This window comes from Paramormyrops kingsleyae, chromosome 4, assembly GCF_048594095.1.
Source record: "Paramormyrops kingsleyae isolate MSU_618 chromosome 4, PKINGS_0.4, whole genome shotgun sequence".
Classification (NCBI taxonomy): Eukaryota; Metazoa; Chordata; class Actinopteri; order Osteoglossiformes; family Mormyridae; genus Paramormyrops; species Paramormyrops kingsleyae.
In genome coordinates this window covers 16,502,208-16,619,758 of record NC_132800.1, presented here as the reverse complement: position 1 = coordinate 16,619,758, position 117,551 = coordinate 16,502,208, and the positions used below count along the sequence as shown (strand labels likewise).

The following is a 117,551-nucleotide window of genomic DNA, read 5'->3' as shown; positions in this document are numbered from 1 at the left end:
GATATCAGGCTGTTGCGCTCAGTCACCAGAGAGCGCGGATTAAGTGTGTTACTCAGTTACGCTTCGGGCAGCACTGAACCAGGACATTAATAGGATAGAATAGGAAGCCTTTATTGTCAGTGTACAGGTAGCAAATACAATATACAGACAGAAATATATAAAATGTACATATAGAGGGGAGGGGCAAAGCTCCCCCCAACTCATCAGGATTACATTTCAGTACATTTAATTTTATTCAGAATCAGAATTCACTTTATTGGCACAACTGCATGTACTATTAATTTTTTTTGGCAGTTTTTGTGCATTCACAGACAATATAGAACATAAGTCAGAGAAAAACAGTCATTTTACATGAGTCTGGCAAGCTGAACAAACATTCATTTATTTCTGACTGACATAAATCTCACTTCAGACAGAGTAAAAAGATTTATACTGGTTAAAAAGCAGAGATTTTACCTTTTTGCCATGGAGAAGCAGCGACATGTGACATATCATTACATTTTATTTTATTCATAATCAGAATTCACTTTATTGGTACAGCTGCATGTACTATGATTTTGTTTTGGCAGTTTTTGTGCATTCACAGTCAACATGGAACAGAAGTCAGAGAAAAACAGTCATATTCTGCATGGGTTTGGCAAGCTGAACAAACATTCAATTTTGTCTAACATACGTCACACTTCAGACAGAGTAAAAAGGGTTATACTGGTTAAAAAGCAGAGATTTTACCTTTTTGCCATGGAGAAGCAGCGACATGTGACACTCTGATAAGGTAAAAATGATTCCTCCAGCACACAGTGAGCTATCCCAGCATGCACAGGGACACGGAGGAGTTATAATAAACCCCAAACCCTGGGCAGAGGGGTTCAGTGAATGAGGAGGTGAAGCTGTACAGGAGGGTCAGTCCATCAGAGGAGACTCTGTAGAAGGACAGAGTACCAGCCGCCCAGTCCAGATACACTCCTACTCTGCGGGAGCCTGAGGGCTTTATGGGTATGTCAGTCTGTTTATTATTGTGCCAGACAGAGTATCTGTAAGGAGAGCAGCTCAGACTCCATGATTTGTCATTGGCTCCAAGCAGACAGTCAGCACTGTCTCCTTTCCTCCTGATTCCTTTATAAGTCACTGCTATCCGGGCTCTATCTCCACTCCACTCAGCCTCCCAGTAACAGCGACCAGTCAGACTCTCTCTGCACAGAACTTGGGGCCGGCAGTCAAATCTCTCTGGATGATCAGGATATGGCTCCTCTTCCCCCCTTGTCACCTTCCTGTTCCCCTCTGACAGAGACAGGTATCTGTGTGCTGTGTTGGGGTCCAGCGTCAACTGGCAAGAGTCTGTAGGCAAGAAGAAGAGCGATTAATCCCATCACGAAGCCCAGCATCTCCATCATTATCACTGTCACACCTCACACACTCACTAACACATAACTCGCTCCAATACACACATTTTATTCCCAATATTATGAATATACTCATGTAGCCGCCCGAGTCTGCGGCGCTCCGGCTGCCCCCTGCGCTGTGAGATTCGCTGGGGAATGAACTGCACTTTAGCCTGCGCTCTATTATTCTGTACAATACACAAAATATAAAAACGAAGCAGTAATTCAAGTATGTGAAATACCTCAGGAAATGTCGGACGCCCGCGCGACGCCGGCGGGAAGACGCGCCAAAATGATGCGCGTGTTAAACTAATAGGCTAAATTCCAGGTAGATAAAATTACAAACAGCATTTATCAAACATGTTAAACATAAAATTATACGACACAGATTACCACTAAAAGTGAGTTTGTCCTTACGTCACAATATGAACTTCTTTCAAACCACTTTGGACACACACCTCTCTCCAGCAGCGAGCCGACGCGATGCTCACAACGCGGACGCGGACGCATCTAGGCTGGTTCTCCGCAAAGCGCAACAGTCGCGTATCTGCACCGCGCATGCGTACACGGAAACGTTCATAGTTCTCCGGTCAAGCTGTGTACTTTGCTCTTGTCATATTTAAGTATTATTATTAGTAAATTATTATTCTAATATTCCCTGCACACGTACCACAGCAGTGAGGTCTGTGTATATTTCCCTACTTTTTACAAATTCTTTTTTTCCCCCCTCCACCACCCCCCCTCTGCGGAGGACTGCTTTATTTCTATTTAAATATTGATTTATTTATCTATCTATTTATTTATTTGTTTTTATTTACTTCCTCATACTTCCTCAAGAGAAGGAGAGGGAGCGAGAGGGGGGCAAAAAATGAGAAGAAGGGGGATAGAGAGAGAGAGGGAGAGAGAGAGAAAAACAAAAAAAAGAAAAAACTGGATCTGCTTCAATGTCTGCTGAAGAGAGAAAACAACAACCAACATCTGTACAAATCCCATCGAAAATCAAACGTTAAATGTTATTGAACAGCACACACACCCAGCATTACAACACATGCCCAGAAGCAACAGCCGATCAAGGCAGCACGCGTCCATGTGCACCTGTCCGCACACCTGTCCGCACACCTGTGTGTGTCAGTGCGCTGGTGATCATAAGGTTTCTCCATGTAAATGTCTAGTAGTGTGTGTGAGGAGCCACAGCCCCGCCCCCCCAGGACATGAAGCTGACATGGAGGAGACCCGGGCCCCAGACACCCAGAAAAGGGCAGAGGATAGTTCTGGCGGGGGGTCATCCGGCAGCCACATCGCAGGAGCCCCAGGGGGCCGTGGCGGCGAGCCCACAGGCTCCGCCGACAGCCGGCCACACCAGGGCAGACCGGAGCCCGGGTCCAGAGATCCAAGAGCCCCCCACCCCCCAGCCAGGGCCCGACAGAGCCAGGAGGGCCAGGCCCCGCCAGGCAACCGCCGAGAGTGAGCCAGCACACACCAGAGCATCCAATCCCGGACATCGAGAACCACCAACGCATCGGCAGCCAGATGCCCCATCCACCGGCAGGGAGTGTGGCGGGGGGGAATAGAGCCTGAGATGTTATTCCAGGTGGAGTCTAAGACCCAACCTGACACATGCGTATAGACAAACAGGCGCACACATACACAAGCATGCTTGTGTACGTTTTACAAATTCAAAGCGCCATTTCACAGGGCTGCCAACTTTGATCAACTGGCTGGCGTGAGATTTATATGCATTTATATGTATGTAGCAGTTTTATCACCTTGTAAATTGCCTGTAGGGTTTGCAAACTACCGTGCTTCGTCTGTGCAGCTACATGAGGTTAACGCAACGCATGCGCAAGGTGCAGAACCACCAGAGATTGGGGTGGCAGTATGGTCACGTTTTGTCACGGGACATTGTCTTTACATACGGTACAGATAGTATTAAAGTTGCATCTGATTTTTTAAGAATGAGTGGCCAGAAGAACTGTATATTTTCAGAGGTAAGAAAGAAAATATTCCAAACATTATTGTGTCCTTCTGTGTACAGCGGCTTCAAAATTTAATGCCAGTATAAGTTTATAAGAAAGCAGTGTCATGTATACAAAGTACAATGGAATTTTAACTTGAAATTCGTACTTGCCTACTTTCATAACTAGCGTTATTTTTCAATACAGTTCCATCCATTCATCCATCCATTTTGTGCCACTTATCTAATCTAATACATATAACATATAATCTATAATGTAGTATATATTATATATAATCTCTCAGGGTATATATAATATATAATCTCTGGGTCTGCCATGGGGCCTCCTCCCAGTTGGACATGCCCTGAAACACCTGAAATCCGGATCCAGTTGCAGAGAGTGGTGTTCAAGCTTAACCCCCTCAGTTCCACAATCAGCCTTTGAGGGACATATTGAAGTCCATGAATAACATTCTAACATATGTGATTCTCTTATCCAAATGTGTCAGGGAAAGGTGACGGGCAGAGGCTATGGTGTCCCCAGTAGACCTGTTGGACCAGTATGCAGATCGGAGAGGGTCTAGAGAGGTAGGAAGATTGGTCTTTATGTCTGCCATGACTAGCCATTCGAAGCGCTTCATGATGATTGACATGAGTGCTATGGAGCAGTAGTCATTCAGGCCTGTCACTGATGGCTTCTTCAGCACTGGGACGATGGTGGTTGATGTGAAGCATACTGGGACAGACGACTGGCTTAAAGAGGTGTTGAAAATGTCTGTGAGGACACCAGCCAGGTGGTCAGTGCATTCTCTCAGCACACGGCCAGCTATGTTGTCAGGTCCTGCAGCCTTGTGTGGGTTGACTCTGGATAGAGTACTCCTCACATCAGCTGTGGACAGACAGAGTAACTTGTCGTCGGCTCCTTATTCTGTACATCAGAGTCTGCAAAAAAGTTGTTTAGCTCTTCTGGAAGGGAGACATCACTACCACTGATGTGTGGGTTGGGCTTGTAGATCGTGATTGGCTGAATGCCCTGCCATTTGCGGCGTGTGTAAAGTGTTCATTGATCCTCTGTGCATGTGCCTGATTGGCTATCCTCATAGCTCGGGACAGGTTGCCTCTGGGCGTCCTGAGGGCAGCCTTGTCTTTAGATCTGAAAGCTGCATTTCTGATTCTTAGCTGTGTGAGCACTTCCCTCATCATCCAGGGCTTTTGGTCGGCTCTCGTGGTCATCGATCACTGAGTTTATATACTCCTCCAGGTTAATGGCATCACCATTTATAGCAGCCTCCTTAAAAATGTCCCAGTCAGTAGATTCAAAGCAGTCTTGGAGAGCTGAGACGGCACCAGCTGGCCACACTCTTACTGACTGGTTTGTTGAGCTTCAGCAGGGATTTATACACAGGAACCATGAACACAGTGACACGGTCTGAGTAGCCGAGGTGAGGGGGGGAAGGACCTTGTAGGTCACAAACGTTGTACAGACATTGTCCAGACAGATTCTCTCTCTAGCTGGGAAGTTCACATGTTGGAAGAATTTGGGGGAAACTGGCTTCAGATTTGCCTGATTGAAGTCTAAAGCAATAATAAAAAAGACTCTGGATTAGCTTAATGACCTAGTCATAGGAATGGAACTCGGCCGTTAAGTGAGGAGTGTCTGTACAGAGAATGCTGCAGCAGTATCACAAAATTAGCAGATCACTGTGTAGGCAATGATTGTACAATCCCCCCCCCCCCCCCCCCCCCAGTTTTATTGAACGTTGTATGTCAAAACTATGGGAGGTATTTTCTACAAAAAATTAAATGAAAATGATAAAAAGAAAATACAATCTCCAATTTGCCATTTAGTTTTCAAAGTCTGTGCACAAAAAACCTGCAAAAATGAAAATTAAAGTGAAATAGCACCATTTGCATTTTAATTTTCCACTCATGTATGAGCTTCCGACCGGTCGTGCAGAGTTGTCGGAAAACCAGATGTTTGAAAAGAAGATTTCTGTGTGAAATCTCACATGCAGTCAGACAGCCACAAATCAGGTGTAAGAGGTAGACACAGTCAACTGTGGCTAGTTACTTTTCTGTAACCAACAACGTAATGTCTTCAGCAACTACCGCGACCACCACAAACAGCACAACTGCAGCTGTAGTGAACACTACCGTCGGAACATCGAGCACTCTTCGAGCGTCATTTGGATCGAGTGCGACACTGCAGGGGGAGGTTCTCTGGTGTCTGAACACTGCCGTGCAGCACCACTCATACGCATCCAATGAAGGTGTTTCTCAGTTGTTCTAGGCAATGTTTTTGGATTCAGAAATAGCCAAATCTTTCACCTGTGGAAAGGACAAAACTAGCTACATTTTAAAGTTTGGACTTGCCCCTCACTTCAAAAACGAACTGATTTCTGCAGCTAACAATGCAGGACCATTTGTACTGATGTTTGATGAAAGTTTCAACCGGTCAACAAAAAATAAACGACTAGATGTCCATGTTCGATTTTGGGAGGCTGGTGGTGTCCAGTCACGTTATCTTGGATCACAGTTCATGGAACATTCAAAGGCTGAAGATCTGCAGCACCATTTCAAAGTAAGTGTAGTCAGAGTTTTTGTTCATGGAATGTTATTTGGATGATTTAAAGATACAAGATGTGTTCATTTAATTGAAGCTTATTGCTTTTAGATGGAGTTTTAAAATATTTCTGAAATTATAAGCAAATTTGCAATCAAACATGGTGTAATCGTTTCAGTTTTTCTTTCTCATGTCAAATTGTTTAAATACAATATTTCTGTTCTTGGGATTGTGTGCGCCTACTAGACATGAAGAATCTCCTTTCCATCAATATGGATGGGGTAAATGTGAACTGGAAGTTTCTTAATAATTTCCAGCAAGAACATGCTGAACTACATGGAGGTCGGCAGTTAATTAATGTTGAAAGCTGTGGATTGCACACGCTTCACAATTCACTCAAGACTGGCTTCTCTACATGGAATATCAAGAAACTGTTGAGAGCAATGCACTTTGTTTTTCACAATGTCCCTGCAAGAAGAGAAGATTATACAAAACTTACAGGCTCATCTCTTTTCCACTCCCATTCTGTGGACACAGATGGGTGGAAAATCTGCCTGATGCAGAGAGAGCCATTGAGGTATGGCCAAAGCTTAAAGAGTATGTGGAGGCAGTCCATGGAAAAGAGCTACCAAACCCTGGAACCTCCTCTTTTGATACTATTTAAGCAGCGAACGAAGATCCCCTGATTTCAGCCAATCTCCAGAACTCTTTGTCCATTCTTGAAGAAATACCAGACTGATGAGCCAGATATCTGCTTAATTTAAAAATGTTTTTAAAGTTTTTGTCTTCTATGATTTTTAAGTGGGTATTCTGCATTTTGTTTTTTTTTTCATTTTATAGAGTCTGGTGAGACGTTTCATCAAAAGGGAGCTGCTCCAAGATATCACTCCTTTTCAAATGACCAAACTTGACCCTGATGACCAGAGGAACTGGGTCAATGCTGACATTGGCTTGGGTGCTGAGTCTGCCCTTAAGGTAATTCATTGTTACTGTTTTATATGTATACTTAAAAAAATGTAAAATACACTGCATTCATTCCCTATGTATTAATTACTCGATGTGTGCTATCCCTCCTTGGTAGGCTCTTCAAAGCAAGAGTAGTAACAGAGTAGGTGACCTCACTGCCCTCGAATTTAGAAATGACTGCTTAAGGTGACTCTCCAGAATTGTTAAGAAAGTGCAAGAAAAGATCCCTTTGAAATACCCCACTGTCAGGCAGATTGCATGCGGCTGCTCCACTGTGTGATAACAACCCACATCTACTGAATAAACTCAACACTTTTTTCGGTAGATTTGAAAGAAATGACATCACTCCTGCAATAAAAGCCAATCCTCACCCGGATGAAAAAGCACTGAGCCTCAATGTGGCTGATGTCCGGAGAACCCTGAGGAAGGTGAACACACGGAAGGCAGCAGGCCCCGACAACATTCCAGGACGAGTACTCAGGGAGTGTGCTGACCAGCTGGCACATGTCCTTACGGACATCTTCAATACCTCACTGGTGCAGGCTGTCGTTCCATCATGCTTCAAGTCTGCTACTATCATTCCAGTGCCCAAAAAATCCACCATCACATGTCTTAACGACTATCGCCCTGTTGCACTTACTCCCATAATGATGAAGTGCTTCGAGAGGCTGGTGAAAGACTACATCATCTCTACACTGCCACCTATATTTGATCCATTTCAGTTTGCTTACCGGCCAAACCGCTCCAGAGAAGATGCCATTTCCTCTGCTCTTCACCTGAGCCTAGGACATTTGGAGGACAAGGACACTCATGTACGAATGCTGTTTGTTGATTTTAGTTCAGCGTTCAACACGATCATCCCCCAGCAGCTGGTGAGCAAACTGGGCCCCCTGGGTATCAGCACACCCATGTGCAACTGGCTGCTGGACTTCCTCACTGCCAGACCACAGTCAGTGAGACTGGGTAACAACATCTCCAGCTCCATCTCTCTCTCCATCGGTTCCCCTCAGGGCTGTGTCCTCAGTCCTTTGCTGTTCACGTTGCTGACTCACGACTGCTGTGCTGCATCTGCCTCGAATCACATCATAAAATACGCAGATGACACAACAGTGGTGGGTCTCATTAGGAACGACAACGACCAGCCCTATAGAGAGGAGGTGAAGCGACTGGTGGGATGGTGCAGGCATAACAACCTGATCCTGAACGTTGAAAAGACCAAGGAGATGATCATCGACTTCAGGAGAAAACAGCCCAGTCATTCACCACTCGTCATTGACAACAATGTTGTGGAGGTGGTCAGCAGCATAAAATTTCTGGGTGTGCAGATGACTGGAAACCTGGACTGGTCACCAAATACAACTTCACAGGTAAAACGGGCTCAGCAGAGGTTGCATTTCCTGCGCAGGATGAAGAGAGCACACCTTTCCTCTCCCATACTCACCACTTTCTACCGAGGCACCATAGAGAGCGTGCTAACCAGCTGTATCTCCATCTGGTTTGGCAGCTCAAAAGCCTCAGACAGAAAATTGCTGCAGAGAGTGGTGAGGACTGCAGAGAGGATCATCGGGACTTCTCTTCCATCCATCCAGGACATTGCACTTAAACGCTGTCTGAGGAGAGCCCGTGACATCATCGGGGATTCCACCCACCCGCACCACAGTCTGTTCTCCCTGCTGCCTTCTGGGAAGAGGTTTTGCAGTATTAAGACCAGAACAGCCAGATTATGCAACAGTTTCATTCCTCAAGCCATCAGACTCCTGAACTCATAACAGCCCCTCCCCTACACCCCCTCCCCCACACTCCGTGTCTCTCCATCCATGCACATGTCACTTTTCAAGAACTTGCACTGTGTCTTGCTCTGTCTACTGTCTTTATACTCAATATCTCTCTGTAAATAGTGCCGCAAAAAAGGTATTTAAACCTCTCCTATTTATATGTTTATATATACATCTTTTTATATATATTTATTACACACTCTGCCAGGCTGATGTTGAGCAAAATAATGCAACACAATTTCGTTCTGTTGTGCACTAACCCGTGTATCTCTGAATGACAATAAAGTAACTATTCTATTCTATTCTATTCTATGTTTGGAGCCTCCTTCATGAGCAGAGACCCAGAATGGTGCAAGGGAAAGATGAAGTCTCTAGTTCAAAGATTTCTGGAGGACAAGCAATTGACAGGAGGGATTTCTGCTGGTAGGAATCAAAATAAAGGTTATGCACAGCTTTTTATGCATGAACTACATACAAGCACAGGTAAAACTACCTGCTCAGCATTTCTGCCTGACGCCCCTCCGATGGTGCCGCTTGGCCGGCTGCAGGGTCGTCAGCTGGGAGCCTCCCTTCACAGATGTTTCGCTCCTTTAATCCCGGAACATCTCAGGGTGGTGGAGCAGCGAAAGGGACGTTTCCCTAACACTCCCTGCAGCCTTCCCTAAGATCCCTCTCTCCACCACGCCTTGTCCTTCCTTCAGACCCAGAGCCAGAAGCTCCCTTACTCTGCCTCATGAGCTAGATCTTGCATTGCTCTCCTCTTCCTGTGGCCTGTGAGACCAAAGGTTTTCAGGAGCCGCTGCATGGATGTTCCAACAAAGCCCCTGCACCCGACTTCCACCGGGAATGTAAGAGCCCTCCAGCCGGCTTGAGAGCATGCAGCAGCCAAGTCTGCACACCTCGCTCTCTTCCTCTCATAGGCAGCCTCCATCTCCTCCTCCCATAGGACGGTCAGCTCCACCAGAATGACTACTTTGGCGGGTGCTGACCAGAGCACTATGTCAGGGCGAAGGGGTGAACTGGTGATCTGCACCGGAAATTTCAGCTGGCGACCTAAATCCTCTCTACCCCCGGGGACAAGAGGGTGACCCCTGCATTGGTGCTGCACTGTGCTACTCCCCCTTGCCTAACGAACTGGATACATCCCTGGGATGATGGGATGCTGGCACAGTTTACCTCCCGCCTCCGTGTCTCCAGCAGCTCAGCCAGCTTGCACAGGACTTTGTCGTGCCGCCATCTATATCTGCCCTGTGCCAGTGCTGCCTTGCAGCTGCAAAGGATGTGCTTGAGGCCTGGGTTTGGGGAGCTGCAGAGGTAGCAGGGTTCTTCTGAGCCATGCCAGGTGTAAAGGTTACGGGGGCTGAGCTCCTCATATCCGCCCAGGTAATGGTCCTGCTGGTCACAGCTTCCCAGGTGGATCATTTGCCGTGCTGTTGTTGGCTCACTGCTGTAACTTTGTAGTGCTCCTCATCCATTTTGGTCACTTCGGAGATGATGAGATCTTTCCTCTCCTTCTTGTTGGCTTTAGACCATCTTAGTGCTGGTGTTTCCCATCCTAATCCAGCTCTGCCAGGCTGCGTAAAGCCCACAATCTCCTGGTGTTTCAGCCTCTCTGTGGCTATATCCACCGCTTGTGCTACATTCCACTTTCTGCATTTCGGATAGACGGGTCTGGGTGAATCTCTTAGCTCAAATAGGAGTCTCACCTTCTCCTTCTTGTAGCCCAGGCTGATTGACTGAAGTGGGACTGTAGCATATTTTTGCCAAAGAGCTGCGGGGAAGGCTGAGCCATTTCCTGATGTAATTGTTGGCCTTTGCTTCCAGTTTCAGGACTGTTGTCATGGTGATCTCGCACAGCTTCAGTGGCCACATTATGCGTTTGTTCAAGGTGAACTGGTTGCACAAAACCTTGAATTTTCCAGGCAGGGAGCACTGATTGATCTTCTGAAGGCCGTCCATGAGTTGAGTTGTAACGGCTGAGGCCATATGCTTGTCGGAAAGATCAGCCGTATATAGCCTTCCGAGGTTTGCACTGCTTCTTCCACTACCAGGGGAATCCTTTCACCATCCACGGTGAAACACATGATGTCATTCCTAACCCCTTTCTGGATTGAGAGGCTGCAGGACTTTGTGGGCTTGATTTTCATGCGGACCCATGCTAGCAATTCCTCCAGCCTTTTTAGGAGTCTTGCTGTGCACGCTGCTGTTTGGAGGAGCGTGGTGACATCATCCATGTAACTCCATATGGGCAGGAGTTGTTGGCCTGTTTGGGGCTTTGCCCCTCCAGCCATTTGTCTCCCACCTATCAGGATAATCTCGAAAGCAGATGTAAAGAGGATGGAAGAGATGGAACATCCCATTGCTATTCCCTTCTCCAGCTGGTGCCAGGCAGTTGTGATGTCCCGGGTTGTGTAGCAAACATATAGGCTATTGAAGTAGTTTGCGATCAGCTTCTGGATGCTTGATGGTACATGGAAAAACTCCAGGGCGAAGGTGATGAGCTGGTGGGGAACTGAGCTGAAGGCGTTTGCGAGGTCTAACCAGACGACATGCAGGTCCGACTTGCTGTGCCTGGCTCTCTGGGTTTGTTCCCAAATCATCGTAGCGTGTTCCACGCAGCCAGGGAACCCTGGGACGCCTGTCTTCTGGCAACCAGTATGGATGTAATTGTTGACTAGGAGGAAGTTGGTTAGGCATATAGCCAGGATTGAGAAGATGATTTTCCCCTCCAAGTTTAGCAGGGCAATGACTCTGAACTGGCTGAGGTTTTTGGACTCCATTTCCTTTGGGATGAAGGTGGTAACTGGGATGCTGGGAGTACACACACTAAGCTGCAGTGCGGCGGGAGTAGGGGCCAAAAGTCGTACTAGGCGGAATTGGTGCACAGAAAAAAAAAATTGATGTTGCGGATAGGAAACGGGAGCCCAATGAACACAGTGTGGACTTACAAATCTCTTTGTTCGTATGTCTGAAAGTCTGTAAGTTGAAAATTCATAAGTAGAGGAACGTCTGTAATTCCAGCATAACGGAATACATATGAACCTTTGCTCTTACTTTCACCTACATTCATTTTTGAAACCGGTGGAAATACAAGCAGGTTCTCAAAAGGCAGCAAGTGAAAACCAGCCCAGCACTGGCTCCATGTTGGTGGAAATGAGGCATCAGTACAGTGTTCCCAGGTCCAGCCCAAGGTCTGCTTAAAATCTGCCCAGTAGAAGCTGAAACTTGCCCAATATGTGAAATCCCAGTATACTGTATCTCAAAGAAATAAACCATTTTGTTGCATCCTTATCATATTCAAATAGTGACTCCTGTCTTCTGCAATCCCCCCCCTTGTGAAACTGAACAGGTAAGAAGTGTGCGCACATACATTAACATGTAGGTCCTCTCTCTGTATAAACACACTGGGTTAGAGGGCGAGTGCCACCTTCTGTATTTATGTTCGGGTGAGTAAGCCTAGTGTAGTCTGGGTTTTTCTGTTCTATCTTTGGTTTTAGTTATAATCTTAACAGGGTAGGTAAGAGGTCTTATGTTTTGTTAATTTCTTTCCTTTGACGCATCCATGTTCTTTTCCCTGGGTCAGGCCCATCCTCCCGTGTTCCCAGCACCCAAATCCCTGTATTGGTTCAGTCAGAAAGACTGAAAGCTATTGCTCACCATGAATCCATGACACTAAAATCTACGAATCAAGCCAGAAATCTTGGTGTAGTTCTGGACTCAGACCAAAATATCAACAGGCACATAAAGACAATTACAAAATCAGCCTCAACCCCCTTAAAAACATAGCAAGAATTAAAGGATTTCTCTCTAAACCAGATACAGAAAAGCTTGTTAATGTGTTTATTTTCAGAAGGCTAGACTATTGTAATGGTGTCTTCACAGGTCTTGGTAATAAATCAGTCAGACAGCTGCAGCTCATCCAGAATGCTGCCACCAGAGTCCTCACTAACACCAAGGAAGTAGAGCATATTACACAGGTCCTTAAATCACTGCAATGGCTTCCTGAGCATCACAGAATTGATTTTAAAATATTATTACTTGTCTACAAGGCACTAAATGGCACTAATTTCCTTGAACGTTGTGAAGCATCCAGACCCCTGAGGGCATCTGAGAAAGGTTTACTCAGTGTCCCAGAATGAAGACCAAGCAGGGTGAAGCAGCTTTTAGTCTCTATGCTCCCTGTCTGTGGAACAAGCTTCCTGAAGACCAGAGGTCTGCAAGCACTGTCAGCTGATTATAATCAGGGCTTAAAACGTTACTGTTTGCTGCAGCATTTTAATACATTATATCAGCAGGAGTTTAGTCATACGCCGCCTCTACAATGTCACTTCTTTTTAGTTAATTATTTTTTTTTTTGGCTTTTAGGCTTTTTAAAATTGTCTTTTAAATTGACAATGAACGTGTTTGTAAGTCCCACACTAAAGTTCCGAAGTACCAAAAAAGTACCCCAGCTGCAATGATACTTTGGGTACTGGAACTTTTGGTACTGGTACTCAAACGGAAGTCAATGGAAAAGGGAAAGTACCAAATGTACCGTACCTGGTGCAGTGGAAAAGCACCCTGAATGAACTTGCCTTGCTTTGCAATTGGATTCAAAGGCTACTGACATAAACAGCTCATGTAAATGTGAAAGACCAGGAGGCAGCGGGAGAGAGAAAGAGAAGCTCCACTAGCAGAAGAAAACGAAACACAATAAAACACACTCCACCTCATACAGGGAGAGAGAAGCATGTGTGTGAACAGACTCACATTGTAAGAATTCTGCTCTGGTCCTGGGCACTAATGGCGGTAGGACGGTGTCTTTGGTAACTAGGAGGAGACAGAGAGAAACGGAGATGTAAGTAAAAGTAATTTACTTGTGGGAGATGGACTTCACTCACTGTGGAGACACCAGCAGTAGATTATTATCATTATGAGGGACAATAACAGGCATTTTAAGAAGCTGCAAATCATTGTAAGTTACTTATAATACAGATTTTTGGATTCTGTAATGTAGAAGAAACATGATTCATGTGATCTGGATTTTGCAGCCTGTAAAATTTAGAGCTCATTAGTTTTCATAAAGATTTAGTCTTATTGGAAACAGAAACTGACTTCGTCACACCAACATGAGACTGACTGTCCTACATACTCTCTCTGCATGGTGTATATTAACAAAATCAGACAGAAAAATGTTTTTATTTATCAACCTGTATGATGGATCTCTGCCATTTTCTTTTCGCAAACATTCTCCAGTTGATCCTTCAGTTCAGAAACCTCCTTCTTCACATTCTGAAAAGAGTAGCTTGGACTGACGGAGATTCTGGGTCCAAATTCAGCTTCAGGGGTGACAGGAAGACCCTGGCACCTCTATGGACACACAGTCTGATTAAACACCTTCATCCAAGCAAATATGTATGGCAATCTAATTAACAGGATCATTAACATCTGACAAATGACAGACTAGCTGAAATACAAATGAGAACATGCATCCATTTGAATACTCTGGTTTTCTTATTGTCAAAGTAGCTGTTCTGTTACCTGGAGGAAATGGATGTGATCCTCTGTGTGTGAAATCTGCTCCAGCTCAGAGTATCTCCTCTTCAGTTCATCAATCTCCTGCTTCAGTCTCTCCATGTGTCCTTCAGTCTGACTCACTGCAGCCTTCTCCTGATCTCTGATCAGCTGTGTCACCTCAGAGCATCTTCTCTCAATGGAGCGGATCATCTTAGTGAAGATCCTCTCGCTGTCCTCCACTGCTGACTGTGCTGAGCTCTGTTGGTGACACAGGGAGCAGAGGACGGTAAATTACAATTGGCCCCTTTTGAGACTCCAGAGAGCCTCATTGTACAATAGTGATGTGAGCCGACAGGAGGTATAAAAACAGCACAGGGCTGGGGTTTGGAGCCTCAGGTACTGAAACCCAGCCAGCACTGATTGGAAATGATCACTCATTAAGCTCATACACTGTCAGCTGCAGGGATTTGGCAGAGACTGGTGGCTGTATGGGGCAGGTTGGTTGTCACCATTGAGTCTTAGTTTAATATGTGGCTTTTTGGGTTATGTTTGCATAACACTGGGTTGTGAAAAGCTGCATTTTCTCAAATGGGCCTTACATGGTGTTTTTCTAAATAATCAAGCTATAACTGCTGTAAGGCAAGGTTGGTTAAATCATGTTATCTAGCAAATTTGTCCCATTAAATCTCTGACACAGAATAACCCACAGCAGCATTAATTTGATTAATCCCCACAATTCTATAAATCTGCAATGTGTTGAATCTGAGAGAAGATTCAATATGATCACAAGCCAGCTGTTATCTTCTCTTCAGGTTCATACTCACTGTGATTGAGGCCACAGCCTCTCTCAGCTCCTGCAGCTCCTTCTCTCTCATCTGAGTTCTCTGCTGAAATTCCCTCTGTGTTTCACCCATTTGTTTCTACAGATAGGAAACAAGATGACAAAACAAGATTGTTTCATTACCTGGGATCATATTCATTAATCATCCTGTCCAGGGTGGACCCCAGCCTTGGGCCCTATGCTGCCTGGGAAAGGATCCAGGCGCTCTCTGTGACCCTGACCTGGATCACTGGTTAGGAGATGGATGGATGGATATTCTTAAATGTCTTATTGACTGTAGGTAGGATAAACTGACCATAGACCCTTTGGTCCTGTTTCCACCTGGAATTAACATGCATCCTGGGTGATCCAATCACAATTGGACAGCGCTAATTACAGGTGTGAAGGCACCCAGGACACATTGAAGATGCATTGAGATCCGATCACTCAAACCACATTGGGAGGTGGTCTGGGCCGCATATGGCCACATTCTTATAGCAATGTGAAGGCGAATGTGTCCTGGGCTGCATTGCAGGACCGGCTACTCAACTGACGTCCTATTTGATTTATGTCAGATCGCATGTCAGTTGATAATGGGCCACTGTGTAGTAAACTGCACTGTGAACAACAATAATGCATCTTTTCTCCTGCGACACTAAAAACTCTGAATCTGCTGGAAATTCGGACCGTCGAATTAGAGCAACTTCGAAATGTTGTCTTTGTTTTTCTAACCTCGTATTTTTGCATGTGAATTCAGACCATCGAATTTCCGATGCATATTTCCAATGCATAAATATTCAATGTTAGAATTTCAGTGGCATATAAAATTCAAATTCGGATGACACAGATTTACTTCCATAAGTTTCAGTACAAATTCAATCAGAACTTTTTAAATGTGCATTTTCTGTTAATTTTTCTTTCATTTTACCAAACCAGACTTGCTCTGAGTATTTTCATAGCAATTATACTCACATGTGTTAAGACAAAAGTCATTTTTATTTAAAATAAATTTTATCATTTATATAAGAGCATTTCTGGCCTGACCTGTATCTCTGTCCTTCCTGCAGCAGCTGAGACTGTATCATGGCCTCTGTGTTCATCCATCGTACAGAGATAACAGATACACTGCTGGTCGGTACGGCAGTAGACCTCCAGGAGTTTGTCATGCTGGGAACAGACCTTGTCCTGCAGACGTCCAGTGGCATCAGCCAGCTTGTGCTTCTTAAAAGCTGGAGACTCATAGTGAGGCTGGAGGTGAGTTTCACAGTAAGAGGCCAGACACACCAGGCAGGACTTGACAGCTTTGTGTTTTCTCCCAGTACAGAAATCACACTCCACATCTCCAGGTCCAGCATAATGGTCAGCAGGAGTAGCTGCTTGTAGTCCAGTCTTCTTCAGTTTCTCCACCACTTCAGCCAGTATGGTGTTTCTGCCCAGAACAGGTCTGGGTGTGAAGGTCTGTCTGCACTGGGGGCAGCTGTAAACTCCAGCATGATCCTCCTGATCCCAGCAGCTCTTAATGCAGCTCATACAGTAACTGTGTCCACAGGGAATAGCCACTGGATCCTTCAGTAGATCCAGACAAATTGGGCAACTGAACTGGTTCGGATCCAGTGCGGAACTGGCTTCTGCCATTTTACCACGAACGCTGGTAGGATTCAGTTTCGTTTTCTCTGACAGTCGTCTGTGTGTGAGAGTGGGAGGAACTTCCTGCTTCTCAGGCTGCAGTAAGTGTGGTTTTGGACTGAGGCCAGACTGAGAAGAGCAGACTGGACAAACACTGGAGTTGGAGTTTAAAACTAAAATAGTACATCATGCAAACTATACACACAACAGACATTTATTTAGCTTTTATGAGAATATCTGACATTATTTTTCCATAAACAAGCTATATCCTACTCTTTGATTTTGTACCGTAGATAGAAATTAGGTAGAAAGGCATAAGAGAGCAGATCTACTGAGAATGAATTTCTGTGTCTGTTTGGGATCATGTAGTTTCAGGTGAAACATGCAAGTTTGTGCAATTATAGACAGACTGTGTCAGGATTAGACAGAACAAGCTTAGATAAGTACTGTCAATCCACAGATTTGTTTTTTTTTTTTACATTATTCTACATATAATATTTATGAAAGTAAAGGATGCGGTACGTATAGGTCATATTTTTTTTCCATTTTATTTCTGTGTGTGTGCTGGGAGTGTATTTGTGTTAGGAAGGAGAGTCAGGTGACCAGGTTCAGAGTGAATAAAATTTTTCCATAATCTAAAGTTATCCTATACAGTAGATTTTCATTGAATACTATTAAGTTAAAGTCTCAAACTTAAGTTAATGGACCCACTTCAGCCATCCTCAGGAACAGAAATATAGAAAATATCAAAAAAGTATCCAACAAATTCCAATAACCGCTTATCCAGTACAGGAGAAGTATTTTCTGCGATGAGTGAGCAAGCTGTTTGAGGGCATGACAGAATTTTTTATGGGAAAAGTTGTGTTTTGTCTTAATACTGTTTATGAATTGTTGGTGGTGAGAAAAAGAGTTTGAAGTGCTTAGTTTTCATTTTATTAACACTTATATTTCACTTCCTGACACTCGACCCGTTTAAAGATGGATATCATGGTCATTTTTTTTTTAGTTATTACAAATAAACTGTGGCACAAAAATTGCGCAACTTTCTACATATATCATTTGAAAGGTTTTTCAGAGTTTAAGAAGTTTGATAGATTTGTTTCTTTTATTGAACGTCATTTTTCTCTGTTATTAAAAACTTGGACCTATGCGTCCAAACCACTAGAGGACGAATTCTGAAGAGATGCAGATGTAACGGCTGCCAGGGCTGGCTCTCCTGGGCCAGATGCTGTAGATGTGGTGTCAGAGGCGGCCAACTGCTGGGAGCCTTGGGGGAGCTGATTGCTAACTGCAAGGAGGAACTGCAGTGAGGAGACTGACGGCTCACTGGGGAGAGCCTGCTAGGAGCCTGGAGCAGGAACAGGGTGGTACTTTCTGAGTCACACGCCGGGGCTGTAGCCATGACATGGACAGGCTCAGAGTCAGGTTCAGGCCATGCCTTAAGTCTGCAGTTCTGGTGACGGAAGCTGACAGAGAGCTTCAGGGAAGTAAACAAAGAGAGGTCACATTTTGCTTCAACACGGTTTTATTGGAAGTCTGTACACAACACAGACGCATGTCAGCGTGCTGCCTTCCTTAGTGTGCTACTGACCATGTACAGATCCCATTTAAATAGACACTTCCCTGCGAAACAACCAATCGTAACACAACAGGTGTGATGAACATCACCATGGCATTACCGGGTCACGCCCCAAAAACATGGTGTAACAGTAGATGATGTTAAAGGCATAACAAAGCAATGGTAATAGGTAAAACAAATAAAATATCATAAAAAACAGGTTAAAGAGAAGCCGTCATTTATGCCATTTGGTACCAATGTATTTAAAGCAAATATATACCAGGCTTCCCTTCTAAGAAGGTGCTTTTCTCGATCGCCCCTCTAGGGGCCTGGTTCACTGTCTCCAGACCCATAAACCGTAGGGAGTTACAGTCATGAGCTGCTGTATTAAAATGTCGGGCCACTGGAGATGATTCATTCCTATTGCCAAAAGAACATTTGTGCTGACATATCCTGGTTATTATGTGACGTTTAGTCTTTCTGACATAAAATAATCCACACAGGCATGACAGTAAATATACAACAAATGTGGATAAACAGTTTGTTCCTATGGGGGTGTATCCTTCTGTAACAAATAGTTCAAGTGATTGTTATCAATGAACTTATCATGTCGTACTTTCTTTAATTTTGATTTTATCCCCTCACTAAATTTAAAGTGGGATCCAAAGGTAGGTGCTTATATGGACAAATGTCCAAGCCTTTGTATTTCATCAAGGTAAGAATAACTATAGAGCCCCCCCCCCCCCCCCCCCCCCCTTATCGGCAGGCTTAATGACAATGTCGTTGGTCGAAATTAACTCACGCAATGCTTTATTTTCCAAAGACGAAAGATTACATCTTACTTTATGATGTGTACTATTAAAACAGACAGTAGGCTCTTGTTCAACCAGCTGACAAAGTGTTCCCACAGAGTGATTTGGATCAGGAGAGAGAAATATACTTTTATGTCTAAAAGGAACTTTTTGAGCAATAGAAGAGCTTGAGATATACCAGCGGAGTCCATAGTTACCTTTGAATAAAAAGATTTAAGTCTAATAGACATAAAAAAAATTAAACAACTCAACCATTATGTTGAATGGATCATTACATTTAGCTGGAATGAAGGAGAGTTCTAAACGTTTCCAATAAAACCATGTTGAAGCAAAGTCCGACCTCTACTGTGGTCCAGCACTCTGACAACTATAGAACGAGGAGTGAAGCCCGTTCTTCTGTGTTGGAGAGCTTTGGGGAGCCAGCGGTCACATCCGCAGCGAGCAGAGGGACCTCAGTAAGTCCTGGAAAAGCGTCCTATTCTCAGACTTCAAGTGACAATGAGGAGGCAGGTCGCCCCACGGCGAGCGAGGTGGAGTCGGCGGGCTCCTTTTCTCCAGAGCACTGCTCCTCTGCGGGGTTCAGCCACTCGCTTCATTCCAGAGGCCCTGAGGATCTCTGCTATAGCTGTCACATCCTCCACTTGGGAGTCGGGGGAGAAGGCGGCTGTGGCCTCTATCAGAGATGGGCCGTTCTCTCTGGGGAAAGATGTACTGCGGCCTGAAGGAGCAGCATTAGGTATGTTTGAAACAAGCAGCAGTGATGGGCTGTAGGGACCTGGGGAATCCACTGGGGCTTGTTGAGGTCCCTCATTCTATCATGTGTGCCTGGACGAATGACTCTGGGAGCTGGTGCTGTCAGACAATAAACTGGGATTTACTGGGATCAGGATGGCAGGCTAGGGAACGGGCAACATGTAGGGCACCACATCAATGATGAAACTGGGGAACACAGGACCAGGAAGCACTTAAATACAGGAATAACGAGGGAACAGACAGCAGGCAGCTGGGAGTGGATAACATGGGGGCTGGAAGAAGAGGTGAGACCAAGGAGCAGCAGGCATGGCTTGTTAGAGCCACGTCAGGGAGGAGGCAGGACGTGACGTTTGGGGCTAGGTTGGGGTTAGCGTAAAGTATGGATGGTCCTGGGACTTTTCTCCAGAACCCCAGAGCTTGATGGAAGTACTGGGAGCTTCTTAAACCCTTACCTGCGGAAAGAGGCTCGCAACCTGTGGTGACTTTTACTGGATCTTCATTAAATCCTTACATGCGGAAGGAGACACCTTATCCAAGCCTGGAAGTACCCTGAGCCCTGGGAGCCTTAACCTCACCCCTGGCCCTAGAGCCAAACTTAACCCTAACCCATAAGCACAGGTTCGCAGCATGAGCGGTTTTCACCTTATAACATGTATGGTTTTCTGCTCTTAATCTGAAAATCAGTTCATCATTTGCCCAGAAGGTGGCAGCACATGAACACTGCAAAACTGCAAGCTTGGCATATTGCTGCAGCAACAACTATGTGCTATACATATATTTAGAAAAACTACATTATTACATAAATCAATAAAAAAACTCCAAAAAGAACAGAATGATATCTACAAAATATACCTTTAATAGTATAATTTAATAATTAAAGTTATAATTTATTATTTTTTTTTTAACAATTTTTTATTATTATTATTACTTTGACATCTTTGAAGACACAAGAAACAGTATTTAAGACATAGTACACTTCAAAAACACTATGGACTACGATGTACTACATATTATGTCAAAGATAAAATCCACACAAAGAAGTACTACAGTCCTAAAGTCGGTAACAAGAAGAGGGAGTTAAGACCAAAGCGGGGAACTGTAAGTATATAGAGCCCTCCCCTTATCGGCAGGCTTAATGACAATGTCGTTAGTCGAAATTAACTCACGCAATGCTTTATTTTCCAAAGACGAAAGATTACATCTTACTTTATGATGTGTACTATTAAAACAGACAGTAGGCTCTTGTTCAACCAGCTGACAAAGTGTTTCCACAGAGTGATTTGGATCAGGAGAGAGAAATATACTTTTAGGTCTAAAAGGAACTTTTTGAGCAATAGAAGAGCTTGAGATATACCAGCGGAGTCCATAGTCACCTTTGAATAAAAAGATTTAAGTGTAATAGACTTAAAAAAAATTAAACAACTCAACCATTATGTTGAATGGATCATTACATTTAGCTGGAATGAAGGAGAGTTCTAAACGTTTCCAATAAAACCATGTTGAAGCAAAGTCCGACCTCTACTGTGGTCCAGCACTCTGACAACTATAGAACGAGGAGTGAAGCCCGTTCTTCTGTGTTGGAGAGCTTTGGGGAGCCAGCGGTCACATCCGCAGCGAGCAGGGGGACCTCAGTAAGTCCTGGAAAAACGTCCTATTCTCAGACTTCAAGTGACAATGAGGAGGCAGGTCGCCCCACGGCGAGCGAGGTGGAGTCGGCGGGCTCCTTTTCTCCAGAGCACTCCACCTCTGCTTGTCTGCATATGTCATCTTCTTTCTGCGCTGTCTTTATCTCCTCCAGCCTTTTGTCTGTGGCCGGGAGACCGGTCACAACACAGTCTATAAAAACCTCCACTTCTTTCTCTAGCTGAAGATCTCCTGCAGAGGGTGGACCTCCTAGCGGGGCTCTGGACAGGGCATCGGCGGTGACCAGGTTCTTCCCCGGAACATGGATGATTTTGAATGAAAAGCACAGCAGTCGCAGGCAAAACCTCAAGATCTGCGGTGGAAGATCATCCAAGCCTCTTGTGCTCAGTAGAGGAACCAGGGGCTTATGGTCTGTCATTAATGTGAACTGTAGACCCATTAGCTATGAAGAGAGTCTGTCACACGCCCATGTGACTGCCAGCGCCTCTCAGTGTCCGTTAGTCCTCTTGAGATGTATGTCACCAGGTGCCACGAACCATCAGTCTGTTCCTGTGTAAGTACAGTACAGCTCGTATGGCGAAGCATCAGCAGCAACTCTTGTGTCTGCTGTGTTGGAATACTGAGCAAGTACTTCTGGAGAACTTAATATCTCCTTTAGTCTCTGAACAGCTGTCTCCTGGGGTTCTGCCCATATCCATTCATTTCCCTCTTTCTGCAGATCTTTCAGTGGTGTGGTTATCGTGGCCAGCTGGGGCATAAACTTTGCAAGATAGTTGGCCCATGAGACGTCACACGTCCTCCACACACTTAGGCCGTGGCAGCTGCTGGATCGCCTTTGCTTTATTTGGGTCTGGCTCGATGCCGTTTCCCTAAACTGTGTGACCCACGAACATAATTTCTGTCTTTGAAAACTCACATTTCTCATTCAGAGTGAGACCCTCCTCTTGAAACTTCTGCAGCACCCGGTGCAGCCTCCTGTCGTGCTCCTGTCTGTCTCTACCGTACATGAGAACATCGTCACCCTGACAGATTACTCCATCCAAATCCTCCAGCATCTGCGACATTCTCTTCTGAAAATATCTCACTGCATTATTTTGCACTATTTTTGTTATATATATATATATATATATATACATACATATATTTTAAATTTGTCAGTATAATATTCTATATGTTTATATCTTATATGTCTATATACACTCACCTAAAGGATTATTAGGAACACCTGTTCAATTTCTCATTAATGAAATTATCTAATCAACCAATCACATGGCAGTTGCTTCAATGCATTTAGGGGTGTGGTCCTGGTCAAGACAATCTCCTGAACTCAAAACTGAATGTCAGAATGGGAAAGAAAGATGATTTAAGCAATTTTGAGAGTGGCATGGTTGGTGGTGCCAGATGGGCTGGTCTGAGTATTTCACAATCTGCTCAGTTACTGGGATTTTCACGCACAACCATTTCTAGGGTTTACAAAGAATGGTGTGCAAAGGGAAAAACATCCAGTATGCAGCAGTCCTGTGGGCGAAAATGCCTTGTTGATGCTAGAGGTCAGAGGAGAATGGGCCGACTGATTCAAGCTGATAGAAGAGCAACTTTGACTGAAATAACCACTCGTTACAACCGAGGTATGCAGCAAAGCATTTGTGAAGCCACAACACGCACAACCTTGAGGCGGATGGGCTACAACAGCAGAAGACCCCACCGGGTACCACTCATCTCTACTACAAATAGGAAAAAGAGGCTACAATTTGCACGAACTCACCAAAATTGGACAGTTGAAGACTGGAAAAATGTTGTCTGGTTTGATGAGTCTCGATTTCTGTTGAGACATTCAAATGGTAGAGTCAGAATTTGGCCTAAACAGAATGAGAACATGGATCCATCATGCCTTGTTACCACTGTGCAGGCTGGTGGTGGTGGTGTAATGGTGTGGGGGATGTTTTCTTGGCACACTTTAGGCCCCTTAGTGCCAATTGGGCATCATTTAAATGCCACGGCCTACCTGAGCATTGTTTCTGACCATGTCCATCCCTTTATGACCACCATGTACCCATCCTCTGATGCCTACTTCCAGCAGGATAATGCACCATGTCACAAAGCTCGAATCATTGAACATGACAATGAGTTCACTGTACTAAAATGGCCCCCACAGTCACCAGATCTCAACCCAATAGAGCATCTTTGGGATGTGATGGAACGGGAGCTTTGTGCCTTGGATGTGCATCCCACAAATCTCCATCAACTGCAAGATGCTATCCAATCAATATGGGCCAACATTTCTAAAGAATGCTTTCAGCACCTTGTTGAATCAATGCCACGTAGAATTAAGGCAGTTCTGAAGGCGAAAGGGGGTCAAACACCGTATCAGTATGGTGTTCCTAATAATCCTTTAGGTGGGTGTATATATATTGTGAGTATATGTAAAGTTGGGAGAACATGAGTCTAAGAATTTCATTGCTGGTAATGATGCTACATTGTTATCTGTATATGACAATAAAACTTGAAACTTGATCATTCTTTTTATCTGCAGCAGTCAACGGTAGCACAGCTAAAACATCATCCGCAGTGTCTACCATAGCATACAGAAGTGAATTCACCTGATATTCCTTGGACTTGTCATCTAGAGCTGTTGCCATACGAAACCTCTCGAATCGTCTGATCCACTTGAGCCGTTCTGCAGGACATGAGAAGTTAAACACCTCTGGGGGTGTTATTTGTACAGTCGTCGCCATCTCAGTTATTATTCTTCACGCTCAGGATGCAAACTTCTGGATGCGTCGTCTCTGCACTTCTCCCTCAGCTGACGTGTCACTCGGGAACGTGTACTAGTGACACTCACTCACAGGGAGCTAGTGCATGGTCGTCCATCCATCCATCCATCCATCCATCTTCTGAAACTGCTCAATCCCAACTGGGGTCACGGAGCCTATCCCGGGAACAATGGCTGCAGGCAGGAATCAACCGGGCCCCCTGTTGGCCACAAACAGTCACTGTCCTATTTTATTAACATGATCTATATTTAGAAGATGCTGTAGCTTCTGAAGTGAGGCCCCAGAAACAACAAAGCAGCTCCTTGGTCAGCTTCCCCTCCATCCAAACTCAAACAGTCATATCACATCTCCTGATGCTAATTTCATATTTCATCTGGGCACAGGCTCCGCTGTCTTTGGAAGAAACCATGATGTGGAGGAGAGGTAAGGAGCAGCACTGATACAGTGTGGTGCCACATCCACCACATGACAATCCACCTCAGGGATGTGAACCTGAGCACAGCCATGTGGCAGGTGATACCTCAGCACCACACCAGTCCAAATGGACCAGTGGCTAGAGTGCCAGTCCTGCCACCAACCCCCAAGTTTCTCCCTGTAAGTTGCAGGACCTCCTTATAGGGCTGGATGTAGATTAACATCATACCCAGGATGAAGCAATTGCAGGTTAAGGGCCCAATGGAGTAGAATCACTCTGGGCATTCACAGGATTTGAACCAGCAACCTTCCAGTTACTGGCACAGATCCCTAGCCTCAGAGTCACCACTCCACCCACACGATGTAGAGAGGTGAAAAAATGGCAGCGGCCCTTTCTGAGGTGAAACTAGACCTGTCAGAGCAAGTAGACTATATAGGTCAGGCATTAAACTTTGATGAAAGTTTACAGTGTTACTGTAATTGATCTGAGGATGCAGGCGACATCACACAACTGGGCTGTGCTTCGATAGAAAAATGAGCCGTGTCTCAGTTGGAAGGAGACCAGCTGAAGTTGGTTCTGGCGGAGTTTCTGTATTTCTTGGAGGTGCAGACATTTAAAAACGACTGAAAAAGACTTGACAATTCTTCTCTCGAGTAAAAATCCATGGATTAAAAACTGTACACGCCACGCTAGATGTAGGCGATGTTTGCCAGTCAGCACCATGGGGAGGACCTGTTCATTTATCTCCATCGCTTCTGATAATTGGCCGGCGTCTCCTGGCGGTGAATGAGGCAGCCAATACCGCGGCGCTCGTGGGAGATGGGCGGGGTCCTCTTACCCTACTTTATTATTGATGCAGACTTTGAATACAACTTTTGTAGGTGCTGGAGGCAAGAAGAGAAGTTTTCAACAAATCAGAATGTTTCATCCAAGGAGACGGTTGATGACGTACATTTCAGTCAATGCTTGATGCACAAAACAGCAATTTACTTGGAATACAATCGCAAAGGTATCTTTAAATACTCGAATAAATAATGTCCATGTGTTCAGTCAGCTCAATGCCTAACTTTACCTTGTGTCTATGTGAGATGCAATTGATGATAACCACAGTTACCTAAATGCCCCTTGGCTAAGATTTTGACCCTTGAGTACAATAGACAGTCCTACAGATCCTCGAGCATCACCTCTGTTTCTGCTATCATGGACAGCCACGTTGTGGAGCACTGCTACAATGCCGCAGAGATGTTCAAAGCCGTTTGGAATATCGTTTCAGGGCTGCGTGGAGCTGACACAGTGGCCCAATTACAGGACCCAGCAAACTCCTAGATCTGGAGAAAATGACGCAACTTGTACAGTGTGACATTCCTGGCTGTAGAAAAGCCAAAGGCCGACTGCTTTCTTGAGGAATTTCAAGCATCTCAAGTGTCCTAAAGACGAACAGGGCCAGACATTAAATAAATGTTTCAGTTAAGCAGTTTTAATACCTTACTGCTGAGATATTGTACCAGACCTGCAGTGGGAGAGAATCACAGCTCTCTATGGCTGGTTTTGTCTTTCTCTACCTGCTTGTTTTGCATTAAGGTCACCCAAAGGAGTTCAAGGTCTGCAGTTTCACATTAGTTCCGTTATCGACCAGCAGTCAGCTGATGATTGAAAACGACCAGTATAGAAATACTCGTATAAAAACCTGATTTTATATATTATAAAAGGATAAACTGACACAGAGGTGAGACACATGGGAAGCAGCTGTCATGCACCCGTTTACAGTTAAAGTGAACTACTGTATTCTGAGACGGGATATAGGGTCACAATGCATGTAGACCTTTATATATATAGTCTATATATAGACTGAAAGAAGGGATTTTGATCTCCAACATCACTTTTCTGCAGCAGCTTTTAAAATGTCCCTGTTCATGCAAGGTGTGCAGGTTTCCTTCTGGAATCCTTAATAGTTAGAATAACATATCTTAATTATTAGCATTTTTGATCTCATTTCACACTCACATGTTTATTTGCTAAATAAATGACCAATCCCTGACCAGGATAAGCAGCCAGAAAATGGATGGATTATTGACTTTTCTATGATGTAATTTATTGTTTAAGACAAAGTAGTGTTTCCTTTATTCTATTATGTGCAGGCGTATAAATAAATCTCTGTCGTCCAATAGCAGTTCCGTCTTATCGAGTTACACGCGCTGGCGAAAGTCCACATGTGACCCTTGTGGTTCAGCCGGCAGCCATCTTTCAAGGAGATAATGATGAGGACATGGAGGAGAAGTATACGGTTTAATATTACCAACATCATGAAGTGAAAACAATAAAAAACATCATAGCCGCAACAGCTACGGAGATACGATCTTTACTGAAAATGCATTTCCAATTGTTACGAGCAATTAACTAATTGGAGAATATATATATATATATATATAGACCACAATTAAATGACATTCATTACAATGAAGTCACAGTGAACGTTACACAGATATTACATTCCTACTTCACAGAATATGAGGGAATCTTTAAAAAGTATGTAATTCATGTCTCAGAGTCCTTGCTTCCCCCAAATGGCGTGCTTAGCTCTCTGAGCTGATGTCCTCCTGGGGAGCACTCCAGATCTGTGCTCACATCCCGTCCCACTCCGAGGGATGTTGCGTTTCATTCCCGGTGGCGTGAGGCAGTCGCGGATTCCTGCTGGCTGTCCTCACGCGTCTGTTGGAAAACAGATGATTTTGGACTCCTCTCTGCGGTGCGTTGGTCCAGGCCGTGACGATGGGTACAGGTGGGGGCGCGCCTGTTGTTTCCAGGCCCCCCTAGTTCACACAAGATGTTTCAAAAAACAGTAGCTCGCAAGTATAGTCAGAAGATCATAGTTAATTAGCAAATATGCTGCTTCAGCATCTCCTAAATATGGAATGTGTTTATTTAATATTTAGTGCAGAGACTGTTTGTAGCCAACAGGGGGCAGATGTGTGGTTTGAGTGCTGGTAAAAGCCACATTTGGGCTCACTGGGAACCCTTAGGCTTGGTGTGTGTCTTCCAGCTTTACAGATAAACTGAGTCATCCTCCACACAGACATGGTATTCATGTAAGCTGGTTACACACCATGTGTTCCTTGGATTTACTGAATTTATTCTGAAAGACCTTTAATTATGATCATTGCCAATCAATTATAACACTGATGTGTGTGTGTGTGTTGGCAAGATAATTGTGATATTTATGCAGTTACCCTATATGTACAGGACTGTCTTAACAGATCTTTATCATGTTTGAATTCAGATACAATGAAGAATGATTGATCCCCAGACTCCAGCAATAGGTCAAGAGTAACAAAAGGCACATGCAGGTCACTGCTAGCCATGAGTTCTACCTGGATATTCCTCATCCCGTTCCTGATACTGATTCCGGAACTCCACTAGGGGGCAGCCTGTGCAGTGAGATTTTTGGCTCAAAGGCAGCGACCTTAACCACTAACTGTGATCACCCATAGACCTTAGCAAAGCTCACAGGATCGATGCAAAATACATCTGCTGCCTTCATACTGTAAGTAGATTTCCTCACAAATTTCTAGCTAAATATTTCTAAATACACTGTGGCTGCATACTGTGCAGTTCTCAGCATTAGTCTGTCTTTTTGTTGTGGGTGTGTGTGGCTCAGCATCCTAGCCAGATGTGTGTGTGTGTTCCAGGGGTTGCTGGTTCAAATCCCAAGGCTGGCAGCGACTGGCTGATCCTGCTTTCTCAGTTGTATGTCTGAATTATCTGCTAAATCAATGTTAATATGATGGATCACCTGGAGGAGAGTCAAGAATGGACCCCACGTGATAAATGACATCATAATCTGCATGTCGTCAATGATCTCATTCTAGTGAATTCTTGTTTTATACTAAACCTTCAAATTCAAAGAAACAGGGGATTGTTTCTGCTCCAAAATGTTAATGCTGAATGTTCTAGTCCAATCACAAAGTTTACCAAAGTTCCCCTTCCGAGAAGTTTTGCTACATGCAGTGATTGACTGGTTGCAAACAACAAAAAACAAAAACTATAGAGTAGCACCCTTTACCTCAGGGCGGGGAGCCGACTGGGACCCTGGCAAGTTGGGCTTGAACCCAACAGGCCTGGTAGCGCTTATGAACTCATGACTTCCTAAGACTGAATGCATGTATGGGCTCCACGTACGCTACTGCAGAGTAAACATGATTCGGTAACTGAGCCAGGCTGTCCAATGAGATCAGGAGGGAAACTGGAGAACCCATACTCAATGAGAGCCTGGTGTGGGGCATTGTGGGTTAAGACGCTATGCTTGTGATCAGAAGGTTGTTGGTTCAGATCCCGTTGTCAGCTGAATGATGTCATTGTAGGACCCATGAGTAACACCCTTAAAAAAATGTATGTTGTATGTCTGTTAAATGAAAGTAAATCTCTGTCCCCTATTACAGCATTAAGCTTTCCTACACTGGCACCATGGAACCATGCCAAACCCGGATGGAAAGTTCCAGAACAGCTGTATAGACCATACAGTCTGAGTGCCTTTTTTTTTCTCTGCTTCTCCCTCCTCAGTTAATGAATTCAGGTTTAGCAGTCTGCTTGTGGATCAGACAGCAGGGCACCTGGGATCTGGACCGAAAGGTCCTGTTTTTAATGACTGTGGTACCTTCACCCTGACCAAAGTGTCCCAGTACCGCCCACTGCTGCGGCAGAACCAGACCACGTCCCGCGGTCCAGGTCCTCCACACAAAGGCTTTATATTCTGCAGTGAGCTTTGTCTGAAATGCCTATTAATATTGACTAAAGGAACACAAATGCCACACTTTGTTAAGACTGTGCTGCTGCTGTTTTTGTAGTCCTTTTGCAGTTGTACTCATTGACTTTGTCTACTCAGTAAAACTTCCATTGAACGTTGATGTAATGCGACCAAGAAGCTGGACAGAAACATGGATTCCCTGCCTTTTATTTATTTACGTTGCCCATCGAGGCAACGCCGCTATCTGGACTGAGCGCCCCGCAGTCAGAGATCCGACGGCTTGTTTTGATATTGCTCTTTCAGCACGTACTGAAATTCATCCTGCTTCTTAAGTTCTCCACAAATAAGAAAAGTAATTTAAAAGGTGTAAAGGGAGCTTTGGGAGAGGCTTCAGAATGAATCGACCCTCTTCTACGAGGTGCCAAGAAATGTTCAAATGATCTGTGGTCTATTCCAGTGTCTATTATTACTTAAAATGCTGGGCTCAGCTTTCTGAGAGTCCCTGAATGGAAAAGTCATTTCATTCGAGTGGGAACACGGAGCACAGGGGCCAAGAGAAACAGTTAGATGTCCGCCATGGTGGCACGGATTTGGGATGCACACTGTGTCAGGCTCACGGCGGAGAACGTACTGAAGGAACATTTTATTTGTTTGCTTAGCTGAGATACTGCCACAAGACTCTGCTCATAATCTTACGACGGACTGGTTTTATAGCTCTTGTATCGGAGGTTAAGGTGCTCGACGGGGTAAAAACAGAGCCCCTTCCTGGGAGTCGAACCTGCACCCTTCTGGGGGAGCGGACACAACCTATCACCCATGGCTACGTGTCATTACAGCTCGGTTCATAAAGGATTCAGCATGGGATCAGAGCATCTTAGGGAACCATGACCTCATACAACAGAGGAGCCATTGTTCAGGTGGTTAGAAATGTCAGGCTTGTATCCTGCAGGATGCAGGGTTCACTGAAAGAGTGACTGTACAGCCTCCTCAATTAGATTATAACCAGAGAGAAGCTGTTCATCCATCCATCTATCTTCAACAATCTCTTATCCAGTACAGGGTCCAAGTGAGCCTGGAGTACATCCCAGAATGCACAGGGCACGAGGCTGGGGGACTCCCTGGATGGGATGCCAGTCCATCACAGGGCACATACTCACACTATGGGCAATTTTGAGATGCTAATTAATCTAAATATTTGTGTTTCGACTTTGCGAGGAATCCCATGCAGCCATTGAAGAACATGCGATATCCATAGACAGAACATAAATGGGATTTAGACCCAGAACCCTGGAGACACAGAGATCACGGTGCCACCTCTGTGCTGTTTAATATATGAAGATAACTACATTCAGCATGCTAATTTATTCAGCAAATAAGTTTATAATGTATAGTATCTGATCAGGAATGCTAATGACAAAGCATTTTATTGGCAAGCTAAAACCCTGGGTTCCTTTAAGTCAGAGCTAGATAAGATTTTAACAACTCTGAGCTATTAATTGAGTTCTCCCCAAACGAGCTTGATGGTCCGAATGGCCTCCTCTTGTTTGTCATGTTCTTATTGTGATTGAGTATCATGGTGGTTCTCTGTGTTTTAAGGACACGTCCTGTTGTATTTTCTATCTCTCTGTGATTTGACCACAAAGCAGGCTTTGGGTTTCACAGCTGGACCAAGTTTATTGCTGGTGCTGAAGAGAGTATGAGATTGTGTTTCTCTGAGAGGGCAGCGTAACGTCACCGCCAGACTCGGACAAAACGGAGCAGGGCACTCGTGCAGCATTGATGTGATAAGGCTGAAGCTGATGTGACAAAAGGGTTCTTTGTTCACAGGATGGACACTATTTCCCACACCCAGTGGTAGCGTTTACCACCACTCACACCACGGCTGTTGGTCACTACCCTACTTGGGTCAAGGGGCCTCAAAGTAAATTTTTGATTGGGGCCGTAGAAGCAACAAAATTGCCCCAGCATCCACCTGCCTGGCCCCTCCCCCCCAGGCCTGGCCCCTCCCCTGCTCTGGGTAAAGGTCACATGGGGTAAAGGCACTTCGCCCACCTGCTCTGAGCTCAATTCATTCATTAGTCAATTTATTGCTCATCTCCCAGCAGCAACCTGATTGGCTGAGACTTAATTGACCAGCTTGTCATTCACCAACAACTTACTGTTTGTAGCGCAATGCAAGGGATCCTTCTAGAACACAACCAATGCAGGCCAGACCACATTTACTTTGATCGGTCTTTTTTTTTTTTTACTGTAGATCAGGGGTCCCCATCTATTTTCCCCTGAGGGCCAAATTCCATTAGCAACACATAGCCAAGGTCCACCGGGGGGGGGAGGGGGGGCATCACACAGTCCAAGTCCAGTTGAAGTTCGGTCTTAGTCCACCAGTTGGTGACCACTTCCCTCCAGTTTTGAATAGTGATTTGTGCATTTTACACCCCTCACATAAACATCACACAGTTTGAGATGCTCCCTAGTGACTATGGATCTAATTCACGGCTTTACCTGTTCCTACATGACATTTTCCCATAATGCATCTGAAATTGACCTAATTTCTCAGGCATGTCAAACAGGAGTTCATAGTTACTACCCTCGCTGCTGAAGTTTTATACAAACAAGGCTAATTTAATTAGGAACCTTCCTCAAAGGTACAACGGCAACACCCACCTGCTTCAGATCACAGGCCCATGTTCTGAACCACTATTCTACCAAAACACAGGTATAAGATCAAGAACTCTCCTCAAAGTAGCGCCGTCAGTTGGACCCTGTCACATGAATAATCATCATGGAGAATTTCAACTTTTATTTTAATGGGGAGATTTTTATCGACTTATCTTCATTTTCCCACCTTCAGAACCAGCCAGTGAAACCCATTTAACTCAAACCATCTGACCATGTGAGTCTCATTAATGAAACCGTATCTCAAACCCAGCTGGAGCCCACCTCCCCAAGGGTACACTCTACTTTCCCAGAAAATATCAACCTCCACCACCCCCTTTCCCAAACCCACACCCACCCTCATAATTTGTAGCCCACTAACGCCGTTACCGCACGTCGACGACCCAGCTCCTCTCGGATTAAAGGCCATGGGAAAGTGAGCCTGCTGACGGGCCCCATGTGCTCCTCATCAAGCTCGACACGGAGCCGCAGGGCCGCCAAGAACAATGTGGGAGCTTCCTGAGCCTTAAGGACATGGCTGATGAGAAGGGAGGCTCACCGCACTGAGCCAGCGAGAGTTAGCCAGCGAGAGTTAGCCAGCGAGAGTTAGCCAGCGAGAGTTAGTCAGCGAGAGTTAGTCAGCGAGAGTTAGCCAATGAGAGTTAGTCAGCGAGAGTTAGTCAGCGAGAGTTAGTCAGCAAGAGTTAGCCAGCGAGAGTTAGTCAGCAAGAGTTAGCCAGCGAGAGTTAGTCAGCGAGAGTTAGCCAGCGAGAGTTAGTCAGCAAGAGTTAGCCAGCGAGAGTTAGCCAACGAGAGTTAGCCAACGAGAGCTAGCCAGCAAGAGTTAGTCAGCGAGAGTTAGCCAGCGAGAGTTAGCCAGCGAGAGTTAGCCAACGAGAGCTTGCCAGCAAGAGTTAGCCAGCGAGAGTTAGCCAGCAAGAGTTAGCCAGCGAGAGCTAGCAACAACAACAACAACAACAAATTTATTTTTGTATAACGCATTATCACAACATTACATCATCTCAAAGCGCTTTACAGCATCCCCACCCAAAGCCCCCAGTGAGTAAGCCATAGGCAACAGTGGCAAGGAAAAACTCCCAAGAAGGAAGAAACCTTGGGAGGGACCAGACTCAAAGGGGGAGCCCATCCTCCAGGGGCCGGCAGGGAGAGTCAAATACAGTAAAATTTGAGACACGAACGGGGAGCAGGGGGGAGATGACAAGCCGGTGCCAACACTCCCTCCAATCGCCAGGCAGCCAGAAGGCAGGGAGCGGGTCATACAAGGAAGATGACACAGGCAGAACGGCGAGCTGGATGCACGGACGTCATTGGTAGTGGCGACGTCACATGTTGCAGGGTGTGCTGGACATCTTGATAGACTGAGGTCTCCAGGCAGCACCCCCCAGGAGGAGTAGGGGAAATAAAATATGCAATTAGTCAAAGTAGGGGAGACTATAGGCAGTGCTAAAAGTTAGATGAGTGCAATATGAAGTGCAATGTGCAAGCTCCGGCAGATATGGCTATGGCAGCATAAGTAGGAGGGAGAGGCAGGTGGGAATGCAGGCATGGGGAGTCCCTGAAATGTCAGCACTCCAATCCCACAAGCAATTGTGAAGCTAGAGTGACAGCACTGTCAATTCAGTTTATCCAAAGCCAATGGCACCGATCCCCACCCAGCTCTACACCTCACACTATAGGTTTAACTGGGAGTGAGAAGCTAGCTAGAGCTAGAACTAGTGTCCCTATAAGCTAAACTAAACAGGTGTGTTTTTAGTCTAGACTTGAATATTGAGAGTGAGCCTGAAACCCGCACATCCGGTGAAAGACCATTCCACAGCTGAGGAGCTCTATAGGAGAAAGCTCTGCAGCCTGCCGTAGCTCTTTCTACCCTGGGTACTAACAGATATCCCACACCTTGAGAACGAAGCAAGTGCGGGGGGTTGTATGTGGTCAGCAGATCACTACGGTATTCTGGTGCAAAGCCATTCAGTGCTTTATAGGTTAATAGCAGTATTTTATAGTCAATCCGAGACTTAACTGGTAACCAATGAAGGGAGGATAAGACTGGTGTAATGTGATCATTTTTTTTAGTGTTTGTGAGAACTCTGGCTGCTGCATTCTGTACCAGCTGAAGTTTATGTAAGGATCCAGACGGGCAACCAGAAAGGAGGGCATTACAGTAGTCCAGTCTGGAAGTTACAAAGGCATGTATTAATTTTTCTGCATCACGAAGTGAGAGCATCTTATGAAGCTTGGCTATGTTCCGTAGATGATAAAACGCAGTTCTAGTAATACTTCTTATGTGAGCATCAAAACATAAATCTGATCAACTAGAAGACCAAGATTTCTATCCACCGTGTTAGGTTGTGTAGGATTGCTGAGGTGGTGAAACTTATTTTTTGCAATCTTGGGACCAATTACCAGTACTTTTGTTTTTTCTGTGTTTAACATTAGGAACTTTTTTGCCATCCAGCACCGGATATCTAACAGACACTCTGTGATAGGAGTGATGTATCATCAGGGTTAACAGATATATACAACTGTGTATCATCTGCATAACAATGAAACCCAACACCATGATTTCTAATAATGTTACCAAGAGGTAGCATGTATAGGGTAAACAGTAGCTAACCAGCAACAGTTAGCCAGCGAGAGTTAGCCGGCGAGAGTTAGCCGGCGAGAGTTAGCCAGCGAGAGTCAATCTCTGAGTGCTAAGTCAGAAGGAGCTGGGCCTCTGATCCATAAGCCTTACAAGAACTTACCATTAATGTAGCTTTATCAAAAAGTATCTCTTCTATGTGTTATTCTAAAACTTTGTTGCTATAAACTCTTAGATATTTTAACTAAAGTAATTCAGCTTTAAGAGACGTTTTGTGTGTGTGTGTGTAACATGCATATATTACATTGTGGGAACCAAATGTCCCCACAATGTGATAAAAACCTTTGGCCATGTGAGGACCTTTTTCAGTCCCCACACCCCACATTGATAACCTCAATTTCATAGAAATCTGTGAATGGAATCAGAAAACTAAAAATGCCTAAAATCTTGTATTTTGTTTGCTTTCTTATGGTTAAGGTTGGGGCTGGGTAGGGGTTAAGGCTGTCATTGTTGGGAATAGAGTTTCCACCATAGAAACAAATGGAAAGTCCCCACAAAGATATAATTACAAACCTTTGTCTCTGTCTGTGTGTGTGTGTGTGTGTGTCTTGATTTGATAACTGGCTACGGAAGATGGACGGATGGAATTTGCAACCTTACTAAAGAGTTACAGAAACACTTCTGACACTTGAACTGTGATGATAAGTATGATTATTTATTTAAAAGTGCATCAGTTTTGTACTTAGTGGCATTTGCCAAACGTGCTTGCAGAGGTTAATTCTGCCAGAGGTCAGTGATGTGTGTTGGCGTTTGGCTCACTGGGTTATATCACTATGCTTGTGTGACTAAGGCCCTTAACCCCAAACGCTCCAGTGACTGCCTGCGTCTGCCTTCTCAAAAAAAAGTCTGTTTATATAACATCATCTGCTGAATGAATACAAATGATTTTTGTGGTCCTGTGTTAATGGCATATTCTTCCTTTCATACGATATTTATTGTTTCTAATACTCTTGTTACCCTAATCTTTTGCTTGATTCTTTTTCAATCACTTTATGTGACATCACTGTATAATCACATCATCACTAGAATTTAAATGTCATTTGAATATAAATGCTCTGATTTGCTTGACTGGGGGGGGTGGAGGTGTCTGTTTGGGACCTGTATGGAAAAATGACCCAACCAACTATATGGCTGCCATTTTCACATCTTGGTTCTTCGATACTTGCGATGGGTTCGCGCCCCATCCTGGGTTGTTCCCTGCCTTATGCCCATAGCCTCCAGGATTGGCTCCAGACTTCCTGCAACCCTGAATAGGATAAGCGTTTTCAGAAAATGGATAGATAGATGGATGGATGGATGGATGGCTTCTTTGATATTTAAAGATCAATCATCAAACATATTGGAGAAACTGTTTTCTCTTTTCTTCTCTGAGCTGGAGGTTGAAATGGCCACCAAAGACAGTTTGCTCTGTATCAGATCACAGTGGATAAGGGGGTCAGATTTGTTACCCTTAATCTGCCAAACACAACAGGGCTTGGGCTGTTACGTGGTGCTGATTTCAAACACTTTGTCAAATATCTATCCTCTTACCCAGTACAGGGTTACTGGGAGTCTGTTACAGGAAGGCAGGGGACCCCAGGAAACTAGGGAGACCATGGAAACCACACACACACAGAGCAGGGGTGGGACTCAAACCCACAACCCTGGAAGTGTGAGGCTATAAGCTACAAAACCAGGCCCTGTACCAGCTGGCTTTGTCAAACATCCAGCAGCACAAATTCCAGAATAAGGACGTCATTGTATTTAGTTAGTTTGGGCTGTTAATCTGTTCTGCTTTAAGGTCTCTCTGTTCAGATGACCTGAAGTCCAGGAGGAGCTGATTAAGGCCTTTTCCAGCTATGATAAAATAAAACTTCTCCTACTGAAAGCCACAGTCCATCTTCATAGTGTTTCTCCAAAACAGAGCCTTCTTCCCAGTCTGTGATCGTGTGCGTGTCTCCAGTTCTGGCTGGAGACTGAGATGGGAAGCAGGTTCAAAGCGGCCTTATCTCCGGCTTTGTGTTTCTCCACTTGCAGTATTCCAGACATGCCCAGTGTGGGGTATACAGTATTCCAGACATGTCCAGCGTGGGGTATACAGTATTCCAGACATGCCCAGTGTGGGGTATACAGTATTCCAGACATGCCCAGTGTGGGGTATACAGTATTCCAGACATGTCCAGTGTGGGGTATACAGTATTCCGGAAATAAATCTGCCTTCAGATAATTATCTCTTCCTCCCTGAAAGTGCCCCTGAGAAACTCCCTCTTCACAGCTATAACTCTGTCATTTATGACGGCCATATTCCTGCAAGGGAATCACAAACTATACCCTCCTCAAGTCTGTACTTTGGGCTTCTGATTACTCTGTCTATGCAGGCTGACATGAACTCATAATATCTTCATAATATCATTAGACAGCTGATCTGCCACCAAACACATATTTATACATTTTTTTCTACAAGACTGTCAATCAATAACTTATTCAGGGAGAGTGCAAGTGATCAAAAGGTTTCTGATCCAAATCCCATTGTCATAAGTTTGCTAGAAGGTTGCTTGTTCAAATCCCCTGGTTGGAAAACTGATTTCACTGTTGGGCCCTTGGGCAAGGCCCTTAACCCCAGCACCAACTTACCCTGCTTTTTGAAGTGTTCTTCACTGGATAAAAACATTTGCTAAATAAACAAATATAATGAAATCGCCAGACATCGATTCTACATCAGTAATATAGTTGTGGACACAGAGGCCCCACAGAAGGTCATATCTTGATCTGTCAAGGCACAGGGTGTACAGGGGGAACAGAACGTTCTGCCTGAGTCCATTTCGGTTTTGGGGGGCTGCATGTGTAGAAGCCTGAACCTCTATTAGTGTGTCGCCTGCCTCCTCTCTTCACGGGACCCCCAGTGTGCAGAACCGTGAACAGGACATAGATGTGCGATTCCCATGGCGGTGTTCCAGGGATTGACCGGGGGGGCTGGGAATTACCACTGTCGCCCTAAAAACCCACATCTTGTCGGAGTGGCGAGGAACTGACATACATTCTGAGCCCCTCCCTCTGGGATCAGGACTGCCATCATATTTCATGGTTCTGTTTAGTGAGGGGAGGCGTGGCCTCAGTCTGGGTCATACCTGAACCCAGAATGTGATGAGCAACCACTTCATTAACAGATAAACTTTATCCAAAGTGACATACGATTGAGAAAGCAGGAGAGAAAGCATGTCTCTGGGGCAATTGGGGGGTCAAGGGTCTTGCCCCAGGGCCCAATGGTGATGTCATTCTGCTGAAAGCAGGATTTGAGCTTTGTGAGTCCATACCTGCTTAGTCACACCGCCCTAAGTTTGCTGCTCAACTCCCTGCTTTCTCATTTGTAAATCGCTCAGCAAAAAAAAAGTGAGTCAGACCTTCATGCAACTTCAACAAAACATGGGGGGGGACAAGGGACGTCGCGATATAATGTAATCATACGATTATGTTTGCAGCAAAATAAAAGGACAGTGAAAATATCGGATGAAAGCAGAATGGAATATGGGAGTATGGGAGACGATCCTTTTATAGCATCCAGGATTTTTAATGTTTGCGAGGCTGAGTTTGTTTATATGGCGAGGAGCCCAGCACCAAAGCAGGCAAAAGCCGGACCCAGACGTAGCCCTGATACACGCTGGTTGGCGGCTGGGGAAACTTGCCGCGCATCAGCCCTCCGGCGGCTGTTTCTGCTCACGGTAGGAAACCGCCATCTAGTGGTGGGCTTTGGGAATTGCATGTAGCGCCAGAGTTTCTGGATATTGTGAAAGTATCATGGACCTAAAGACTGATTGAGGTTTGACTCAAAACACAATATTGTGCAGTTTGGGAATTTGCGTGGGTGTTTCTGTGCTCATAATCACAGGTCCTGAGGGCCCATACATGCTGGTGTTGAGCTCTGATATTCTTAAGTATTATTTTTAATAATTGATGCGCTTCGACTCGATCTTTGATCCAATACTTTGCTGTTTTTAATCTTTCCAAGCACTTCGGGTACCGGGGCGACGCCCAGCACCGTATCAATTTGCTTCCTTATTTGTTTGTCATTTTAATAAAAGCGTCTGATAAGTATGTAAAATGTAAATAAGTATAAATGTAAATACAACACTAAATATGAAAAAAATGCTGGTAGTTTTCTCTCTGGTAGGTCTCTCTAATCTTACATCCCTCGGAGAAAAGCCTAGTGTCACATGGGGTTAAATGTAAGTGTGTAGTTTTCTGTATCTTAATCTGAAAGTTAGTTTATCGTTTACCCAGAAGGTGGCAGCACATGAACACTGCAAAACTGCAAGCTTGGTACGTCGCTTCGTATACAATAGTGTGCTATCGGTATATTAAAAAGACTACATAATTACAAACATCAATAAATATTTTTCCTTCCAAAAACAATAGAAGTATGTCTACACAGTATACCCAAATCTAAAAATCCCCGTTGGCAGCATGTTACGCTGTAGTTTGGTTTTGTTTTCAGCTCCATACTTTCCCAGAATTACCCTGGACTGCTTCCAGTACTGAAGCCCAAAGAATCAAACACGGAGCTCACATAACTTGGCATGAGGCCTCTGAATTACCTAAAGTGGATGGAGTTTTTACTCCGGCCCATGGGGGATTCAAATGATACAAATGATCGTGAAGCCATGTGTGATTTACAGTGAAAGGTGACTAAACACAATGCACAACCTCTGTAATGACTCCACTGTCCAGCAGGGGGTGCCACATGTAAGATGCACAACAGGAGTAAACAGGCTTCCAGAGATGATGCACCACAGTCCCACAGTCCTCTAGACTTAAGTGCTCTAATCTTGTGGTCCCTCTATACCCTAGTCTCATAGTCCCTAGTGCCCAACTCCCCCTTTGCCATACTTCCATGATCCACAAGTCCTTAGTCTCCTCGTTTCTTAGTCCCCTTGTTCCTAATCCCATAGTCCACTACTCCTTAGTCCCCTTGTTCCTAATCCCATAGTCCACTACTCCTTAGTCCCCTTGTTCCTAATCCCATAGTCCACTACTCCTTAGTCCCCTAGTTCCTAATCCCATAGTCCACTACTCCTTAGTCCCCTTGTTCCTAATCCCATAGTCCACTACTCCTTAGTCCCCTTGTTCCTAATCCCATAGTCCACTACTCCTTAGTCCCCTTGTTCCTAATCCCATAGTCCACTACTCCTTAGTCCCCTCGTTCCTACTCCCTATTCCCCTTGCATTGACAAATAGATACTTAAATGCAAAGATTAACGAGGGGCAACAAGCAACAGGCATGAATCATCAGGGTCTCGCTAGGGAGGAGACAGGAGGGTCAGGCAGATGTGATGGGTAGGACATGACAGTGGTCATGTGACACGGGCTGTTGCAGTCGCCATGAGGAACTGCAGGAATGTAAAGATCTTGGAAAAGGCAGCTGGTGTTTGTCTCCTTTATTTCTGTGTGAGCCTATAGTGGGTCCCTTGTTGGATGGGATCCTGTTTCTACTGTGTGTCAGTCGTAAGCGGATCACACTTCTTATCGTCAGGGTGATGCCTGTGGTTAATGGCATTGGCCAAAGTTATTTGGATTTGCTGGAAACTCTACAAACTACACAAACACAATAACCAGCAGCAGGACTTGTAGTCGTTCAGGCACTTGGCCCCAGATGTTTAATTACTTTGACTTTATATCTGAATGAAAATTTTTTGTAATTGACCAATATGGTTCTTATTCATGACAATATTCAGTCAATGTTCTGTTTAAGAATTGCATTGATTAAGGATTGGATAAAATTTATTGATCTCGGGGGGAAATTCTTTTGAAAGCAGCAGATACAAACAAAGTGCATCAGTTGTAAATAACAAATGGAAACTTGCTTCCAGAGGAAGGAGAGGGACATCAGAGTAAGAATCCACCTTTCCACTGTGTTCAGGGGTATATCTGTATTGCTGCAATGACAGTGTGAGTGTATTGTGGGACACATTGTGGCTGACAGTGTCATTCCTAAACACTCTCTCTCTCTCTCTCTCTCTCTCTCTATATATATATATATATATATATATGTATATATATATATATATATATATATATATATATATAATGAAACCGAATTTATCTTATTTCTGGTAACTGGTAATCACCTACACTGCATCATTGATGATCAGGTGTTTGTTTTCCAACATCACAAAAATTTTGATGTAGTACTAACATGATTTATTAAGATTTTATATTATTTATCTTTACTTAGTTAACATATGATTAATCTGATTATATTACTTATCTTTACCTCGGGACCGCTGTAGGTTTTGAGCTAATAAAATGTCTGCCGTCTGCCGCCCCCTGCTGGCCAAAGCATCGCCGCTGCGATATCAGGCTGCTGCGCTCAGTCACCAGAGAGCGCGGATTAAGTGTGTTACTCAGTTACGCTTCGGGCAGCGCTGAACCGGGACATTAATAGGATAGAATAGGAAGCCTTTATTGTCAGTGTACAGGTAGCAAATACAATATACAGACAGAAATATATAAAATGTACATAAAGAGGGGAGGGGAAAAGCACCCCCCCCCCACTCATCAGGATTACATTTCATTACATTTTATTTTATTCATAATCAGAATTCACTTTATTGGTACAGCTGCATGTCCTATGATTTTGTTTTGGCATGATGACTATGATTTTTGTGCATTCACAGTCAACATAGAACATAAGTCAGAGAAAAACATCATAAGTCATATTCTGCATGGGTTTGGCAAGCTGAACAAACATTCAATTTTGTCTAACATACGTCACACTTCAGACAGAGTAAAAAGGGTTATACTGGCTAAAAAGCAAAGATTTTACCTTTTTGCCATGGAGACGCAGCGACATGTGACACTCTGATAAGGTAAAAATGATTCCTCCAGCATACAGTGAGCTATCCCAGCATGCACAGGGACACGGAGGAGTTTATAGGAACCCCAAACCCTGGACAGAGGGGTTCAGTGAATGAGGAGGTGAAGCTGTACAGGAGGGTCAGTCCATCAGAGGAGACTCTGTAGAAGGACAGAGTACCTGCCGCCCAGTCCAGATACACTCCTACTCTGCAGGAGTCTGAGGGCTCTATGGGTATGTCAGTCTCTTTATTATTGTGCCAGACAGAGTAACTGTCAGGAGAGCAGAACAGCATCCATGACTTGTCATTGTATCCAAGCCCACAGTCATCACTGTCTCCTTTCCTCCTGATTCCTTTATAAGTCACTCCTATCCAGCCTCCATCTCCACTCCACTCAGCCTCCCAGTAACAGCGACCAGTCAGACTCTCTCTGCACAGAACTTGGTACCAGCCGTCAAATCTCTCTGGATGATCAGGATGTGGCTGCTCTGCCCCACATGTCACCTTCCTGTTCCCCTCTGACAGAGACAGGTATCTGTGTGCTGTGTTGGGGTCCAGCGTCAGGTGGCAGGAGTCTGTAGGCAAGAGGAAGAGCGATTAATCCCATCACGAAGCCCAACATCTCCATCATCATCACTGTCACACCTCACACACTCACTAACACAGAACTCGCTCCAATACACACATTTTATTCCCAATATAATCATGTAGCCGCCCGAGTCTGCGGCGCTCCGGCTGCCCCCTGCGCTGTGAGACACGCCGCGCTGAGAGACTCGCTGGGGACCGAACTGCACTTTAGCCTGCGCTCTATTATTCTGTACGATACACAAAATATAAAAACGAAGCAGGAATTCAAGTATGTGAAATACCTCAGGAAATGTCGGACGCCCGCGCGACGCCGGCGGGAAGACGGGCCAAAATGATGCGCGTGTTAAACTAATAGGCTTAATTACTGGTAGATAAAATTACAAACAGCATTTATCAAACATGTTAACCATAAAATTATACGACACAGATTACCACTAAAAGTAAGCTTGTCTTTACGTCACAATATGAACTTCTTTCAAACCACTTTGGACACACACCTCTCTCCAGCAGCGAGCCGACGCGATGCTCCCAACGCGGACGCGGACGCATCTAGGCTGGTTCTCCGCAAAGCGCAACACTCGCGTATCTGCACCGCGCATGCGTACACGGAAATGTTCATAGTTCTCCGGTCAAGCTGTGTACTTTGCTCTTGCCATATTTAAGTATTATTATTAGTAAATTATTATTCTGATATTCCCTGCTCACGTACCACAGCAGTGAGGTCTGTGTATATTTCCCTACGTTTTACAAATTCTTTTTTTTCCCCCTCCACCACCCCCCCTCTGCGGAGGACTGCTTTATTTCTATTTAAACATTTATTTATTTATCTATCTATTTATTTATTTGTTTTTATTTACTTCCTCATATTTCCTCAAGAGAAGGAGAGGGAGCGAGGGGGGGGGGGAGGAGAAGAAGGGGGATAGAGAGAGAGTGACCGAGAGAGAGAGAGAAAAACAAAGAAAAGAAAAAACTGAATCTGCTTCAATGTCTGCTGAAGAGAGAAAACAACAACCAACATCTGAACGAATCACATCGAAAATCAAACGTTAAATGTTATTGAACAGCAGACACACCCAGCATTACAACACATGCCCAGAAGCAACAGCCGATTAAGACAGCGCGCGTCCATGTGCACCTGTCCGCACACCTGTGTGCACACCTGTGTGTGTCAGTGCGCTGGTGTTCATAAGGTTTCTCCATGTAAATGTCTAGTAGTGTGTGTGGGGAGCCACAGCCCCGCCCCCCCAGGACATGAAGCTGACATGGAGGAGACCCGGGCCCCAGACACCCAGAAAAGGGCAGAGGATAGTTCCGGCGGGGGGTCATCTGGCAGCCACATTGCAGGAGCCCCAAGGGGCCGTGGGGGCGAGCCCGCAGGCTCTTCCGACAGCCGGCCACACCAGGGCAGAACGGAGCTTGGGACCAGAGATCCAAGGGCCCCCCCACCCCCCAGCCAGGGCCCGACAGAGCCGGGAGGGCCAGGCCCCGTCAGGCAACCGCCGAGAGTGAGCCAGCACACACCAGAGCATCCAACCCCGGACATCGAGAGCCACCAACGCATCGGCAGCCGGAGACCCCATCCACCGGCAGGGAGTGTGGCGGGGGGGAATAGAGCCTGAGATGTTATTCCAGGTGGAGTCTAAGACCCAACCTGACACATGCGTATAGACAAACAGGCGCACACATACACAAGCATGCTTGTGTACGTTTTACAAATTCAAAGCGCCATTTCACAGGGCTGCCAACTTTGATCAACTGGCTGGCGTGAGATTTTCAATTCGGAACAAGGCTGCACACAAATGCATACGCATTTATATGTATGTAGCAGTATTATCACCTTGTAAATTACCTGTAGGGTTTGCAAACTACCATGCTTCGTCTGTGCAGCTACATGAGGTTAACGCGACGCATGTGCAAGATTCAGTACCACCAGAGATTGGGGTGGCAGTATGATCACGTTTTGTCACAGGACATTGTCTTTACATACGGTACAGATAGTATTAAAGTAGCATCTTATTTTTTAAGAATGAGCAGCCAGAAGAACTGTATATTTTCAGAGGCAAGAAAGAAAATATTCCAAACACTATTTTGTCCTTCTGTGAAGAGCGGCTTCAAAATTTAATGGCAGTATAAGTTTATAAGAAAGCAGTGTCATATGTACAAAGTACAATGGAATTTTAACTTGAAATTCTTACTTGCCTCCTTTCATAAGTAGCGTTATTTTTCAATACAGTTCCATCCATCCATCCATTTTGTGCCACTTACCTAATCTAATATACATAACATATAATCGATAATGTAGTATATATTATATATAATCTCTCAGGGTATATATTATATATAATCTCTCAAGGTATATATAATATATAATCTCTGGGTCTGCCCCGGGGCCTCCTCCCAGTTGGACATGCCCTAAAACACCTGAAATCCGAGATCCAGTTGCAGAGAGTGGTGTTCAAGCTTAACCCCCTCAGGTCCACAATCAGCCTTTGAGGGACATATTGAAGTCCATGAATGACATTCTAACATATGTGATTCTCTTATCCAAATGTGTAAGGGAAAGGTGACGGGCAGAGGCTATGGTGTCCCCAGTAGACCTGTTGGACCAGTATGCAGATTGGAGAGGGTCTACAGAGGTACGGAGATTGGTCTTTATGTCTGCCATGACCAGCCGTTCGAAGCGCTTCATGATGAATGACATGAGTGCTATGGAGCAGTAGTCATTCAGGCTTGTCACTGATGGCTTCTTCAGCACTGGGACGATGGTGGTTGATGTGAAGCATGCTGGGACAGACGACTGGCTTAAAGAGGTGTTGAAAATGTCTGTGAGGACACCAGCCAGGTGGTCAGTGCATTCTCTCAGCACACGGCCAGCTATGTTGTCAGGTCCTGCAGCCTTGTGTGGGTTGACTCTGGATAGAGTACTCCTCACATCAGCTGTGAACAGACAGAGTAACTTGTCGTCGGCTCCTTATTCTGTACATCAGAGTCTGCAAAAAAGTTGTTTAGCTCATCTGGAAGGGAGACATCACTACCACTGATGTGTGGGTTGGGCTTGTAGATCGTGATTGGCTGAATGCCCTGCCATATACGGCGTGTGTCTTTGGTGCAATTAAAGTGTTCATTGATCCTCTGTGCATGTGCCTGATTGGCTGTCCTCATAGCTCGGGACAGGTTGCCTCTGGACGTCCTGAGGGCAGCCTTGTCTTTAGGTCTTAAAGCTGCATTTCTGATTCTTAGCTGTGTGCGCACTTCCCTCATCATCCAGGGCTTTTGGTCGGCTCTCGTGGTCATCGATCACAGAGTTTATATACTCCTCCAGGTTAATGGCATCACCATTTATAGCAGCCTCCTTAAAAATGTCCCAGTCAGTAGATTCAAAGCAGTCTTGGAGAGCTGAGACGGCACCAGCTGGCCACACTCTTACTGACTGGTTTGTTGAGCTTCAGCAGGGATTTATACGCAGGAACCATGAACACAGTGACATGGTCTGAGTAGCCGAGGTGAGGGGGGGAAGGGCCTTGTAGGCTCACAAATGTTGTACAAACATTGTCCAGACAGATTCTCTCTCTAGCTGGGAAGTTCACATGTTGGAAGAATTTGGGGGAAACTGGCTTCAGATTTGCCTGATTGAAGTCTAAAGCAATAATAAAAAAGACTCTGGATTAGCTTAATGACCTAGTCATAGGAATGGAACTCGGCCGTTAAGTGAGGAGTGTCTGTACAGAGAATGCTGCAGCAGTACCACAAAATTAGCAGCTCACTGTGTAGGCAGTGATTGTACAATCCACCCCCCCCCCCCAGTTTTATTGAACGTTGTATGTCAAAACTATGGGAGGTATTTTCTACAAAAAATAAAATGAAAATGATAAAAAGAAAATACAATCTCCAATTTGCCATTTAGTTTTCAAAGTCTGTGCACAAAAAAACCTGCAAAAATGAAAATTAAAGTGAAATAGCACCATTTGCTTTTTAATTTTCCACTCATGCATGAGCTTCCGACCGGTCGTGCAGAGTTGTCGGAAAACCAGATGTTTGAAAAGAAGATTTCTGTGTGAAATCTCACATGCAGTCAGACAGCCACAAATCAGGTGTGAGAGGTAGACACAGTCAACTGTGGCTAGTTACTTTTCTGTAACCAACAACGTAATGTCTTCAGCAACTACCGCGACCACCACAAACAGCACAACTGCAGCTGTAGTGAACACTACCGTCGGAACATCGAGCACTCTTCGAGCGTCATTTGGATCGAGTGCGACACTGCAGGGGGAGGTTCTCTGGTGTCTGAACACTGCCGTGCAGCACCACTCATACGCATCCAATGAAGGTGTTTCTCAGTTGTTCTAGGCAATGTTTTTGGATTCAGAAATAGCCAAATCTTTCACCTGTGGAAAGGACAAAACTAGCTACATTTTAAAGTTTGGACTTGCCCCACACTTCAAAAACGAACTGATTTCTGCAGCTAACAATGCAGGACCATTTGTACTGATGTTTGATGAAAGTTTCAACCGGTCAACAAAAAATAAACGACTAGATGTCCATGTTCGATTTTGGGAGGCTGGTGATGTCCAGTCACGTTATCTTGGATCACAGCACATGGAACATTCAAAGGCTGAAGATCTGCAGCACCATTTCAAAGTAAGTGTAGTCAGAGTTTTTGTTCATGGAATGTTATTTGGATGATTTAAAGATACAAGATGTGTTCATTTAATTGAAGCTTATTGCTTTTAGATGGAGTTTTAAAATATTTCTGAAATTATAAGCAAATTTGCAATCAAACATGGTGTAACCGTTTCAGTTTTTCTTTCTCATGTCAAATTGTTTAAATAAAATATTTCTGTTCTTAGGATTGTGTGCGCCTACTAGACATGAAGAATCTCCTTTCCATCAATATGGATGGGGTAAATGTGAACTGGAAGTTTCTTAATAATTTCCAGCAAGAACATGCTGAACTACAGTACATGGAGGTCGGCAGTTAATTAATGTTGAAAGCTGTGGATTGCACACACTTCACAATTCACTCAAGACTGGCTTCTCTACATGGAATATCAAGAAACTGTTGAGAGCAATGCACTTTGTTTTTCACAATGTCCCTGCAAGAAGAGAAGATTATACAAAACTTACAGACTCATCTCTTTTCCACTCCCATTCTGTGGACACAGATGTGTGGAAAATCTGCCTGATGCAGAGAGAGCCATTGAGGTATGGCCAAAGCTTAAAGAGTATGTGGAGGCAGTCCATGGAAAAGAGCTACCAAACCCTGGAACCTCCTCTTTTGATACTATTTAAGCAGCGAATGAAGATCCCCTGATTTCAGCCAATCTCCAGAACTCTTTGTCCATTCTTGAAGAAATACCAGACTGATGAGCCAGATATCTGCTTAATTTAAAAATGTTTTTAAAGTTTTTGTCTTCTATGATTTTTAAGTGGGTATTCTGCATTTTGTTTTTTTTTCATTTTATAGAGTCTGGTGATACGTTTCATCAAAAGGGAGCTGCTCCAAGATATCACTCTTTTTCAAATGACCAAACTTGACCCTGATGACCAGAGGAACTGGGTCAATGCTGACATTGGCTTGGGTGCTGAGTCTGCCCTTAAGGTAATTCATTGTTACTGTTTTATATGTAGAGTATACTTAAAAAAATAAAAAATATACTGCATTCATTCCCTATGTATTAATTACTCGATGTGTGCTATCCCTCCTTGGTAGGCTCTTCAAAGCAAGAGTAGTAACAGAGTAGGTGACCTCACTGTCCTCGAATTTAGAAAGGACTGCTTAAGGTGACTCTCCAGAATTGTTAAGAAAGTGCAAGAAAAGATCCCTTTGAAATACCCCACTGTCAGGCAGTTTGCATGCGGCTGCTCCACTGTGTGATAACAACCCACATCTACTGAATAAACTCAACAGTTTTTTCGGTAGATTTGCAAGAAATGACATCACTCCTGCAATAAAAGCCAATCCTCACCCGGATGAAAAAGCACTGAGCCTCAATGTGGCTGATGTCCGGAGAACCCTGAGGAAGGTGAACACACGGAAGGCAGCAGGCCCCGACAACATTCCAGGACGAGTACTCAGGGAGTGTGCTGACCAGCTGGCACATGTCCTTACGGACATCTTCAATACCTCACTGGTGCAGGCTGTCGTTCCATCATGCTTCAAGTCTGCTACTATCATTCCAGTGCCCAAAAAATCCACCATCACATGTCTTAACGACTATCGCCCTGTTGCACTTACTCCCATAATGATGAAGTGCTTCGAGAGGCTGGTGAAAGACTACATCATCTCTACACTGCCACCTATATTTGATCCATTTCAGTTTGCTTACCGGCCAAACCGCTCCAGAGAAGATGCCATTTCCTCTGCTCTTCACCTGAGCCTAGGACATTTGGAGGACAAGGACACTCATGTACGAATGCTGTTTGTTGATTTTAGTTCAGCGTTCAACACGATCATCCCCCAGCAGCTGGTGAGCAAACTGGGCCCCCTGGGTATCAGCACACCCATGTGCAACTGGCTGCTGGACTTCCTCACTGCCAGACCACAGTCAGTGAGACTGGGTAACAACATCTCCAGCTCCATCTCTCTCTCCATCGGTTCCCCTCAGGGTTGTGTCCTCAGTCCTTTGCTGTTCAAGTTGCTGACTCACGACTGCTGTGCTGCATCTGCCTCGAATCACATCATAAAATACGCAGATGACACAACAGTGGTGGGTCTCATTAGGAACGACAACGACCAGCCCTATAGAGAGGAGGTGAAGCGACTGGTGGGATGGTGCAGGCATAACAACCTGATCCTGAACGTTGAAAAGACCAAGGAGATGATCATCGACTTCAGGAGAAAACAGCCCAGTCATTCACCACTCGTCATTGACAACAATGTCGTGGAGGTGGTCAGCAGCATAAAATTTCTGGGTGTGCAGATGACTGGAAACCTGGACTGGTCACCAAATACAACTTCACTGGTAAAACGGGCTCAGCAGAGGTTGCATTTCCTGCGCAGGATGAAGAGAGCACACCTTTCCTCTCCCATCCTCACCACTTTCTACCGAGGCACCATAGAGAGCGTGCTGACCAGCTGTATCTCCATCTGGTTTGGCAGCTCAAAAGCCTCAGACAGAAAATTGCTGCAGAGAGTGGTGAGGACTGCAGAGAGGATCATCGGGACTTCTCTTCCATCCATCCAGGACATTGCACTTAAACGCTGTCTGAGGAGAGCCCGTGACATCATCGGGGATTCCACCCACCCGCACCGTGGTCTGTTCTCCCTGCTGCCTTCGGGGAAGAGGCTTTGCAGTATTAAGACCAGAACAGCCAGATTCTGCAACAGTTTCATTCCTCAAGCCATCAGACTCCTGAACTCATAACAGCCCCTCCCCTACACCCCCTCCCCCACACTCCGTGTCTCTCCATCCATGCACATGTCACTTTTCAAGAACTTGCACTGTGTCTTGCACTGTCTACTGTCTTCATACTCAATATCTCTCTGTAAATAGTGCCGCAAAAAAGGTATTTAAACCTCTCCTATTTATATGTTTATATATACATCTTTTTATATATATTTATTACACACTCTGCCAGGCTGATGTTGAGCAAAATAATGCAACGCAATTTCGTTCTGTTGTGCACTAACCCGTGTATCTCTGAATGGCAATAAAGTAACTATTCTATTCTATTCTATTCTATGTTTGGAGCCTCCTTCATGAGCAGAGACCCAGAATGGTGCAAGGGAAAGATGAAGTCTCTAGTTCAAAGATTTCTGGAGGACAAGCAATTGACAGGAGGGATTTCTGCTGGTAGAAATCAAAATAAAGGTTATGCACAGCTTTTTATGCATGAACTACATACAAGCACAGGTAAAACTACCTGCTCAGCATTTCTGCCTGACGCCCCTCCGATGGTGCCGCTTGGCCGGCTGCAGGGTCGTCAGTCGGGAGCCTCCCTTCACAGATGTTTCGCTCCTTTTATCCCGGAACATCTCAGGGTGGTGGAGCAGCGAAAGGGACGTTTCCCTAACACTCCCTGCAGCCTTCCCTAAGATCCCTCTCTCCCCCACGCCTTGTCCTTCCTTCAGACCCAGAGCCAGAAGCTCCCTTACTCTGCCTCATGAGCTAGATCTTGCATTGCTCTCCTCTTCCTGTGGCCTGTGAGACCAAAGGTTTTCAGGAGCCGCTGCATGGATGTTCCCACAAAGCCCCTGCACCCGACTTCCACCGGGGATGTAAGAGCCTTCCAGCCGGCTTGAGAGCATGCAGCAGCCAAGTCTGCACACCTCTCTTTCTTCCTCTCATAGGCAGCCTCCATCTCCTCCTCCCATAGGACGGTCAGCTCCACCAGAATGACTACTTTGGCGGGTGCTGACCAGAGCACTATGTCAGGGCGAAGGGGTGAACTGGTGATCTGCACCGGAAATTTCAGCTGGCGACCTAAATCCTCTCTACCCCCGGGGACAAGAGGGTGACCCCTGCATTGGTGCTGCACTGTGCTACTCCCCCTTGCCTAACGAACTGGATCCATCCCTCGGATGATGGGATGCTGGCACAGTTTACCTCCCGCCTCCGTGTCTCCAGCAGCTCAGCCAGCTTGCACAGGACTTTGTCGTGCCGCCATCTATATCTGCCCTGTGCCAGTGCTGCCTTGCAGCTGCAAAGGATGTGCTTGAGGCCTGGGTTTGGGGAGCTGCAGAGGTAGCAGGGTTCTTCTGAGCCATACCAGGTGTAAAGGTTACGGGGGCTGAGCTCCTCATATCCGCCCAGGTAATGGTCCTGCTGGTCACAGCTTCCCAGGTGGATCATTTGCCGTGCTGTTGTTGCCTCACTGCTGTAACTTTGTATTGCTCCTCATCCATTTTGGTCACCTCGGAGATGATAAGATCTTTCCTCTCCTTCTTGTTGGCTTTAGACCATCTTAGTGCTGGTGTTTCCCATCCTAATCCAGCTCTGCCAGGCTGCGTAAAGCCCACAATCTCCTGGTGTTTCAGCCTCTCTGTGGCTATATCCACCGCTTGTGCTACATTCCACTTTCTGCATTTCGGATAGACGGGTCTGGCGAATCTCTTAGCTCAAATAGCAGTCTCACCATCTCCTTCTTGTAGCCCAGGCTGATTGACTGAAGTGGGACTGTAGCATATTTTTGCCAAAGAGTGCTGCGTTGGGGAGGCAGCGGGGAAGGCTGAGCCATTTCCTGATGTAATTGTTGGCCTTTGCTTCCAGTTTCAGGACTGTTGTCATGGTGATCTCGCCCAGCTTCAGTGGCCACATTATGCGTTTGTTCAAGGTGAACTGGTTGCACAAAACCTTGAATTTTCCGGGCAGGGAGCACTGATTGATCTTGTGAAGGCCGTCCATGAGTTGAGTTGTAACGGCTGAGGCCACATGCTTGTGGGAAAGATCAGCCGTATTTAGCCTTCCGAGGTTTCGCACTGCTTCTTCCACTACCAGGGGAATCCTTTCGCCATCCACGGTGAAACACATGATGTCATTCCTAACCCCTTTCTGGATTGAGAGGCTGCAGGACTTTGTGGGCTTGATTTTCATGCGGACCCATGCTAGCAATTCCTCCAGCCTTTTTAGGAGTCTTGCTGTGCATGCTGCTGTTTGGAGGAGCGTGGTGACATCATCCATGTAACTCCATATGGGCAGGAGTCTTTGGCCTGTTTGGGGCTTTGCCCCTCCAACCATTTGTCTCCCATCTATCAGGATAATCTGGAAAGCAGATGTAAAGAGGATGGAAGAGATGGAACATCCCATTGCTATTTCCTTCTCCAGCTGGTACCAGGCAGTTGTGATGTCCCGGGTTGTGTAGCAAACATATAGGCTATTGAAGTAGTTTGCTATCAGCTTCTGGATGCTTGATGGTACATGGAAAAACTCCAGGGCGAAGGTGATGAGCTGGTGGGGAACTGAGCCGAAGGCGTTTGCGAGGTCTAACCAGACGACATGCAGGTCCGACTTGCTGTGCCTGGCTCTCTGGATTTGTTCCCAAATCATCGTAGCGTGTTCCACGCAGCCAGGGAATCCTGGGATGCCTGCCTTCTGGCAACCAGTATCGATGTAATTGTTGACTAGGAGGAAGTTGGTCAGGCATGTAGCCAGGATTGAGAAGAAGATTTTCCCCTCCACGTTTAGCAGGGCAATGTCTCTGAACTGACTGAGGTTTTTGGACTCCATTTCCTTTGGGATGAAGGTGGTAACTGGGATGCTGGAAGTACGCACACTATGCTGCAGTGCGGCGGGAGTAGGGGCCAAAAGTCGTACTAGGCGGAATTGGCGCACAGAAAAAAAAAATTGATGTTGCGGATAGGAAACGGGAGCCCAATGAACACAATGTGGACTTATCCTATTTGTTCGTATGTCTGAAAGTTCGTAAGTAGAGGAACGTCTGTAAATCCAACATAACGGAATACATATGAACCTTTACTCTTACTTTCACCTACATTCATTTTTGAAACCTGTGGATACGCAGGCAGGTTCTCAAAAGGCAGCAAATGAAAACCAGCCCAGTACTGGCTCCGTGTTGGTGGAAATGAGGCATCAGTACAGTGTTCCCAGGTCCAGCCCAAGGTCTGCTTAAAATCTGCCCAGTGGAAGCTGAAACTAGCCCAATATGTGAAATCCCAGTATACTGTATCTCAAAGAAATAAACCAGTTTGTTGCATCCTCATCACTTTCAAATACTGACTCCTGTCTTCTGCAATCCCCCCCCCCCCCCCCTTGTGAAACTGAACAGGTAAGAAGTGTGCGCACATACATTAACACGTACAGTAGGTCCTCTCTCTGTATAAACACACTGGGTTAGAGGGCGAGTGCCACCTTCTGTATTTATGTTCGGGTGAGTAAGCCTAGTGTAGTCTGGGTTTTTCTTTTCTATTTTTGGTTTTAGTTATAATTAGGGCTGTCGAAATTAACGCGTTAATTGCGATAATTAAATTTTGGAATTAATTACGTTAGAATATTTAACTATAAGCGCAGATGAGTCGCTCCCATAATTCCAATTGTTTTGTTTACCGCGCCACTGAAAATGGAGAAGCAGGAACAGGATGGCCTTCTGGATGGGGAATTTAAATACAAGAAGAACACAGACGGGACAATAAACAAACACGTTGTAATTTGCACTCACTGCAGTAAAGAGTTTCAATTTCACCGTTCATATTCGAGCTTAAAATACCACCTTAATGCCAAACACGCGTTTGTCGGGGCAGCAGCTTCACCCGGCTTGCGTCAGACCACTCTGAGTGAACGCAGGCCACTCAGTAAGTCTTCTTTGGACAAACTGACCGACAATATAGCTAAATGGATAGCAAAGGACTGTAGACCGCTAAGCATTGTGGAGGACAAGGGTTTCGCGGATGTTTTAAAGGTTGCATCTCAGGACGCGTCCTACAAGCCCCCAGCGAGAAGCACAATAACTATTCGAATCCACGAACTGTATGAAACGGAGAAAAAGAAAAAAGAAGAGGCTTTAGTTCACACGGAATGCGTGGCTCTGACAGGAGACCACTGGACAACAGTGAGTAATGACAATTACCTTGGAGTTACTGCGCATTTAATCACTGAAACCTGGGGTCTGACATCCTTTGCGCTGACTATAATGAAAACGGAAGAGCGTCACTTTGCGGAGGCTTGTGCAGAGCAGTTCCAGACTGTTGCTCGCAATTGGAGCATTGAGGAGAAGGTGACAACAGTAGGCACGGACAGTGCGCGCTATATGATCGCCGCGGCTCGCATCATGCCATTCAATCACATGCCGTGTACCGCGCACATTCTACAGAGATGCATCACAGTGAGCCTCACAGACAGTGGCTTTGTCACTGCACTGGCTAAATGCCGCAAAATTGTTGGCCATTTCAAGCACAGTCCAGCAAACACAGCAGAGCTGAACGCAGAGCAGGTGTCACTGGGGCGCAAGCAGGAGCCGCTGGCCCAGGACGTGCCTACGCGCTGGAACTCCACGCTGGAGATGGTGAAGCGCTTGATCCGCAACCAAACTGCAGTAACCGCGACTCTGGATAAACAGAAGCATAAACTTGTCCTCCTGACGCCTCCAGAGTGGGACAAACTCCAGAGACTGGAGACACTTCTAGAGCCCTGCAGGTGAGCCTGTCATTGTGACCATTATTGTAGGCTTAGATTAAATGTATCAAACATGCATCTTAAATCAGTTTTGTTATTATGAAAACGTCTTATTTAAAAAATAAATGAAATCAAATATTTTATTAATATTACCTAGTATTAAAATAAGCTTTTTAAATTTGCTGTCTTATCTTTGTGTGTGTGTGTGTGTGTGTGTGTGTGTGTGTGTGTGTGTGTGTGTGTATTCCACTGCAGATATGTGACTGAACTGCTGGGAGGAGAGGCCTACGTCTCCTGCTCTGTAGTTCTACCTGCCTTCTGCCACCTGCGGCGTGTCATGGAAGTAACTGATGAGGACCCTGCATATGTGGTGAGGTTTAAAGAGAAGTTTAAGGAAGACCTCGCTTCCCGCCAGGCACATACCAACTATGCATGGCTCCAGATTGCAACTGCACTGGACCCACGTTTTAAAGACCTGCGCAGTGTGCCCAAGACTGACAGAGAAGCAGTGTGGACCACACTGGCAGGCATGCTACATGAAGACTCTCCTAGAGGATCACACACTGCAGAAGAAGGTCCAGCCAAGAAGAGGCTGAGCCTGCTGCAGATGGACTCTGACTCTGAGTCAGAGGAGGAGGTACAGCAGGACAGAGCCATACAGCGCTACAGAGCAGAGCCCTGCACTGCCTTAGAGGACTGTCCCTTACAGTGGTGGGCAGCTCATGCAGGAGCCCACAGCCAGCTGGCCCGCCTTGCTCGCAGATACCTGGCCACTCCTGCCTCCACAGTGCCCTGTGAGAGGCTGTTCTCTGTAGCAGGGCACATTGTGAACAAGAAGAGGTCTGCTCTGCACTCAGAGAACGTGGACAAGTTGGTTTGTCTCAGCAACTGGCTGAAGGATGAGTAGACCAGAGGACCGTGTGTTTAGAGCTTGTTCTATGGTTGAATGTGATTTAAACAATAAAACACTGTTGTTCATATTTTTTTGCACTAATCTACCTTACCCAAAAGGATGATTGGAGTTTTTTTCTGTTTGCCTGTTGAAGTAGGCCTACAGTATGTTCTGTGAACTTGAAAATGTATATGGATAAAACAATGTGCCTAGTGTAGGCTAGATTCAAACGGGTGGAAAACATTCAGTAACAATCCCTCACAATTATTTGAAGCCCTGTTCTGCTTGTTCTGCTTGTACTCACAATTAATAATAAATAAAACAAAGTGTGTTAAAAACCACTATCTGTCCCGATTTTTACACACATGATATATTTAGAGTTGCGATTAATCACAATTAATTAATTTTTAGGCTTTGATTAATTCGATTAAAAATTTTAATCATTTGACAGCCCTAGTTATAATCTTAACACAGTAGGGAAGAGGTGTTATGTTTTGTTAATTTCTTTCCTTTGACGCGTCCATGTTCTTTTCCCTGGGTCTGGCCCATCTTCCTGTGTTCCCAGCACCCAAATCCCTGTATTGACTGAAAGACTGAAAGCTATTGCTGACCATGAAATCTTGATGTAGTTCTGGACTAAATATCAAGTCACATAAAGACAATTACAAAATTAGCCTCCCACCACCTTAAAAATAGAGCAAGAATTAATTAAAGGATTTCTCTCTAAACCAGATACAGAAAAGCTTGTTCATGTGTTTATTTTCAGAAGGCTTGACTATTGTAATGGTGTCTTCACAGGTCTTGGTAACAAATCAGTCAGACAGCTGCAGCTCATCCAGAATGCTGCCACCAGAGTCCTCACTAACACCAAGGAAGTAGAGCATATTACACAGGTCCTTAAATCACTGCACTGGCTTTCTGATTGTCACAGGATTGATTTAAAAATATTATTACTTGTGTACAAGGCACTAAATGGCACTAATTTCCTTGAACGTTGTGAAGCATCCAGACCCCTGAGGGCATCTGGGAAAGGTTTACTCAGTGTCCCAGAATGAAGACCAAGCAGGTGAAGCAGCTTTTAGTCTCTATGCTCCCTGTCTGTGGAAGGAGCTTCCTGAAGACCTGAGGTCTGCTAACACTGTCAGCTCATTACAATCAGGGCTTAAAACGTTACTGTTTGCTGCAGCTTTTCAATAAATTAAATCAGCAGGAGTTTAGTCATACGCTGCCTCTACAATGTAACTTCTTTTCAGTTAACAATTTATTTGTTATTTGGGCTTTTAGGCTTTCTAAAATGATCTTTTAAATCAACAATGAATGTGTTTGCAATTCCCACCCCAAAGTTCCGAGGTACCAAAAAAGAAAGGGTACTTTGTGTACTGGAACTTTTGGTACTGGTACTCAAACGGAAGTCAATGGAAAAGGGAAAGTACCAAATGTACCGTACCTGGTGCAGTGGAAAAGCACCCTGAATGAACTTGCCTTGCTTTGCAATTGGATTCAAAGGCTACTGACATAAACAGCTCATGTAAATGTGAAAGGCCAAGAGGCAGCGGGAGAGAGAAAGAGAAGCTCCACTAGCAGAAGAAAACGAAACACAATAAAACACACTCCACCTCATTCAGGGAGAGAGAAGCGTGTGTGTGAACAGACTCACATTGTAAGAATTCTGCTCTGGTCCTGGGCACTAATACCGGTAGGATGGTGTCTTTGGTAACTAGAAGGAGACAGAGAGAAACAGGGATGTGAGTAAAAGGAATTTACTTGTGGGAGATGGACTTCACTCACTGTGGAGACAACAGCAGTAGATTATTATCATTATGAGGGACAATAACAGGCATTTTAACAAACTGCAAATCATGGTAAGTTACACATAATACTGATTTTTTGATTCTATACTGTATAAGAAACATGATTTATGAGTTTTGCAGCCTGTAGAATTTAGAGCTCATTCGTTTTCAGAAAAATTTAGTCTTATTGGAAAAAGAAACTGACTTCATCACACAAATGTGAAGCTGACTGTACTACATACTCTCTCTGCATGGTGTATATTAACAAGATCAGACTGAGAAATGTTTTTATTTATCAACCTGTATGATGGATCTCTGCCATTTTCTTTTCGCAAACATTCTCCAGTTGATCCTTCAGTTCAGAAACCACCTTCCTCATGTTCTCAAAAGAGCAGCGTGGACTGACAGCGATTCTGGGTCCAAATCCAGCTTCAGGAGTGACAGGAAGAGTCTGGCACCTCTACAGACACACAGTCTGATTAAACACCTTCATCCAAGCAAATATGTATGGCAATCTAATTAACAGGATCATTAACATCTGACAAATGACAGACTAGTTGAAATACAAATGAGAACATGCATCCATTTGAATACTCTGGTTTTCTTATTGTCAAAGTAGCTGTTCTGTTACCTGGAGGAAATGGATGTGATCCTCTGTGTGTGAAAGCTGCTCCAGCTCAGAGTGTCTCCTCTTCAGTTCTTCAATCTCCTGCTTCAGTCTCTCCATGTCTGCTTCAGTCTGGCTCACTACAGCCTTCTCCTGATCTCTGATCAACTTTGTCACCTCAGAGCGTCTTCTCTCAATGGAGCGGATCATCTCAGTGAAGATCCTCTCGCTGTCCTCCACTGCTGACTGTGCTGAGCTCTGTTGGTGACACAGGGAGCAGAGGACGGTAAATTACAATTGGCCCCTTTTGAGACTCCAGAGAGCCTCATTGTACAATAGAGATGTGAGCTGACAGGAGGTATAAAAACAGCACAGGGCTGGGGTTTGGAGCGTCGCCATGCTGGATGCCTCAGGTACTGAAACCCAGCCAGCACTGATTGGAAATGATCCCTCATTAAGCTCATACACTGTCAGCTGCAGGGATTTGGCAGAGACTGGTGGCTGTATGGGGCAGGTTGGTTGTCACCATTAGGTTTCAGTTTAATAGGTGACTTTCTTGGTGTTTATTTGCATTATGCTGGGTTGAGAAAAGTTGCATTTTTCTCAAATGGGCCTTTTATGGTATTTTTCTAAATAAATAAGCTACTACTGCGGCAACACTTGGTTAAACTCTGTTATCTAGCAATTTTGTCCCATTAAATCTCTGACTCAGAATAACCCACAGCAGCCTTAATTTGATTAATCCCCACATGTCTGTAAATCTGCAATCTGTTGAATCTGAAAGAATTAATATGATCACAAGCCAGCTGTGATCTTCTCCTCAGGTTCATACTCACTGTGATTGAGGCCACAGCCTCTCTCAGCTCCTGCAGCTCCTTCTCTCTCATCTGAATTCTCTGCTGAAATTCCCTCTGAGTTTCACCCATTTGTTTCTACAGATAGGAAACAAGATGGCAAAACAAGTTTGTTTCATTAGCTGAGATCATATTCATTAATCATCCTGTCCAGGGTGGACCCCAGCCTTGGGCCCTATGCTGCCTGGGAAAGGATCCAGGCGCTCTCTGTGACCCTGACCTGGATTACTGGTTAGGAGATGGATGGATGGATGGATGGATAGACATTCCTAAGTGATTTATTGACTGTAGGTAGGATAAACTGACCATAGACCCCTTGGTCCTGTTTCCACCTGGAATTAACATGCGTCCTGGGTGATCCAATCACAAGTGCACAGCGCTAATTACAGATGTGAAGACACCCAGGACACATTGAAGATGCACTGAGATCTGATCGCTGAAACCACATTGGGAGGTGGTCTGGGCCGCATATGGCCACATTCTTATAGCAATGTGAAGGCGAATGTGTCCTGGGCTGCATTGCAGGACCGGCTACTCAACTGACGTCCTATTTGATTTATGTCAGATCGCATGTCAGTTGATAATGGGCCACTGTGTAGTAAACTGCACTGTGAACAACAATAATGCATCTTTTCTCCTGCGACACTAAAAACTCTGAATCTGCTGGGAATTCGGACCGTCGAATTGGAGCAACATTGAAATGTTGTCTTTGTATTTTTAACCTCATATTTTTGCATGAGAATTCAGACCATCGAATTTCCGATGCATATTTCCAATGCATAAATATTCAATGTTAGAATTTCAGTGGCATATAAAATTCAAATTCGGATTACACAGATTTACTTCCATAAGTTTCAGTACAAATTCAATCAGAACTTTTTAAATGTGCATTTTCTGTAAATTTTTCTTTCATTTTACCAAACCAGACTTGCTCTGAGTATTTTCATAGCAATTATACTCACATGTGTTAAGACAAAAGTCATTTTTATTTAAAATAAATTTTATAATTTATATAAGAGAACTTCTGGCCTGACCTGTATCTCCTCCCTTCCTGCAGCAGCTGAGACTGTATCATGGCCTCTGTGTTCATCCATCATACAGGGATAACAGATACACTGCTGGTCGGTACGGCAGTAGACCTCCAGGGGTTTGTCATGGTGGGAACAGACCTTGTCCTGCAGATGTCCAGTGGCATCAGCCAGCTTGTGCTTCTTAAAAGCCGGAGACTCATAGTGAGGCTGGAGGTGAGTTTCACAGTAAGAGGCCAGACACACCAGGCAGGACTTGACAGCTTTGTGTTTTCTCCTAGTACAGAAATCACACTCCACATCTCCAGGTCCAGCATAATGGTCAGCAGAGGTAGCTGCTTGTAGTCCAGTCTTCTTCAGTGTCTCCACCACTTCATCCAACATGGTGTTTCTGCCCAGAACAGGTCTGGGTGTGAAGGTCTGTCTGCACTGGGGGCAGCTGTAAACTCCAGCATGATCCTCCTGATCCCAGCAGCTCTTAATGCAGCTCATACAGTAACTGTGTCCACAGGGAACAGTCACTGGATCCTTCAGTAGATCCAGACAAATTGGGCAACTGAACTGGTTCGGATCCAGTGCGGAACTGGCTTCTGCCATTTTATCACGAACGCTGATAGGATTCAGTTTCGTTTTCTCTCACAGTTGTCTGTGTGTGAGAGTGGGAGGAACTTCCTGCTTCTCAGGTTGCAGTAGGTGTGGTTTTGGACTGAGGCCAGACTGAGAAGAGCAGACTGGACAAACACTGGAGTTGGAGTTTAAAACCAAAGGTGAAACATGCAGGTTTGTGCAATTATAGACAGACTGTGTCAGAATTAGACAGAACAAGCTTAGATAAGTACTGTCAATCCACAGATTTGTTTTTTTTTTTATATTATTCTACATATAATATTTATAAAAATAAAGGATGCGGCACGTATAGGTCATATTTTTTTTTCATTTTATTTCTGTGTGTGTGCTGGGAGTGTATTTGTGTTAGGAAGGAGAGTCAGGTGACCAGGTTCAGAGTGAATAAAATTTTTCCATAATTTAAAGTTATCCTATAGATCTTCATTGAATACTATTAAGTTAAAGTCTCACACTTAAGTTAATGGACCCACTTCAGCCATCCTCAGGAACAGAAAGATAGAAAATATCAAAAAAGTATACAACAAATTCCAATAACCGCTTATCCAGTACAGGAGAAGTATTTTCTGCGATGAGTGAGCAAGCTGTTTGAGGGCATGACAGAATTTTTTATGGGAAAAGGTGTGTTTTGTCTTAATACTTTTTATGAATTGTTGGTGGTGAAAAAAAGAGTTTGAAGTGCTTAGTTTTCATTTTATTAACACTTATATTTCACTTCCTGACACTCGACCCGTTTAAAGATGGATATCATGGTCATTTTTTATTTAGTTATTACAAATAAACTGTGGCACAAAAATTGCGCAACTTTCTACATATATTATTTGAAAGGTTTTTCAGAGTTTAAGAAGTCTGATAGATTTGTTTCTTTTATTGAACGTCATTTTTCTCTGTTATTAAAAACTTGGACGTATGCGTCCAAACCACTAGAGGGCGAATTCTGAAGAGGTGCGGATGTAACGGCTGCCAGGGCTGGCTCTCCTGGGCCAGATGCTGTAGATGTGGTGTCAGAGGCGGCCAACTGCTGGGAGCCTTGGGGGAGCTGATTGCTAACTGCAAGGAGCCAGTGAGGAGACTGGCGGCTCACTGGGGAGAGCCTGCTAGGAGCCTGGAACAGGATGTCTTAAAATGGATGAGAGAGGGATATAGGGCTCTTGAAGGAACAAACAGGCACGCTTAGGTTCACTCAAATACACTTTAATAAGTAATACAAAATGATCTCGCATTAACACCAATACTAAGCTATCATATTGAAGGCAACGCAAAATAACTCGTACTACAATGGGTATCAAATAATATATATCTTATAGCTAATAGTATTAGGTGCAAAGGTACGAATGTATATATAGAAAAGAAGCAATAATACATAAAAGAAGCAAGGAAACATAAAAAGTTACGAAATATTATCACAAGCGGCGATAATTTACTCGCAACAATCAATGGAAAGCAGAAGCAGTTGCAAAGCTATTTACACTCGGACGTGCTATCATCACCCACCTTCACACATGGACTGGGGAGCCCTTTCAGTCCTGGCAGGAGACCAACACGTGAGTTCCGAGAAAGTGCCGGGCGATGAGCGCTCTATCCCACGGCTGAACTCCGATCAGTACTGGGATCTCCCCCTTCCTTTATACTAAATTTAGAGTTGCGTGTGGGCAGGGGGTAAGCTGGCCAGGCTCACCCCTTCCCCCCAGGCAATATATGGTGCTCCAATTGCCCCTTTAGTCCGAGTGATGCTGCTTGCGATAACATACTACAATAGGCGTCCTTGCGCAATGCCTCCCTGTTCCCCCCTAAAGGCAATACAGTGTGCTGTATACCGACCCCCCACCCTATCTCCCGAAACCAAGATAAGCATCCTGCATGCCGATCTAATGGCCCAGATGAGCATCCTGGCTTCTCTTTAGGAGCCCAAGTTGTTTATGGCAAAATTAGGTTTTACAGGGGATCGGTAAATAACATGTTCGTGCAGTTTAGTAACATTCAGGGTGAATCATGGACGATTGATCTGAATTTCAGGACGATCAGTCCACACGCGATCGGAATTAATCCACAATTACAACTTTCCAGAATATTATAGTAAAGTTAATTCCATGTCACGTGGGTGACGTAATCGTCCGCGAATTCATCCTAATATACAGGAACAGGGTGGTACTTTCTGAGTCACATGCTGGGGCTGTAGCCATGACATGGACAGGCTCAGAGTCAGGTTCAGGTGTGGGTCCAGGCCATGCCTTAAGTCTGCAGTTCTGGTGGTGGGAGCTGAAGGAGAGCTTCAGGGAAGTAAACAAAGAGAGGTCACATTTTGCTTCAACACGGTTTTATTGGAAGTCTGTACACAACACAGACGCATGTCAGCGTGCTGCCTTCCTCAGTGTGCTACTGACCATGTACAATTCCCATTTAAATAGACACTTCCCTGTGAAACAACCAATCATAACACAACAGGTGTGATGAACATCACCATGGCATCACCGGGTCACGCCCCAAAAACATGGTGTAACAGTAGATGATGTGAAAGGCATAACAAAGCAATGGTAATAGGTAAAACAAATAAAACATCATAAAAAACAGGTTGAAGAGAAGCCGTCATTTATGCCATTTGGTACTAATGTATTTAAAGCAAATATATACCAGGCTTCCCTTCTAAGAAGGTGCTTTTCTCGATCGCCCCTCTAGGGGCCTGGTTCACTGTCTCCAGACCCATAAACCGTAGGGAGTTACAGTCATGAGCTGCTGTATTAAAATGTCGGGCCACTGGAGACGATTCATTCCTATTGACAAAAGAACATTTGTGCTGACATATCCTGGTTATTATGTGACGTTTAGTCTTTCTGACATAAAATAATCCACACGGGCATGACAGTAAATATACAACAAATGTGGATAAACAGTTTGTTCCTATGGGGGTGTAAATTTAAATAAATTTAAAGTGGGATCCAAAGGTAGGTGCTTATATGGACAAATGTCCAAGCCTTTGTATTTCATCAAGGTAAGAATAACTATAGAGCCCCCCCCCCCCTTATCTGCAGGCTTAATGACAATGTCGTTAGTCGACATTAACTCACGCAATGCTTTATTTTCCAAAGACGAAAGATTACATCCTACTTTATGATGTGTACTATTAAAACAGACAGTAGGGTCTTGTTCAACCAGCTGACAAAGTGTTTCCACAGAGTGATTTGGATCAGGAGAGAGAAATATACTTTTAGGTCTAAAAGGAACTTTTTGAGCAATAGAAGAGCTTGAGATATACCAGCGGAGTCCATAGTCACCTTTGAATAAAAAGATTTAAGTCTAATAGACTTAAAAAAAAATAAACAACTCAACCATTATGTTGAATGGATCACTACATTTAGCTGAAATGAAGGAGAGTTCTACACATTTCCAATAAAACCATGTTGAAGCAAAATCCGACCTCTACTGTGGTCCAGCACTCTGACAACTATAGAACGAGGAGTGAAGCCTGTTCTTCTGTGTTGGAGAGCTTTGGGGAGCCAGCGGTCACATCCGCAGCGAGCAGAGGGACCTCAGTAAGTCCTGGAAGAGCGTCCTATTCTCAGACTTCAAGTGACAATGAGGAGGCAGGTCGCCCCATGGCGAGCGAGGTGGAGTCGGCGGGCTCCTTTTCTCCAGAGCACTCCTCCTCTGCGGGGTTCAGCCACTCGCTTCATTCCAGAGGCCCTGAGGATCTCTGCTATAGCTGTCACATCCTCCACTTGGGAGTCGGGGGAGAGGGCGGCTATGGCCTCTGTCAGAGATGGGCCGTTCTCTCTGGGGAAAGATGTACTGCGGCCTGAAGGAGCAGCATTAGGTATGTTTGAAACAAGCAGCAGTGATGGGCTGTAGGGACCTGGGGAATCCACTGGGGCTTGTTGAGGTCCCTCATTCTATCATGTGTGCCTGGACGAATGTCTCTGGGAGCTGGTGCTGTCAGACAATAAACTGGGATTTACTGAAACCAGGATGGCAGGCTAGGGAACGGGCAACATGTAGGGCACCACATCAATGATGAAACTGGGGAACACAGGACCAGGAAGCACTTAAATACTGGAATAACGAGGGAACAGGCAGCAGGCAGCTGGGAGTGGATAACATGAGGGCTGGAAGAAGAGGTGAGACCAAGGAGCAGCAGGCATGGCTTGTTAGAGCCACGTCAGGGAGGTGGCAGGACGTGACGTCTGGGGCTAGGGTGGGGTTAGGGTAAAGTATGGATGGGCCTGGGACTTTTCTCCAGAACCCCAGAGCTTGATGGAAGTACTGGGAGATTCTTAAACCCTTACCTGTGGAAAGAGGCTCCCAACCTGTGGTGACTTTTACTGGATCTTCATTAAATCCTTACATGGGGAAGGAGACACCTTATCCTTGGCCTCTAAGCCTGGAAGTACCCGGAGCCCTGGGAGCCTTAACCTCACCCCTGGCCCTAGACCCAAACTTAACCCTAACCCATAAGCACAGGTTGGCAGCATGAGCGGTTTTCACCTTATAACATGTATGGTTTTCTGCTCTTAATCTGAAAATCAGTTCATCATTTGCCCAGAAGGTGGCAGCACATGAACACTGCAAAACTGCAAGCTTGGCATATTGCTGCAGCAACAACTATGTGCTATACATATATTTAGAAAAATTACATTATTACATAAATCAATTAAAAAAAAAACAAAAAGAACAGAATGATATCTACAAAATATAGCTTTAATAGTATCATTTAATAATTATAGTTATAATTTAATAGTGAAAAGCCGTCCTCACTATCTGCCGCGGGAATTCACAGCGGTGTGTATAGTGGCTGTTTACGCGTCTCCACATGCTACCGCTAACGATGCTCTGAGGGAGCTACATGACAGCATCGGCTCCTACAAAATAAACACCCAGAAGCTGTATGTGGTGCTGGGGACTTTAACCACGGGAATCTGCAGGACATTCTCCCCATGTTCCACCAGCATGTAACACCATTTGAGGGGGAAACACTCTGGACAAACTATTCACCAACAATCGAGGAGTGTACAGAGCAGTGCCCCCCCCCCCCCCCCCCACCTCGGGACCTCAGATCACACCTCCCTCCTGCTGGCTCCTGCATACAGCCCCCTGTTGAAGGAGCAAAACTATAACAAAAAACATCTCTGTGTGGCCTGATGGTGCTGAGTCCCTGCGCCAGGACTGCTTTGGGACTACAGACTGGCAGATACTCAGGGAGGCTGCAGCACCGGGGAGCAGTGTGGACCTGGAGGAGTACACATCACCTGTCCTAGGCTACATCAGGAGGTGCATAGAGGATGTGACCACCTGCAAGACCATCACCGTCCGGCCAAACCAAAAGCCTTGGCTGAATGCAGAAGTGCGCCCCCTGCTGAGAGCCCGTGATGCTGCATTTAGGGATGGTGATGCAGCAGCACTCAGAGCAGCCAGAAGGCACTTGTCAGGGGGCATAAGGAGAGCAAAGTCCATACATGCTCTCAAGATCCAGGGCCACTTCAATACAAATGAGCCACAAAGCGTGTGGAAGGGCATCAGGTGCATCACTGACTAGAAGAAGAGTGACCTTTTACAGCTGCGTGGTGGAGAGTGCCCTGACCTCCTGCCTCACTGTGTGGTATGGCAGCTGCAGTGTGGCAGAGAAGGAGGAGCTACAGAGGGTGGTGAAATCTGCCCAGAGGACCATCGGGTGCAGCTTCCCACCCATCGGAGATATATACACTGCTGGATGCAGGGAAAAAGCCACCTGCATCCTTCATGATCCCACCCACCCTGCACATGAACTGTTCATCCCCCTGCCGTCAGGAAGGAGGCTGCACTGCATTTGACAAAAACATCCAGACTGACAAACAGCTTCTATCCAACTGCAGTCAGACTGAATCAAATCTAAAAATCCCCCCTAGTTTGGTTTTGTTTAAGCTCCATAAATTCCCAGAATTACCCTGGACTGCTTCCAGTACTGAAGCCCAAAGAATCAAACACGGAGCTGACATAACTTGGCATGAGGCCCCTGAATTACCTAAAGTGGATGGAGTTTTTACTCCGGCCCATGGGGATTCAGAGCAGACACAAATGATCGTGAAGCCATGTCTGATTTACAGTGAAAGGTGACTGAACACAATGCACAGCCTCTGTAATGACTCCACTGTCCAGCAGGGGGTGCCACATGAAAGCTGCACAGCAGGAGTAAACAGGCTTCTGGAGATGATGCACCGCAGTCCCACAATCCTCTAGTCTTGTGGTCCTGTAGACCTGCCGTCTTGCAGACCTGCAATCCTGTAGTCCACTAAACTTGTAGACCTTGTAGTCCCATTTTCCCCTATTCTTATATCCACAAGTTTCCCGGTCCAGTAGATCCCTAGTCCCATAGTACCCTAGTACCCCAGTCCTGTATTACTCTAGTCCTATAGTCCCTTAGTCCCCTAACCCTATGGTCCCATAGATCCTTATTCCCTAGATCCTTAGTTCCATAGTACCCTAATACCACAGTCCTATATCCCCTAGTCACGTAGTCCTTAGTCCCCTGGTCATCCTTGCCCCACTTCCATCATGCCTAAATCCCTAATCTCTTAATTTCCCAGTCCCATAAACACCTAGTCCCATAGTCCCTACTCCTGTAGCCCCCAGTACCCTACTCTGTTAGTCCCCTAGTCCCTAATCCCATAGTCCACTACTCCTTAGTCCCCTTGCTCCTAATTCCATAGTCTACTAATTCTTAGTCCCCTTGCTCCTGATCCCATAGTCCACTACTCCTTAGTCCCCTAGTTCCTGCTCCCTATTCCCCTTGCATTGACAAATAGATACTTAAATGCAAAGACTAATGAGGGGCAACAAGCAACAGGCATGAATCATCAGGGTCTCGCTAGGGAGGAGACAGCAGGGTCAGGCAGATGAGATGGGTAGGACATGACAGTGGTCATGTGACACGGGCTGTTGCAATCGCCATGAGGAACTGCAGGAATGTAAACAGCTTGGAAAAGGCAGCTGGTGTTTTTCTCCTTTATTTCTGTGTGAGCCTATAGTGGGTCCCTTGTTGGATGGGATCCTGTTTCTACTGTGTGTCAGTCGTAAGCGGATCACACTTCTTATCGTCAGGGTGATGCCTGTGGTTTATGGCATTGGCCAGAGTTATTTGGATTTGCTGGAAACTCTACAAACTACACAAACACAATAACCAGTAGCTGGACTTGTAGTCTTTCAGGCTCTTGGCCCCAGATGTTTAATTACTTTGACTTTATATCTGAATGTGAATTTTTTGTAATTGACCAATATGGTTCTTATTCATGACAATATTCAGTCAACGTTTTGTTTAAGAATTGCATTGATTAAGGATTGGATAAAATTTATTGATCTCGGGGGGAAATTCTTTTGAAAGCAGCAGATACAAACATACATGTAGTGCATCAGTTGTAAATAACAAATGGAAACTTGCTTCCACCAGAGGGATAAATATCCCTGTTTGCATGTGTGTCACTGTCTGTAAGTATATCACAGATGTGAGAGAAATGCTTGTGCATATAGGCTGTAAACCCTCATGCTCATGCATTTTAGTCTCTGTAAGTGTTACGTTCCGGCTGCTGTCAGGCGCAGTATAAACGGACTCAGACCCAGGATGGCTCGATTGTCAGGGGTAATTTATTAACAAAGAGCACAAACAGGGGAGAACATAACAGAAAAGGACAATGAAACACTGATGCAGAGCCGAAGCCGGCGTGGTGGCTGCCACAGGATCCATTCCTCCCCCCTTAGCCGGGAACCCACCTTATAGACCAACCCCCAGGGGAACAGGTGCATCACATCTAAATTAGACAGGGGGGAAGAGAAACAAACAAGCCACCAGCAGAGGCAGCAGCACAGAATGTGGAGCTCATCACCAGAGGAAGGAGAGGGACGTCAGAGTAAGAATCCACCTTTCCACTGTGTTCAGGGGTATATCTGTATTGCTGCAATGACACTGTGAGTGTATTGTGGGACATATTGTGGCTGACAGTGTCATTCCTAAACACTCTCTCTCTCTCTCTCTCTCTCTCTATATATATATATATATATATATGTGTGAGTGTATTGTGTGAGTGTATAGTGTGAGTGTATTGTGGGACATGTTGTGGCTGACAGTGTCATTCCTAATATATATATATTAGGAATCCTAATGAAACTCAATTTATATTTTTTCTGGTAACTGGAAATCACCTACACTGCATCATTGATGATCAGGTGTTTTTTTTTTCCAACATCACAAAAATTTTGATGTAGTACTAACGTGATTTATTAAGATTTTATATGATTTATCTTTACTTAGTTAACATATGATTAATCTGATTATATTACTTATCTTTACCTCAGGACCGCTGTAGGTTTTGAGCTAATTAAAATGTCTGCCGTCTGCCGCCCCCTGCTGGCCAAAGCATCGCCGCTGCGATATCAGGCTGCTGCGCTCAGTCACCAGAGACGCGGATTAAGTGTGTTACTCAGTTACGCTTCGGGCAGCGCTGAACCGGGACATTAATAGGATAGGGTAGGAAGCCTTTATTGTCAGTGTACAGGTAGCAAATACAATATACAGACAGAAATATATAAAATGTACATATAGAGGGGAGGGGAAAAGCCCCCCCCCCCCCCCCTAATCATCAGGCTCACATTTCATTACATTTTATTTCATTCATAATCAGAATTCACTTTATTGGTACAGCTGCATGTAAAATGATTTTGTTTTGGCAGTTTTTGTGCATTCACAGTCAACATAGAACAGAAGTCAGAGAAAAACATCATAAGTCATATTCTGCATGGGTTTGGCAAGCTGAACAAACATTCAATTTTGTCTAACATACGTCACACTTCAGACAGAGTAAAAAGGGTTATACTGGCTAAAAAGCAAAGATTTTACCTTTTTGCCATGGAGACGCAGCGACATGTGACACTCTGATAAGGTAAAAATGATTCCTCCAGCATACAGTGAGCTATCCCAGCATGCACAGGGACACGGAGGAGTTTATAGGAACCCCAAACCCTGGACAGAGGGGTTCAGTGAATGAGGAGGTGAAGCTGTACAGGAGGGTCAGTCCATCAGAGGAGACTCTGTAGAAGGACAGAGTACCAGCCGCCCAGTCCAGATACACTCCTACTCTGCAGGAGTCTGAGGGCTTTATGGGTATGTCAGTCTCTTTATTATTGTGCCAGACAGAGTAACTGTCAGGAGAGCAGAACAGACTCCATGACATGTCATTGAATCCAAGCAGACAGTCAGTACTGTTTCCTTTCCTCCTGATTCCTTTATAAGTCACTCCTATCAGGGCTCCATCTCCACTCCACTCAGCTTCCCAGTAACAGCGACCAGCCAGAGTCTCTCTGCAAAGAACTTGGGGCCGGCATTCAAATCTCTCTGGATGATCAGGATATGGCTGCTCTGCCCCCCGTGTCACCTTCCTGTTCTCCTCTGACAGAGACAGGCGGCTGTTTGCTGTGTTGGGGTCCAGCGTCAGCTGGCAGGAGTCTGTAGGCAAGAGGAAGAGCGATTAATCCCATCACGAAGCCCAGCATCTCCATCATTATCACTGTCACATCTCACACACTCACTAACACAGAACTCGCTCCAATACACACATTTTATTCCCAATATACTCATGTAGCCGCCCGAGTCTGCGGCGCTCCGGCTGCCCCCTGCGCTGTGAGACACGCCGCGCTGAGAGACTCGCTGGGGACCGAACTGCACTTTAGCCTGCGCTCTATTATTCTGTACGATACACAAAATATAAAAACGAAGCAGGAATTCAAGTATGTGAAATACCTCAGGAAATGTCGGACGCCCGCGCGACGCCGGCGGGAAGACGGGCCAAAATGATGCGCGTGTTAAACTAATAGGCTTAATTACAGGTAGATAAAATTACAAACAGCATTTATCAAACATGTTAACCATAAAATTATACGACACAGATTACCACTAAAAGTGAGCTTGTCTTTACGTCACAATATGAAGTTCTTTCAAACCACTTTGGACACACACCTCTCTCCAGCAGCGAGCCGACGCGATGCTCCCAACGCGGACGCGGACGCATCTAGGCTGGTTCTCCGCAAAGCGCAACACTCGCGTATCTGCACCGCGCATGCGTACATGGAAACGTTCATAGTTCTCCGGTCAAGCTGTGTACTTTGCTCTTGCCATATTTAAGTATTATTATTAGTAACTTATTATTCTGATATTCCCTGCACACGTACCACAGCAGTGAGGTCTGTGTATATTTCCCTACGTTTTACAAATTCTTTTTTTTCCCCCTCCACCACCCCCCCTCTGCGGAGGACTGCTTTATTTCTATTTAAATATTTATTTATTTATCTATCTATTTATTTATTTGTTTTTATTTACTTCCTCATACTTCCTCAAGAGAAGGAAAAGGAGCGAGGGGGGGGGGGGGGAACGGAGAAGAAGGGGGATAGAGAGAGAGAGGGAGAGAGAGAAAAAAAGAAAAAACTGAATCTGCATCAATGTCTGCTGAAGAGAGAAAACAACAACCAACATCTGTACGAATCACATCGAAAATCAAACGTTAAATGTTATTGAACAGGGGGGTATTTCACGAAGCAGGTTTTGCAAACTCTGGGTTTAAACTTGAACTCTGAGTTGATTAACTCTGAGATGTCAACCTCTGAGTTTTTGGTTTCAGAACAGGTGATAACGATTAGTTTACAAAACTCTGAGTTCAATTAACCCTGATTGTCACGCGTGCACGAGCACATAAAAAGGCTCTATCAATGGCATCCAGAGAAAATGATTCACCATGACAACACAAGGAAACAAATCTCGCGCTTCCAATTTCACCCCAGTGGAGCTTGAATTATTAATGATGGCGTATGCTGAATATGAGCATGCCATATCAAAAAAAGGAAACACGATTGCTGCTGCGAAAGAACGGGAACAAGCGTGGCAGAAAATAGCTGACCGAGTGAATGCGTAAGTATTGATAAGAACGATGTTGATTGATGTATATTTAAGAAATAATACTAGTTTTTCTATATTCTCTCTAATTTAATTTCGTTGTTACAGTTGTAACCCAGCAGGCATAAAGCGCACTTGGCAGCAAATAAAGATGAAGTATAAAAATATAGTACAAACAGGTAGGCACTGGACGATTGGGAGGTTTTGCTTGTCTATAAGACACAAAAGCTACAGTTTCATCTTAAATCTGGCAGCATGTAATATTGTTTAAATCTTTTTACAAGGTTCTAAATGTGGGCTTGGGTGCATATGTTCACATTTTACCTACATATTAGCCAATAGGAAAAAGGCAGAGGCCCGAAAAACTGGTGGGGGTCCACCACCAACACCTCTCACAGAGGCTGAAGAGATGGCTCTCAGCCAAAACACTGGCCGGCCCATGGCTGATGGCATCCTAGGAGGAAGCTCCTCCGATACAGCCATGCCCCAGGACAGAAGTTCTTACATAAGAAGTAAGTAATTCATATGAATGATGTATGTGCATTTGTCCAGTGTTGGCTCAGTGATGGCTATCCATTAAACTCATCATCAAACCCATCATAATCGAACCGATTGTAATTTATTTAAAAGTTATAGATGAGTATAATTTGATAGATGTCATTACTTCATGTACATACTGTTGAAAGACTGTGATATTTGAAAGACTGCCCACTGTTGTAAAAGTTATATTGAAAATGTGCAGGTCTCTGTTGATGAATTGCCTGTAATCCACATTGTCTTGCAGTTACTGATGGAGTAATCTCTGTTGTGGAACCGCCAGACACCCATGAAATGGTACATACTCTTCTCGAGATTTTTCATACTATGTCTTTCATTATTGGTGTATGCAAGTAAGAGAGTCTTCACTACAGGATGAAGACACCTTGTCAGCTGTCACAGGGAGGGAAGATGTAGAGCAGCCTATGGTATGCACTTTCTAACAAATACGTCATGTAAGTGATGCACCATTTTAAAACATTTATCCTTTCTTCACAGAGCAATGCAGAGAATCTCCAGGGTGAACCGACTGCATCCACAGCCACAGCGCAGCTTACCTCTGTAAGATGCTTCAGTATTTGCCTGCCAGTTATTGAAAAATTGGATTAAGAATCATTCTTCTCATTAAATGAAAATGTTGTTAGCTACAAGTGTCTGTTTTCTAAGTTATATTCATAGTGGTACAATTTTCACAGTGCAATACTGCCAAGATGTAACATTTTTGTGTATTCTAATAGCTCCCTGTAAAGCAGTTGTACAAAATATACCTTGAGAAACAAATTGAAAAATCGGATCTGGAAATGGAACACATTAAACAAAAAATGCAGAAAACCCTAATAGAAATACAAATATTGGAACATCAGTTAAAGGTGGGTAGTGGCACAAGTTGATGGATCGTTAACTGTCTTTCAAAACAAAATATTAAAATACTGTTTTGCATATTCAATTACAGGAAATAAAGAAGAGTTCATAAAATGATTGTCATTTGTTTTTATTTGCAACTTATTTACTGGAAATGATTAGAACATATTGCGTTTCGAACAGCTTGTCCATCTGTTGCATCAACAGGAATGTCAGGGTTGTTATCAGGGTCAACCTCTGGGGCAGCAACCCAGATTTCTCTTCTCATCATTGCAATATTGTGCAGGACTACGCATGCAACAATGATATCACAGGCCCTTTCTGGGGTGGCACGGAGGCCACGAAGGCACTGGAAACGGGCCTTCAGTATGCCCAGGGTCATCTCTATTCTGGCCCGGGTCCTGCTGTGAGCCAAGTTATATCTTTGCTGTGGGCCAGGCTCAGGATCAGGGTATGGGGTCAGCAGATAGGGCTGGCATGGGTACCCCCTGTCACCGAGTAGGTAACCACTGAACTCCCCTACAATAATGAGTAGACAGTTTACATGTTAAGGTGCAATATGAGGGAACAAGATATTGCTTAAAGATTATAATATACTGTAGCTACATTATATACTCACCACGAGCAAGTCTAGCACTCAGTGTGCATTCACGGAACATTCTGGCATCATGCACAGACCCAGGCCACTTTGCCTCCACGTTGCTGATGACATAGGCTGCATCACATATAATCTTCACAATGCAGAACAGTGATTAGTTACTGTAGATGTACTGTAAAGTAGGCCAATAATTCAATGCAGTAAACTACTAAAAGCTAGAAACACCTACCTGCACATTAATACTGTGGAATGACTTTCTGTTCACATAGTCTCCTTCATTTACTGAAGGAGCCTTAATGGGAATATGTGTGCCATCTATGCAGCCAATCACACCTGGAAATCCTAACAAAGAGGGCATAAGTCTACTTAATTTTAACAGGTACTGCAGTCAGTTTCTAGTTTTGTATGGTGTTACAATGCAAAAAGTGTAACTGTATTTTATCTAGTCTTAACCTACAATTGTTTATTGCTTCAAATCTTAAAGCATATTACTAAATATATGAGGCTATTACTTCATACCTGCAATTCTGTGGAATTCTTCCTTGATTATTCTACTACATCTGTGACCAGGAAATGCCACAAACGTGTAGAGAAAATGTTTAAGCGCAAGAGTAACCTGTCTGATACACCGGCAGACGGTTGCCTTAGAAACATGTTGAGCGTCACCAATATTATACAGAAAGCTGCCATTAGCAAAAAAGCGAAGTGCTGTACAAAGAATTTGCTCGGAACTGAGAGGATGTCCACGGTGTGTTTGACGAGCAAAATGAGGGCTAAGAATATTGTTGAGATAAATGATTGTCTGTGATGAAAAACGGTAACGCTCTAACAGAAAATCATTTGTAAACGATAAAATATCTAAACGGGGTCTGATCACCCTCTCCTGACGTAGATTCCTGCGGATAATTTGTGCCTCGATGTCGACCGGTCTTTCGAGAAAAGGACACGCCATGTCTGAGAAAGTACTTGCTTCAATCTGACTGTTCATTTAAAGAGGAGGAACTCAGAGTTACAGGGATTAAACCTGCTAGCGAGCAGGTTAGCTTCACGGGGTATGTTACCGCGGTAAATGACTCAGAGTTGGGCTCAACTGGCTTTTTGAAACCGAAAACTTTGAATTTCCCTTAACTCACACACAACTAACTCCGAGTTTTCACTAAACCCGCTTCGTGAAACGGCCCCCAGCACACACACCCAGCATTACAACACATGCCCAGAAGCAACAGCCGATCAAGACAGCGCGCGTCCATGTGCAACTGTCCGCACACCTGTGTGTGTCAGTGCGCTGGTGTTCATAAGGTTTCTCCATGTAAATGTCTAGTAGTGTGTGTGGGGAGCCACAGCCCCGCCCCCCCAGGACATGAAGCTGACATAGAGGAGACCCGGGCCCCAGACACCAAGAAAAGGGCAGAGGATAGTTCCGGCGGGGGGGGGGTCATCCGGCAGCCACATAGCAGGAGCCCCAGGGGGCCATGGCGGCGAGCCCGCAGGCTCCGCCGACAGCCGGCCACACCAGGGCAGACCGGAGACCGGGTCCAGAGATCCAAGGGCCCCCCCACCCCCCAGCCAGGGCCCGACAGAGCCGGGAGGGCCAGGCAACCGCCAAGAGTGAGCCAGCACACACCAGAGCATCCAAACCCGGACATCGAGAACCACCAACGCATCGGCAGCCGGAGGCCCCATCCACCGGCAGGGAGTGTGGCGGGGGGGAATAGAGCCTGAGATGTTATTCCAGGTGGAGTCTAAGATCCAACCTGACACATGCGTATAGACAAACAGGCGTACACATACACAAGCATGCTGGGGTAAATGTGAACTGGAAGTTTCTTAATAATTTCCAGCAAGAACATGCTGAACTACATGGAGGTCGGCAGTTAATTAATGTTGAAAGCTGTGGATTGCACACGCTTCACAATTCACTCAAGACTGGCTTCTCTACATGGAATATTGAGAAACTGTTGAGAGCAATGCACTTTGTTTTTCACAATGTCCCTGCAAGAAGAGAAGATTATACAAAACTTACAGGCTCATCTCTTTTCCACTCCCATTCTGTGGACACAGATGGGTGGAAAATCTGCCTGTTGCAGAGAGAGCCATTGAGGTATGGCCAAAGCTTAAAGAGTATGTGGAGGCAGTCCATGGAAAAGAGCTACCAAACCCTGCAACCTCCTCTTTTGATACTATTCAAGCAGCAAGATCCCCTGATAGTAGTTTGCTATCAGCTTCTGGATGCTTGATGGTATATGGAAAAACTCCCGGGCGAAGGTGATGAGCTGGTGGGGAACTGAGCCGAAGGCGTTTGCGACGTCTAACCAGACGACATGCAGGTCCGACTTGCTGTGCCTGGCTCTCTGGATTTGTTCCCAAATCATCGTAGCGTGTTCCACGCAGCCAGGGAACCCTGGGACGCCTGCCTTCTGGCAACCAGTATCGATGTAATTGTTGACTAGGAGGAAGTTGGTCAGGCATGTAGCCAGGATTGAGAAGAAGAGGTTTTTGGACTCCATTTCCTTTGGGATGAAGGTGGTAACTGGGATGCTGGAATTACGCACACTATGCTGCAGTGCGGCAGGAGTAGGGGCCAAAAGTCGTACTAGGCGGAATTGGCGCACAGAAAAAAAAAATTGATGTTGCGGACAGGAGATGGGAGCCCAATGAACACAATGTGGACTTATCCTATTTGTTCGTACTGTATGTCTGAAAGTTTGTAAGTAGAGGAAAGTCTGTAAATCCAACATAACGGAATACATATGAACCTTTACTCTTACTTTCACCTACATTAATTTTTGAAACCGGTGGAAACGCAGGCAGGTTCTCAAAAGGCAGTAAGTGAAAACCAGCCCAGCACCGGCTCCGTGTTGGTGGAAATGAGGCATCAGTACAGTGTTCCCAGGTCCAGCCCAAGGTCTGCTTAAAATCTGCCCAGTGGAAGCTGAAACTAGCCCAATATGTGAAATCCCAGTATACTGTATCTCAAAGAAATAAACCAGTTTGTTATATCCTCATCACTTTCAAATAGTGACTCCTGTCTTCTGCAATCCCCCCCCTTGTGAAACTGAACAGGTAAGAAGTGTGCGCACATACATTAACACGTAGGTCCTCTCTCTGTATAAACACACTGGGTTAGAGGGCGAGTGCCACCTTCTGTATTTATGTTCGGGTGAGTAAGCCTAGTGTAGTCTGGGTTTTTATTTTCTATCTTTGGTTTTAGTTATAATCTTAACAGGGTAGGTAAGAGGTGTTATGTTTTGTTAATTTCTTTCCTTTGACGCGTCCATGTTCTTTTCCCTGGGTCTGGCCCATCCTCCTGTGTTCCCAGCACCCAAATCCCTGTATTGGTTCAGTCAGAAAGACTGAAAGCTATTGCTCACCATGAATCCATGACACTGAAATCTACTAATCAAGCCAGAAATATTGGTGTAGTTCTGGACTCAGACCTAAATATCAACAGTCACATAAAGAGAATTACAAAATCTGCCTCCCACCACCTTAAAAATAGAGCAAGAATTAAAGGATTTCAAAATACAGAAAAGCTTGTTCATGTGTTTATTTTCAGAAGGCTAGACTATTGTAATCGTGTCTTCGCAGGTCTTGGTAATAAATCAGTCAGACAGCTGCAGCTCATCCAGAATGCTGCCACCAGAGTCCTCACTAACACCAAGGAAGTAGAGCATATTACACAGGTCCTTAAATCACTGCACTGGTTTCCTGTGCATCACAGGATTGATTTTAAAATATTATTTCTTGTCTACAAGGCACTAAATGGCACTAATTTCCTTGAACGTTGTGAAGCATCCAGACCCCTGAGGGCATCTGGGAAAGGTTTACTCAGTGTCCCAGAATGAAGACCAAGCAGGGTTAAGCAGCTTTTAGTCTCTATGCTCCCTGTCTGTGGAACAAGCTTCCTGAAGACCTGAGGTCTGCTAACACTGTCAGCTCATTACAATCAGGGCTTAAAATGTTACTGTTTGCTGCAGCTATTCAATAAATTTAATCAGCAGGAGTTTAGTCATACGCTCCCTCTACAATGTCACTTCTTTTCAGTTAACAATTTATTTGTTATTTCGGCTTTTAGGCTTTTTAAAATGATCTTTTAAATCAACAATGAATGCGTTTGCAATTCCCACCCCAAAGGTCCGAGGTACCATAAAAGAAAGGGTACTTTGTGTACTGGAACTTTTGGTACTGGTACTCAAACGGAAGTCAATGGAAAAGGGAAAGTACCAAATGTACCGTACCTGGTGCAGTGGAAAAGCACCCTGAATGAACTTGCCTTGCTTTGCAATTAGATTCAAAAGCAACTGACATAAACAGCTCATGTAAATGTGAAAGACCAGGAGGCAGCGGGAGAGAGAAAGAGAAGCTCCACTAGCAGAAGAAAACGAAACACAGTAAAACACCTCATACAGGGAGAGAGAAGCGTGTGTGTGAACAGACTCACATTGTAAGAATTCTGCTCTGGTCGTGGGCACTAATACCGATAGGATGGTGTCTTTGGTAACTAGAAGGAGACAGAGAGAAACAGGGATGTGAGTAAAAGGAATTTACTTGTGGGAGATGGACTTCACTCACTGTGGAGACACCAGCAGTAGATTATTATCATTATGAGGGATAATAACAGGCATTTTAACAAACTGCAAATCATGGTAAGTTACACATAATACAGATATTAGGATTCTGTAATGTAGAAGAAACATGAATCGTGATCTGGGTTTTGTAGCCTGTAGAATTTAGAGCTCATTAGTTTTCATAAAAATTTAGTCTTATTGGAAAAAGAAACTGACTTTGTCACACCATCATGAGGCTGACTGTCCTACATACTCTCTCTGCATGGTGTATATTAACAAGATCAGACTGAAAAATGTTTTTATTTATCAACCTGTATGATGGATCTCTGCCATTTTCTTTTCGCAAACATTCTCCAGTTGATCCTTCAGTTCAGAAACCACCTTCCTCATGTTCTCAAAAGAGCAGCGTGGACTGACGGAGATTCTGGGTCCAAATCCAGCTTCAGGGGTGACAGGAAGACCCTGACACTTCTATAAAAACACAGTCTGATTAAACACCTTCATCAAAGCAAATATGTATGGCAATATAATTAACAGGATCATTAACATCTGACAAATGACAGACTAGTTGAAATACAAATGAGAACATGCACCCATTTGAATACTCTGGTTTTCTTATTGTCAAAGTAGCTGTTCTGTTACCTGGAGGAAATGGATGTGATCCTCTGTGTGTGAAAGCTGCTCCAGCTCAGAGTGTCTCCTCTTCAGTTCATCAATCTCCTGCTTCAGTCTCTCCATGTCTCCTTCAGCCTGACTCACTGCAGCCTTCTCCTGATCTCTGATCAGCTTTGTCACCTCAGAGCGTCTTCTCTCAATGGAGCGGATCATCTCAGTGAAGATCCTCTCGCTGTCCTCCACTGTTGACTGTGCTGAGCTCTGTTGGTGACACAGGGAGCAGAGGACAGTAAATTACAATTGGCCCCTTTTGAGACTCCAGAGAGCCTCACTGTACAATAGTGATATGAGCCGACAGGAGGTATAAAACAGCACAGGGCTGTGGTTTGGAGCGTCACGATGCTGGATGCCTCAGGGACTGAAACCCAGCCAGCACTGATTGGAAATGATCACTCATTAAGCTCATACACTGTCAGCTGCAGGGATTTGGCAGAGACTGGTGGCTGTATGGGGCAGGTTGGTTGTCACCATTAGGTCTTAGTTTAATAGGTGACTTTTTTGGTGTTTATTTGCATTATGCTGGGTTGAGAAAAGTTGCATTTTTCTCAAATGGGCCTTTTATGGTACTTTTCTAAATAAATAAGCTACTACTGCTGCAATGCCTGGTTAAACTCTGTTATCTAGCAACTTTGTCCCATTAAATCTCTGACCCAGAATAACCCACAGCAGCATTAATTTCATTAATACCCACAAGTCTATAAATCTGCAATCTGTTGAATCTGAAAGAATTAATATGATCACAAGCCAGCTGTTATCTTCTCCTCAGGTTCAAACTCACTGTGAATGAGCCCACAGCCTCTCTCAGCTCCTGCAGCTCCTTCTCTCTCATCTGAATTCTCTGCTGAAATTCTCTCTGTGTTTCACCCATTTGTTTCTACAGATAGGAAACAAGATGACAATACAAGTTTGTTTCATTAGCTGAGATCATATTCATTAATCATCCTGTCCAGGGTGGACCCCAGCCTTGGGCCCTATGCTGCCTGGGAAAGGATCCAGGCGCTCTCTGTGACCCTGACCTGGATTACTGGTTAGGAGATGGATGGATGGATATTCTTAAATAATTTATTGACTGTAGGTAGGATAAACTGACCATAGACCCTTTGGTCCTGTTTCCACCTGGAATTAACATGCATCCTGGGTGATCCAATCACAAGTGGGCAGCGCTAATTACAGGTGTGAAGGCACCCAGGACACATTGAAGATGCACTGAGATCTGATCACTCAAACCACATTGGGAGGTGGTCTGGGTCCAATATGGCCACATTCTTATAGCAATGTGAAGGTGAATGTGTCATGGGCTGCATTGCAGGACCGGCTACTCGACTGTCGTCCTATTTGATTTATGTCACACACAAGGACTTGACGATATCAGATCTAAGGCATGACAGCCAACTTTAGAACCAGTACAGCTGCTACAGAAAGGCTTTGTCAAATCCAACAGCAGATGGACAGACCCACTCTCAGAATGATTCAAGAAGTGGAAACCAGCTGGAATAGCAGCTATTCAATGCTGCAGTGATCACATGATCAAGGAGAGCCAGTTGGTGCTGCATTGGTCACTCTGAAGACAGAGCTCACAACCCTGACCTCAGAGGAATATCACGTAATTTATGAGTGTCTGGGTGTTTTATGACGTTTCAATTAGGCAACTGTTGCACTTTCTGAAGAGAAGAGAGTATCAGGATCCAAGGTAATTCCTCTCATCCACATGCTTAGACATGCTGTGAATCTGAAACTGTCCCAGACACAGAATGTTAAGGCCCAGCAGTTGTGCAAGAACCTCTTGAAGTTGCTCACTGAGAGGTTGTCAGTCTATGAGACCATGAGCATAATGACACTGGCCACACTGCTGGATCCAAGGTATAAAACCTCAGGTGTCTGTAACCAATCTAATGCTCAGGCTGCTGTGAAACACCTTACAGCAGAGTGTACATCCAGCATAAGATTATAGGAGGCCCAGCAGAACCCATCCACACCCACATGCATCCAGCCACCAGAACCAGAGCCTGCAGGAACCTCATCTGGTACTGCAATACACACTGGTACTGTTCCAACCTTCACATTTTAATAGTAATGTTCAATTAAACGGAATTGGGATAAATAATTATTATTGCACAGTACAAAATGCACAGTGTATATAATGATTCATGCTTTGTCATTTTAGTTCCAGGTCTGTAGGATCTTCTGGACAGTGATGTGGGGGAGAGCAAACGGGTCAAGAGTCCTACAGCAGATGCTACTGTGGAGGTTCAGCAGTACCTCAGTGACCCAAATATACTGCGTTCTGAAGACTCTTTGCAGTTCTGGGATATGCAGAAGGCTGTGTATCCACACTGATATGAACTTGCAATACAGTTTCTCTGCACTCCAGCGACCTCCGTTCTATGTTAGCGGGATTCTCTAAAGTGGGAGAAGTTGTTAATAAAAAAACCCTGACTACTTTGCTCCTTTTACGTCAGACATATAATTCAGCACATCAGGCAAATCAATGTCAACATTAATTGTCTTTCTTAACATTTTCACAAATTTTGAACTTCACTGTTTATGATTAAAAGCCAAAATATTATCCTATGGCAACCAACACAATGCATTACAGGCTGAGCCCTTTAATCTTGAATATAAATGTATTAATCTAGGTATATCTTAGAAAAGACCTTTTTTTAATATGTACATTTGTACTGTGTTGAGGTAGGTAAGGTAAGGTAAGGTAGGTAAGGTAAGGAGCACACGCTGATTACAGTGCCTTACCACACCCACCACAGGACCAACCACCTCAGGGAGGAGATCCTGAGTGCAGCCGTGCAGTGGGTGACGCCTCAGCACCACACCAGTCTGAATGGACCATTGTTCAGAGTTTTTTCAAGAGGCTGGAGTGTCAATCCTGAAAAAAAAACTGTGTTGACGTACAGTAGTATAAAAATGCATGTGTATAACGTGAAAAATTTATTGTGAAATATAGTTTGAATTATTTAAGTAATCACATTTGCATTATGTCAAATAATATATTATAATATGGACTGTCTAATGAAAATCGCAACATTATTACAAAATACAAATTAACAATTATACATAGAAGACAAGTGTTATAATGAAATATAATGCCGTTTATGGAATTATTTAAAAATAAAGAGACACATTATTGAAATATTTATTTATTATTTTATTTAGCTTTAGACATATTTATTTATTTTATTTGAGTATCATGGCGTTCCATACAAACATCTTAGTCGTTTTTGATACCCTAAAATGTGCTAATAGCTTCTGATTCCTTCTTGTCCTTCTTTTAATGTTCGGCAGATTCTGCATATGGAAGTTATTTACCTGCTTATTTTAATTACTGCGGAAAGTGAGATCCAATTACAAACGGTCAGTCGAGATGCATGTGGAGACGCTTGTTAATACCAGGTGTGAACAGAGCCTTTGACTCACCACTGTTGTACTGAGCTCATAGTTTTGTGTTTGTGGGTTTCCTGTCAGCTTAAACAGGGCTGGTCATTCTCATCGGACCTCTCTAATTAACAAGGTGTTTCAATAATAACAATAATTGATACCTTCACTGATCCCTGTGGGGAAATTCTCTTAACACCCCCCTTGCTCTCTGTAGGTGAGAGTAAACTGGCTGCAAAGGGCAGCCACCCATAGCAGCACCCAGGGAGCTGGGGGTTAAGGGCCTTGCTCAGGGACCCCCAGATGTACCAAGGCCAGGCTTGAACTGGCAATCTTCTGATCATAGCAGAGAGGCTTAGCCCACTCAGCCACAGGCTGCCCCAGAACTGTCACACTCTGGCTGTTTCATGTTTACTGCACCATTCTCAGGAAACTCTACACACTGGAGTGTGTGAAATTAAAATCCCAGGACGGTGGCTGTTTCTGAGATGATGGAGCCGCTACTCTTATGCTGAGCTCCATTTACCTCGGAGGCCGGAACTCTGAGCTGGGAATGACATCACAGACGAGTTAAACACGTTCCAGAGCAGCAAGTCGGAAAGTCATTTAGCAAAACCAGGGACTGGTTTTAAAAAGCAAAATTTCTTGCTTAGCCGGGTAAGTTGTTAGTTGTAATGAGTCCCAGTTTAAATGGCCTTTTAATTCATTCACTTATATTTAGCCCGGACTACCCTAAACCCGACAAAATGTCTGGCTAAGCAAGAAATCACACTTTCTGAAACAGGCCACAGTTCTAGCCTGGTTAATTGTTAGCCACTGTTAGTAATATCAATTGATAACAACAGATTACATGGTATTTTTCACACAAAAACACCACAGCAACACGTCCACAAATAGCAGTTAGGCTAGGGTGACCAGATAATCCATGTCAGGGAGGACACTTTGAGCTACTTCAGGTTTTACAAACTACTTTCAAATTGAAAGGCTCCTGTGCTCGGCTAAATAGTTCAGCTCTTCTTGTGCTTTGACTGGTTTGTTTCCTTGACTGAAAGACACATCCAGCTGTTTCACATTAACATTAGTGACACATGCATGATTATAGGAGAATGACCAATCAGCACACAGCAAGAGCTCAGTGCTGAAGTGAAATCCAGGTCCTTTTAATTGAAATGGTAATTTACAATTCCTGTCCTAGCTCAGAGTGTCCTCCCTGACATGGATTATCTGGTCACCCTAAGTTAGGCATTACTGTGTGTACGACTGATTTAATGAGCCAAAAATAAGTGCTAATGAACAATTTAAAACTACAGATTTAACTTCTGTCGATAAAGGGTGCAGCCATCTTGAATTCTCAGGTTTTCTTGTGTAGATTTCTCTGAATTCAAGTTGCGTTCCAGTTGAAATTTATGACTAGGAACTCGGAATTTCAAAAGTTCAGATGAAATGCAGCATTAGTACCAACAATCACACCATATATAAAACCATTCAGCTCACACATCTCAGTCATTCAGATGCTCGGCCGAACAGTAAGTGAACCTCTTCACCCTGTTTGCTTGCTGTATATATTCAGCTGCAGCCACATGATTCGATGTTTGAAGGAGTTTCAGTACGAATTCAATCAATAATTGTTTTAAATTGCATTTTCAATTCATTTTTCTTTCTTTTTTTTACCAAACCTGACTTGTTCTGGTTGTTTTCATAGCAATACTACTAACATGTGTTAAGACAAAAGTCATTTTTATTTCAAATAAATTTTATCATTTATATAAGAGTACTTCTGGCCTGACCTGTATCTCTGCCCTTCCTGCAGCAGCTGAGACTGTATCATGGCCTCTGTGTTCATCCATCACACACAGCAGACAGATACACTGCTGGTCGGTACGGCAGTAGACCTCCAGGGGTTTGTCATGCTGGGAACAGACCTTGTCCTGCAGACGTCCAGTGGCATCAGTCAGCTTGTGCTTCTTAAAAGCTGGAGACTCATAGTGAGGCTGGAGGTGAGTTTCACAGTAAGAGGCCAGACACACCAGGCAGGACTTGACAGCTTTGTGTTTTCTCCCAGTACAGAAATCACACTCCACATCTCCAGGTCCAGCATAATGGTCAGCAGGAGCAGCTGCTTGTAGTCCAGTCTTCTTCAGTTTCTCCACCACTTCAGCCAGTATGGTGTTTCTGTTCAGAACAGGTCTGGGTATGAAGGTCTGTCTGCACTGGGGGCAGCTGTAAACTCCAAGATGATCCTCCTGATCCCAGCAGCTCTTAATGCAGCTCATACAGTAACTGTGTCCACAGTTGATAGCCACTGGATCCTTCAGTAAATCCAGACAGATTGGACAGCTGAACTGGTTCTGATCCAGTGTGGAACTGGCTTCTGCCATTTCACCACGAACGCTGATAGTATTCAGTTTCGTTTTCTCTCACAGTCGTCTGTGTGTGAGAGTGGGAGGAACTTCCTGCTTTTCAGGCTGCAGTAGGTGTGGTTTTGGACTGAGGCCAGACTGAGAAGAGCAGACTGAGCAAACACTGGAGTTTGAATATGTGCGTTGGTCACCATATCTTAAAAAGGACATTGCAGCCTTAGAAAAGGTGCAGCGTAGGGCCACAAGAATGATTCCTGGTCTTAGAGGAATGTCATACGAGGAAAGGTTAGTTGAGCTAAATCTGTTCAGCCTCAAGCAAAGAACATGATCCAGGTCTATAAGATTCTAACAGGTTTGGATGCTGTTCAACTGAATAATTACTTCAGCATTAGTTCCAGAGATCGAATTTATCGACGGCAAAAGCCGCCGTGCCTTAGCAATTTGCCGTGCTGCCCTGAATATTTACAAGTTCTTGCCGGCAGATACTTGCAGTGCCCCCTTCCTCAGTTGCCTTTGTGCCCTATTGTGTATGTTTAGATCATAATAAAGTCAATAAACTTATGAAATCAAGAACAAGTTCTTCCGTTTTTCACTTCTCTGTCGCCATGTCCATGATGTCTGGGTTGATAAGCGCATCCCATAATTCTACGTTAGCCAAGCCTCCATGGTTAAATTATTCAGAGCGGCTATTCTATCCGATGCTTACCTCCCTCTGAAACTAATAGCAACATGTTCATAGAATAGGGAGGGTGAGAAGGTTTAGAAGTTCTTTTGAAAGTGAGGCTGAATTGGGTATTTTTGGCACGTGAACAATCATCGATTTACATCGACGAATACATGTAAAACTTAAAAACCTGAAGAAAGTCTCCTCTTCACATCTTAAGGCAACTTGTTAAGGACCTGTTATAAGGCCACAAAGTTCCAATTAAAATACCTACGAAAGATCGGGTGAAAAAAAGAAAGCAGGCTGAGATGACGGCCGCTGCTTCTAAGACCCAGAATCTTAGAAATTCTAATTCTAGTAATTTCGCTGGTTATGCCTGTCTTTCCCAATCATACCGCATCTATTGTTATGGAAATTATCTGTCATTACTTGGCGTTGTAATAATTTATAATAGACTGTAATAATTCATAGAAGATTGAAATAATTGATACCAGATGTGCATTGAATTGAAGTGAAAACGGAGAAGGAGTTAGAGCATAAACTGTACTGTCCTGCAGCTGCTGTCACGGGACAGTTCGTAGTGGCTCGCGGCACTGGGCAGGACAGTTCGTAGTGACTTGCGGCACTGGGCGGGACAGTTAACGAGTGGCTCGCGGAAGTGTTTGAGTGGCTCGGGGCAGTTGGCGAGTGTTAGTTAGTTGGTTTGAAAATGGTCACTCATGCATTATTTTGAAGTTCTGTTAGTCATGTTAGTGTTCAATGTCTCAGTAAAAATAATGTTCATTAAATTAAAGTTTTTATCACTGACAATAGCTGGTTCTGTTTTTTGTCATAAAACATTTCGTCATTACTGAGTACGTGAATGAAGGCAACAGCATCTTTTTTACAATAGCTAGTCTAACACTATTCACAGGGTGCTAATGCATTTATTGCCCTTGAAAATGTCAGAATGCTAAATATTTCATGCGTCCGGCTATATACTGTACCTTTTTGCTTCAGTGCCCTGGCCAGTAATTCTTGATTGCCTTGGTGCCCTCCAAACCTACGGGAAAATGCCTTAGTGCCCTCCTATATTTGAGAGGATAAAAGGCAAACATTGCTGTGCCCCCCGAACAAAGTAATTCTACCCCTGGAACTAGTTAAGTGCCTGCAAAACTGCAGACACCGCTCCGATTCATTTGTCCAGCTCTTGATCTCTTATACTCTCATTCATGAATGAGACCCCGAGATACTTGAACTCCTCCAGTACCTGAAGAGTACTTTCCATGGCCTCACCAAACTCCTCCCACGCCCGAGTTTTTGCTTCCGCAACTGCCCGAGCCGCATTCCCCCTGTCTTGCCGGTACGTATCAGCTGCCTCCAGAGATCCTCAGGCTAATAATTCCTGGTAGGCCTCCTTCTTCAGCTTGACAGCCGACCTCACCTCTGGTGTCCACCATCGGGTACTGGGTTTACTGCCACGATTGGCACCGACCACCCTGCAGCCACAGCTCCATATGGCCGCTTCCAAAATGGAGGTTCAAAACAATGTCCATTCAGACTCAATGTCCCCAACCTCCCCCAGTATGCAGTTGTAGTTCTGCCGGAGGTGTGTGTTGAAGATCTGGCGAACAGGAGCCTCTGCCAGACATTCCCAGCAGACCCTCATGATGTGCTTGGGTCTGCTAGGTCTGACCGCTTCCTCCCCTGCCACTTGAGCTAGTTCACCACCAGGTGGTCATCAGTTGACACCTCTGCCCCTCTCTTTACCTGAGTGTCCAAGACACAGTCGTAGATCAGCTGATAAGATTATAAAATCGATCATCGACTTGTAGTCCTGAGTATGTTTGTACCATGTCCACTTATGGACACCCTTATGCTCAAATATGGTGTTCGTTATGGACAAACCATGTGTTGCACAGACGTCCAACAACAGAACACATCTCAAATTCAGATCAGGGAGTTATATTTTATCTTATATTTTGTTTGGATCTTATGGTTCAGGTTGGAGCTTGGTAAAAGATATGGTTATCTTAGTTAGGATTAAGGGTATGTCCAGAGAAATGACAGTGACAGTCCTGTGACTGTCAAAGGACAGTTTAATAATAATTAATACATGTGGGGAAATTGTGTGCATGCCTCTCTCAAGTTGCTCTTTGTAGAGAGCTGGGGATTAAGGACCTTGCTCAAGGACTTGCAGATGTGCTGAGGCTGGGTTTGAACTGGCAATCTTCTGATTACAGGCACACAGACTTAGCCTGCTGAGCCACAGGCTACCCCCATTTGCATGGGCTCATATGCGTGTCACACGTGTGTGTCAGTAACTGTGAAAACTTGTATGCTTTTAAAGACAAAAATGTCTGTTTGTGTCACCAGAGGGATAAATATCCCTGTTTGCATGTGTGTCACTGTCTGTAAGTATATCAAAGATGTGAGAGAAATGCTTGTGCATATAGGCTGTAAACCCTCATGCTCATGCATTTTAGTCTCTGTAAGTGTTACGTTCCGGCTGCTGTCAGGCGCAGTATAAACGGACTCAGACCCAGGATGGCTCGATTGTCAGGGGTAATTTATTAACAAAGAGCACAAACAGGAGAGAACATAACAGAAAAGGACAATGAAACACTGATGCAGAGCCGAAGCCGGCGTGGCGGCTGCCACACGATCGATTCCCCCCCCCCCCCTTAGCTGGGAACCCACCTTGTGCACCACGTCTAAATTAGACGGGGGGGGGAGAAACAAACAAATGGCCAACAGAGGCAGCAGCACAGAATGTGGAGCTCATCACCAGAGGAAGGAGAGGGACGTCAGAGTAAGAATCCACCTTTCCACTGTGTTCAGGGGTATATCTGTATTGCTGCAATGACACTGTCAGTGTATTGTGGGACACATTGTGGCTGACAGTATCATTACTAAATTGTGTGGAGTAAAAAAGGAACTTAAAATGCAGAGGACACATTTTGTTGTGGTGTGTCAACAATGACTACTGATCACTCCATTCTAATATCAGGATTTCAAATAAAACAGAATTTATGAGGTCAACATCTGCACCAAAGATGCCTTCAGCTGAGACAGGCACACAGAACCAAACATCTGGTTCTGCCAGGCCTGAAATGAGTTCCAGTGTACCGGTCCAGCAAGAGATGTGCATGTTGCAGTAGTTTACTTACAGGGTAATCATGGGTCACATGTTATGTGATGACTTCAAACTTTATTGCTGTTTCAGTTGTTCTCAAGATCCTTTCCAGGGCTGTGCAGAAAAGATGGACCTCTGTGGACCTCTGTTTGGTTCCGCATTTACAAAAAATATTGACATGTATCTGCAAAATGTTTTTCACGTTCATTCACAAAGCTTTTGGAAGGGGGTCTGTATCAGTCCTTTTGGGATTTCTTGGCCCGACTGATTCTCCCCCTTTACTGATGATTTTCATTAAACTGTTATAATTTTTGATACATACACTTTTATGGTAATCCCTGACCAGATTTGGAATCAGGGGTGATTAACAATCAGTTTGACACCAAACATGCCATACCAGCTTCACAGGTACATACCTCATACCATCTGTATTAATTGATTAAACAATTAATTATTGTATCTATGTGACTGATTCACATCAGTATAGGATACATGTGTTCTGGGTTGCACCTCAACAGATGTTACACTTTGTGCAGATATTACATCAAATATTCATATTACAAACAGCACATCTTATCCATAGATAGGCGTGGCCGTTAGTTTGTGGTAATATCAATATAAGTTGCACATCTGGAAACAACATATTTTGTTTGGTGTGGCTTATGCCAATTCATCTTCTCCAGAATGGATAAAATACACCTTAATTCAGTTCTTTTAACATAGCATGTTAGAACAAAGAAACTTGGTGACGGTCCACCAAGATCAGATAAGGACCACAAAGGAATGTTGGAATAGAAGGGGGGGTTTTTAACAAAGAAGACTCTCTAAAAGTTAGGACACATTGGTTACACTCACTTTCCAGATTGTTCTGGTATACCATGAGAACATATATACAATGGTAGCTATACCTATCTATTTATTTAAATTTATATGTGTTCAAGTGCAAAGGGGTAAAATAGGTGATACTCCATGAACATGGTTATAAGGGTGGCACACAAAACACTAAGATTGTCTAAGGGCACATACAAACATAACCTATCTGTATATTGAGACTAGTAGTTATGAGTAAATAAATATACAGGGTATACAAAAGCCAAACTTAAATGAAACTTCCTTTAGGGTGTTTGTCTGTTGGGTGAGTGATATATAAGGCAGAATGTATGGGGAGGGGGTAAATCTTTGGGCAATAAAAGTTGGAGTGCTGGCCTCCCTTGTTATCTGTGTGTGTGTGTGTTTATGTGTGTAACCCCCCTTTGGTGCCTCTCGTACCAGGCTCGGCCTTGTCTCAGGCCACCTGGAATTTAGGCCCTGTGATATGTGCATGTGGGATCCTACACATATAAGTATATATGGCACTATTCTGACTCCATAAGGAAACCTTTATTGTCAGTGTACAGATGGAAAATACAAAATATAGACGGAAATATATAAAATTTACATATAGAGGGGAGGGGAGGGCGAACCCCCCCCCACTCATCAGGCTTACATTTCATTACATTTTGTTTTATTCAGAATCAGAATTCACTTTATTGGTACAACTGCATGTACTATTAATTTGTTTTGATAGTTTTAGTGCATTCACAGACAACATAGAACATATGTCAGAGAAAAACAGTCATTTTGCATGGGTTTGTCAAGCTGAACAATCATTCATTTCCTCTCTAACATACATCACACTTCAGACAGAGTAAAAAGGGATACAGTCAAACCTCGGATTGCGAGTAACTTGGTTTGTGAGTGTTCTGCAAGACGAATAAAATTTTGAAATAAATTTTAAGTTGATAAACGAACGAGGTCTTACAATACCTGAATTATGTATAGGATTTGTCTGCTGAGCATTACATGATCACAAATGAGCCGATGGTTCTCTCTCTCTCGCTGCGGGATTGTGGGTAATCGTCTCCCATGCTCGGTCTCAGTTGGCGTGCGTCACTAATATAGTTCAAATTCAGTAGAAAAGCACCACCCGAATAAGGGCGTAGCAGGGCGAGCGATGCATCTGTTTAACGTCAATGCAGTGTCGTTTCCGCAAAATCAAAAAGGAGGCAAAAACAGCTGTCATTGGATAGGTTCCTTTTTAAAGTGGCACAAAAAGAAAAAGATTCCAGTGAGCCAACAGATAACAGTGATTCCGTTAGTTATAGTGAGTCGTCCTACAAAATAACCCTCGTCCTCTCTCTCGTCTCCCTCACACCATCCACGATTCTTTTCAAAGGTAAAGTGCAGGTTAATTTGTTTTATGTATTTTACTTTAAGAACATAAGAAATTTACAAACGACAGGAGGCCATTCGGCCCATCATGCTCGTTTGGGGAGAACTTAACTAATAGCTCAGAGTTGTTAAAATCTTACAGTATCTAGCTCTGATTTAAAGGAACCCATGGTTTTAGCTTCCGCTACACTAGTAGGAAGACTATTCCATACTCTAACTACACGCTGTGTAAAGAAGTGCTTCCTCAAATTTGTTTTAAAATGTTCTCCCGCTAATTTCCACTTATGGCCACGAGTTCTAGTATTTAGACTAATATTGAAATAGTCATTTGGCTGAACAGCATCCAGACCCGTTAGAATCTTATAGACCTGAATCATACCCCCCCTTAGTCTCCTTTGCTCAAGGCTAAACAGATTCAGTTCCGCTAACCTCTCCTCATAAGACATTCCTCTAAGACCAGGAATCATTCTCGTAGCTCTTCGTTGCACCTTATCTAAGGCAGCAATGTCCTTCTTGAGGTATGGTGACCAAACCTGCACACAGTATTCTAGGTGGGGTCTTACCAAGGAATTATATAAGTGTAACATCACCTCCCTTGACTTAAACTCCACACACCTAGAGATATAACCCAACATTCTGTTGGCCTTTTTTATTGCTTCCCCACACTGGCGAGAGTGGGACATGGAAGCATCAACATACATACCGAGATCTTTCTCGTAATCAGCTACCTTTATTTCAGTGGAACCCATAAAATATCTGTACTTTATATTTCTGCTCCCTGCATGGATTACCTTACATATATCTGTGTTAAATTTCATCTGCCAAGTATCAGCCCATTCGATAATTAAATCCAGATCCTGTTGAAGCCTCTCTGCTGCTAGATCAGTATCTGCTACACCGCCCACCTTGGTGTCGTCTGCAAATTTAACCAGTTTACTGTATGTATTTGTGTCAATATCATTAATGTAAATTAGGAACAATAGTGGTCCTAAAATTGAACCCTGCAGTACCCCACTATGAACGGAGGCCCACTGTGACATTGTGCCTCTAATAACTACTCGCTGCTTCCTGTCAGTTAGCCAGTTTTCGATCCAAGCTGCCACAGTTCCTAAAATCCCTGCAGCTTTAAGCTTTAGCAAGAGCCGTTTGTGGGGGACAACATCAAAGGCCTTCTGGAAATCTAAGTAAATCACATCATAGGCCTTTTTGTGATCAATTTCACTTGTAGCTTCCTCAAAGAACTCAAGTAGATTCGTTAAGCAGGATTTACCTCTCCTAAATGTATGTTGGCTATCCTTTATAATGTTATTTGCATCTAGGTAATCTACCATTTTCACTTGAATTATAGCTTCCATTATTTTTCCAGTAATACTAGTTAAACTGATTGGCCTATAGTTTGCTGGATTACTTCTATCCCCTTTTTTGAATATGGGTGTTATATTAGCATGCTTCCAATCTGATGGTACCACACCCGCAGATAACGATTTCTGGAATATTAAAGTTAAAGGTTGGCTAATAATATCCCTCATCTCTTTTAAGACTTTAGGTAAGATGCCATCAGGGCCCTGCGATTTATTTATTTTGAGTTTAGCTAGGCTTAGTATCACATAAACCTCAGTTATGCATATATTGGTCATAGACGATGCTGTATTCGTATTAATTGGTGGTAAGTTCTCTACTGTGAACACCCGTGAAAAATAATCATTAAACTCATTTACTATATCTATTTCGTTATCAATTATAAGGCCCTTACTATCCTGCAAATTACTGATTTCAGCTTTTAGAGCTCTCTTGGAGTTAAAATATTGGAAGAAACCTTTACTGTCATCCTTAGCCTCCAATGCAATTCTTCTTTCTACATCCCTCTTGGGTAGCCTAATGTTATTTTTTAACTCTGCCTGTAGACTTAGATACTCCTGCTTAATTTTGAAATCATTAGTTATTTTCCAATTGTAGAACAGAGCCCTTTTCCTCCTGACTTTATTCTTAATTTCCTTAGTAAACCACCTTGGTTGTCGTTTCCTAGATTTAGTTTTGCTGGAAACAGGTATGAAGTCCTCTTGCACTTGCAACAATGTGCTTTTGAAAAATTCCCATGCCTCTTCAATTGTTTTGCTATTTAACTCTGTCCAGTTTACAGTTTCTAATTTCCGTCTCATACCATTAAAGTTAGCCTTCCTAACATTGTATACTTTTAATTTCGACTTTGCTCTTCGGACACTAAAATTAACCTCGAATTTAACCATGTTATGATCACTACAGTACAATGGGTCTAAAACCTCTAATTTTCCAATCCTATCCTGGTTATTAGAGAAAACAAGATCAAGAAGGGCTTCTCCCCTGGTAGGAGTATTAACAAACTGAGTAAAAAAACAATCCTGTACTAATTCCACCATCTCAAGTTCATTTACAGAAGAGCCAGAGACTGTGTCCCACTGTATCCCAGGTAAATTAAAATCACCCATAACCACCACATCATTTTTATTACTCATAATCCTGATATCATCATATAACATTCTGCTTTCCTCTACAGCTACATTAGGTGCTCTATAACAAACCCTGACAATTAGGCCATTTGAATCTTTAGCATCAAGTTTGATCCATACAGCTTCTGAATTTTTATTTTTATCAGTGAGATCCCTTGCCTGCAAGTTTTCTTTTACGTATACTGCAACACCACCTCCCTTCTTGCTTATCTGGTCTCTATGGAACAACGTATAACCATCCATATTATATTCATCACCATCATTGTCACTCATCGATGTTTCAGTTATTCCTATAATGTCGTAATTGTCTGAAGAAATTAAAGCCTCTAAGTCATTAATTTTGTTTCTAATACTCCTAGCATTCAAATACAGACCACTAATGGTAGGCCTTTTACAGTGTCTACTTTTAATATTTATTTGGGCTTTCCGTCTCTCCCCACATAAATTCTTAACTGACCTCCCTGCCCCCCCAGTCCCTAGTTTAAACATTCCTCAACTACTCTACAAATACGCCTTCCCAGTACACTGGTTCCCCTCCGGTTCAGATGCAACCCGTCCGGCTTGAACAGGTCCCACCTGTTCCAGAAGGTCTTCCAGTGCCCCATAAACCTGAACCCCTCTTTCCTACACCACCATTTTAGCCACGCATTTAATTCCCTTATCTCAGCTAACTTTGCCTGACTTGCACGTGGCACAGGAAGTATTCCAGAGAATACCACCGTGGATGTTCTGCTTCTAAGCTTATCCGCGACTTCTATAAATTTATCTTGCAGAACAGCCCTCCTGCCCTTTCCTATGTCATTGGTGCCAATATGCACCACGACCACTGGATCCACCCCGGCTGGGGCCAAAAGCCTGTCCACTCGATCTGGAAGGTCCCCTACCTGGGCACCAGGCAGGCAAGACACCGTACGGGACCCTCTATCACGGGTGCACACATAACTATCTACACCTCTTATAATTGAATCCCCTACTACCACAACCTCCCTCTTACTGGGGTTAGGTGGCTCCTTGGTGCCCAAGGGCCCACCTGCCTCCCCAGTCTCATCCCGGCTCTAAAGCTGGAAGCACCTGAAAGCGGTTAGACACCGTTACTTCAGGTGATGCCGCCTCTGTGAATTGTGTACGCCCTTTTCTACGTCTACGACCTACGTTCACCCAGCTCTCTCGACCTACCTGTTCATCATTCTCCCCCCTCCCCGCTTGTGACGTACACACAGTCTCCCTAGAAGGCGTATTAACTCTCTCCTTTAACTCATTGTTATGTTGGATGAGAGCCAGTCGCTCCTCTAGGTCACGAACCTCGACCATGAGTGAGTCAACTAACCTACATCGCTCGCAGACGAAGTCCGACTGGACGCAAGCATCCAGAAGGGCAAACATCTTGCAAACACAACACTGAGTTGGCCCCATAATTACCTAACTCACTATGTCCCCGTCCTTTACTCCCAGCCCAGTATATTAATATAGAGTATTTAAACTTTTAGTTGATCTAATTCACGTATAGTTAAAACAAAGTGCCGCGTACACTAAAACACTAAATTAACACTTGCGTTAAATCGGTACTTTATTATAAATTATCCGGCAGCGTCAGCGATAACAACCTTTAAATTAGATTTTTTAAATAACCAAATTAACAATTACTTACCCGAGATTAACTTCCTGCTGAACCACGTTTAGCTAATCTAAAGCGAAGTTGCTCTAGGGAGGCCAAAAAACCACAAAAACCCTCTCAAAGCAGGCTACTGCCGGAGCGGGAAAAAAAGTGGAAAATGTCCTCCCGGCTCCGACCGGCGACCGAGCAAAGCTCCGGAGCAACTGACCTTTTAGAGTTAATGTTACCGATGTTCGATAATATTACCCGCGGGTGTTTGATGCGAAGGACGCAGACAGAAATGCCGCTCGCGCCCGCAGCTGTCGGTAACACTCACGCTGTCAATTAACAAGGACAGACAAGTACACATGTAAAAATAAAAGTTAAAGATGAAACAACAACAACAACCAACATAACCGTGCTGGCACACAAACACTCAAATATACTTTACAGATAATTCAAATCAAATCAACCGCTTCAACAGGCGCACAACACAACACAAGTGCACACAGCTACTACACCACTCCCGCACAGTACAGCAATCCCAGCAGCCTCTACAGCAATTCCAGCAGCCTCTTTATATTTTGTATTAATCATTTTTATATGAATATTTTTGGGTTGTGGAAGAATCATCTGAGTTTCCATTATTTCTAATGGGAAAATTTGCTTTGATATACAAGTGCTTTGGATTATGAGCACATTTCCGGAATGAATTATGCTCACAATCCGAGGTTTTACTGTACTGGTTAAAAGCGACATGTGACACTCTGATAAGGTAAAAATGATTCCTCCAGCACACAGTGAGCTATCCCAGCATGCACAGGGACACTGAGGAGTTTCTATAAACCCAAAACCCTGGGCAGAGGGCTTCAGTGAATGAGGAGGTGAAGCTGTACAGGAGGGTCATTCCATCAGAGGAGACTCTGTAGAAGGACAGAGTACCAGCTGCCCAGTCCAGATACACTCCTACTCTGTGGGAACCTGAGGGGTTTATGGGTATGACAGTCTGTTTATTATTGTGCCAGAAAGAGTAGCTGTCAGGACAGCAGAACAGCATCCATGACTTGTCATTGAATCCAAGCCGACAGTCAGCACTGAGTCTTTTCCTCCTAATACCTTTATAAATTACTCCTATCCAGGCTCCAACTCCACTCCACTCAACCTCCCAGTAACAGCAACCAGTCAGACTCTTTCTGCACAGAACCTGGGGCCAGCAGTCAAATCTCTCTGGATGATCAGGATATGGCTGCTGCTTTGCCCCCCATGTCATCTTCTTGTTCCCCTCTGACAGAGACAGGAGTCTGTTTGCTGTGTTGGGGTCCAGTGTCAGCTGGCAGGAGTCTGTAGGCAAGAGGAAGAGCGATTAATCCCATCACGAAGCCCAGCATCTCCATTATTATCACTGTCACACCTCACACACTCACTAACACAGAACTCGCTCCAATACACACATTTTATTCCCAATATACTCATGTAGCCGCCCGAGTCTGCGGCGCTCCGGCTGCCCCCTGCGCTGTGAGACTCGCTGGGGACCGAACTGCACTTTAGCCTGCAAGTTACTATTCTGTACGATACATAAAATATAAAAACGAAGCAGGAATTCAAGTATGTGAAATACCTCAGGAAATGTCGGACGCCCGCGCGACGCCGGCGGGAAGACGCGCCAAAATGATGCGCGTGTTAAACTAATAGGCTTAATTACAGGTAGATAAAATTACAAACAGCATTTATCAAACATGTTAACCATAAAATTATACGACACAGATTACCACTAAAAGTGAGCTTGTCTTTACGTCACAATATGAAGTTCTTTCAAACCACTTTGGACACACACCTCTCTCCAGCAGCGAGCCGACGCGATGCTCCCAACGCGGAAATGGATGCATCTAGGCTGGTTCTCCGTACACTGCATATACGTACATGGAAACGTTCATAATTCTTCGGTCAAGCTGTGTACTTTGCACATGCACACAATGTGTCCTATTTACAGTCAGGACCATACATATTTGGACACTGACACAAGTTTTACTATTTTACCTGTTTACTGATATATATTCCAATTGAAGTTATACAATGGGCATGGACATAAAGTGCAGGCTCTCAGATTTCATTTCAGGGTTTCCACATTCAAATTGTATGAAGGGTTTAGGAGTTTCAGCTCGTTAACATGTGCCACCTTGTTTTTTAATAGTTATTGGACAATTCACTTAAAAGCTATTTCATGGACAGGTGTGGGCAATTCCTTCATTCTTTCATTATCAATTAAGCAGATAAAAGGCCTGGAGTTGATTTGAGGTGTCTTGTTTGCATTTGAAGATTGAGGTGTGAACATACAACATGCGGTTAAAGTGTTCATTGATCCTCTGTGCATGTGCCTGATTGGCTATCCTCATAGCTCGGGACAGGTTGCCTCTGGACGTCCTGAGGGCAGCCTTGTCTTTAGGTCTTAAAGCTGCATTTCTGATTCTTAGCTGTGTGAGCACTTCCCTCATCATCCAGGGCTTTTGGTCGGCTCTCGTGGTCATCGATCACAGAGTTTATATACTCCTCCAGGTTGATGGTGTCACCATTTATAGCAGCCTCCTTAAAAATGTCCCAGTCAGTAGATTCAAAGCAGTCTTGGAGAGCTGAGACGGCACCAGCTGGCCACACTCTTACTGACTGGTTTGTTGAGCTTCAGCAGGGATTTATACGCAGGAACCATGAACACAGTGACACGGTCTGAGTAGCCGAGGTGAGGGGGGGAAGCGCCTTGTAGGTCACAAACGTTGTACAAACATTGTTCAGACAGATTATCTCTCTAGCTGGGAAGTTCACATGTTGGAAGAATTTGGGGGAAACTGGCGTCAGATTTGCCAATTATGAAGAGAGACTCAGGATGTGCTGTTTGCAGTTTGCTGACGGTCTCGTACAGTTCAATCAGTGCCCGGTTAGCATTCACGCTAGGCTGGAGGTACACAGCAACCACCAGCACACAGCTATACTTCCTCGGTAGGTAGGAAGGCTGACATTTTACTGATTGTTTCAGATTGAGAGGGGGATATAGGGCTCTCAAAGGAACAAACAGGCATGCTTAGGTTCTAACAGAAACACTTTATTAAAAGTAATACAAAATAACCTTGCATTAAAATCAATACTAAGATATTGCAGTGTTTCCCCTACAATTATATTAGGGGGGCACCACGCCCCCCCAACGGCACCTCCCGCCCCCACTTGAAGGTCAAGTTAATTTTATTTAATCTTACTTTCTATTAAGCGCCAGATCACAATAGAAGTCATTTAAGGTTACCTTTCCTATAGAACAGGTATATACAGTGATCCCCGCTATATCGCGGTTCAGCTCCCAAGGCTGCAAGAAATAAGTTTCACCACCTCAACATTGGTGGTCTTCCTACACAACCTAGCACGGTGGTTAGAAATCTTGGTCTTCTAGTTGATTCAGATCTATGTTTTGATGCTCACATAAGAAGTATTACTAGAACTGCGTTTTATTATCTATGGAACATAGCCAAGCTTTGTAAGATGCTTTCACTTCATTATGCAGAAAAATTAATACATGCCTTTGTAACTTCCAGACCGGGCTACTGTAATGCCCTCCTTTCTGGTTGCCCATCTGGATCCTTACATAAACTTCAGCTGGTACAGAATGCAGCAGCCAGAGTTCTCACAAACACTAAAAAATTTGATCGCATTACACCGGTCTTATCCTCCCTTCATTGGCTACCAGTTAAGTCTCGGACTGACTATAAAATACTGCTATTAACCTATAAAGCACTGAATGGCCTTGCACCAGAATACCTTAGTGATCTGCTGACCTCATACAACCCCCCGCGCTTACTTCGTTCTCAAGGTGTGGGATATCTGTTACTACCTAGGGTAGAAAGAGCTATGGCAGGCTGCAGAGCTTTCTCCTATAGAGCTCCTCAGCTGTGGAATGGTCTTCCACCGGATATGCAGGTTTCAGGCTCACTCTCAATATTCAAGTCTAGACTAAAAGTGCACCTGTTTAGTTTAGCTTATAAGGACACTAGTTCTAGCTCTAGCTAACTTCTCATTCCCAGTTAGACCTATAGTGTGTGGTGTAGAGCTGAGTGGGGATTGGTGCCATTGGCTTTGGATAAACTGAATTGACAGTGCTGTCACTCTAGCTTCACAATCGCTTGTGGGAGTGCTGACATTTCAGGGACTCCCCATGCCTGCATTCCCACCTGCCTCTCCCTCCTACTTATGCTGCCATAGCCATATCTGCCGGAGCTTGCACATTGCACTTAATATTGCACTTACTTAACTGTCAGCACTGCCTATAGTCTCCCCTACTTTGACTAATTGCATATTTTATTTCCTCTACTCCTCCTGGGGTGTGCTGCCTGGAGACCTCAGTCTATCAAGATGTCCAGCACACCCTGCTACATGTGACGTCGCCACTGCCAATGACGATCTTGCATCCAGCTTGCCGTTCTGCCTGTGTCATCTTCCATGAATGACCCGCTGCCTGCCTTCTGGTTGCCTGCCGATTGGAGGGAGCGTCGGCACCGGCTTGTCATCTCCCCCCTGCTCCCCGTTTGTGTCTCAAATTTATGACTTAGACAGTGTAACTTGGCAAATCTCCGATTTGACTCTCCCTGCCAGCCCCAGAAGGATGGGCTCCCCCTCTGAGTCTGGTCCCACCCAAGGTTTCTTCCTCTTGGGAGTTTTTCCTTGCCACTGTCGCCTATGGCTTACTCACTGGGGGCTTTGGGTGGGGATGCTGTAAAGCGTTTTGAGACGATGTAATGTTGTGATAATGCGCTATACAAAAATATATTTGTTGTTGTTGTTACTTCTTTTTTACAACTGAGACCCTCTTGGTCGATACCCTACATTTTTTAATGGCTGTTATTCGGCTCCCAGGGGGCCTCTGACATTTACCTTGGCTCAATATCATGAGGCCAGAGCCCTCCTGTGGTTGTGCTGTTAATTGCCCCGTTATGGCACTATGTACCACGTCTTTAGCAATATTTAGTGCAGCTGCTTTTAAATGTGATTTTGCCATTTTGAAAGTCCTTTTCAGAAACGGCACTGCCATTCTGAAGAGACCTTGAAAAAGTCCCCCCACCATACATAACAGGTGCCCTGGCATATCCAGGGAGACCGTTACCCGCTTGGGTTATGTAGTATTCCACATATCTATGCGGATCAGAAAAGCCGTCAACAGTGTGCATTATTGTGGGTAGTACTGTTTAACAAGTCGGAAATGCAACTTTATGATTGGTTTTCCGTAGCTGAAGGGTATCAACTTGTTCTGGTCAGTCTTTAACTCGATGACTATATTATCAATGTGGTTCTTGCAGAGCGATATGTAATGACTCCTGTCCTACGATAATGTAACCATCGAGTTGTGTTCCCCCGCAATATGTACACCGTGTAAAAGGGGGATATAACTGTCACCCACTCTTTTGTGCTTGACAATGTCTGCAACTTGTTTCTTATTTATATTATACACACCTTCTTCATCTATCAGCGGTCTGTATAATCAATCGGGACCTCCGTATAATAGACACGTGTCAAGTGCTTGTTATCCATCGCAACCCTCTAGCAATAATGACACAGTGTTTTTTAACTCAACTCACTTTATTTAGAAAGCATTTAAAAATAGCCAGACACATTTTGTCAGGGTCAGCTCCTGTTGTCTCAGTCATTTGTGTCCCTTCCCCGTTTGGCCAGCAGACATCACTGGCCATCCTGTCCCTCCTGTCAGTCTTTGTGTGTCCCCTGTTTCCTACTGTATCAGCCACATGGCTCAACATGTTGCGCATGTGGCTACCTGCAAATCCCTTTCATCATGTGTTCGAATCTCACCTCCTCTGTTTTTGTATTTTGTTCCCTAGTGTTTCATTTGTATGAGTTTTCTTGTTCATGTGTCTTGTATTTGGTTTTGGTTTCATGCTTTGTGCCCCATGCTTGTGTTTTTACCTGTCTGTTATTCCCCTAGTGTAGATTCTGTTTCTTATGCCTTGTCTACACATACATGGGTATTTTTTTAAACAGTGCTTTTTCTCCTCCGTTAAAGAAAAAATCCCCGTCCACACGAACATTGTCTTCTAAAAAATTTCCGTCCACATGAAACCGCCAAAATGCGCTGTCAAGAGCATGCCAAAACAACAGGCGGCATTATAACTCTAACCGTACTGCCATGTTAGCCAATCAGAAGCCTACTGTAATTGCCAGTCCTGTTAATTTGCAAACCATGGCGCACATTCCGACGCCTGTGTTGATTAATATAACGCAAGAGTGACTCATCATTTATCTGTACACATGTAAGAAGTCCTGTCAGCAAGGTTAGCGCAAGCACTATTTCGGCTAAGTCCGCCATTGCTCAAACTCGCCTAATGTAAACAGCAAAAAGCACACGCTCTGACGTTAAACAAAGTGGACAACGGCGCACAATCTGACGTTTCAAGCCAAAAACTCCCTGTCTACATGTCGACACTGAAAATGGAGTTTCTTAAAATCTTCACCCTGGATGGAGTTCTGCAAAAGCTCCGTTTTCAGTGACCTAAGACGCCGTTTACGTGTAGACAAAAGCCCAAGATAATGTACGTTTTAAAAAATACCTGTGTACGTGTGGACAAGGCATTAGTTTCTTTGTTAGAGTTCCCTGAGTTTAATTATTAGTTTCAGCTGTTGTCTGTTTTTGTGCCTGCCCGTCTGTGTTTACCTGATTGCTCGTTGCTCTGCCCCCTCCCGGATTGGTTAATTGTCTGTCTCACTCCTGCGGCCTGTACTACGAAGCGGGGTAACTGGCTTATCGGGGTAACTTTGCGAGTAACTTGATGACGTGTGGTGCAACTTCACGATTAACCCGTACTACGAAAGGTGGATAGGTTTTAGTTGAGATATGTTGCTATAGCAATTTACCCTAAGTCTCAAAACTGCTCCGAGCAGATTTTGTTCTTGGTTAAGTCGAGGTTTCCGCGTAAGCCAGCCCTATATGAGCACCACCCCTCCAACTACAATTTCTCAGAAGCCAATGCCGGCGTACCTGGATGATCTGTACGACATTGGCGCGTGAATCGTGAGGGGCTCTCTCTGTTAATATGTATGAAATGGAGCAATGGCATATTATATGCATACAATGTATTAATTAATACTGTAACTGTTACAGAGAAAGTTATTCTGAAAACCCAAGGGGTGTGCATTGTCCACTGATCAAAGCACACTTCACTAGATGTGCCTGTCTTGTCTAGTTTTAAAGTTATTAACCCATTCATGTATTGTCCCATTATACATTATACGGATACATTCGAACATTCAAAATATAATTAAAATTCGCATGTAAAGCAATCTGGGAAACAAAGGGGTGTGCAACAGTCGCCATGAGCCCAAAATACTAAACCACCATGTCATTACAGCTGAAAGGACCTATATTATATTAGCTATTAACACGATTTTGCACAAATCACAAAATGTTTTGAAGCGGAAAAATAATCGGTGTGCATCGATGTCTGTGTACTGGACATCACAATTCTGTCATTAAAAACGCCCACTTTACTTCTGTAAAGATATTAAAGCCAGAAAACTGAATATGGAATATGAGGCTAACTTAACCGCGGTGACAGGTTCCTACTGTAGTCGTTTTCTCACTATACATATGCTTCTGTTTTGTCCTGTTGTAAATCATTTAATTGTTTGTTAGACAGTGGCTCACCTTCTATTAAGTGTCATATGAACAGACACCTTTTTATTATTAGCTGTAAAACATAGAAACATGCTATTAAGTGGAGGCTAGACACAACAAATCTTTCATAATGAGTAGAAATATAAATACAGTACATAGCCCTACCACTTGACATGATGTTTTATATGTCATCTTGACTTGCTGCCATGTACGCTTTACTATTGCATTTGAAATCGGATCAGTTATTGTTAACATTAGATTTACATTATGAGTAACATTACAGTAATGGAACTTCAGGGAGCATTACATTACTTAGCAGCATATAATAGGTAACTTCTGAATTGTGTCGCATGTATTAGCCTCTGTAATTATTAACAGTATTTCAATTCTTTTCAGAAAACACGTACTTCATTGTCTAATACTCGGTCGTGAGATATTTTAGACCACATTTTATGACCGTGAAAATGTATGTATGCATTTTCTCTGTCGTCAATACGTTGCCAACAAGCCTGCCTGCTTTTGTTGGCTGCAGTGGTATTGGACTTTCTTTACAGCGTTGATTTAAACTCCTCATAACGCTGCATAATTAGCATGCAGTCTTCCTCCGTGAAACATATGGAGATCGCGGCATGAGTCAAACGGTGCCTTGCGTTGCCGAACGTGCTCCATATATGTGAACGCGCACAAAGTCCAATGCAGTTAACACCGTTTTAACAAATCAACTTCTTAACTGGCGTCGTAGTACTGATTAGCCCTGATGGAGACAACCTTGCGTTAGCAAATTTCCTCGGGGTTAAGTCTGATTTGGTTAAACCCCCTTCGTAGTACAGGCCACTGTTGTGTCATTACCCGGTTTAGTTTTGTATTTAAGTTCCTGATCCTGTTCTGTTCTTCCTGGAGTCATTGATGTTTGTTTGATGTTTTATGCTGTGTTCTTTGTTACCTGCCCGCCCCTTGTTGTAATTAGTCTTTGTTTATTCCGATTTACTTTTGACCCCACGTGGTCCTTTTGTTTTGTAAGTGTTTCTTGTGTTTTTCTCTTTGTTAATAAACCCCTGTTTCCCTGCAAGCCGCAAGTGGGTCATCCACATTCCCTTCCTGCCTGCACCATGCCTCGTCCTCACACCCGAGTCCATGACAGATTTTGACAGATTAAATCGAAGAGTTCAGCGTTTACACACCAACCAGAGTCTGTTCGAACTTGTGCATATCCCTGAAATCATTAATTGCGACATCTACAGCACACTCATAATCTTTCCCTTCACCATCACGTTTGATATACAGTACTGTGCAAAAGTCTTAGGCAGTCCAAAGAAATGTTTAAAGCTGTTTATCTGGGTAGCAAGTGTACATTGGCTTAGAACAAAAAACACAATTTAACATTAGAACATGTGCCAATTAAGAGTAGCACAATAAAAACTAGTAATAATTTCTTCTGTTTTCTAAAAAGTTACTGATATCTAGTTGGATGGCTAGATGAACGCCGCTTCAGTTCCCAAAACTCTCCTCAGGGGCACCTCAGCCATTCCATGAGTTTGTTAAATTTCACCAACAGCTCAATTAAATAATTAAATAAATTGGTTTAAAAAATCAGTGACAGGTTGACTAGCTGTATGAGGTGTGCTAGTGGCCAAGTCAAAAAATACATGGCTGCACTGGACAGTCGCTGCAAATACTGGGGTGATTTTAGCTTCTGAAGGTTCTGAAATGGCTAAGCTGACTTTGACAGGAATAATATCATAGTTTTACACCAACACGATGTTACGTAGGCAAGCGGGCGAGCGGAGAAGCAGGCGAGCGGAGCCGTAAATACGGACAAACGGGGTTTATTGGCAGGGAGACAGAGGCACACGGCAAGGAACAGCACATAACACCACAATGACAGATCTCGGGAAACTCACGCAGACGCGGACTAAATACACAAGACAGGTTGAACTGAATAAGCAACAGGTGATTACAACCGAGGTAGTACACGTAGGTAATGAGGGGCGTGGCACACACGAGGATCGTACGAGCCGGGCGTGACAGAACCTCCCCCCAAAGGCACGCCCAGAGGGAGGGAACAGACTCACCAGGAAGGGAGACACAGGGGGAACACCGACAGGCGGAACAAAAGGGCCAGGAGTGAACGAAGGAACCAGAGAGGGACGAGGAGCAGAGACAGGAGGGACAAAGGGACGAGGAGCAGACAGGGGAGACCAGACAGGAACAGACGGAGGACAAAGGGGAGCCCGAGGGAGCCCAGACGGGCGGCAGCTGGAGGGGCCGCAGGCGACTGGGAGGAGGGAGCAGGAGGGGACCACGACGGGAACAAGGAGACAGGACGAGGGACAGACGGAGGAGACAAGGAGGGAGTCGGAGGGGACACCAGCGAAGGCAAGGAGGAGGGGGAAGCCACAGCAGGCGACAGCGCAGCCACAGCCGGCAAAGGTGCCGTCTGCCGACGCGCCGGAGCAGGGGGACCCGCAGGCGACCGACGAGGAGTCGTAGGCGGGACCGAGGCCGGGCGACGAGGCGATAGCCGACCCGGAACCAGGTGATGATGTTTTTAAAACACGGTCTATGAAGTTTTTTGGTCAGCTTTTTTTTTAAGTAAAAGTAAAATGGTTTGGGATCGTACAGGTACGCTGGCTTGGGTGGCTAACAGCACACCTGACACAGATCTCCTGCATGTCCTCTTCGATTACCTGAATCCAGAATACAGGCCAGGGCCTCTTTGATTATCTTCATGGCAGATGTGTTGTTGTTCCCATCCACAGCATCTTCACATAAAGACAGTGCCACAAAACGCTCGCAGTCGTCAATTGTCAGAGCCGGATCCCCCAAAGTGTCCACGAATGCAGGCCAAGCATACGGGAGCACACCCGCCGCATCAGACATCAGCCATTGTGACCATGTTGGCAGGCGCGGATCACCATTGGACCCCATGATGCACACTGCTGGGGGACGAGTTGAGGAGAAGGCTCTGGTGGGTTGTTGTTGTTCAGCATTAGTCCAAAAGTATGTTCACCTATCGGTGGAGGCCAGGATGGGCTCCATGGAGTGGCTGCTTCGGGAGCTGTCGGGCTGGTCGAAGTTGTCTGTCCGTTTTCCATTGCACGCTGGGGAGGTGTATCTCGTCCTGAGTGTTGGCTCACAGGAGTGATGGGTATTAATACGTTTTCTAACATGTCTAAGTGCATGCTTCGCTAGTTTCATTGGCTGTTACTGTAATCATTATGTGAGAATATGCTACACAAAGCGCCATGCTTGCGATGTCTTGTCGGTTTGCGTGGAGCCCATGTTGGGTTTAGGTGTGCTAAGTTGCTGGGTGGAGGCGTCGCTGGGCCCATCAAACTCCTTGCAGGCTCTGGCTATATGAGGTCGACAACAATTTGACAGCTGGTAGCCATTTTGTTTCCAATTTGACAGCTGCTTGACCCCGCAAGTCGCTCTTTAAAGGAATGGTTTATGGCTCTATGCAGACTTGCTACACAAGCAAAAGCATGCTGGGATAAGTTGTTTTATGGGTTGTGTCTCTGAATGCATGCGCTACATGGAGAGAGAGAGAGAGAGCATGCTGGGATATGTCTATGCGCATGCTACAGGGTCATCGAGTGCATTCTGTGTGGATCACTCACGTCAACTTCCGTCGCCGTCGAGTACAGAAGTAAAGGTAATTCCTCGTTAATGTTTGCTGGTTAAATGCTTTCTTCAAACTTATACCGAAATAAAACACTGGTAAATACTGCTATAGTTTTTCTTCTTCTTTAAACATTTTGGTTAAATATAATGAGTTTAAGTGCTTTCTTCTTTTAAAATAGGGAAAGTGTTGGGACACGTGTGCCTACTCCTAACAGCACGTGTCCGTGGCTGGACCCCCTCTAGATGTGTATGTGCTAGTTTACATTCACCCTGCTATATGTTTTTTATTATTCCTTAAAACGTAATTTTAAAAAATAAATAAATAACACATTAATAAATATATGTAATGTATTTTTATTCTATTAAAGTTTAACGGCCCCCATCTCCCAAAACCACATGTCCCTTATCAGCACATACACACCACGTGGCCCTATCGGCCAAGCACATCTGATACCATATATGGACATAACCCCTGGATCAGTCAGAATAAAGGGATATGCCCCCTTCTGCTTATGATGTCATAAATAGACCCCTACTAAGCTCCTCCCAAAGTGCCATGTAACCTCTCTGCTATTGCTCACCATGAATCCATGACACTGAAATCTACAAATCAAGCCAGAAATCTAGGTGTAGTTCTGGACTCAGACCTAAATTTCAAGTCACATAAAGAAAATTACAAAATCTGCCTCCCACCAGCTTAAACACAAGAATGCAAGAATTAAAGGATTTCTCTCTAAACCAGATACAGAAAAGCTTGTTCATGTGTTTATTTTCAGAAGGCTAGACTATTGTAATGGTGTCTTCACACGTCTTGGTAATAAATCAGTCAGCCAGCTGCAGCTCATCCAGAATGCTGCCACCAGAGTCCTCACTAACACCAAGGAAGTAGAGCATATTACACAGGTCCTTAAATCACTGCACTGGCTTCCTCTGCATCTCAGGATTGATTCTAAAATATTATTACTTGTCTACAAGGCACTAAATGGCACTAATTTCCTTGAACGTTGTGAAGCATCCAGACCCCTGAGGGCATCTGGGAAAGGTTTACTCAGTGTCTCAGAATGAAGACCAAGTAGGGTGAAGCAGCTTTTAGTCTCTATGCTCCCTGTCTGTGAAACAAGCTTCCTGAAGACCTGAGGTCTGCAAACACTGTCAGCTGATTATAATCAGGGCTTAAAACATTACTGTTTGTTGCAGCATTTTAATACATTATATCAGCAGGAGTTTAGTCATACGCTGCCTCTACAATGTAACTTCTTTTTAGTTAATTATTATTATTTTTTGGCTTTTAGGCTTTTTAAAATTGTCTTTTAAATTGACAATGAACGTGTTTGTAAGTCCCACACTAAAGTTCCGAAGTACCAAAAAAGTACCCCAGGTGAAATGGTACTTTGGGTACTGGAACTATTGGTATTGGTACTTGACCAGAAGTCAATGGAAAAGGGAAAGTACCAAAAGTACCGTACCTGGTGCAGTGGAAAAGCACCCTGAATGAACTTGCCTTGCTTTGAAATTGGGTTCAAAGGTTACTGACATAAACAGACCATGTGAATGTGAAAGACCAGGAGGCAGCGGGAGAGAGAAAGAGAAGCTCCACTAGCAGAAGAAAACGAAACACAATAAAACACACTCCACCTCATACAGGGAGAGAGAAGCGTGTGTGTGAACAGACTCACATTGTAAGAATTCTGCTCTGGTCCTGGGCACTAATACCGGTAGGATGGTGTCTTTGGTAACTAGAAGGATACAGAGAGAAACAGGGATGTGAGTAAAAGGAATTTACTTGTGGGAGATGGACTTCACTCACTGTGGAGATAACAGCAGTAGATTATTATCATTATGAGGGACAATAACAGGCATTTTAACAAGCTGAAAATTCATGTAAGTTACACATAATACAGTTTTTTGTTTCTATAATGTAGAAGAAACATGTTTCATGTGATCTGGGTTTTGCAACCAGTAGAATATGAAGCTCTTTCACCAGTTATCACAAAGATTTAAACTTACTGAAAACAAACTGACTTGGTCACACAAATGTGAGGCTGACTGTACTGCAAACTCTCTCTGCATGGTCTACATCAGGGGTGGCCAGTCTTACCCGCAAAGTGCCAGTGTGTATGCAGGTTTTTGGGATAACCTTTAGGTCAGTTGTTCGACCCCAGGTATGAGGACTCTTCAGCCAATCAGTCCTCTAATTAGTAATCCAGCAAAAACCCGCAGACAGCAGCCCTTTCTGGATAAGATTGGCCACCCCTGGTCTATATTAACATGAACAGACTAGAAAATGTATTAACCTGTATGATGGATCTCTGCCATTTTCTTTCTGCAAACATTCTCCAGTTGATCTTTCAGTTCAGAAACCACCTTCCTTAAATTCCCAAAATCAGATCTTGGACTGACAGAGATTCTAGGTCCAAATCCAGCTTCAGGGGTGACAGGAAGACCCTGGAACCTCTACAGATACACAGTCTAATTAAACAGCTTCATCAAAACAAATTTGTATTGTAATGTAATTAACACCATTAACATCTGACAAATGACAGACTAGCTGAAATACAAATGAGAACATGCATCCATTTGAATACTCTGGTTTTCTTATTGTCAAAGTAGCTGTTCTGTTACCTGGAGGAAATGGATGTGATCCTCTGTGTGTGAAAGCTGCTCCAGCTCAGAGTGTCTCCTCTTCAGTTCATCAATCTCCTGCTTCAGTCTCTTCATGTCTCCTTCAGCCTGACTCACTGCTGCCTTCTCCTGATCTCTGATCAGCTCTGTCATCTCAGAGCGACTTCTCTCAATGGAGCGGATCATCTTAGTGAAGATCCTCTCACTGTCCTCCACTGCTGACTGTGCTGATCTCTGTTGGTGACACAGGGAGCAGAGGACAGTAAATTACAATTGGCCCCTTTTGAGACTCCAGAGAGCCTCATTGTACAATAGTGATGTGAGCTGACAGGAGGTATAAAAACAGCACAGGGCTGGGGTTTGGAGCGTCACCATGCTGGATGCCTCAGGTACTGAAACCCAGCCAGCACTGATTGGAAATGATCCCTCATTAAGCTCATACACTGTCAGCTGCAGGGATTTGGCAGAGACTGGTGGCTGTATGGGGCAGGTTGGTTGTCACCATTAGGTCTCAGTTTAATAGGTGACTTTCTTGGTGTTTATTTGCATTATGCTGGGTTGAGAAAAGTTGCATTTTTCTCATGTAACCGGTGATTGTTAGGGATGACGTCACCCACGGATCCCGTATCGGGTTGCATGCACGAGAGGCTGTTTAGTAGATAATTGGGGGTGTTCCGCAGCGAAGTTTTAATCGGGGAGAAACAGCCGCGCACGCAATTAATTAGGATCGGCGTGGATAAAAGTGGTGGAAGCCGGTAGGGGGGGCGTGGTCCGATTGTTGTTGTGACACTCCTGTGAGCGACGGAAATTGTGGTGAGCGGTTGGTTCCGGGTCCAGGCGGCGGTGCAAGGTAATGAGTAATAGTGGTTGGAAGGTTGTTGCGGGGTGCATTTCTTTTCGGGTATGTAAGGATTGTCGATCTCTTCCCAGGCTGGGTGCTGGGTGACAAGTGTCTGGGTTTATGCTGCTGCTCAGATAGGACACAGGTGGACACATGATGTGTAGAATAAATGTTGAACTTGTGTATCTTGTGAGTATGGTCTGAAATGGGTGTATGTTTGCAGGAGACCGTCACTGCTGTTTTGCCTGTTTTGATTGTTTTGTAAGATTATGTGGGTTGTATTGGTATGGTTGTGAATAAGGGGTGGTTACCAGGGCTAACTGGGTACTGGCTGGTATAGTGGGTGGGGGTCTTGAGGGTATTTTATTGACCGCTTCCCCATCTATAGAGCCAGTGAATGTGGTGCTGGAGTTTGGGAGCTGGAGGTTGTTTCCTGCACTGCATGGAGTGAATGTGGGGTGAATTATAGGTACTAACTCCAGGATGTGGTTTGCTGTGATTTTTGGTGTTAACTCCCACTTGGATATGTGAGTCCTTGGTGTGTATGTGTGCGGTGTTTCCTCTTCCCTTCCTTTTCCTCCAGGTAAGCACCTTCCCTGGCTGGCTAAGGGGTCAAGGCAGGATTATAGCGTTGGACCACCAGTGCCTTGGTTTTGCTCTCAACCCCTATTTGTCATGTTCTGGTTGTAGTGGTGTTATATGCTGATAATTGTTTATCGGCTTGGAGGTTTTAAATATTGTGTTGATAAACTGTTTTAATTCTGGGATATGCATCTGTGTTCATGCAAGGTGGCTGCGGGTGGAAGTTCTGGGGGTTAATTATACATCCTAAGGGGCAGGGCCTTGGGTGGCGTAGTCCGGTTCTTGCGTAACCTTGCAGCCCAAGGTTACAATCTTGGGTGGCGTAGTCGGCAGGATTCGCATTTTCTTACCAGAGACAAGTATCCCAGTTTTTGGTGTGTTCTGTTTGTTGGATTGATTTGATTGGTAGGCAAAACAGCAGTGGCCCATTGACGGACATTACCTGTACTGGCTGGGGCTGGATTTTTATTCTGCAGTGTGTGTGGAGAGGAGCCATGTCTGAAGAGGTTCAGGGACTCAAGGACTTGGTGCAACAGCTGCAGGCTGAGAATGAACATCTTCGGCGGGAGTATGCCCCGATACAGCCCAGCACCAGCGGTTCAACGGCAAGGACTGAAGCGCATTTGGTTAACACTGGGATGGAACGGTTGTATATACCTAGGGAGCGGAGGTGCCCAGTGTTTCGGGGAACTTTTGGGATTGGGGTGGATGAATGGTTGGAGGAGGTAAAGGCTAGTGTGAGGGCCCGACATCTGAATGGATTGGAGGAAGCTTATTTTATGTATGATCATCTAGATGGGGAGGCTAAGGCTGACATTCGGTATCGGAGTAGGGCTGAAAGGGAGGACCCTGCTGTAATAGCCATTATTTTGAAGGAATTGTATGGTTGTGTGAACTCCTATGTTGAGTTACAGGAGGGTTTCTTTTCACGTAAACAACAGGAGGGAGAATCATTACAGGAATATTCTCATGCTCTTTGTTCCTTGATGGATAAAGTGTTGCAATGTGCTCCTGATTCTGTCCCTGATTCTGATATGTTGTTGCGTGATCAGTTTGTGGAGTATGTGTATGATCCAGCTCTGCGTAGGGAGTTGAAGCGCTTTGTTCGCCAGGCCCCCCAGCTGTCCATGCTTGATGTTCGGGCCGAAGACATCCGATGGGAGCGGGAGGGGAGGCCTAGTGAATGTGGGAGGGGTAGGAGTTATTCTGTGCCCTCGTTGTGTGCTATGCATTACACTCAACCCTCGCCTAAGGTTGAGCCTTTACCTCCCGGGCCCACTGGTGTAGTTAGCCGAGCTAAAGCGGATGTTGCTAATACACCAGGAGCAATTGAATTTCCTGACCAAAAGTGTTTCTGTCCTATCAGTTTCGCAGCGGCCGATGGGCCAGAGTCGCTCTGGTACTGTTTGTCGTAGGTGTCAGCAGCCAGGCCACTATGCACGGGAGTGTGACAATGAACGGGTTGCGTTGCCGGGTCTTCGGGTATCTGCTGGTCAAGCCGGTATTACATCCCAGCCGTCGGAAAACTAGGCCCCTCCAATGCGTTGAGCCACTCATTGGAAGGGGGCAACATTGGCTCTAGTCAGCCTACCCCGGTAAGTCAGGCCACTTCCTTGTTGGTAGGTCAGTGCCCTACTGTAACTGTTAAAGTAGGGGGAGTAGGGGTGAAGTGTTTATTAGATACAGGGTCAATGGTGTCAACCCTACCAGAGAGTCTCTTTCGGGAGCACATGCAGGGCCAACTGAAAGATTGTAATTGGTTGCATTTACAGGCAGCAAATGGTCTTGAAATACCATATGTGGGTTATGTTGAGTTGGCAGTTGAGGTTTTGGGTAAACATCTACCAAAGAGAGGCTGGTTGGTGGTTAGGGATCCTCCTGGGCCACATGGTTCTAATACACCAGGGGTGTTGGGAATGAATGTGATCAGGGAATGCTATACTGAATTATTTATCCAGCATGGTTCAGCCCTTTTTGATGGTTCCACCCTTGGTCCAGAGGTTCAACAGTGGAGGGAGGTGTTCCAGTTCTGCCAGCAAGCTCAAGTTAATGACCCTCACCCCACGGGATTGGCAAAAGTAAGAGGCCGAAAGGCTGTCTATATACCTGGGGGAACAGTTAAGTTTGTTGCAGCAACCTGCGCCGAGAAGTTGGGCGGAGCTTTAGGGGAAGTGTTATTTGAACCCCCCAGTGGAGCTCGGCAGCTCCCAAGTAGTTTGTTGCCCCTTCCGGCCTTCCTCAGAATATATAAGGGGACTGTGTGTTCCTATTTTGAACATCAATAAAACCATGGCCATTCTTTATGGATCCGCGCTGTCCAGTGGGTATAGTGACACAGGCCCAAGTAGTAAGTCTGCCTCCCGGAGTGACTGAGAGGTTGGGTAAATCAGCCCCCTGGGGAGGAGAGTACCTTGGGTGGGGTAGCCCTTTCTGTGAATGCCCATATGGGTGGTTACCATCCAGTGTTGGAGCAAATTCAGGGACTTGATCTGTCAGCATTACCGTCATTGGAGCAAGGAAGTGTTAGGGGTTTGTTGAGGCAATATGCTGGAGTGTTTTCGTCATCGGAGAGTGACTTGGGATGTACTACGCTCCTGTCACACGATATTCCCCTTATGGATGATAAGCCTGTGAGACAAAGGTTTAGACGTATCCCCCCGTCGGATTATGAGGCTGTGAGGGCTCATATTCATCAACTGTTGGATAGCCAAGTTATCCGAGAGAGTTGTATCCCCTTTGCCTCTCCCATTGTGTTGGTGAAAAAGAAAGATGGCCGCTTGAGGATGTGTGTGGATTATCGGCAGTTGAACAGCAAAACTCGTAGGGATGCATTCCCTCTGCCTCGTATTGAGGAGACGCTAGATTCCTTATCCGGGACTCAGTGGTTTTCAACCATTGATTTGTCCAGTGGATACCATCAAATCCCTGTTACGGAGAGTGATCGTCCTAAGACAGCTTTTTGTACCCCCTTTGGGTTATTTGAATTTAATAGAATGCCCTTTGGGTTGTGTAATGTGCCTAGCACGTTCCAGCGATTGATGGAGCGGCTATTTGGGGACCAGAATGGGCAGTCATTATGGTTGTACTTGGATGACATTATCTTTTCCTCCAATGCAGGTGAACATTTGAAGCGCTTGGAGTTGGTGTTGGGGCGATTACAGAGGGAGGGAGTGAAGGCTAATTTGGAGAAGTGTTTTTTTTTTAGGAAGGAGGTGCGCTACCTTGGCCATCGTATCTCCTGTGACGGCGTCACTACTGACCCAGAGAAGGTGTCTGCAGTAGCAAACTGGCCTAGGCCGAGGAATATCCAGGAATTGCGGTCTTTCCTGGGTTTTGCCAGTTATTATCGGCGTTTCGTAGAGGGCTTTGCAAGACTGGCGGCTCCCCTACATCGCTTGGTAGCAGAACAAGGGGGGGGTAGGGGTCGTAGGGGCCAGAGGTTGAGTGTGGAGGAGGTGTGGCCAGAAGGATGCGAGGAGAGCTTTCAGCAGCTGAAGGTACGACTTGTTAATGCCCCGACTTTGGCTTTTGCAAATTTTTCTTTGCCTTTTATTTTGGAGGTGGACGCGAGTCATCATGGACTGGGGGCTGTGCTTTCTCAAGAGCAGGAGGGAAAGGTGCGTCCTGTGGCATATGCTAGCCGGAGCCTCAACCCAGCTGAGAGGAAGTACAGCTCTATGAAGCTGGAATTTTTGGGGTTGAAGTGGGCAATGACAGAAATTCCGGGAATATTTATGGGGCCAACAGTGTGTAGTATGGACAGATAACAATCCTTTAAGCCACCTGAGTACTGCTAAATAAGGGGCAACTGAGCAGAGGTGGGTGGCTGAACTGGCAGCATTTAATTTTTCGGTTCGCTATAGGCCTGGTAGAACTAATGGCAATGCTGATGCTCTGTCACGGCAACAATTAGAGTCTAATTCCGAGAGTTTGGTATCAGTTTTCCCGGAAGGGGTGTTGCCATCTCCCCTACAGGAGGCCATGTCGGGAAGGGTGCCACCAGTGACGCAGTCAGCTATAACAGTGCTCTCGCAGCGTTCCTCGGCTGAGTTGAGGAAGCTTCAGGAGATGGATCCTATAATTAGTGCTGTTCTTCCTTTTTGGGTGGCAGGGTGTAAGCCGAGTCGAGGAGAACGAGAGGGGTTGCCGCCAGCTGCACGAATGTTGTTGCGGGAGTGGGACCGCCTCATAGTGGCAGATGGTCTCCTGCACCGTAGGGTCTTTAGGCCTGATGGGGGAGAAGGGTGGTTGCAATTCCTGCTCCCGGCATCTTTAATGAAAGAGGTTTTGCACCAGTTGCATGACGCCCAGGGACATCAGGGCAACGAGCGGACAGCGGATTTGGTCCGCCAGAGGTGTTTTTGGCCAGGGATGGCAAAGGACATTAGGGAATGGTGTGAACAATGTGAGCGTTGTACACTCGCTAAATCTTCCCAGACACAGGGACGGGCTCCGATGGGCCATTTGTTGGCAAATAGGCCAAATGAAGTGTTAGCCATAGACTTCTCGTTTTTGGAGCCCTCTAGGGATGGGTTGGAACAGGTGTTGGTATTAACTGATGTGTTTTCCAAGTTCACCCAGGTTATACCCACTCGGGACCAGCGAGCTTCTACTGTGGCTGGTGTTCTCCTTAGGGAATCGTTTGGAGTTCCAGCAAGGCTCCATTCCGATCAGGGTCGGTGTTTCGAGAGTGCGATTGTCCGTCAGTTGTGTGATTTGTATAACATCCAGAAGACTCGCACTACCCCATATCATCCACAAGGGAATGGTCAGTGCGAGCGCTTCAATCGCACAATGCACAACCTATTACGCACCCTGTCGACAGAACAGAAGAGCCACTGGCCACAGTATCTTCCACAGCTGGTGTTTAGTTATAACACAACCCCACATCAGACTACTGGTGAGTCTCCACACTTTCTGATGTTTGGCCAGGAACCTCAATTACCAGTGGATTTTCTTTTGGGGTAGGAGGTCAGAACCGTGGAGGGGTACTAGGTGTGAGTGGGTGCAGGAACATCAGAGGCGCCTGGAGGTGGCTTTCAGTAGTGTCCGGGGGAAGTTGCGACGTGCAGCTGACCATCGGAAAGCAAGGCATGACTCAAGGGCACTGTGTGTGGGTGGCGTAGTCCGGTTCTTGCGTAACCTTGCAGCCCAAGGTTACACTCAAATGGGACTTTTATGGTACTTTTCTAAATAAATAAGCTACTACTGCTGCAACACTTGGTTAAACTCTTATCTAGCAACTTTGTCCCATTAAATCTCTGACCCAGAATAACCCACAGCAGCATTACTTTGATTAATCCGCACAAGTCTGTAAATCTGCAATCTGTTGAATCTGAAAGAATTAATATGATCACAAGCCAGCTGTTATCTTCTCCTCAGGTTCATACTCACTGTGATTGAGGCCACAGCCTCTCTCAGCTCCTGCAGCTCCTTCTCTCTCATCTGAATTCTCTGCTGAAATTCTCTCTGTGTTTTACCCATTTGTTTCTACAGATAGGAAACAAGATGGCAAAACAAGTTTGTTTCATTAGCTGGGATCATATCCATTAATCATCCTGTCCAGGGTGGACCCCAGCCTTGGGCCCTATGCTGCCTGGGAAAGGATCCAGGCGTTCTCTGTGACCCTGACCTGGATTACCGGTTAGGAGATGGATGGATGGATATTATTAAATGATTTATTGACTGTAGGTAGGATAAACTGACCATAGACCCTTTGGTCCTGTTTCCACCTGGTATTAACATGCGTCCTGGGTGATCCAATCACAAGTGCACAGCGCTAATTACAGATGTGAAGGCACCCAGGACACATTGAAGATGCATTGAGATCCGATCACTCAAACCACATTGGGAGGTGATCTGGGCCGCATATGGCCACATTCTTACAGCAATGTGAAGGCGAATGTGTCCTGGGCTGCATTGCAGGACCGGCTACTCAACTGACGTCCTATTTGATTTATGTCAGATCGCATGTCAGTTGAGAATGAGCCACTGTGTAGTAAACTGCACTGTGAACAATAATAATGCATCTTTTCTCCTGCGACACTAAAAACTCTGAATCTGCTGGGAATTCGGACCGTCGAATTGGAGCAACATTGAAATGTTGTCTTTGTATTTTTTAACCTCATATTTTTGCACGTGAATTCAGACCATCGAATTTCCGATGCATATTTCCAATGCATAAATATTCAATGTTAGAATTTCAGTAGCATATAAAATTCAGATTCTGATGACACAGATTTACTTCCATATGTTTCAGTACAAATTCAATCAGAACTTTTTAAATGTGCATTTTCTGTTAATCTTTCTTTCATTTTACCAAACCAGACTTGCTATGAGTATTTTCATAGCAATTATACTCACATGTTAAGACAAAAAATTTATTTGAAATAAAAATGACTTATCATTTACTGTATATAAGAGCACTTCTGGCCTGACCTGTATCTCTGTCCTTCCTGCAGCAGCTGAGACTGTATCATGGCCTCTGTGTTCTTCCACCATACAGAGATAACAGATACACTGCTGGTCGGTACGGCAGTAGACCTCCAGCAGTTTGTCATGGTGGGAACAGACCTTGTCCTGCAGACGTCCAGTGGCATCAGTCAGCTTGTGCTTCTTAAAAGCTGGAAACTCATAGTGAGGCTGGAGGTGAGTTTCACAGTAAGAGGCCAGACACACCAGGCAGTACTTGACAGCTTTGTGTTTTCTCCCAGTACAGAAATCACACTCCACATCTCCAGGTCCAGCATAATGGTCAGCAGGAGTAGTTGCTTGTAGTCCAATCTTCTTCAGTTTCTCCACCACTTCAGCCAGTATGGTGTTTCTGCCCAGAGCAGGTCTGGGTACGAAGGTCTGTCTGCACTGGGGGCAGCTGTAAACTCCAGCATGATCCTCCTGATTCCAGCAGCTCTTAATGCAGCTCATACAGTAACTGTGTCCACAGGGAACAGTCACTGGATCCTTCAGTAGATCCAGACATATTGGACAGCTGAACTGGTTCTCATCCAGTGTGGAACTGGCTTCTGCCATTTTACCACGAGCTCTGATAGGATTCAGTTTCGTTTTCTCTCAGTCGTCTGTGTGTGAGAGTGGGAGGAACTTCCTGCTTCTCAGGCTGCAGTAGGTGTGGTTTTGGACTGAGGCCAGACTGAGAAGAGCAGACTGGGCAAACACTGGAGTTTGAATGTGTGCGTAAAATCGAACATCAGATTAACTATAGAGACACACACACAGTTCAGACTAGATAATCTGCCTGAAGTTAAGCTGGTTAAGGCCTGGCCAGTACTTGGATAGGAGACCAACTAGGAAAGCTAGGTTGCTGCTGAAGAGGTGTTAATGTTGCCAACAAATTAGCTCAACCTGTGGTCTGTGTGGATCCCAGTGCAGTGATGGGGACACTGTGCTGTATAAATGGTGTGTCCTTTGGATGAGATATAAAACTGAGGTCCTGACTCTCTGAGGTCACATGGCTAAAAAATTGCCCACTATGGCCCTGTGCAATCTGGTCTCTTAATCCTCCCCTATATCAAATATTCTCTCCTGCCCCTTCACCACCTTAGTTACTGTCTGGTTTGCGTACTGGTGCAGAATGGCTGCTGTCACATCATCCTGGTGGGGGCTACACAGTGGTGGTGATTGAAATGGCTTCCCTTTGCTTCTGTGAAACCCTTCATTCATTCATAACTGTTATTGACATTGTTTTTCCCCAAACAAGCTATATAACTACTTTGATTTTATAGATAGAAAATAGGTAGAAAGGTGTCACGCCCCGCTCCGTCCGCTCCTAATGTGTGCCACGCCCACCTCGTTACCTCGTGTTCAGCCCTGATTGTGATCACCTGTGTCCTGTTATGTCTGGCTAGTCTTTTGTATTTAGTCCTCGTCTGAGTCAGTCTTCCCCAGACTCGTCATTGATGTTTGCTGTCGTGTTTCCCCGGTCCTGCTTCCCTTAATAAATCCCCGTTTTACCCTGCTTCCCTGCTTGCTTGCCCGGCGATCCTGACAGAAAGGTATTAGGGAGCAGTTCTATTGAATGAATTTCTGTCTATTTAGAAGCTTGTCTGTTTATTCTCCACATGAAGCAAATGTACTGCAAGAACTTGAAGCTGTCATGTGGTTTCAGGTGTAACATGCACATATGTGCAATTATCGATAAACTGTGTCAGGTTTAGACAGAATAAGCTTTGATAAGTACTATATATCAATGTACAGATTTTTTTTTTTACATTGTTCAATATAATATAAATTAATATAAAGGATGCAGCACACAAATGTCATATTTTTTCATTTTGTTTCTGTATGTGTTCTGGGAGTCTCTGTCTGTCTGTGTCCTTAATGAAATGCTGTGTCACCATGTCCTTTATAATATGCTGAGTCACTGTGCCCCTGATGAAAT

General features: G+C 44.6%; 6 protein-coding genes and 1 long non-coding RNA gene across 10 annotated transcripts; 2 read left to right on the top strand and 5 right to left on the bottom strand.

Moving 5' to 3' along the window:
• Positions 1 to 575: 575 nt before the first annotated feature.
• On the bottom strand, positions 576 to 16,618 carry LOC140588916 (tripartite motif-containing protein 16-like). 2 transcript variants are annotated; one of them, XM_072711574.1, is made up of 7 exons: positions 16,292 to 16,618; positions 15,998 to 16,201; positions 14,958 to 15,053; positions 14,158 to 14,391; positions 13,827 to 13,986; positions 13,387 to 13,446; positions 576 to 1,335 (listed from the first exon to the last, which is right to left on the bottom strand). In XM_072711574.1, the coding sequence occupies exons 1-7, from the start codon at positions 16,586 to 16,588 to the stop codon at positions 803 to 805; spliced, it is 1,584 nt and encodes a 527-aa protein (XP_072567675.1). In that variant the 5' UTR covers positions 16,589 to 16,618; the 3' UTR covers positions 576 to 802. The 2 variants fall into 2 exon arrangements, with proteins under 2 accessions (XP_072567675.1, XP_072567674.1); XM_072711573.1 differs by having other exon boundaries at positions 15,998 to 16,618.
• A 24,446-nt stretch (positions 16,619 to 41,064) lies between these two features.
• On the bottom strand, positions 41,065 to 59,883 carry LOC140588926 (tripartite motif-containing protein 16-like). The gene is made up of 6 exons (XM_072711589.1): positions 59,254 to 59,883; positions 58,202 to 58,297; positions 57,390 to 57,623; positions 57,059 to 57,218; positions 56,626 to 56,685; positions 41,065 to 41,995 (listed from the first exon to the last, which is right to left on the bottom strand). The coding sequence occupies exons 1-6, from the start codon at positions 59,842 to 59,844 to the stop codon at positions 41,463 to 41,465; spliced, it is 1,674 nt and encodes a 557-aa protein (XP_072567690.1). The 5' UTR covers positions 59,845 to 59,883; the 3' UTR covers positions 41,065 to 41,462.
• Positions 52,995 to 54,983, top strand: LOC140588907 (E3 SUMO-protein ligase ZBED1-like). The gene is made up of 2 exons (XM_072711557.1): positions 52,995 to 54,097; positions 54,332 to 54,983. Exons 1-2 carry the CDS (start codon positions 53,025 to 53,027, stop codon positions 54,981 to 54,983), a joined length of 1,725 nt encoding a protein of 574 aa, XP_072567658.1. The 5' UTR covers positions 52,995 to 53,024.
• Positions 59,884 to 68,621: 8,738 nt separating the features above from the next.
• On the bottom strand, positions 68,622 to 83,810 carry LOC140588927 (E3 ubiquitin-protein ligase TRIM16-like). The gene is made up of 6 exons (XM_072711590.1): positions 83,188 to 83,810; positions 78,792 to 78,887; positions 77,981 to 78,214; positions 77,650 to 77,809; positions 77,212 to 77,262; positions 68,622 to 69,334 (listed from the first exon to the last, which is right to left on the bottom strand). The coding sequence occupies exons 1-6, from the start codon at positions 83,776 to 83,778 to the stop codon at positions 68,802 to 68,804; spliced, it is 1,665 nt and encodes a 554-aa protein (XP_072567691.1). The 5' UTR covers positions 83,779 to 83,810; the 3' UTR covers positions 68,622 to 68,801.
• Positions 70,412 to 72,286, top strand: LOC140588920 (uncharacterized). Of its 2 annotated transcripts, XM_072711580.1 has the most exons (7): positions 70,412 to 70,789; positions 70,883 to 70,953; positions 71,110 to 71,286; positions 71,559 to 71,608; positions 71,686 to 71,739; positions 71,810 to 71,872; positions 72,049 to 72,286. In XM_072711580.1, the coding sequence occupies exons 1-7, from the start codon at positions 70,617 to 70,619 to the stop codon at positions 72,199 to 72,201; spliced, it is 741 nt and encodes a 246-aa protein (XP_072567681.1). In that variant the 5' UTR covers positions 70,412 to 70,616; the 3' UTR covers positions 72,202 to 72,286. The 2 variants fall into 2 exon arrangements, 1 of the variants encoding a protein (XP_072567681.1); XR_011990151.1 differs by lacking the exon at positions 71,686 to 71,739 and having other exon boundaries at positions 71,810 to 72,286.
• On the bottom strand, positions 72,287 to 73,950 carry LOC140588929 (uncharacterized). Of its 2 annotated transcripts, XR_011990153.1 has the most exons (4): positions 73,290 to 73,950; positions 73,000 to 73,112; positions 72,792 to 72,903; positions 72,287 to 72,691 (listed from the first exon to the last, which is right to left on the bottom strand). It is a non-coding gene; the product is annotated as an uncharacterized lncRNA (long non-coding RNA). The 2 variants fall into 2 exon arrangements; XR_011990152.1 differs by having other exon boundaries at positions 73,000 to 73,950.
• Positions 83,811 to 87,818: 4,008 nt separating the features above from the next.
• LOC140588908 (tripartite motif-containing protein 16-like) lies at positions 87,819 to 116,202 on the bottom strand. The gene is made up of 6 exons (XM_072711560.1): positions 115,595 to 116,202; positions 114,551 to 114,646; positions 107,734 to 107,967; positions 107,406 to 107,565; positions 106,788 to 106,847; positions 87,819 to 95,171 (listed from the first exon to the last, which is right to left on the bottom strand). Exons 1-6 carry the CDS (start codon positions 116,183 to 116,185, stop codon positions 94,636 to 94,638), a joined length of 1,677 nt encoding a protein of 558 aa, XP_072567661.1. The 5' UTR covers positions 116,186 to 116,202; the 3' UTR covers positions 87,819 to 94,635.
• Positions 116,203 to 117,551: the final 1,349 nt, after the last annotated feature.

What these genes read in the sequence shown, in the direction of transcription:
- LOC140588927 (XM_072711590.1), bottom strand. Translation starts at nt 83,778, where the DNA reads ATGGCAGAAGCCAGTTCCACACTGGATCAGAACCAGTTCAGCTGTCCA. An exon ending in GGCAGAGATCCATCATACAG is followed by an intron (nt 77,263 to 77,649) that starts GTTGATAAATAA and finishes TAGTTACCAAAG; the next exon opens with ACACCATCCTATCGGTATTA. An exon ending in CAGAGCAGAATTCTTACAAT is followed by an intron (nt 69,335 to 77,211) that starts GTGAGTCTGTTC and finishes TCTTGCCTACAG; the next exon opens with ACTCCTGCCAGCTGACGCTG.
- LOC140588926 (XM_072711589.1), bottom strand. Translation starts at nt 59,844, where the DNA reads ATGGCAGAAGCCAGTTCCGCACTGGATCCGAACCAGTTCAGTTGCCCA. An exon ending in CAGGAAGGGAGGAGATACAG is followed by an intron (nt 58,298 to 59,253) that starts GTCAGGCCAGAA and finishes TCCTATCTGTAG; the next exon opens with AAACAAATGGGTGAAACTCA. An exon ending in CAGAGCAGAATTCTTACAAT is followed by an intron (nt 41,996 to 56,625) that starts GTGAGTCTGTTC and finishes TCTTGCCTACAG; the next exon opens with ACTCCTGCCACCTGACGCTG.
- LOC140588907 (XM_072711557.1), top strand. Translation starts at nt 53,025, where the DNA reads ATGGAGAAGCAGGAACAGGATGGCCTTCTGGATGGGGAATTTAAATAC. An exon ending in ACACTTCTAGAGCCCTGCAG is followed by an intron (nt 54,098 to 54,331) that starts GTGAGCCTGTCA and finishes ATTCCACTGCAG; the next exon opens with ATATGTGACTGAACTGCTGG.
- LOC140588908 (XM_072711560.1), bottom strand. Translation starts at nt 116,185, where the DNA reads ATGGCAGAAGCCAGTTCCACACTGGATGAGAACCAGTTCAGCTGTCCA. An exon ending in AGGCTGTGGCCTCAATCACA is followed by an intron (nt 107,968 to 114,550) that starts GTGAGTATGAAC and finishes TGTCACCAACAG; the next exon opens with AGATCAGCACAGTCAGCAGT. An exon ending in ATCACATCCATTTCCTCCAG is followed by an intron (nt 107,566 to 107,733) that starts GTAACAGAACAG and finishes GTGTATCTGTAG; the next exon opens with AGGTTCCAGGGTCTTCCTGT.
- LOC140588920 (XM_072711580.1), top strand. Translation starts at nt 70,617, where the DNA reads ATGACAACACAAGGAAACAAATCTCGCGCTTCCAATTTCACCCCAGTG. An exon ending in TAAAAATATAGTACAAACAG is followed by an intron (nt 70,954 to 71,109) that starts GTAGGCACTGGA and finishes CCTACATATTAG; the next exon opens with CCAATAGGAAAAAGGCAGAG. An exon ending in CGCCAGACACCCATGAAATG is followed by an intron (nt 71,609 to 71,685) that starts GTACATACTCTT and finishes TCTTCACTACAG; the next exon opens with GATGAAGACACCTTGTCAGC.
- LOC140588916 (XM_072711573.1), bottom strand. Translation starts at nt 16,588, where the DNA reads ATGGCAGAAGCCAGTTCCGCACTGGATCCGAACCAGTTCAGTTGCCCA. An exon ending in ATCACATCCATTTCCTCCAG is followed by an intron (nt 13,987 to 14,157) that starts GTAACAGAACAG and finishes GTGTGTCCATAG; the next exon opens with AGGTGCCAGGGTCTTCCTGT. An exon ending in CAGAGCAGAATTCTTACAAT is followed by an intron (nt 1,336 to 13,386) that starts GTGAGTCTGTTC and finishes TCTTGCCTACAG; the next exon opens with ACTCTTGCCAGTTGACGCTG.